The 144,179-nt window shown below is 38.1% G+C and overlaps 1 pseudogene; it reads right to left on the reverse strand.

Moving 5' to 3' along the window:
- Positions 1-54,158: 54,158 nt before the first annotated feature.
- Positions 54,159-93,417, reverse strand: LOC149250932 (uncharacterized; annotated as a pseudogene).
- Between the last annotated feature and the right edge of the window lie 50,762 nt (positions 93,418-144,179).

Raw genomic sequence — 144,179 nt, forward strand, 5'->3', positions numbered from 1 at the left:
AGATGTAATTGTAAATACTACATCGATCTATGTTACTATAGGAAGTATGTTTTATTTTTAGCAGTTTGTTGGTTATAGGTGTCATAAAACACCAAGGAAAATGTTCCCCTAAGGGGTATGGGTTTGTAACAACCCCAGGTTAAAGTTTCATGTAATAAAGGATAATAAAGGAAAAATAAGACCAAGGTCATGGGACATGTATTCAACTAAGTCTCAAGGGTTCACATAGCTGATGGAGATTGAGCCATGTCTTAAAATACTCTATAATTTTGAGTAGCCCTGGCATGAGGGTTGAAAGTCGATTTATGAATAACACCCTTTAGAGGCTTAATAGCTAACTTCATAGGAATCATGGGTGGAGTGGGATCCGATGAAGGTGATGTCGAACTGGTAGGTTGATCAGTAGCCTAACGTTTGGAGATTCACATTACCATAGTCCTTATTCTGAGTAGCCACCATAACATCAAATTTAGGCTTCATGAAGGAAAGCATTAAAACCGTGTTAGAGGAAGAAGGGTCCCAAGCAACCATATGGGTCTCCTGATTTGGAAACGGGTTGGTAAACACAACAAGAGAAGTGGAGGATTTCATAAACTGGTTCACTTTTGGGAATTGAAGAGAGTCACGAGTAAAGTTCTCCTCGTTGCAAATCAAGCATGGGTAATGGGGCTTTCATTTCTTATCAGAGAACTGATTTGTTTGTTTATCTTGTGGTGAATAATATTTCTAATTTTTTCCTTTTCCTTTCTTCTTACTTCCTAGTTGTTGTTGATATTTTCCTTTATTAGATGAAATGACATTTATCTCAGAAGAAAAAGCCGCATGACGATTGGATGGAGGGTTTTGGGAAGATGCCGTGAGAGAAGCACCAGATGGTTTACTCACCATCTACAAACTAGAAGAACCAATGATGCCATCAACAACATGTCATTCTTTACCATGAGTTGGAGGAATAGTGTTCGAAGGTCTCAGAGCATCTAGTATATTCTCATAGAGTGTGCCATATTGTATAGATGAGGTACAAATAATGTGTACGAGTAATCACTTGCTCTTCAATCACGACCTCACCTTTAGATACATCCTCTGTGATCATGGTAATAGGGATTTAATGAAAAATTCTGCTAATAATTGATCCGGAACATAGGTCTTAACCAACCGGCGATGACACCACCAATCATGAATGTGATCTAAGATGCAAGTAGCCTTAGTTTGTATAAAGTTGGTCAGATTTTCCATTCCAGTTTCATACTGGATGGGCTAAGAAACTTAAATTGTGAAATGAAGCTCTAGGTAATTAAATGTACCATTTAGCTATGGTACCTGTAAGAGTACATTGGAAAAGACGTAATCGAATGGAATCATAATTAAGGGAGTTTGAACAACATCACATATGATATGTCATGACAAGCGTCGATGGGTATTCTCTAGGATTCCCATTGAATTTTGGGATATCAGAAGGTAATTTGGTAGGAATTATCGGCCACAAGGCGAATGAGAGATAGTATCATTGGTGACCCAATACAAGTCTGGAAATTCGAGAGTCGCTACAAAATGTAATTTCTGGTTAAAATCTAGTGGATGATAGCTTGGATAGGAAGAAATAGCATGAGAAACAAGTACTTTCATTCCCGATAAAGAAGCTTCTAAAAAAGAGGAACCTAGGCACCACAATAAGGAGGATTCTGGTAACCCACATACATGTAACCTTGTTGACCATCTCTAGGATAACCTTACAAAGGTTGGAATGATTGGGTTTGGATGTGTTGGCATTGAAAAGGCACTTGAGGAATCTTGATAAGGTCTACATTGTTGCCCAACAGGATTTTGCATCATCCCGACATAAGGTGGTGTTGATAGTGCTGGACCTACCAACATGTCAGGGGATCTCCTCGATAAGAAGTCCCAACTAAACCTCAGACCATTTGGAGTAGGAGTCCCAACAGTGGGTTGTAAATAAATGCTTTGATTGTGATAGCATGAAAATGTAAGTGTGATATCTTTGTCGAAATAAACTGTGTGACCTTGTAGTGAGTCAAGTGAGATGCATGGGGGTTCTATCATGCAAAGGGAAAAAGGAAGTATGTCCCTTAGAAGCCTGTAATAGTAAACAACCTCAAAGGAACACATGAAATGTATGACATCACAAGATGGAAAGAAAAATATTCCACAATCCAAAGCAATGGGTTAAACCAAAAACACATCTGCAAAAAGATTCATACAATTTCATACAAAATAGTTCATACACAAATGTGTAAGTTAAATAACATTGATTGCTAAAGTAACTAGAATAGTTGAACTATAATAAGAACTTATGCATGAAAACATGTTGGCTTTGTTATATATATTAATTGAAACTTCCATCCATACATACACCATTAATAGCCACTACTTCTAAAGAGATGTACTCACTTTGCACTGTGGAGAAGCCAAGGCTCATCACAATACTCTCCAAGCCTTCTCTAAGAAATTCTTAGCCAAAGTCTTGGCTCCCAAAAGTCTGTACTAAGAGTTATGAGGTTCTATATATAACAAAGGGTGGGTTGACCCTTGACATTCCCCTTTGACTGTTTGACTATCCTCATGACTCTTCACATTACATAGTGATTGTTCACATTCCACTAATCGCACTTGGAATTTCACTTACAATATATTTACAATAATACAATTTCCACATATACCGATGTGGGAAAAAATAGGCTTAAGTCACCCTGAAAAGAAAAACAACATCATTCAGGGTCTTGGGGCAAGACCAACTTGGTAAACTCCTCATGATGGTTTTCTGTGACAAACTGATACCAAGCTTGGTACTGCACTATTGTCTCCCCATACTGTTTGGTAAGATCTTTGTTAAAGCCAACTCTTGCCTCCATTGCTTCCAGTTATATGGTTTTGAAACCTCTTTCCAACTCATCCTGAAGCATGCGCAAAATTGTCCTGAGTGTGGCTAGACCAATGATATACTTTTGAATGTTCTCTGCGCTAAGTCATCACTGGTGGCTTCACGCATCAACTGCTCTATGTACTTGGCAAAATCCATCATGACTTGGTTCTTCCTCATGACTTGGGTGAGGGATCCGATGGAAGGGATCTTCTACGTTCGAACTATGACATCCAAAATCCTGAACAATCGTGCATAGGAAGCCTCAATGGTAGTGATGAGAAGAGGGAGCTGCTCATAGTCCTAGATCAACATCTAAATCTGTGATTTTTCTAGCTCATCCTGTGGCTTAATCCTCTTATGCAAGTAAAGTGGGGCTCTCTTGTACTTGATTTTCCATTTCTACATGTGAAAAATAGCAACGTGAATGTCTTTGAGAGTTTTTGTTTTCTGTGTGCACTACTGCTGAAAGCCGTATAGATGGACAACCAATTTGTGCACGGTGACAAATCTGCTATACATTGTTCGCATGGTGGTTTCCAAAGTTGATAGCTCTGCTAGTATTTCTTTCTTCATTTCCACCATAGCGGATCCTGTAGACTTCTTTATTCTCTACCTGGCCTCTTGTGATTCCTTCGCCATCCAATCATTCGGTGCTATCAAGAACTTGACTATTGAACTAGTGGCCTATGGATAAACCTTAGAGGCCTCCTCCATGGAAATTGGATGTCTTTTAAAATCTGGTACAATCACCCCTTCTTCTATGTGTGCAGGTGATGTATGATCATCCGAGAGCTTCTTTCTTCATGCCTGTACAATCCTTTACTGTGACTCATCAAATGCTAGATTGTACACATCCGTCTTTGGATCATCATCAAGGTGAATAGCTTCTCCTTTCTTGCTTGGGACTGGTTGTGGTTCTGAAGGTGGCGAAGACTGTTGTGTGATCTCGGATGCCCTTGGCATGAGATCGATGTCTTGGTCCTATAGATCTTGTCCCGTCTCCATGTCTGTTGCCTCAACTAATTGCTCAACCTGCTGAGCGGGTTCCCAAACCTGCACCTGCTCACTCTCTTATTCATCTACTGGATGCTTTGCTTCTTCAACTTGTATCTGCATAGTTTCCTCTGTCATCGCACCTTGTCCTTCTTCCTGTTCCTGTTTCTTCCTTTCCTTTCTCTCCTCTTGAGCTTTTTCTCTGCTTTCAACTTCTTTTCTGTTTCCTGCAACTTCCTCTCTGTATCTTCTAACCTTTGCTTCTCTCTCTTCTTCTACTCTATTCTTCTTTCATGCTGTCGCTTGTTCGCATCTATCTCTAAAGCTACTCTCTCAACAAGTGGATCTTCTTTGAATTTTTCGCTTTTCTCAGCCTCTCCACTCTTGAGAATCTTCATCTTACTTTTGCCTTGCGTTGGTTTGTTGTTCACTATTACTGTTGTTGTTGCTTCCTATGGTGCTGCTACCTACAATGCTGATTTCGATTCTACCGCTATGCTGACCACTTCATTGAGCCTAGAGGAGTTGTAGCAATACCTCCAAGGATCTTCCTCTAGCCAATGTCATGCCCCGTGGATCCATGGGTAGTACACCTTTACATAGTGGTTCTTGCATATGGAGTGGGGATCATATGTATTGAAGCTCTAGGTGCCGAACCCAAAATTCTTCAAGTCCTCGTCCTCAGAATCAACATCTTTCAAGGTACGGATCTTGTACAACCCAATCTACAAAGGAAGAGTAGGCCATGGTGCCTTCTTCCTCCTGTGCAGTCCTATTGATAACCCTGTGGAGGTGTGGTATGCAACCTATTGCATGACCAAATTGTCTATGGAAAACCTCGGTAGCTCATGCAAAGGGCTCTCTGCACAAAACATCCTAATGAATGTGCCACTAGGTGAGCCATGCGAATCTACAATGTTGAGCAATGCTTGCATCACTTCTTGGGACATGCAAGGTATATCATGTTGGAATTTCATCTTGTACAATCAGGTGATGAAGTGGTCAAACATCATTTACATGACTCCCTGGTAGCTGCACTCAGAGAGAAAATTGCAATATACGTTCACAACATCATCTGATGGTGTCCATGTCCAACCCATGTCAGGGAACTGTTGTTGGGAACATATTGCATCAAGCAGGTATGTGGATATAAATAATCTTACATGTCCATCCTTAGGTTGATTCTAGGAATTAGACACATGCACTTTCAGCTGGAAAGCCGACATGTTTGATGAGTTGAAAGGCCTTCCTTCATTTTCAATTGATCTAACATAATAACCCAACCCTGCGGGAAGTTCTCCGAGCTCTCTTGACCATATAAGAGACATGTGAATATGAGTAGGAGTTGGTAAGCCTTACTGAGTGACTTCATCGTGTAGACCTAGTTGGGTGTCATGCTGAACTTTGATGGCTCTTTCACCCAATGCTTCATGATATTTATAGTGTTTACATTGCTATTGGGAGTGAAGAACAATGCATTCATGTGGTTCAATGTCTACGACAAGTGATACATCTAATGATGGTTTTCCATCCTGAAGGTGACGAGTTGTCTCCCACAAGTATTGCTCAATGTCTTCATCTCGAGACCAGTATCTGAGACAACCCAGTGAATGATATCTTCCCACAGGAAAATGGGGTACCTGAATGCAACCTTGTACAAGCCTAACTTGTGAATGTTGACATAGACTTGTCAATCTTCCAAATATTCATTGAAACTACCTACAAATATGTCCTTTATTTATTGCCATGTGATCTTCATGTCTTTATCTACAAACAACTACGTGTCTACATAGATGGGAAAGTTCATTGGCACCTTTTCAACCACATCTGCTTCTCTCCACAGTGTCATTTGATCCAACACTTTTGGAAATGATGATGTCTGTGCGGTTGAGATACTACTCAACAACTGATGTAACTAGAGACAGAGTGAACACTCATGATAAGCAAATGTTAGCTCAAAACACAAAGCACTTTAGGGATTGATCATGAAACAAACTTGGTGGATGCTGGGAAATATTACATAGTAGTGACTCTCAGAGGTAGGGGATTGTCACCTATATCTGTCCAATTCATAGTCCCAGCTGCCAGTGAGATGTGCTGTTGACTGGAACTGCACAGAGCATAGTTAAGTGAGATTGGATGTGGACTGGAACTACGCAATGTGCAGTTCATTCTAGATTGATTTCTGGTTTGGATTGCGCATTGCACAATCCCAATGGGTAAGACAAAGTACTGTCTCCCATAAATACGTAGAGCACAACTGGAGGCTAGTGACAGTTAGTTTCTGCGCAATTCCTAGAGCCAAGGTAGAGTCTTGAGATTCAGGGCATCCCAAGGGCAAGTTGAAAATGAGTTGATCTGAACACATGAGCGAATGATGGTGTAGATAGGAGTGAATGATCATGAACATAATCAAAATCAATGCAAGGCTCATTAAAATAGATGAACAACGAAGCTAGTGGAGAGAGTTTCCGCAATAGGGACCATTATTGCAAAAATAATGTTATGCATGCAATGCTTAAGAAAGACAATGAAAAACTTGAAACAACAGTTTTACAAGTTAAAACACACTAAAACGCCAATGGTCATTCAGTAAAACATGAAAAACAACACTCACATAAACCGAGGAATCAAAAGTGACAAGAAAAGCAACAAAAGACTTGAGAGGAAAATATTACCCGAAAACATTGCGCCCGCCTATGCCGAAGGTTCCTAGATGTCTCGAGAATTCTAGAGCTCCAAGATTTAATGTGTAGAATGAGCTCTCTGGCATCCAATAAATAGATTTTGTAGATTTAGGGTTTATGACACGCATGCCAAGAATATAGGAAAAAGAAACAAGTGGCGGGAAGTTTCTAAAATTTACTTGAGTGTAAATCCCAGTGCTAAAAATAGATCCCTATTTTTAGGGATGCTTTTTTCTTTTTCATGAAAGGCTTCCATGCAATGGAGAAATTGTGCAGTTCTAAAGGGAACCGAGCAACTTGCCGTTACATGCATCGGACAACAATTGATGGAATTCTTCTACACAATTCCTGGGTTGAGTGGCTCTAGTTGCCTCTCATGGTCTGCGTATTTCCCTAGCTGAAGCCAAGCTATCAGCTGGGTCTGTGTAGTTCTAGAGCCTAAGCTCACTATTGGGATGTTTTGTGCAATTCTAGAGAGAAACATTGACTGCCAGGCTACTCTACGCAATTCTTGAGAGCAAGGCAGGATGTTGGGCTTCTTTGCGTAATTCCTGAGAGCAAGGAAGGTTTTTGGGCTTCTCTGCGTAATTCATAAGAGCAGCATCGGTTTCCCTATAGGACTATGCAGTTTTCTAAGACAACATAAGAACTAGATGCAAACTAAGTCACAGGAGGTCATCTTGTGGTTTGTTAGCAAAGAAAGTAAGTGAACACAAGCTGCAAAGTGAAACGTAAACTTGAATGAAACACAAGTACCTATGAAGTGCAAGACAAGCTCCTAAGATTTTGAGGAGGGAGTCTCCAAAAAAAGGTGAAAGAAACATTTTGGAGGATGGTTGTAGCTGCTAAAACATTGGCGACACACTAGTAGAACTCCATCTCTCTGTATGGACCTTGCTCCGTTTAAAGTGTGCCTAACTCCTTCATAAGTATTGTTCGATTCTTTAATCGTCATGGTTTCTTCACTAGGTTGGGTTAAAGATATAATCCCTACCATTCTCTTGATCGATCAACACACATGCCTATCCAAGTCAGATAAGTTGTTTCGATTGGGGAAGAGGGGTGTATTGATGCACAAGTTATATGACTTTCAGGATTTAAGTTTCATCTCTGGCATTGCTCCACTACCAGCAGGCCTGGACAGTACCCCGACAGAGTCACTTCAGGAACACAAACATCACTCCCCTACCATCGAAACTGGACAGTACCCTGGTGGAGTTTCTTACTTCACCTCTCTACTCAGGAGGCCTTTCTCTTCTTTCACCTTTATTTTATTTTTTTCATTTTCATTTTTTCCTTTTTAGAGAACTCTGCATAGGCACTTATTTATTTCATGAGGAAGAAGAGGGATCTTCAATTATTGAGAGCAGAAGAGGTTGTCCCTTCAGATAATTATTTTATATATACCTCTAACATACTTTTTAAGGTCCCCCCCTCACCTTACTCTACTTGAATGAGTTGACAACGATTAACCGAATATAGAAACACTGATTAAAGTAGGTAGTACTAGTTAAAAGTGCAAGTGTTGTGTTTTCACCAAGAGTCACTCTGAACATAACATATTTTCCATCAGGGTATCATTGACTGAAGATAACAAGCTCTTCATAAATAGAGAGGACAAAATATAACCAATTGTTGATATTTGTACAAGTCCTCTTGTACTTCACCTTACTTATCTCAAGAGCCAAACACAGTTTCATGTGAAGATAAATCTATGGGTGCAAAACAAACAAACAAATCAAAGCAAAGTACATAAGTAACATGAAAGAAAAACTTGAAAGTAAAGGAAAACAAGAAAGGAAAGCAAACAATAAATTAAACACTACTCCTACTCCTAAACTAAACAATGCATGGGCCTACTCACGTGAATTGATATTTCCAATGCAGCCATTGGCGAATTGGTTGACCCATGTTGGTGAAGGCATAGCAGACTATAAGGATATTCAAGTAAACCAACATGCAAGAAAGATAAGACAATGAAGACCAACACGCTTGGATTTTAAATGCATCCATATAAAAGAAAAGAGTAAATGTGCAAGGCAAGCATTCTACGGATGTACCATGGTGTTGCAACAAACTGTGCACAGACGATGAGCATGTACACTCTTTTGATAATGACAAATGAGAAAACATGTAAAAGGAAGACAAATTTTGCTTAGCAAGAGTGCTCATTGTGTATGATTCCTCCAACGAATGAGTGATGAGATCATGTGATTATGGTGGAGGATGTAAAAGATGTAGATCAGACTAATCTTCAATGTAAATAGGAGAGTGTTGAGGAGCCTGGGGCATTTCAACAGATTTCTGATCGGAAGTGGAACCAACCTCAAGACAGCAAGGACATGACATAACTGTCAGCTCGAGCTGAAGTGCCTTGACAACTTGAGGGGTTTCCAGTTCATCATCAGGTAGATCATCAAACACTGGTGGCATAGAAAGATCATCAACAAGTGAATCAAAATCGTGATCGAATGAAGGAGTAAAGAGATCATGACAACCATGATTGAAAAATTCAAGATGTTCATCAACATCCTCATGATCTAAAAAACGATATTGTTATCCATGATAACACTTAAAAAAATAGTTTATCCATTAGTCAAAATTAGCTAGGGTTTTCAAAATTTCTCAAAATAAGGTTTATGATCATTGTGTTTTTGGTCATCATGTCATGATGTGGGGACCATATAAGTTAAAAAGGGGTTTGTCACAAAGCTTCAATTTGAAATTTTTATGTGCCTCACGCTTATCTAGCCATAATTGGATTTTTAATACTTCTACATAATTCCATAACAAATCTAGTTATAAAAACATGGGATTTGCTATGGAAGTTCCTAACAGTTTTGTAGCAACTCCCCCTAGTAAAACTATTTTTTGCTACAAAATTGTCGTAGGTTTTCATAAAGGTTAAGGCAGGTTTAAAACTTAGCATAGGAGGTTCTAAAGGCATGTATTTATCTTACAAACATCAAGGAAGACCTCAGAACTTGCAGAACTCACAGAGAGGTAGCAGAGAGGTGTTTTTTGAATTTGCTACAATTGTTTTGCTACGAAATTTCTAGAAATGAGTATTTTCGTAGTCAACTTCAAGTTCACTTTCTAACCAAATGGTAGGAAATTTTGGAAATATGAAGGAGGGTTTTGTGTAAAATAGGATCATATACAAAAACCTCTCTCTGTTTTTACATAGATGTCCAAGTTTGGAGAATACACACTTATCTTTGAGGCCTATGTTACCAAATATTTCCTAGCGAGATTTGTTGCAGAAGTTTTAAAATTTGACTTGGTGGACGTCCAACTTAGCAAAGTCAACTAGCTCAGCACATCCACGTGGCATGAGACACATATGAAACAAATTTAGCATTTGGTTGGATTCGATAAGGTCCACAACAAAATTTTGTTGAGCTCATTAAGATAGAAGAGTCTTTTTTGTATTGAAATTTGTGTAAAACATAAAATCCCTAAAGTTTCTCAATAGTTGTCAAATTGGAATCTAGAATGGTCAATTCTAGCCCCAAGTGGTAGATTTTCTAATTAGTGATAAGATGGATAGGTTGGTCTATATATTTGTAGTTTTATTTTTACTAAACATGATCGACAATGTGAAGGAGGCCACTCTTTGTAAGAAAAAAAGTAGTTAATACATATGTTGCAACAACTTTGTTTTACTACTGGAGACTCATGTGTTTGGATTTATGTTTTATGTTTTCTCATCATGTTCTTTATGTTTCTATGTTTCTATCAGTGTTCACGGCAATCTGATTACTTGGAATTCACGACAAGTGCTCCAACTTCCTTCATTTGTTGTGTATGGATATAAATGTTTATTTGATATCAGTTTTAAAGCCAGATATGCCTTAGTTTCCATTAGGCATTTTTTTTTGTCAATGGTTTTCCTTTATTTGAATCCATGCCCAATGGTGGCAGCCATCACATTCTCCTTCAACCTGTAAAACCACACAAAAAAAAAACCAGAGTTAGTCATCTTAATTTTTGGTCTTATCATAGTCAAATTTTAAGTATATTGAGAGAGCCCTCTCAGATTGGCAGGGATAACTTCCAGTCAAAATTTGGTTTGAAATAGTTATGCTAGGTTGAAGGTTGACACAACACAACCCTTTCTAGCCCAGTGATAACATTTTGATGCATCTGCCGGTAGCTGAAAAGCTCCTTTTCCCCAATTTTCTTTGAGTCTCTTCATTTTGATTCTTGAGGGTAACATGAAATCATAGTTTCCCGAAGGTTGTGATATTACCCTGGCCACTCAAATTTCAAAAGATATAGAAGATAAAAGCTTCATGGTGACTCTACTACTTGAAGATCGGTAGTTTGAAGAAGTTCAAAGATGAGTTCTACTGCAAGAAGAAATTCCAAGTATGTTCCTATGGATAGGTCTCACATCTATTGTTTTCCAAATCCTATGCCTTATGTTGATTGGTCAACCCATCTTCCCATGTTCAAAGATGAAAAGAGAGATGATGCTGGTCTACATTTGGTTAAATTCCATATACATGTATGTAGACTGAGGGTTGATTTTCTTGAGGATTGTCTCATGAAGATGTTTATGGCTACCCTAGAACAAAAAGCTAGAGTATGTTATGAAGGGTTTCCATTAGGAATCTTTTTTTCTCTTAAAGATTTCCATCGAATATTTTTTGGACATTATGGGAAGTCTCATCCTTCATCATCACTGTTTCAAGACGTTTGTAATTTTTGGAAAGGTTTCATTCAATACCTTTAAAGTATTCATGATGTGTAGAACGTATGGATGGTGAGGAGATGTTAGAGGCACTTTATGAATTTTCTTCTCAAGCTTGTTGTCATGAAGATCAAGAATTTTTTCAACAAGTAGATGTCTCTTCTTTAGTTGAAGATGCAATGGATTAGCAATTTGATAGTCAAGTCATATTACATGAAATCCATGAGGATTTGTAGCCTTATCAATCTATATGTAGTCAAAGGTATGAGCCAAATCATTCAAATTGTTTTTTAGCCCATTCCTTTTCTAATATTTTATGTCAAGAAGAAACTCCTCAAGATTAGGTTGTTGAAAATACATGCATGAGAATTCTGAACAATGAGGTAACATGTGATGAAAGTTGTCTACCTAGACAATACATTTTTGCGTTGAAAATCATAATGGTGTTGTCCCAGTTAAAGTGCATGAATTTTCACTGTTAGGTAAACCCGATTTCCTTGAAGAGCTTAAGATACAGGTTTTACCTATTCTATTTGAAGATAATCAAAATGACATAGATGATATGCACAAAGTTGTTTGTATAGGATATGTTAGTGTTCATAATCAAGATGACATTCCTCAAGAAAAACTACCAAAGGTTATATCTGATTTGTTTGATAAGCAAAATATTAGTTTTGATACACACAATATGGATGTCATGTTTGAATATGTTCAAGGATGCATGGATGGTTTTGTTGATTTACATGAAAAGGAAGACAAACCTATTGTTGTCTTTTTATTTGATGATGTTCTCGGAATTGAAGACATAGGAAAAAAGAAGCCATCAGTTATGAATGAATTCAACCCTCATGATTTTACTCATCAAGAAGAGGTGATTTTTCATGATTATGAAGATCCTTTGGTAAGTCTATTCCCGTCATCAGTGAAGGTGAAGTTTCTTTCATTTACATGTTCAGGTTGTGGATTCAATTTTCATTGCAAGTTGCCAATAGATGATCCAATATTGATTTTGTTCAAGCACAATCAAAGAGCGCAGGTGTTGTATCAGCTCTTTGACTGGTTATACTGGATCTTTCATATTGCTTGAATTAAGCAGTTGGATTTTTAGCTGTTAGAATAGGATTGGTATCTACAAAAATAATCTTACTGGGGAAGCATCTCTTTCAACATTTAGTTTGAAGATTGTAGTTGCAAGTTTCAGTTTATGCAGTGTTTTTTTTCTTCAAGAGCATGTCAAGGGTCGAATGTAGGCTAAAGAATATGACAAGAGGTTGGGAACAACATAATGAATAGGCAAGTAGTCTATGGAACTGAAGTTGTGTTTCCAAGCTCCCTTGGAGTTTGAGTAATGAAATTGTTACAAGGATTGGAAGAAGTGTAGAAATTTTGAATAATTTAACACATATTCAATGGAGATTATCCTGATCATGTACTATTGCGGAATACATACACAATACATAAGCTCCTCTACGTTGATCATCAATATAGCAGCATCAATAACAATAAAACATCAAGAGCATTCACACATTAACACAGTATGTAACCCGGGGAAAGCATCTCGCTAAAAACCCCACACTATCTGTATGTTAATGATTGAGAACATGTAACATTACAAAGTACAATGTTTATCACAAGCAATTAAGTACCAGCTACACCTGTTACACACAATATAGCTCAGATCTGATCTCCAAATCTATTCCACTGCTTGTCTGCCTCTCTAGCTCAATACCTGCTCAAGAACTGATGAGAATGGTTTACCAAACTTGTATTTAACCTACAAAGAATCACTCACACTGTGTTGGACGTGAGGACAGGCTACAAATCTTGATATTGGCCAATTCATTGGCATACTCAATCCCTCTGATTGTGCAAATCATCATGCACAACTATAGTCACAACTGATAGCAATCTGATCCTCTAACACCTGTCCCTGCTGAACTGAACATGCACTGACATGCAACTGAGTTAACTGATGTATTCTATAGTTGCATTATGAGTTAATAACTTGTGAATTAATTAATAACTAATTCACCCAACTCATCTCTAGTCTATTTTCCAGTTAGACTAAATACAACCAGTTTAACAAAGCTAAACTGAACACAACTCCATCAACTGCACCTCCAGTCCACTAAACTCAACTCACTTGAGTTCTAACTGAAGTCCTGCATGCAAATATTAGTCATCCCATAGGTAACCACGTATTTCCCTCTGAGATCTGCATGTACCACATCCGTAGCTCATCCTGAAGTGCTCCAAGAATAAGATCAAGTTTATAGTCCAAATATTATTATGAGACAATAATATTTGACTTTTCTATTTTTGACAGCCAGTCTAAAAATAGACTTTGATCACTCATACTGTGATCACTCATACTGTGATCATCCCTGCTGGGATCAAAAATAGAACTTGCGCCATAATTTACTTGCGGGCCCACTTAGTGAAGGCGGCTCTTTTCACTAAGCTCCATCATCTTCTGGCAATCTCAACACTCCCTCTCGACAAGATATGGATTATTAGCAACCCCTATCCTGCCTCGGTGGTACTTGAATTTGTTCCTGGTGAGAGCCTTCATCAGAATATCAGCATCCTGATCCTCTGTTGGAATGTATGAAAGCAACATGATCCTCCGCTGCACATAATCTCTGATATGATGGTACCTGATGTCAATATGCTTAGATCTATCATGAAATACAGGATTAGCCGAGAGTTTAATGCAACTCTGGTTATCACAGTAAATCACAGTAGGATCCAAATGAGAACCGAACAAACCAACTAGGATCTTCCTCATCCATATAGCCTCGCATGCAGCCAAACTTGCTGCCATATACTTGGCCTCCGCTGAACTGAGTGCCACGGATCTCTGCTTCCTGCTGTACCAAGAAACTGTTGTCGATCCAATATTGAAGACCCCTCTTGATGTGCTCTTTCTGTCCGTTGGGCTCCCTGCCCAATCTGCATCTGTGAAGCCACATAGCTTCACCTCATCCTCCTGTCTGTACCATAAACCATATCCTGATGTGCCTCTCAAGTAGCGCAATACATGCTTGCCCGCCTTCCAGAAGAGCTTGGTAGGCTTAACCATAGCTTGTGAAAGCTAGTTAACTGCATAGCATATATCAGGTCGTGTATTGACCAAATACATCAGCGACCCCACCAACTGTCAATAAACATTGGCATCCACTTCTTCTCCCGAAGTGGCATCCTCCTTCCTCCAACCTCCAGGAAGAGGAGTATCAACAGGCTTGCAGCCATGCATGTTGAACTTCTCCAGTATCTCCCGAGCATACTTGCCCTGAGAAACAAACAGTCCACCACTGCGCTGCCATATTTCCAATCCTAGGAAATAGTGAAGGAGGCCCAAATCCTTCATCTCAAACTCTGTAGCAAGATCCTTCTTGCATGATAGTATCAACAGCTCATCACCCGTTAGAGTCAAATCATCAACATACAGTACAATGATAAGCAACTTACCCTCCACCACAATCTGGTATAGGTTAGGATCCGCCTCGCTCTTGGAGAATCCAAGTCCTGTGAAATAGCTATCTATCCGTGTGTACTGAGCACGTGGTGCTTGCTTCAACCCATACAACGCTCTCTTGAGCCTACACACATGTGACTCGCTGCTGAAGACATCAAAGCCTTCGGGTTGCTCAATGTACACCTCCTCCTCAATGACTCCGTTGAGGAACACAGTCTTCACATCCATCTGATGAATGTGCCATCCCATCTGCACTGAGAGAGCAAGAATCGTCTGTATGGAAGAATACCTTGCGGCAGGTGCAAAGGTCTCCTCATAATCGATCCCCTCTATCTGTGAAAAGCCTCGAGCAACAAATCTTACCTTGTACTTCTCCACACTCCCGTCAGCTTTCGGCTTAACTTTGTAGATCCATCTCGAACCCACCACTGATTTCCCTTCCGGTCTAGGAACAATCTCCCATGCACTGTTTCTGAAAATAGAATCATACTCTTCCACCATGGTGTCTACCCATGCGGGATCCTCCACAGCTTCCTCGAAAGAGGATGGCTCAGTCACAACACACTTGCTCATAAGAGCCATGTATCCAGTGTACCGATCAGGTGACTGTCTCTGCCTGTGTTGGGCTGTAGGTGGTCCTACAACTTTCTCTGCATCTTGAGCCAGTCGCTCAGCTTCTGTCAAGAACTTTCGCCCTCTGATGGTTGGTGTTGCATGAGTGGTCTCTTCCACTCCATGAACCTCGTCCTGTGGCTGATCCACGTCCTGAAGCTCATCCTTAGGAACTAATAGCTCCTCATCTGCATGCAAGTGTAGCTCCCTCCCAAGTGAACACTTCATGGCTTTCTCCTCCTGAAATTTTATATCCCGTCACACGACAGTTTTACCACTGTCTGGAAAATACACACGATAGTTGTGGGGCGTATCAGTGTACCCAACAAATATCCCAACCTCTGCGGTCGGCTCCAACTTCTTCCTGGCATCCTTCATCACATGCATGTAAACGTTAGCACCAAAAATCCTCAAATGAGAAAGATCAGGCTTCTTACCAGAATAAGCCTCCTCGGGTGTACTCATGCCAAGTATCCTATGAGGACAACGGTTCTGCACATAAACTGCTGTATTGCATGCTTCCGCCCACAAGTGAAGGGGTAGGCCCTGATCATGCAACATTACCCGTGCAGCATCCACAATTGTTTTGTTCTTCCGCTCAGCTACCTCGTTCTGTTGTGGGTTATGGGGAGCTATGAGCTCTCTTCGAATCCCTTCTGCCTTGTAGAAATCCTTGAACTCGTCCGAGATGTATTCACCACCATTATCACTCCTAAGAGCCTTCACCTTCTTCCCCGACTCCTTCTCGACCAGTGCTTTGAATTCACAGAACTTTGAATATGTCTCGCTCTTCTTCTGCATGAAGAAGCTCCAGCACTTACGAGAGAAATCATCAACAAAAATCACATAATACCTGTGTTTTGCTGTCGAAGCAACTGAGAAAGGTCCACACACGTCTGTGTGAATTCTCTCAAGGATCGTTGTGGCGCGACTATCCTTCTCGTGAAAAGTGGCTTTCACAAACTTCCCCAAAGTACACCCCTTGCACTAATCTGACTGTGCAAGTGTGCCTTTAGGAAGCCCTGTAGTGATTTGTTGCAGTATCTTCAAGGCTCCATGGTGAAGGTGACCCAATCTCCTGTGCCAAAACTCGCCATCATCCCGGCTCACCAATCCTTCTGCCTTGCCCGTCATTGCTGCGCATCCATCTACATGCAATTGATAAAGGTTCCTCACTCGAACCCCTATCTTCCGGGTCTCACCAGTTGTCTTGCTGCGCAGGAAAGCCTTTCCCTCGCTGAAAACAACATCATACCCCTTGTCTTCTAACATCGCCACTGAGATAAGATTCTTCTTCAATCCTGGAACATGCATGACTTCCTTCAATACGAAGGGTTTACCAGACTCCCTCTCAAAGGAAATGGTACCGATATCGGTCGCACTGTATCTACCATCATTGCCCATCTCGATGTGCACTCCAAGATCTTTGTCCTCCAGATCAGAGAACAAATTTCTATCTCCCGTCATGTGAAAATACGCACCACTGTCCAAGAACCACGTTGATCCCATCACACTTGAAACCAAGCATGCGATCAATGAAAAATCAAGCTCAAACTGTGAGGCTAGAGCCTCTCCTGCTGAAGATCCAGTAGCCTGCTTGTTCTTCTTCTTCTGCGGACAATTAGTGGCATAGTGTCCGTGCTGGTGACAGTGAAAACACTTCACCTTGGACATATCCTACTTATTGCCTTTCGCACCAGACTGAGAAGCTTTCTTGCTCTTCCCTTTCTTTGCTTTGGTAGCCAAAGAACAATTCTCTTCATCAGCTCCCTTTGATGAAGATCCGTCCCTGGTACTCCGCCTGATCTCCTCCTGCACAAGATCCGATCATAGTCTTTCCCATCCTGGCAATTTCTCCCGACCATTGACAGAGTCCTGATAGGAATTCCAACTCTTCGGAAGACCAAGGAGAGCCAAGCTCACCAAGTCCTCATCATCGACAGTAACCCCCACACTTCCCAGCTCATCTCGACACTAAGTGAGCTTCGTGAGATACTTGGGAATACCGTCACCCTTCTCGCATTTGATGTTTCTAAGTTTATCTTTGAGTGCCAGCTTCCTCTGATCGCTCTTGCTTTGGAATAATTCTATTAATGATTTTCACATCAAATATGGAGTAGCCTTTCCATGGAGGCTGGACACAATGTGATCCTTCACGCCCTCCAACAGAATCCTTCGACATTTTGCGGTCTTCTTTTGCCAAACTTCCGCCTCAGCAGCATCAGTAGGCTTTGGGATATCCGTATCTATGAACTCCTTCAGCCCGTTATCATCCAATACTGCCTCCATCCTGTCCTTCCATGCAATATAGTTTGAGCTGCCCTCAAGAGCATACTCCAATCGCAATCCGTTGAAAGACATTGTTGCGTTGTCACCAAGAAAACACTGCTACAAATTCGAATTCCACCAGCAACCAACTCAACTGCCTCGGGTCTAAGATTCGTGAGAACACAATATTTCTCGTACAGAGATTGACTGTATGGTCATTCACCAGATATCTCACCTTCCAAAGGAAGGATGAATCTAGAGGCTACCTGGCCTGATTACAGACTCTGCCTGAAGAAATAGAATGTAAACACTTCCTAAATAGTAGATCTGATGATCAACAGCTCTGATACCATGTAGAAATTTTGAATAATTTAACACATATTCAATGGATATTATCCTAATCATGTACTATTGCAGAATACATACACAATACATAAGCTCCTCTACGTTGATCATCAATATAGCAGCATCAATAACAATAAAACATCAAGAGCATTCACACATTAACACAGTATGTAACCTAGGGAAAGCATCTCGCTAAAAACCCCACACTATCTTTATATTAATGATTGAGAACATGTAACATTAAAAAGTACAATGCTTATCACAAGCAATCCAGTACCAGCTCCACCTGTTACACACAATACAGCTCAGATCTGATCTCCAAATCTATTCCACTGCTTGCCTGCCTCTCCAGCTCAATACCTGCTCAAGAATTGATGAGAATGGTTTACCAAACTCGTATTTCACCTGCAAAGAATCACTCACACTGTGTTGGACGTGAGGATAGGCTACAAATATTAATATTGTCCAATTCATTGGCATACTCAATCCCTCTGATTGTGCAAATCATCATGCACAACTATAGTCACAACTGATAGCAATCTGATCCTCTAACCCCTGTCCCTACTGAACTGAACATGCACTGACATGCAACTGAGTTAACTGATGTATTCTATAGTTGCATTATGAGTTAATAACTTGTGAATTAATTAATAACTAATTCACCCAACTCATCTCTAGTCTATTTTCCAGTTAGACTAAATACAACCAGTTTAACAAAGCTAAACTGAACACAACTCCATCAACTGCACCTCCAGTCCACTAAACTCAACTCACTTGAGTTCTAACTGAAGTCCTGCATGAAAATATTAGTCATCCCATAGGTAACCACGTATTTCCCTCTGGGATCTACATGTACCACATCCGTAGCTCATCCTGAAGTGCTCCAAGAGAATAAGATCAGGTTTATAGTCCAAATATTATTATGAGACAATAATATTTGACTTTTCTATTTTTGACAGCCAGTCTAAAAATAGACTTTGATCACTGATACTGTGATCACTCACACTATGGTCACCCATACTATGGTCACCCACACTGTGATCACTCATACTGTGATCACTCATACTGTGATCACTCATACTGTGATCATCCCTGCTGGGATCAAAAATAGAACTTGCGCCATAATTTGCCTGCGGGCCCACTTAGTGAAGGTGACTCTTTTCACTAAGCTCCATCATCTTGTTGCAATCTCAACAAGAAGAACCAAATAAAGTTCAACGAAGGATCAATCAGTTGATTACCTTGAATGGAAAAAGAAAACAAGTCTACAACAATTATCATCAATCCCAAAATAGGTTTGAGCCCAAATTGAAGGTGTTAATTTTAGGTATGTTCTATGCTCAAAGAAATTTACTTCAATTTTTCATATTGGCCCAATGACAATATTCAGATTATAAATCACATTAGCATGATAGTAAAGTGTAGATACAACATAAACATAAATCACCGAAAACAAGCCAAGGCAAGAGGACAAAAGATGTGGTGCCAACCAGGGAAAAACCCCAATGTGGGGAGACCCTTGATCAATTCTTCTTATATTATTCAATAGTTCAGCAGAGAGAGATAATACATATACATCAGAATTCAACACTTTGACATGTCAAAATAAGAGCAAATATCTTCACCATGAAGATGACATAAAGAGATTGCAGATTTGAGGACATGGACTGCAGTTCTAAACTCGCGTGAAGGCAAACATTCTTTTAAGGTGATTTCATCACCATGCTACATCCATCTCCATGCTACATCTCATCATGATGAATCCATCATGCTGCATATCATCACCATGCTGCACCTAGCTAGCTGTCTAATCCTCAATGAACCCATGATTATAGTTATGTCCATCTCATATTGGAACATCTCCATACAACCCTCTAATAGTCATCAAGATGGCCTGAGATCACAACAAAATGTCTCATAAGACAACTCCTAGGATAGCTGAAGATGTGGGCATATATAAGCCCTCATACCCATACAAAATATTGATTGTGGTGTTATGGCCTGCGGCCTAACACATAGTCTTCAGTTAGCATCATAAACCTCTGCTGCTCACAAGTGAGTCTGCCCCTTCAATTTCTCTTGCATGATCAACTCATCAATGACGAAGCTCCACCAAGGTCACTGAACAAAGGGCCTATATTAACTGTCCTCTGACGGTCCCTTTTTGATTCTTTGAAGGTCACTGTACCAATGTATTTAACATAGTGATACGATAATAATGCTCTTGCATTTATTGTCAACAAAGTCCTAACATATGTTGTCCAAACACACCTTGCAAGACAAACTTCAAAGCATACCCTTCAGCACTCTTCACCATGTCATTCAAGTCACTTCTATATCTTCCTTATCTTCCTTAAGCTTGACACTGTCCCTGTCCAAACATATTAGGCATCAGCCAACTTCCTCCATGACTACAACTAGGGCATGCTTGAAGCCTTCTTCAGTTGTGGATGTAGGGCAACTGTGTAATCTAGACTGTAACTAGGGCTCTCCTTAGGACTGCGTAATGCCTCGTTTTGTTATAGATAAACCCATTATTGACTAAGGCCTAGGAAATCGTATTACGGATCTCCTTTAGGGTTGAGATAAGGTATCATATAGGTTTCTTATAGATAACATTAAGGTCTCTTCACCATGACTTTGTTTAGGGCAACGTTAGGGAATTTAAGGACAAAATCCTAGGGTCTATTATAGGCCTATGTTTTAGCTACTCCTTGTTGTGTTTCCATCACTACATTTAGGGCAGTCTAGGTCTCTTTATAAAACCCTTTCACCTCCATGTCTAGGTCTTCTTCTTGATTGTGATTAGGGCTCTCCATGGCAACGTATAAGAAGATGTGTCTCCTCCATGATAACATTAGTGTCTAGGGCATCCTCTAGGGTAGCGTAATATCTTAAGATCTATCCTCCCAACAAAACCGAAAGAAAAGTGGAGAGGAAGATATCACAAGAGGTGTGTCACAAATGATTTGCAAGGCACCTCTTTTTATAGTAAAACGTTGAGGACAGATGGGGGAAATTTGGTTGTTGGCCGACCTTGACGAATTGTCGCATAACACAAATAAATTAATATCTCCATGAATACATGTCGGAATCGGATGATATTTAGATCAATCCTACACCTCTCAACGAGAGGAATCCAAGAAAAATATCAGCTGTCGTGAATAAGAAGACCCACATGGAGTTTGGCCCTAGTTGCCAATTTTAATAGAAGGCCATAAGAACTTGGAGAGGATATCATCAGTTTTCAATAAGGAAACTGGTTTGTTGTTTCTTCGCTGCACTACACAGGTGCAACATCCCCATTGGATCCAATCACTGGGCTAGAAAGGGTTGGGCTGTGTCAACCTTCAACCCAGTAAAAATCGTACAAAGGGGTTGAGGAGAAACATAAATGTTCACTCTTTGAGTTTTCAGAAGGAAAATATGACAGATTCAATAGATTCAGAAAGAAATATGTGTCCTCTCCATAATAAAATGACAAACATAAATCTACTATTTTATGTGAATGATCGGAAGTAAAAACATCGGGGGATGGATTTTCACAAGACAAATTAGAATGGCAGAATCACAAAAGATGTTAGGAAAAAACTGACGGGGTGTGGACAGAAGGTGGTCATCCTTCACTGTAGTTTCTTCTTCAAATTCCCACACATACTCATCATAAATGACAGCACAGGTTGGCCACTCAACACCAACTCCATCGACAAATTGATCCTCGTGAACAACGAATGTGGAGTCCAGAATGGGGGAACACAACACAATATGGAGGATCAACAGAACAAGAGGATGAAGGTTGAGAGAACATGTTTACGTGAAAATCAACATGCTTGCAAGCCAAATTTGCATAGATATCTAGAGTAGGTGGGGTGGGAGGATGTGACAGTTCAATAGATGGGTTAAAAAATTCTCCCACCTCGCACTGCGGAGCTAGAGTTGTTTGATGAGAAGTAGAAAGAGGGTCACTTATGACAACAACCTTGTCCATCTTAGGTTTGGAAGCTCTAACACCAGGGTATGATGGGAGGGGTTCAAATGATTCTAACACATGAGGATTTTCAGATATGTGAAGAAGATGCTGAAATATTTGATTGATAAATTTACAATCAATTTCATCTTCTGGGATTTGAAAATAAATATTATAGAAGTGACTTCAAAATTGAAAAAGGGATTCATCAGGTTCTTTCCGTAATTGTAGAACTTTTTTGTTGAGTTCTTTACGATCATAATGATAGAAAGAATGGGACAACTCTCTGATCATCTGATCATAAGAGTGAATGGAGGCTACATGCAATGTGAAACACCATTGCAGTGCGTGCCCTCTGAGTGTGAATGTGAATAACAGGTAGGCAATGTCGTTCTTGAGGACTTCATTCCTTTCATGGAAGCCCATGAAGGAAAATCCGTGACTAAGAAAAGATGCTTCGACTTCACCATCATATGTGAAACGTGACAAGTCATTAAAGAGATCCTACGACATTTCAAAATCACATCCATGAGATAGACATGGTGGATGTTTAATTGTAATGTAACCCATGAAGAATGTGTAGAGATTTAAAATAGACTTTGACAACTCAACTTGTCATCTAGCCCTCCTTCTAGCACTAGAAATGTTGACAGTGCTGAACTTGACAACATGTCAAGAGATCTCCTCGGTAAGAAGTCCCAACTAGACCTCAGACCGTTTGGAGTAGGAGTCCTAGCAGTGGGTCATAAAGTAATGCATTGAATACTATAGCACACAAAGGTAAGTGTGATATCTTTGTTGGAAGCAAGTGTGTGACCTTTCACCAGGTCAAGTGAGATGCATGGGGCTTCTATCACACGGAGGGAAAAGAAGGTGTGTCCCTTAGAAGCCTGTAGTAGTACGCCACCTAGAAGGAACACACGAGCTGAATGACATCAAAAGTTGTAAAGGATAATAGTCCACAATCCAAAGCAACAGGTTAAACCAACAACATGTCTGCAACAAGATTCATACAATTGCATACAAAATAGTTCATACAAAAATGCGTAAGTTAAATAACATACATTTCTAATGTAACCAGAATAGTCAAACTAAAAAAACAACATATGCATGAAAAAGTGTTGGCTCTGTTATATATATTAAGTGAAATTTCCATCCATACATACACCATTGATAACTACTAGCCCTAATAGTGGAACATTACAATCAACATCGCTTGCTTCTCTAAAGATATGTACTCGCTTTGCACTGTGGAGAAGCCAAGGCTCGTCACAATACTCTCCAAGCCTTCTCTAAGCAATTCCTAGCCAAAAGCTTGGCTCCCAAAAGCCTGTACTATGAGTTATGAGTTTCTATATATAACAAAGGTTGGGATGACCCTTCAGATTTCCCCTTTTACTATTGGAGTATCCTCATGACTCTTCACATTACATAGTGACTGTTCACATTTACACTAATGACACTTGAAATTTCACTTATAATATATTTACAATAATACAATTTACACATATACCCATGTGGGACAAAATAAGCTTGAGTCAGCCTAAAAAGACAAACAACATCACTCGAGGTCTTGGGGAAAGACCAACTCCGTAACCTCCTTGCGATGATATTCGGTGACGAACTGATACCAAGCTTGGTACTGCGCTATTGTGTCCTAGTACTATTTGGTGATGTCCTTGTCGAAGTGGACTCTTGCCTCCATGGATTCCAGGTATATGGTTCTGAAACCTCTGTCCAACTCATCCTGAAGCATGCGCCGCATTGTCTTGAGCATGGCTAGACCACTGATATACTTTTACATGTTATCTGCACTGAGCTACAAGTCATCGCTGGTGGCTTCACGCATCAACTGCTCTATGTACTTGTCAACATCCAGCATGAATTGGTTCTTCCTCATGGCTTGGGTGAGGGTTCCGATGGAAGGGATCTTATGCATTCACACTATGACATCGAAACTCCTAAAACATCATGCATAGGAAGCGTCAATGCTAGTGGTGAGAGGAGGGAACTACTCATAGTTCCAAATCAACATCTGAATGTGTGCTTTGTCTAGCTCAGCTTGTGGCTTCATCTTCTTGTGTAAGTAAAGCAGGGCTCCCTTGTGCAATGTCCACTCCTGCATATGTGCAATAAAAACGTGAATATCTTTGAGAGTTTGTGTTGTCTATGAGAAATGATGCTGAAATCTGTATAGATGGACAAACTCTTTATGCATGATGAGAAATTTGCTATACATTGTCTGCATGGTGGTTTCCAAAGTTGATATCTCTGCTAGTATTTCTTTCTTCATTTCTGCCATAGCAGATCCTGCAGAATGTTCTATTCTCTGCCTTTCCTCTTGCAAGTCCTTCGCCATCCGATCATTCTCTTATATCAAGAACTTGATTTTTAAACTCGTGGCTTCTGCATAAACCTTAGGAGCCTCGGGCATGGCAACTAGATGTCTTCTAACATTTGGTATAATCACCCTTTCTTCTGTGTGCGCAGGTCATGTATCATCATCCGAGAGTTGCTTTGTTCATGCCTATACAATCCTCTACTATGACTTGTCAAATGCTAGATCATACACATCCATCTCCAAATCATCATCAAGGAGAACAACTTGTCCTTGCTTGCTTGGGACTGTTTGTGATTCTGGAGGTGGCAGAGACTGTGGTGTGACCTTGGATGCCCTCGGCATGAGATCGATGTCTTGGTCCTATAGCTCCTATTCCATATCCATGTCTATTTCCTCAATCAACTTCTCAACTTGTTAAGAAATTTATCGAACTTGCACCTGATCATGCTCTTCTATTCTGTTGGTTGCTCTGCTTCTTCAACTTGTATTTGCACAGTTTTCTCTATCAATGTGCCTGGTATTTTTTTCTATTCCTGTTTCTACGTTTCCTTTCTCTCCTCCTAATCTCTTTCTCTACTTTCAGAATTTTTTCTGTTTCCTACAACTTCCTCTCTGTATCTTCCACTCTACTCTCCTTTTGTGTTGTCAACTCTTTGCATATATCTCCAAAGATACTTTGTCAAAAAGTGGATCATCTTTGAACTTGTATCTTTTCTCATCCTCTACTCTCTCGGAAATATTCCTCTTACCTTATTCTTGCTCTGGTTTGCTTCTCACTATTTCTATGGTTGTTGCTTCGTGTGTTGCTACTACCTGCTGTGATTCTTTCCATTCTACCTCTATGCTAACTAGTTCATTGAGCCTAGTGTAGTTGTAGCAATACCTCCAATCATCTTCCTCTGGCCAATGACATGCCCCGTGGATCCATGGGTAGTACACATTTTCACAGTGGTTCTTGCATATGTAGTGGGGATCATACAGATTGAAGCTCTTGGTGCCTAACCCAAACTTCTTTAGGTCCTTGGCCTCGACATCCGCATATTTCAAGGTATGGATGTCGTACAACCTAATCCACAAAGGAAGAGTAGGCCATGGTTCCTTCTTCCTCCTGTGTAGTCCTGCTGATAACCCTATGGAGATGTGGCATGAAACCTCTTGCATGACCAGCTTGTCCGTGGCAAACCTTGGTAGCTCATGCAGAGGCTTCTCCACACAAAACATTCTGATGAAGGTGCCATCGGGTGAGGCAAACCAATCTGCAATGTTAATAAATACTTGCATCGCTTCTTGGGACATGCAAGGTGAATCCTATTCTAATATAATCTTGTACAACGGGGTGTTGAAGTGATCATCCAACCTTCCCATGACTCCTCAATAGCTACACTCAGAGAGCAACTTGCAATAGATGTTCGCAACATCATCTGATGCTTCCCATGTCCAACCCATGCCAGGAAACTGTTGTTGGGAACATATTGCATTAAGAAGGTACGTAGACATAAATAATCTTTCTTGTCCCTCTTAGGCACATTTTGGGCATTAGACACATGCACTTTCAGTTGAAGAGCCAACATGTCTGACCAGTTCAAAGACCTTCCTTCATTTTCCAACTGATCTAACATAACAACCCAACTCTGCAGGAAGGTCTCTGTGCTCTCTTGAACATACAAGTAACATGCAAACATGACTAGGATTTGGTAAGCCTTCTTGACTCAGTTCATCTTGTAGACCTGGTTGGGTGTCTTCCTGAACTTCGATGGCTCTTTTACCCAATGCTTCACGATATCTCCAGTGTTTACATTATTGTTGGGTGTGAAGAACAATACATCCATGTGATTCATCGGCTGTGACAAGTGATACATCTGATGGTATTTTTCCGTAATGAAGGTGGCAAGTTGTATCCCACTGGTATTGCTCAATGTCATCATCTCAATATTGGTATGCGAGACAACCCAGTGAATGATATCCACGCATGGAAGAATGGGGTACCTACATGAGACCGTGTACAAACCTGACTTGTTAATGTTAACATAGACTTGTTGATCTTCCAAATCTTCCTTGAAACTACCTACAAATATGTCCTTTATTTCTTGCCATGTGATCTTCATGTCCTTCTCTATGAATAGTTGTGTGTCTTCATAGATGGGCAAGTTCATTGGTACTTGTTCAACCACATTTCCAATGCTGCTCTCTACAATGTCCTTTGATCCAGCCCTCTTGGGAACCATGATGCCTGTACTACTGAGAGAATTCTCAATAACTGATGGACCTGGACACAGATCATGCACTCATGGCCAAAAAATGTCATCTCAAAACACAAAGAATTTCAAGGATCAATCATGCAATAAACTGGGTGACTGTTGGGCAATATTGTGTGGTAGTGACTCTTAGAGCTGGGGGGATGTCAGCTGGATCATGCATTCCAAATTCCTAGCTACCATTGATATGTGTTTCTGACTGGAACTGCACAGAGCGTAATCTAGTGAGGATGGTTGTCGACTGGAACTGCGCAATGCATAGTTCAGTCTAGCTTGATTATTGGCTGGGACTACCCATTGTGCAATCCCAGTGGGAAATACTAGGCACTATCTCCCAAAACTATAGAGAGCACAGATAGAGGCCAGTGATAGGTAGCTTCTGCACAATTCCTGGAGCCAAGTCAGAGCCTTGAGATTCAGGAATTACAGTGCATGTTGGGCAAAGCTAGATCTAAGCCAAGGTAGCCCAGATCTGCCTAAGGGAAACTTGAAAACGAGTAGATCTAAATACATGAGTGAAGAATGGTGAATATATGAGTGAATGATCATACATGCAATCAAAACCAATGCACAAATTAGTCAAATGTATGAATAATGAAGATAGTGGACAGAGTCACCGCAATGTCAAGCATTAGTGCAAAAACACTATTATGCATGTGACACTTAAGAAAGACAATGAAAAACTTGAAAAAACTTTTACAAGTTAAAACAAATTAAAACACTAGTGGTTGTTCAGTGAAGCATGAAAAAAGACACTCACACAAGCCGAGGAAAGAAAAGCGACAAAAAAGGTAGCAAAATACTTGAAAAGTAAAACTTACCCAATAAAGTTGCACCGACTATGCCGAAGGTTCCTAGATGCCTCTAGAATGCTAGAGGTCCAAGATCAAATGTTTAGAATGATACTTGGGGCATACATTAAAAAGATTTAGTAGATTTAGGGTTTATGACGTGCATGCGAAGAATCTATGAAAAAGCGACAAGTGGTGGGAAATTTATAAAATTGACTTGAGTGTAAATGCCAGTGCTAAAAATAGATCCCTATTTTTAGGGAACCTTTTTTATTTTTTTATTGTTTCTATTTCGAGAAAGGTTTCCATGCATGCACAGAGAAATTGCACAGTTCTGAAGGGAACTAGAAAACTTGTCGGCACATGCATTGGACAGTAGTTGATGGAATGCTTTTGCGCAATATCTGAGTTGAGTAGCTCTGGTTGCCTCTCATTCCCTGCGCATTTTCCCAGCTAAAGCCAAGCTGTCAGCTGGGTTTGTGCAATTATAAAGCCTAATCTCACTGCTAGGATGTTCTGTGCAATTCTAGAGAGCAAGAATGACTATCGAGCTACTCTACGCAATTCCTGAGAGCAAGGCAAGTTGTTGGGCTGCTCTCCGCAATTCCTGAGATCAAGGAAGGCTTCCCTTGAGGATTGTGCAGTTTTCCAGGATAGTGCAAAAACCAGATGTAAACCAAGTCACGGATGGTTAGCTTGTGTTTAGTCAGCAAAGCAAGCAAGTGAACAAAAGCTGCAAAGTGAAAGATAAACTTGAATGAAACATAAGTACCTGAGTAGTGCAAGACAAGCTCCTAAGATTTTTAAGAGGGAGGCTCCAAAAAAAGTGAAGGAAAAAATTTGGAGGCTGGTTGTAGCTACTACAACAGGTGGATTTAATTAAGGTTGTTTCATACCATACAAAATCTGTCCTATTGGAATTTGAGGAATACCTTGCCCAAGCAGTCGAGATTGTAAGGTAACTTGTAAAGGCTAGGTAAGTGGAACCTAAGGGGTGTCATATACTAATGGAATAGGTTGAGATGCAATAACAACTTGTAAAGGTTGACTTACATGTATTTGAGATTGTTGAGGTACAAATTGAAGGGCGGGAATTTGAGATGAAGACGACACGGGTTGAGAACTCAACAATGGGTCCAAAATTGAACTAGGTTGGATAGGAAAATTATGTTGACAAACATTGGCAACCATCCTAGGATAAGGAGGATTATATTAAGGATGATTATGAATTTTAGGTATGCCAACAACAGGTTTCTCCCCTACCATAGGAGGAAGAGATGATGGAGGCAACTACACCCCGGGTGGAGGGCACCCAACATAAAGAGAGTTGGGTTGTTGAAGATATCCTTTCCCACTAACATAAGGTCTAGCATGTTGTTAACATATAGGTGTAGATGGAGGATAATGAGCAGGCTAAGTAGTGTTCATAAGGGAAGTGCCAAATGGAATTACTGAAATAGATGACATGGGAGAGGTTCAACAACTGAAAGCTGCACCAGAGAAGGTACCAAATAAAGACTGATAGCCATGTGGGACAGACGGGCCACCATACAGATGTGTCTCTGGTGATGTTGTAAACATGGACGAGGAAGAAACATTTGATGTCTCAACCATAGTGGTGGAAACAAGTTGGGAATTAATATCGGATCTAGTCATGGTTAACAATCCTAATGATGATTTCTGCGAGAAATCTGTGGGTGAGTCAAAAGAATTAAGTAAAGGAGTTTATGCTGGAATTTGAGGAGGAGGAAAAAGATAATTTTGATAAAAATGGAGTCCACTCACCTGAACATGAGTATAAGGATAAGACTCTTCTTGTGGGATCTCTTTAATACTCACAAGACCGTATGGAAGAGGTTCACCATCGGGTCCAAGATATATGGATGGCAGTTCTGTCAGAGACAAAGGAAGAGAAGGGGAATGTCCATAAGTAAAAGGTGAAGATGGCTGAGGCACCTCAGGTTCAATAACCTCAAGTAATAAAGTTTCTGGTTGAGGAAAGTCAGGCTCAATAAACTCAGGCAATAAGGTTTCAAGTACTTCTGTTTTGATTATGTTAGATTCACCGAGAAGAATAGAGGTAATATTAGGATCAATACTCAAAGGTAAAGATGATTTTGGTTGATCAGATTTAAGAGGAGGATCAAAAGTAGTTCCAAAATTTCCTGATTCAGTAGTTTGTGTCTTCTTATGTTTCTGACAATGGCTAGGAATAGCCTCTGGTGGAAGAGGAGATGTATTTTGCATTCTATGCGAACAACAGAGTGGGGGATTTTTTTCTTCCATGTTGGATAGTAAATTTTAGAAACCAACACAAAAATAAATCAAAAAGAGGGTAATCTAGGCATAAAGGATTTCCAAGAAATTGTAAACTACTATATACACCTTGGAGAACCAAGGACTTAACGTACGTGCAGGAAATATTCCTAAATGATGTGTTTGGTTTATCATGGTATACAAGGAAGTCGACTCAGTTACCTATGGTGAGGATAGCAACCTACAGGGTACTTCCAAAATATGCTCAATAGTATGTGGAAGTGCAGTCCGTAGTAGTGTTGTCTAATGCGTAGCCATTCGATGAGAGCATTCCCATATGCTTTACGTGCGTGGATCGTCATCCAATATACCTGAAGGTACGTGGAGAATGATCTTATACACTCACGTACATGGAACAATATTTTACCCTTTGTATACAACAGTTGAAAGCAATGACAACTTCTATGTTTAACGATGCCGGAACACATCTCTAGCCTAGACCTCTAAGTTTTTGCGTTAATGTAACAAATTCTCCTTAGGTTGATTCAATAAATTTTAATGTTTATCTTCAATTAATTTTTAGTTTTTGGGCTCATTGCGAATTTCACCTGAATATCCTTAAATGCAAATTGACATGAGGAAACGAAATTTTTTTCATTGAATGAAAATATATCTAAGAAAGGGAAGAGACAAAGAATATGCAACAAATAATATTTATCACACAATGTGCAAAGTACAACTCCCTTTTAATGAAACCGTTCCAATGTTGATGCACACAAAAAAACCTAAATGCCAATGCAAAGATTTTTCACTTAAAATCACTTAATTTTCGAAAATGATGAAAAGTAAGATGAAAATTTTAATCACTGATTCAAAAAAAAAAAAATCCAGAACGATGACTAAAACATCAATTCATCTAAGCACTCAATGGTCAAACAAAATCAATTTGCAAATGACCTAATGATAAGAACAAAGGAAAAGATAAATAATTCCTTACCAAAGGCACTCAAAAAACAAAATAAAACCAAATGGAGGCTTTAGAGAGACCACAAGACACTTAAAGACTCAAGGAAGAGAAACTGGAAGAAGGCTGATCAGAGAGAAAATCGAGACAAAATAAAAATTATGCATGAACAAGGGCCAACATAAGTGCAAAGGAGGCACTACTGCTTTTCAAAGCCGTCACAAAGAAGGCTCAATTGGGGTGCAATTCTCTATCTTAAGACCAAAGGGTGTGTTGGTCAAGGGATGCAAAGTTCTGACACAAAGATTGCAATTGAAACTCAGTGAAGGGTCTTCCTAGGTTTTTTCCTAACTGAATAAGGAAGTAAAGGTATGAAGAAGAGGTAAGACAAGCACAATGGAAAAAGAAACCTCCAAGGGAATAAATTGTTCCCCAGTATGGTCGTCAATTTTTTATACAAAATCTATGACAACGGACAAAATTATGTTCCCTAGGCTTGATGGATTGACCTATAACAATAGAAAGACAAATACGATGATTTTTTTGTTAAAGAAAATAGATAACAGGATGAAGCCTACTTGGAATCCATTGTATGCTCCACTCCTTCCTTGGCTTGTATGCTCCAATCTTAGCTTCGATCGCTATAATTAAAACCTGCACAATCAGACAATAAGAGCCAATAATATACAAGACCTATGTAGCATCATTTAATCACTTTATTCAATAGATCAACATCATATTGAAATACATGAAATCATAACATCATATATAGGAAAAAAAGAACTCTTTGCATTAATAGAAATTGAGTGAGTTACAACTAAAAATAGTTGTTAATATTTTAGAAGAGACCCTCCAAGTTGAATTGTCCTTTCCTTACCAGAAATTGCACCTCTATTCACCCTAATGCATGGAATGATATCTCTCACATTAGCAGCATAAAGGTAGAATCAATCTCCAAGATCTAACCCCTTGTCTATGGATGGTAGTAAATATATAGATGAGGGAGTTATATTATGAATTGTTATCCTTTTACCAAGGTAGGATAGGATAGGATTCAAGACTTTTATCCAAGTTAAATAGTTACAAGAGATCTTGTTAGCTTCTAGAAGAGGAAACTTTGGTATTCTTTTCTGTTTTCCCGAATTTTTAGAATCAATGCACCCGCAAGAATGAGAAACTTACTGGTGATCAATGCAGGTGCAGAGTAGGAAAACCTGGTAGCCAATGATGGAAAAGGTAGGCTAGGGTGCATTCGTCCTAAAAATGACTGAAATAAATTAGCTTCATGTAGAAACTCAGGGATATGAGAGAGGCATACGTAAGGCTTTGTGTAGGGAGGATGACAAAGTGTTCAAAGTATGTGAATGATCCTGTTTGAAGGCCTATTGATGAGATGTGACAAAATGGCCTATAATAAAAATGAAAATGACTTGTTGGCAGTGAAAAATGCATATTGATCCCTATCTCAACTCAAAATCGAATGATAAAGTACTCACATCATCGATAAGTATCTCAAACTAGGAAGAGAACACCTTCATACTCCCTTATTCAACAGATTTTTTTAGGAAATCCTTGAAAAAGAGGCGTATCTTTGTTAAACAATTTATGAATGAGAAATTTCTCTTCACCACCTCCAAATCCAACCACCTCATCTTATCCTATTAATTTTATCTAAATAGACAAATAATATAAGGATTCAAGTAGGGCGAAGACTATGAAATGTTAAGCACGTACACTTCTACACTTTTATCTATGCATGTTAGGTCTGTATAATATTAGTGTATTCCCATTTTTGTTATTGTTAGTGTATCCCCTATTGTTATTTTTGTGCCCATGTATCCCCCATGTTGTTATTGTTGTGCCATATAGAATCCCACTATTGTTATTGTTGTTCCCTTACATTACTATTATTATGTAGGCTCTTATTATATTGTAACCCCTTAGACTCCTATATATACCAAGGAGGTCTTATCATTTTTATCATCTAAGTATTGTTCATTTATGTAATATAAAGGATGTTACCCCCTCGAATAGGCTAATTTTTAAGTCGTTTACATATCTTTTCTTCAATTTTGTGAGTTGGTTGCATAACATTTGGTGTCAAAGCTTTGGTTTATATGGTTTAGCTTCTACAAATAGGTCATCTTGGAATTTTCGCTATATTTTTTTTATAAGAGGATCCAGAACCTAAAATTAAAATTGCATGGAGCCGATATATTAATGAACTTCATGTATGAATTTCATATCTTGGTTAGCTATATTTTTTGAGATATGATCTGAGGAAGTCAGGGTTTTTTGCAGGCTCCATAATTCAATCTCAAACAGGTGACCTCGGGAAATACTCATAAATTTCTCTCCAAGCATTGGATTAGAATTTTGTAAAAAGTGCTTGAAATTGAATGGGTTGTAGGTCTTTTATATCATTTTTTGGGCCGAAGGTTGAAACAATGACACATGGAACTTTGTACAAGTTCGTTCTATTGAAACCGTCGATAATCAGGTCATTGTGGGAGATTGGGAATAATTCTTTCTTCAAGACTCGAATATTGATATGAATTATGTGGTTTGAAATAAGACACAGAGGGATACAATAGGATGAAATTTCAGACCCTGGAGATCCGAAATTACAGTGATACAATAGTTTCAATATTGAGCTCCTAGAAAACAAGAAAAAGATATGTAATTGTTTTAAAATTTTCATAACTTTTGTTTGAAAAAAAAGTTTGAAGTGATTCAAAAGGCATAGAGAAGCATAGATATCATTCTTTTATTCCAAAATTCCTTGAAACAAAAATAAAAATAAAAATGGATACACCTAGTAAGCAACCAAAAATATCTTATATGAACCATGAAGAAGAGGGAGAAAAACAACATGGTATATCAAAATTACGAGACCAAGTGCAACGAATTTCACTCTCACAAAGAGCAACCAAAAATGAATTGGAAGTGACGATGAATGTTAAGATGGATGGTTTAAAATGGAACATTGATTCTTTTGAATAAAAAATGGAAGCAGGGAAAATTTTAAGAATCCCCCTAAATTGATATGTATAATAAATGGGCGAATCCCCATGATACATAGGAAAAATGCAAGGCAATTTTATTAATAATATAATATGTATACATAATTTTTTTGTTTAATCTCTCACATGATTATATTATCTTGTAAAATCATGGCGAATCACTAGTAAAAAATGGCGAATCATTGAGAAATCCAAGGGTTATTGCAGTCGCTTGGCACTAGGAGGTTATTCAAGAAGAAACTATAAAAGAACTTGACTATATTGCTAGTAAATCGGAAGATCTTAACTAGCTAGAATCAAGCATGCCACTCTAGTGACTAAATAATACAGATATATAACCAACAATTGCTACCTAATAATTTCTTTCAAAAGTGATAATGCAATGATAATTTAGATACTCTCTAAATTGATAAATAGTGGAGATTGGAGAATCATCTTTAATGGATCATTTGAGATGGTTTGCATGTCTCAAAAGCATAACAAGTAAATTAATAGAAGACTGCATTAAGGAACTATCACTCTTTCCTAATGCTAGGACCATATTAACTAGAAGTTACCCCAAAATTTGCAAGGATATGCCTATAGGTTTTTTAAATTGAAGAAGTTGTACTTTAGTTTCCATAATCAAGAAAATAACAATTGATATATTAAATTTAAGTTTTTTTGGTGTATTTTTTTAATGTTTATAATTTTTTTGTTTTGTTTCAAAATTTATGTAACAACTTTAATTTATTTATATTAGCATTTATCCTCTCGATATTAGGATATAGCATTTTAATCACAACATGTGACAGAACAGTTAAGATTTTATCTTTTTTCAATGCTTACTTACAACATCAAGTTTTCAAAACATCTTATAAAGTTACTAGTGGCCTGTACATATAAAAAAATTCAATAACTGCATATCTCCATCTCAGCTTTGTTCACCACCATATTGAAATTTGGATAAATCCTATTGCAAAGATAAGACTCATGGTTTTTCCAGTAGGTATTTTGAAGTTGAATTATCATGGAGATCATAGTCGCACTTTCAATGGAGATATGGAAAAATAGAAGAAGTCAGATCCTGATCTCATAGTTTTGGCATTGGGCAACCTCAGGTTTCCGTACTTTGAAAAAATATATATCTGTCTTTGGGCTCTAAACATTGCATGGTTTGGCTCCAGAAACATAGTCGTAAACAAAGTTAACTCTCACAAATTGGTGTTGACATTGGGTAACTCTATCATGGTGAACGTGGGCTCCTCTTCCCATGATTTTGAATCCATTGAAATCAATGTAATTTTGGATAGGGTCCTCAAGGCTATGGAAGGCATGCAACTCTCTTTCAAGCAGAGATAAGAAGCTGAAGAAAAGGCTCACAATTCTCTTTAGTTGCTAACCAATTCCAAGCTCAAGTTAATGCAAATAAAAAATTATTTCCTTCATAATGAAATGAGGTATAAGAAGGCATCCATTCACTACAAATGGAGGAGATGGAGGATTTGTTTGTTGTGTTAAATTTCCATGAAATTTTGCAACTACTTAGATGAATAACTGAAAACTAAAAACTAGTTTACTTTCACCAAGATACAAAGTTTCTTAACAATTCATAAGTAGCGAAATAAAAATACTAGAGATATAAAAATACATCACACAAACTGACAAACTTATTTGATCAAGAAACGCAACAAGGAAAACCTTCTTCCTTGATGTGTTATTTTATTGATTGTTCTCAAGCAATTGGATCTACTATAAAACGATCTGTCTCTAAGAAATAATTATGCTTCTTCTCATAAATATCAACTAATACAATTGATCTCAGCTTGCCTTGATCACTGCTTGATCAAGGCCCTCTAACTTGAAATTTTTCCTTTGTTGCCTCCTTGACTTGCTCTACAAAACCTTCTCTTCTTCTCCTAATCTTTGAACACTAGAGGCTCATTAATCATTGCACACTAGGTCCCTATTTCCTAGCACACATGAGCCCTTATTCTCTAGCATAGATCAACTCCTATTTTATAGGGAAAATCTAGATTTCCTTGCATACTTCCTTCCTCTTATTTCTTAGGGACCCAACTCCTCAGCCCTACGCACAATCAATCTCCTATTTTCTAGTGCACTTGATCTCCTATTTTTTAGGACATAAGTTCTACACTCCCCACAATCAAAGACTCTCTCACAAACTCATGAGTTGTCTTGTCTCACAAACCTTGTGCACAAAACTATGAATTTTCTTGTGCCTTCATCCTCCTCTCTATAGATAAAATTTGAACATGCAAGGAGATCCAATTCAAATTTAGAAATTGAGTTCTGATTGACAAGTTAATTGAGAATTATGCTCTTTCTCTCTCCAATCAACACTGGAGTTCTTAACTTGTCATTCCTTCAATCAAGGTTGAATAGTAACTCACTTTAACTGAACTTGTAATTACCACCTCGTTCTATAGTCAAACTAATGAAGATTCCACTTAACTGAAGCTCCAACTCTATGAATGTTAACGTGATGATTATTCTAGTAAACTGGAAATAACTCATCCTAACTAAAGTCTAACTCATGAGCTTGCACCCAAACTGATAGAAGGCCACTTTGAGATCTTCAATGGCTAAGGCACAAGGCATAAGACCTTGCTCGCTACATTTTCAACATGTTGCAGGGCTTCAGCTAGTTCCAATGGAGGATGATTCTAGTGAAAATGCAGTTCCAAAAAGAGGAAAGTTGGTCCAGGCTCCAGAACAACAAAATAAATTCTAAATATGCGGCTTTGGCAACACATTTTTGGTAGTTTTCACTTAAATTTCAGTTTCTAATATTGTGCAAATTATGTTTGTATCTAGGCATCTACTACAAGGTATACAGTAGGAATCTATGTAGAATTATAATAAAAAATGCCACAAGCATAGGTTGCAAATGTACTGGACCTCAGAAATTAGGATTATGGTGGAACTGGATGAACTATTTAAGGGTTTTGGCCCAAAAACTAGATTTTGTTTTTAATAAAAATCCTCTAACCATTCCTTTGAAAAAAATGAAATCATATAATAATCCAAATATCAAAATTTTAAACTCAATCCCAACAACAACTTTTAAAATGAGATGAAGACGATATTGATGCACCAAATAATTTCTTCCTTCACATGCATAGTTTGTTGTATGGATATTTAATCAAAGTTCATCTTGCATTCTTCATACAAGGATAAACATATATAATAAAACATGTTACATATGTCCAAGTTTTGTTTGTTATAGGAGATTGTCACATGAATTGATTTCAGACTGTTCTATTTTCATGTGCTTCTTATCTTGTCATATGTCCCCATCATTAAAGATGAATGACTCCCACTGTCTTGAAATTCACTTTTTTATTTAATCAATAAAAGGATTTACATAGGCTAGGAATGGATTCATTTAATGATAAGCGGATCATATTTTGACATATGAGCCTTCTCAGATCATACTTTGTTATTAGAACTCATTTCAATCATGTGAGCATCATGCCAAAAAGTATTCAAGCCTTTGGGAAACAACCAAGGTTATATTTTGGTGTGAGAGTTAATCAAGGATCACATTTTGTTGTCTTCTTAAACCATGGACAATGAAGTAAAATAAGCCATGAGAAAGAAGGAAGAGAGACAAGCTGTGACACTAAGGAATACCAAACAACAAACAATTGTCAGGAAACTACAGGAATCCATCTCATACTTGCACTGCAAATCTTTCCTAACCTCCCACAAAAGAGCTTATCGTTGTTTGCAAATACTCAAATTACATAACAAATATTGATGTTCATTTGAAAGTTGAAACACCTATTTTCACTCATTTGGTCACATGCAAGACAATTTGTACAAGAAGTTGTTAATTGAAAGAACTTTCCTTGCATTACATTTATAAGTCAAAACTAATCTCCCATGCACCAAATTCGAGCATTTGGACTGCACATGTAAATCCTACCTTATCAAATGTCTTAGTTCCCTGAAATATGTCATTAACTTGTGCAAAACTCAATCTCCATATTGCTTTTTGGAGTATCCATTGGAGGATCAAATAGTGTTTCTCAAAGGCCCTTACCATAGATGGCACAACCATTCATGCCCTATAGGTTATTAGCTTGGGCTCCAATTTTTTTATCAAACTTCTGAACAAGTAGATGATATGTTTCCATATCACAAAAGTGAGCTTTTCAATGAGAATTATAGAAAAATAGATAAATATTCAGGGAATGCAACTCAATCCTCAAATTTGGTTACTAATTTTTTCATAATTTTAAGGTGCATACAAAAGTGAGAACTACGTGAAAACTTACATATCCTCAAAAAATAGTATCAAGATCCATTCATGAGAATGGATTTTATTCTCGAGTCGTCATCCCCTGTACAAAGACCTCAAAAGATATTTTCATGGTTAACCTTTTTTGTCATGTCCTCCAAAGTTGAAAGTAGGTCTAGGTCACTGATAATAGAGTGCTGACATGCTTTGATAATATCTATGTTAGTCATTATCCTACCAATTTTGAATTATGCACACCAAAATATTATTACAATCTCCTACGGAATCTTCTTAAGCTAATCATCCATTTCTCATCACTTTCCATTACTGAAATAAATTTAAGCCAAATTCTTTGAATAACGCACTCTAAAATTCACCATGCCAAGGTAATAATAATGGAGTTGAACTAAACATAATTCAAGAAAACCTGTGCTACCAATCTCATCTCAGTATAAACAACGTTTTGTTAAACTAAATGGAACAATTAATGTTCACCCAGTCATCATTCATAATCATTATCCAATTGTGTGCACAAAAATTCTTAGGCATGTGTTTAATGAAGCCAGTAAATATGCTCCTTGTACATTGAAGCCAATAGATATGCTCCTTTTACCTTCCAGGATAGCTACATAGTTCATAAAGTCACTTGAATCTTGATTATCTATTCTCTGCATTGTTTGTGTTTCATATCAAACAAATATTTCCATACAAAACTTCAAACTTCAAAACGTCACCAAAAGGACTTCACCTTAGTTGCATTATGTTCTCCTTTATTTTGCTGGAAAGTGGAATATGATCTGTTGTACAATTAAAATAGTACCTTCATTCTTAAACTTGATAAAACTGAAAATCAGTACCAATCTTTACATTATTGATAACAATACAAAAGAAATATTTTCTCTCTTTTCTTTCATATTTGAACATATATTGTTGTATGCATATTCATCCCTGTAGGAAGACTCGGGAATCCTAATTGTGAAAGAGTGATATTCAACCTTGAGTCAATCTCGAATTGTATATAAAAAAATTCTATAATTCCCAAGAATGAAATGAATGATAGCTACAAGTTATATGACAAGTTAAACCCTTGGATGACCAAAATCAAACAAAAAGATGCACAAATATGAATTGCAAATTGGTTGGTCATTTCTTCGAAAACTATTTGCACTATTTTGGTTATTTCCTGCTATTATTTGTAACAATGAAAATAGAGAGTACAACCATATGAGGATTGGAGATTGTTTGAGAAAGGAAGAGGAACCTAACACCTTTTCATGAAATGACAGGTCACAGGAGAATAGAACTTAACCAAAGCACTAATCTAGCATCTGAAAACAAATATTCTAAAGTATCAAGAAACTTGAACTAATTGAGAGAAAATTATCTGTCTCCATAAAGTGCAAACAACATCAACTTTTAAACCATTTATACACTCAACACTTCAACTCACTCATTTATTATGCAAAAAATTGGATGTGATGTACACATTTTGCAGTTGTCAGACTAACAACATGCAAGCCAATCAACTTCCTTGAATGTAGAAGATGTTGGGTAGACATTCCCAACACTTTAACATTGCGACAGATCGAGTGCAAATAAGGTTGTGTACCCAGTTCCTCTACTTTGGTTGCTAGTACAACCTTGTTTTGGAAGAATAAATTCTCTGCTTGTTGCTGGAAATTCCATATCAAAATCATATAGTTCTCACAAGACATTGTTGTTGATTCTCACCTTGGGTAGTATCATTCAACTCCCATAGAGAAATAAAAAAGATCATGTGAAGGCAGAAAAATGTACCCATATATGCAAATTGGTCTGTTAACATCAACAATCTGTTTTACTTTTACTATAACTAAACCCTATCCAAAAGTGGCCAAATTGCTTTATTTCAGTCACTATTGAGACATCCCTTATATATAAATGGATTACATGAATTTTTGCGTGAAAGGTGAATAAATGGAGTCAAAATTGAATGATTTTTTGAATGTTGTATCATGTTACCAACCTGATAGCCATAATCTCCCCTTCCCAAAACTCAAATATGGGGTAGCACAATTTGGTTATGAGTAATACCATTATGATTGAGATGGAGCTTTTAAACTTGCATCTTCACAGGCATTGGTGGCCACTAAGATAAATATTAAGTTTTTGAATTGATTCCCAACAGGCATTGCTTGTCTAACTCCAGACTTGAAACCCCATGAGAAGAATATTTTTTCACAACATAAACAGGGTTTAAAAAAAGAGAAAAATGTTGTCAAATCCACTGATTTGAACCCAAAAGCTCACCAGATCATTCAACTCTTCCTCATGATTCTGCCTCCAGCATTATAGTATGACGAAGCATTTGGGTCTCCATTGAACAACCGGTCAATCTGCTCATCATACCCACACACATGTATTGCAACAAAAGCCACTGGGGCCTTTCCAATATTCCACAGGAGACATGGTTCACTTCCTGAAATCAATAAACTCTCAGATTCCTCCAGAAATATTTCAGAAGGAAGCATTTGCAAAGAATTTCCATAAATCATAACCAAAATTACATCACAGTTATTTTCATTGGAGGGATCGCATACCTGCCCTCTTTGCAGAATAATCATTTGAAACCTCAAAATTCCCCCAATTGTCGAGTTTTTTTTTTCTAGTCACCATCTTCCTGCTCCTCCAACAGACATAAATGAATGTGTTTGTGTATGGAGAAGTAGGAACAAGTGCATATCAAGCACCAATAGGAATATACATTGAGCCATGAATATCGAACATACTCATTTCTCTATATCCTGGCATTTCCACAACACCTTAGTATAATAGAGACCCGCTCAAGAAAATCATGGCTTTCTCCTCATTATCACTTACAAGTGCTCCCAAAATAGTTCCCCCAACCTATGAATTAGAGTACTCAAAACTTACTCTAAACAATATAGTTGTGGAAGAAGATATGTAGCTATAGATTCTATAACCATCCTCTACCTTGAAGTTTGTGGATATTTTTTTTGGACTCAAAATTTGTGTGGTTTTAGGTGCAAATATGAAAGCCTCACTGCTTTCCATAATCGAAGAGTTTTAATGAAAATCCAAACATAATTTTACATTACATTATCAAGGATATGTTTTCTGTAAATTTTCCTCTGGAGAAACTGGAAACGTCTTCCGGAATAGAGCTTTGAAGCTGCCCTATTAGGGCTTTGGAACCCAAGCTCAGCTTTCCCCATGAGGTATCCGGTACTCTGTGCACAATTTTTAATGCAGTTAAACGTAATCCATCAATTGAAAATATAGGAAAACACATTGAAACAACCTACAAGAAGTTGTTGAACCTAAAATCAAGGGTTTCTAAGAAAGAATTCACAACATTTCCCTCTTTGTCAACATTTTGATGAGTTCATCAAAAATAACATCATTGGAGCAATCCAAATCCTCTAAGAAAATTAAAAATATATGAATTGATAGTTTTTTCTCAGCAAATAAGTTAGATATAACAGATTTTTAGCTTGGAAAATCTCAGTGGTCATGTGTAATTCTGTTCTTATTAGGCACACATATTTTCAGAGGAAGAAGCTTGTGAGATCTGAAGTGACATTATTTTGTCCCAACTAGTTCGAGGATGATTTTTTTTTTTTTTGTACAGAATCCCATCCAAAGTAACATAAAACATTCATAATTTTAGCAAAATAAATGGAATATACCTAAATCTAATATAACTTTGATATTCGTTTCCGGATGCTTCAATTAAATGCAGCTAAAGAATGAGTTATTTCAGAGTTAAATTCATACATAGTAAAAGAAAAGCTACTGTACATATAAATAATTGTTATATTTAACATCAATATTGAAATTTCAGAGGAACAGATGTCAAAAACTATTTCTCAATATAATATACTCGCTAAATGATTTACTTCTGAACTCATGTTGCATGGGGGACTCTAAAAGAACCTGCAAGGTTAGAAATAATGAAAAAAAAACAATGGTGATGAGAAATAGTTTGACCAACAGTTCCTTGGTCCAAAAATAATTTTTTCTTCTTTAAGCATGATCCCGATGCAATGGCAAGTGGTTGGAATATGTGATGCTATTCGACCTTGTTATAGACATTTTTGGGCACTGCAACCCCAAGCATAAAATGTCCATAAATCAAGGGCTCCTAAGTCCCTAAAAGTGTTTTTCTAACCCCTAAAGGAATAAGGTCAACTGATTACAGCTTCTCCCAGAAGTTCTCCATGAAAAATTTCTCAGAACCAGTCAAAACAGGATCATTTCACCTGCTCCATAGGAAAAGTGCGTTGCATCTCACCTAAGTACACTCTGTGGGTGCATTGAATTTCAAAAATCCCTTCTATGGGGTGCGATGGGCGAGAAGTGACAAATGGCAGTCTCAATCCGCAAGGTGGAGAGGCATGGAATCTTTCAGAAACTTCTCCTGTGACACTTGCCTCTCTGAATTCGACCAAGGATGAGTAAGAGATCATCAATCTCCAAGTGGAAGCAAGAACTATCAGAGGGACAACACTAATCAAATCACAAGCTGACTCATCTCCCTTACAAATATCTATATATGGATCCCTCATCCCAGAGATCCAGAGGCTGGAATTTTGCATCTTGTAAAGAATTGTTGTTGGTTTCTTGAGACAACATCGTAGTGTTGGGTGATCTAAGCTTTGTATGAGGTGAAGAAGGGCTTACTTGCTGAGAGGATGATGCTGGGTCAGAACATTGGTTGTAACTCCCTTGGCTCTTTCTTGATTATCAATAAAAGCTATTCAAGTTTTCTTCCGTACTCTTGTGTGTTTTATTCATTTGTATGGTCAATTTACATCTGATCCTAGATTGTTTATGATTATAGATCCATGTTCTTGTATAGTGTTATGATACTCTGATTCTACAGGTACTCTGTGAAGCTGGGAATACAAGGAAGCAAGTAGCAAAGGACTATCAGAAGAGAGAGGAATCGACCTAGGAGCCAAGCGCAAGACAGAGGTTGGTCTCCTTTGTTCTTCTCTCATCTATATTTCATAAAGGAAAAATGAAAGTAGCTTTACTTTTTTTGTTTCTAAGGTAGCTACCACACCTTAGTGGGATAAGCAGTTCTGTATAGACACTTTTCCCTGTAACAGACCTGCTCAGTTTTTTCATATGGAGTGCATCACTAATCAGGTCATGTTTTGGTGACAAGCATCCATCAAAAGATGACATAGAGCTGAACGATTTCTCTTGTTGGAGAGAAGAATCAAAAGATGGCATAGAATTGAATGACTTCTCTTGTTGGAGAGGAGAATGATGGGGTGAATTCTTAGTTGGACATGACAAATTTTCAGGAACCCTGAAATGAACAAGAAAAATAAGGGTTTTGTCTTAAAGAAAATGGGAAAAAAGCAAAGAAACATGGATTAAGGGGTGTATCAAGAAGACTGGTAAAATAAACTAATTAAACTTGATATTCATATTAAAGAGCTTATTGAATACTGTAGTGACCAATCCAGGGGTCTAGATTAGACTAAATTTAATGTCAACCAAGGTAGGTAAACTTAGAGGCACGTGTCTACAATCTATAGACCTAAAAGGATCTCATATACCTAGATAAGTGTCTACTGTGACAGGCTAAAACACTCTTTTACAAGAGATTGGAATATGTTTCCTTTCACACTTTAAACACTCGGATCATCTAATTTAATTAACTGTTCTAAAAACACAGCGTGTTACTAGTCTGAGTTTTCAATCCTCTTACAAGGATATCATTCACAAAAACTCTTTCTCAGTAACACACTAAGCATCCTAACAATCAAATTCATGAAAACTAAAGACTCTTTTAAGCATATTAAAACTCAAATGCATGAAAACAAAGTCCACAGAGATACTTCGAAATTCAGTGCTCAATTAAATCTTTTACAAGATCTTGTTCAATAATTTAGCAATTGAAGTTTCAAGCTATCACCATGAATCATACAATAACACTCACAAGAACTTCTAATCGAATTAATTAATTCACAATCAAAGAAATGGCATCAAATACTATTCAGATCTGAAGTCTAAATGCTATGAAAATGAAATGAAATTATACTAGTCCCTACGTAGGGCCCGTCCACACGTTGATGGTACACTTAGAAAACTTCAGATGATGAAACCGTTAACACATAAAACACTGGAATGATGAAACGCTGCCTGTGATTAAAGTCTGGAAATCAATTACATGCAAGAACAGAGTTCTGGTAACAATACAATACGCAGTCTTAAGTCTGCTCAATGTCTATTATCCTTCGTTCACTAACATTCCTTAAGGTTTACAATCGAATGTACATACATTATCACACAGATGTTTCTGCTTTTACAGTCAAAAAGGCGATTTTTGTTTTTTTTCTAATCTTAACTGATTTCTAAAACAAAACGAAATCAGTTTAGGTAACTTTGGCTTTTTGCTGCTTTTATGACCAAAAAGGCTGGGTTTGACCAACATGGACCATGTATCCAGGAGCTCCAAATGCGATGTTGAATAGATCTTTCGCCATGTATGGACATCCATGATCACGTCCCTATCCTCTATTTTGATTTTCCTGCCATGCCATGTGTCACAACATAAACCAATTATAGGAAATCATGACATCCCGTAATTTTGTTGAAAATTTCTAATTTTTAACATAAAAATCCACAAATTAAATTTAATGTAAAATAACAATTATAATGCTTAATTGATCAATTTCAATGGACTATGAGGGGTTTATGGGAGAAAATGATAGATGAATGATGGATTTTTAGAAGAAAAGGATGGCAATAAAATAGTACCAACATTTCCCCCAAGCTCAATGATTTAGCATGTCCTCATGCTAATCCTGATGTGCTCCCTTTATATTCTATTCCTGCTTGTGCCTCTGCCACTTGTAACAAGACATCTATATTCTTCTGGACTTGGGCATTCTTTTGAACTTGGAACTCATGTTTCAGATTCTTATATTTTTCTTTGAGAGCTTTTTTCTGAGTATACCATTTTGTCGCCCATTTGCACATTTCGGTTTGTTCAGTCTTAAGTTCTTTGATTTACTCCTTCAGTTTCTCATTTTTCTGTTGAGTCTTCTTGCTCTGAGCTCTCAACATTTGATTTTCCTTCTTTATGACCTTCTCTAACATGTTTTCTTCCATCAATTCCTCTTTTAGCTCTTCAATTTGTTTCTCTAACCTTCTTTGTTTCTTGTTTGTAGGTACTGGCTCTTTCCTTTCTTCCTTGTTACTCTCGATTTCCATTTCTGCTTCCTGTTCTGGCTATGAATTAGTATTGCTTTCAATGTCCATTGGTGCATCTACATTCAGCTCTGGTTGATCATCTTATGTTTGATTCCTTTTTATTCTCCTTGATCTTCTCTTATAAGTAGTGAAGATTTTATCTTTTTCAATCTTCTTGGCAGTTTCTTGCCTCATCCTTCTTGTCCTTACACCATTGCTGGGTTGAGGAACATTGCTTGACTTACGCTCAGGGATTTCTTCATCGATATCAAGCATAAACTCTGTGCATTCTTGCTGCTGTTCCTGTTCATCTTCTTTAATTTTATTGGCAATTAAAAATTCTTTCCGTGTTTTTCCTCTCCTCTGCAACTCAAATTCAATTAAAATTTTGATCAAACCAAAATGACACAAACTCTTATCTTCATTACCTTTTCGTTTCTGAATGGTCTTCGACATTTTAGTCAAACTCTGTAAGAGGAAGTATGGCAAACTGATAGTGCATTGACCTTTTAAGTGCAACAGAAGTTTTATGTGATATAGGTATACTATATTGTAACGTCCTTCACATGTAACAAATTTCTAAATAATGTATACCATTTCGTCCCAAGGGTGAATTAGCCAACTTTTGGGAACACCCTTTTTCCAATTGATAGAGGAAACCCTTGACCTAGACATAAACTGAGTCCATGATTTTTCCTTAAATTGTTTGGTTTTGAAATACTTTTCCCCTTCTGGATTGATTCCCAATGTTTGTGCTATGGTATCCTCTAAAATTCTAAAAGAGAAGTTTCCTATTAAAGCTTTCTCTCCATTGAAGGAAAATGCAAATTGCTTTGTAACTTCTTCATTGTTTCCATTGAATTTCTCTAGAAAAGACAACCATTGTTTTTCCCTTAAAATCGTGACACAGTCATCATGATATTGTGAACTATCAAATGTTTCAGGCTCTGCTCTATTGGTCATTTAAAAAAAAAAAAATCTCTGTTCTAACCCTTTTGTTTATGCTTAACAATTCAATCAGGGTTTTTTCAATGTGTTACCTCTTTTCCTGCGTTCCACTTAGCTGACCTAGTAGCGCCCTCAATTCTCAGGGTTTCCTTCTTTAATTGCTTGGGCGGTGGTAGAAACTCGTGGTAAGCCTGTTTGCTATGCTCTCCCTTTATAGCGCCTGCTGTCTCGGCCCTCTTTGAAAACTCAGAGTTTGAACATTCACATGGTAACGCACTTTATGAGCTGAGAGTTTTATAAAGTGAAAACTTAATAGTCGACCTTCACCCAATTGTTGTAATGATAATGCAGAGTTGAAGGCGCATTCACATCATGAAGACAGAGGAGCAGTACTAATTTGCAGAGGTATAATCATGAGAACACCATATACAAATCGTATGATGGTAACGGATATATGTTTCATGAGCCGACTTGGGTCAAAAGACTGTTTTATAACTCCCACATTCAAAATGAACGAAATCATTTAACACTTGTCTTTCCAATGATTTACCACTTGTCTTTCCAATGGAACGACTTATCCACTATGTGTTGGTACTTGGCCGATTGAAAAATGATGGATCGATGACAAGGTTTGATGGCCGATTTAAAAATGAGGAGTTGATGACAAGGTTTGAAGAGTGGTGTAGGAAAAGGTTTGAAAATCGTAGTAGGAATATGGAAATAGGCTAAAGTGTGATGGGAAATGATAGCAGAGTGATAACAGAGTTGAGTAGCTAGGAATGCTACAAGGGTGATGGGTATAGGGGTTTTTGAAATTGATAACAAGCAATCATAATCATCATTTTTAACACTAAAATAATTCAAGAATTTTAAATGTTAAAAATAAAAATTTCACCGATACATTACACTTGTTGGTTGACAATGGCTGATTTGGCGTGCACAGGTATGACTAATCTTCACTGTCCAAATATGACTAGTCTTCACTGTCCAAAACAGGTCCCTTTGAAATGAAATTGAATATAACAGGTCCCTTTAAAATCTGAAGAACTCTGAAGAACTATGTTTGTGCAGCTTCTTTTATCCTTCTTGTTGATGTAGCCTTGATGATAAGAAACCTTTGAAAACTTTGTTGAAGTAGCCTGATGTATCTTGAATGCAGTTTTTAACAGGTCCCTCTGATATTTGTTGAACATGTCCCTCTAATATTGGTACTGGTAACATAGTCTTCTGAACAGGTCCCACTGCATATTGCTTGAACAGGTCCCTCTGATTAGAACAAAAAACAAAAACAACTCTTTTATTGAAATACTGAAGTACTGAAGCAAATTCTTTGAAGATTTACAAATGAGGAGATGAGATAGGGAAAAAAAAATGCTGATTCTTCTGATTCTTCTCCCCCACTAAAGCTGTGACTTGTCCTCAAGTCATTATTGAAGTCATGAACAAAACAGTAAACAAATAGAACAAGGAATTCTTACCAGCCAAAGGATTGGTTTTCGAGTAAGAATTCTGGGTTAGAGTGTGCCAGAGTCTGGTTTTCACATCTAAACCATTATTATTATTATTATTATTATTATTATTATTATTATTATTATTATTATTTAAAATATTTGTGTTTATATATATATATATATATATATATATATTTTAATTTTTATATTTTTTTTTTATTTAAAAACAAAAATGAAATTGAATGAACTAAGGTAGAGATATCACAGCTGAAGGCTGCAATATCTCAACCTCCCTTTTTTGAGAGACAGTTTGAATAAAATCCTCCTTGCTGATGGGCTTATGATAGAGTTTCAACCGATGTCCATTGACAAGAAAGGTGTTGCCTTCTCCATCAATGGTAGTAAGCTTGATTGATCCATTTTCATATACTTGAACTATTTCATATGGGCCCATCCAATGTGTGGTAAATTTGGCTTTATGATCTCTGAATTTAGAGTCAAAGAGTAAAGCCCAGTCTCCTTCTTTGAACTATTTCTTTTTAATGTGTGCATCATGCCACTGCTTCCTTTGTTTCTGCATTAGGATTGCTGTCTCTTCTACTTGCTGCCTCATTTCATCTAACTGGTTCAATTGCCGAATTCTCTCTTTTTGTGCTTCATTCAGATCAATTCCTAAATCTGCAGCCATCTTATAAGTATGTATTTGAAATTCAATAGGAAGCAGTACCTCTTTTCCATACACCAACTGATATGGTGTAAATCCTGTAGTGTTTTTCCACGTGATTCTGTAAGCCCAGAGTGCATCTTTGAGCTTCTCTTCCCAATTCTTTTTGTTCATTGCTACTGTCTTAGTGATAATTCCTTCCAATGTTTTATTGGTAGATTCCACCTGGCCATTGGCCTATGGATGGTAAGGTGTACTTTTCCTGTGCTTGATTTTATATTTTTCTGTGATGTCTTTGACCAGCTTTGAGGTAAACTAAGTACCTTGATCCGTCACTATCTCCCTTGGTACTCCATACCTTACAAAAATTTCTTCAAAAATAAAGTTTACCACTATTTGTTCAGTTTCTCGGACTACTGCTTTTGCTTCAGCCCATTTTGTCACGTAATCAGTACATACTAGGATGTACTTTTTACCTTTTGAAGTTGGATTGGTGGGTCCTATAAAATCTAGAGCCCATTTTTCAAATGGCTCTAAATGTACTTGAGGCTGAAGTGGCATTTCATCTGTAGCTGTTGGTCTTCCCATTCTTTGACAGCTATCACAACTTTTCACATACTTCTTGGAATCCTTAAAGATAGATGGCCAATAGTATCCAAGACTGAGAATCTTGAACGTTGTTCTTTTGGCTGCAAAATGCCCACCACATGGTTCATCATGGCAAGATTTTAAAATATCAATTATTTCATCATTTCTTACACATTGTCTAATAATCATATCATAACCGGTGTAAAATAAATCTCCATTAACCCATGAATATCTAGCACTTTGTTTGATCAACCTCTTCTTTTCCTTTGGAGTAAAATATGGAGGTGCTTTTCCTGTTGACAAATAGTTGGCTAAGTCAGCATACCAAGGATTCACTATTGAAATTGCAAATAAATTTTCATCTGGAAAAGAATCTTCAACCGGAACAATCTCACCTGAATTTTGCAGTCTAGAAAGAAAATCTGCCACTTGATTCTCCTTACCTGTTCTATCTAACACTGTAATATTAAGTTCCTGTAATAATAACAACCATCTGGTAACTCTGCCATTAGTGATTGGTTTATTCATTAAATACTTAATGGCAGAGTGGTCAGTATGTACAAAAACCTCATAACGAGTTATATAATGTCGGAATTTATTCACAACATGTATGATTGCAAGCATTTCTTTTTCAGTGACTGTGTAGTTTAATTCTGCAGGTGTTAGATTTTTACTGATGAAATAGATGGCATAATTGAAGGACTCTTCCTTTTGGCATAATGAGGCACCTACTGCAATATCAGATGCATCTGTAAAGATGTGAAATGGTAGGGTCCAGTTAGGTCCTTTTAAGACTGGTGTGGTTGATAACTTTTCTTTGAGTGTTTCAAAAGCTTTCTGACAATTCTCATTCCAGTTGAAAGGTGTATCTTTTGCTAGAAGCTTAAACAGAGGTAAAGCTATTTTACTAAAATGTTCAATAAACCTTCTGTAATAGCTTGCATACCCAAGAAAGCTTCTTACCTCTTTTTGAGTCTTCGGAATTGGCAAATTGACAATGATCTGGATTTTTGATGGATCAACTTTAATGCCTTGAGGAGAAATATAGTGACCTAATACTATCCCTTCATTTAACATCATAAAACACTTTTCATTGCTCAGGGACAGATTAGCTTCAATACATCTCTTCAAAACTTTTTCAAGATTTTCTAATGAATGCTCAAATGAATTACCATACACTGAAAAATCATCCATGTAAACTTCAACACAGTCATGAACTAAATCAGCAAAAATAGCTAATACAGCTCTCTGAAATGTATCTGGAGCATTGCAAAGTCCAAATGGTAAAACATTATAGGCATAAGTGCCCCAGGGACAAGTAAAAGTGGTTTTTTCCTGGTCCTCTAAGGCTATCCTGATCTAGTTATAGCCACTGAAACCATCAAGAAAAGAGAATGATGATTTCCCAGTTAATGTGTCTAGCACTTGGTCGATAAATGGTAGTGGGAAATAATCTTTGAGGGTTGCTTTGTTCAATTGTTTGTAATCAACACAAATTCTCCACTTGCCATTTTTCTTGGGCACTACTACCAATGGGGATACCCACTGACTGTCAGAGATAGGATAAATAAAATTGACTTTCAGTAGTTTTTGTAATTCATCTCTAACAATATCCTGAAGCATGGGATTCATTCTTCTCTGCGGTTGCCTCACTGGTTTGATATTACTATCCGTGTAAATATGGTGAGTACATGTTTCAGGGTGAATTCCATGCATATCGGTGTAATCCCAAGCAAATGCTTTCTGATATTTTCTCAATAATTGAATCAATTTTTCCTCCTGAGATGAGTCTAGGTGAGTGCTAATATTCAAAGTTTTTCCTGGACTAATCTCTATGGTCTTGCTCTGTGTGTTTGTGATAGATTGAATGGGAAAAATGTTCTGAAATGTTGTTTGCAAAGAATGAATGGTACATGTTTCCTGAAAATTCTGTGCCAAAAGTTCATCTGCAGCATGGTATTGGTCATTTCTTAATTCTTCAGAAATATCAGGTTGAGAAAGGAACAATTCGACCAAATCATCATTATTATGTTCTTGAAAATCATAGATTTGATTGATGCTGAAAACAAATTGAACTTCTTTCTGATCATTGTATTTATCATCAAGACATAAATTGTGTGCTACTGCTGGTGATTGTGTTGATGGGTAAAGAGTGAGTTCTTTTCTTTCAGTTCCTATGAATGCATCAGCAATTGCTAACCATGGTCTACCAAGGATGATGGGGTGTCCTCCTAAATTAGATTTTGGCTGAAGAACTAAAAAGTCCACTGGATACTCCCAAGAGTCCAGTGAAACAATTATGTCCTCCAAAATCCCTTCAGGAATCACTTTAGACCTATCACCTAGTTCTAGAACAATTGTTGTGTGCTGCAAGTTTGTGAGTTGCAATGTTTTCATTGTTTCAAGAGTCATTACATTTATTGCGGCCCCAAGGTCAATTAAGGTGTTTGGAATATGTATGTTGTTAATGATTGTAGTGACTCTGGGAATACCAGGATCAACATACTTTTCCATTGAAATGGTGTTTGTCATAAGGCCAGCTAAATGTCCAATAACATGAATAGTTTGTGGATCAATTCTTTTCCTAGTAGGCTTCTTAAGGCATAGTTCTTTGATTGCTTTAGTATATATGGGAATGTCTTTTATGGCTTGCAATAGTGGAATTTTTATATAGACATTCTTTAGCTCATCTAAAACATCAAATTGTGGTATAGACATGGGAAGTTTTGTTTGGACCAATCTGTCTGGAAAAGGTGGTGGATGCAACGGTTGCATTTGTTTATTTTTAATGTCATCATTTTGTTTCCTTTGAGTTGGAGTTTCATTTTAATTTTCTTCATTTTCCTCTTGTTTTTCAACTATTGGAGGTTCTTTTTGAAGTACCTTACTAGACCTAAAATTGATATTTTGTAAAGGTAATGTGGGATATGATGGTCCCTCATGTACATCGTAAGCTGGTCTCTCTGCTCTGTTATTTGGATTTGGTACAGGCTGAGAAGGAATTTGAGTGGGTCTAGGAGGTTGTTGGTTAGATGGGAGTTGTAAGTGAGGTGGAGTTATTGGTGGAGGATCAGGCAATGCTTGTTGAGTGTTTTGGGGTTGATAAACAACTTGTTGCTGAGGATATTGCTGATATGTTTGAGGATATTGTGAATGTGGCTGATGATACTGTTGATATGGCTGAGAATACTGTTGGTATGGTTGAGGATATGGTTGATATTGTTGAGAGTACTGCTGAAATGGTCTCCATTGTTGCTGTGGGTAATTTTGGTGTTGCCATGGCATGGGCACATTCCAAGAATTCTGAGCATACATCTGATATTGTGCAGGAAATTGAAAATTTTGGTTTGGAAACATACCTGGAGGTGGAGGTCTAGGTTGCCACGGTCTCTTAGCGCCCATGAAATACACATTCTCCATATCTGTGTTAGTTGCTTCCACATTACAATTCTGCAAAATCTTGACTTTAGAGCAATGAAATATATCATGATTTTTAGTACAAAAGGCACAAACTTGAATGTTTTCTAATGGGCAGTCTTTGAAGGCATGTTTCTTCCGGCATTTTGGACAAAAGACAGCCATTATTTGATCTTCCTCTTCTTGTCTTTGCTTGGCTTTCAGAGTGTCAATTTGAGTTCCTGAGGTACTTAATAGATCTGTTTTGAATTCTTCTAACAGGTTTCCTATTTTAGCCCTTGTGACACTTGCTGAAGCAAATTTTGTGGCTTTAGATGATAGAGATGTTTTTCCATATCTGCCTTTGCTCCTTGAATACTTTTCACATAAATCAGCAATTTCTTCGAAAGGTAAAGTGGAAATATCACCTTTTCCCATCAAATTAAGATCATCTAAGTATTCCTCTCGAATGCCCTTCAAAAATATTGTTCGAATCAGATCAAGAGACATGGTCCTATGTTTTGATTTTTGCAAATTGTAAACAAATCATTCCAAATACTCCTCTAAATTTTCATCCTCTTGTTGATTCATCCTAAAGATATCATCTTTAGAATCTTTCGATCTGCAATAAGGTTGGTATTTCTTTAGGAATATTCTTCTCAAGCCATCCCAATCAGTTATTGCAAGTTCACCAAGTCCCATGAACCATCTTAATGCTGATGCTTTTAATGTTGCTGGGAAGAGTCTAAGCCTATGGGCATCATCTGTGTAACCATATGTTTGACATACTATGTCAAATTCAAACAAGAATGAATCTGGATCTTCTGAAGCCATGCCATAAAAGTTTGGTAGCACAAATGGAGGTATGTTTTTCATTTTTATTTCCTCATCATAATTTTCTCCTGGTTCTTGAATAGGAAATTTAAAGGTTAACTCTTCCTCCTCTCTTCGATCTTGATTTTGTGGTCCTCTTTCTGATCCATCTTCTTCCTCAGCCATTTTGATAGGTTCCTCTGTTGATTTAATTTGTTATTTAGTGTCACTTGTTTCAAAGAGAAGTTGTTCTAGTGATTTTTCTCCTTCTTGAGATTTTTCAAAGTCAGTACGTTCAAGGAGATATTGTTGAGTTATTGTGCTACTTTCTCTTGTTATAGAGGATTCAGGGAGATGTTTCTTCTGTGATTCATGTGCCAATAGAATTTGTCTCTCAATGAGTGTGAGTCTTTGCCCTGATTTCAGTTTATCCTCTAATTTTTGTATGGTGACTTTCCCAGTTGGTGTTGTGTGTTCAACTTTTCCTAAAGGGTCTACTCCTAGTGGTGAATTATTTTTTGGATGGGGGGTTTGAATCTACCTTTATCATCTCTAGATCTAGACATAAGTAAACATGACTTCTAAAATGATAAATCAAAATTAAATCAATGTTTTTGTTTATGTTTTTTTTTTTTTTTTGTAGAAATCCTCTAGTTGCGCCTCCCCGGCAGCGGCGCCAAAATGTAGTGACCAATCCAGGGGTCTAGATTAGATTAAATTTAATGTCAACCAAGGTAGGTAAACTTAGAGGCACGTGTCTACAATCTATAGACCTAAAAGGATCTCATCTACCTAGATAAGTGTCTACTGTGAGAGGCTACAACACTCTTTAACATAAAAATCCACAAATTAAATTTAATGTAAAATAACAATTATAATGCTTAATTGATCATTTTGAATGGAATATGAGGGGTTTATGGGAGAAAATGATAGATGAATGATGAATTTTTAGAAGAAAAGGATGGCAATAAAATAGTACCAACAAATACCTTCCATTACAGTTTTCTAGAAATCTTGCCAAGGATGCTTTATGTGCTAGTGGTAGTGCTGGGATAAAACAAATATCAAATAATATAGCAATAAATGAATGCAATTCTATTAACCTCTATATACAAATGTTCTCATCCAATGTCCACTTAACACCTATTGCCAAAATGTAGTCCAACCTATTATTATATCTGCATTAGTCCACCTTTACTATAACCCCCCATCAAGGTTATAACAAATTATGATACCCTGAGCTAAGTCTGATATCCTAGGAATATAGAGCTAAGTAATTAGCCTTATGTATTATCGTTACCTGTTGCTCCGGAAGCATTGGGTGTTGATGTTGGGACAATTTTTTTTTCACATTCTTGTTGGTTGCTACCAGCCCCATTTTTTTTATTTGATTTTAATTCCCCATTACTTGAGGATACTCCAATAGAATGGTCGGGCTTCGAACATAATTGGGTGTGGTGAAGTAAAATTATAAGTGCGGACACAAACAATTTCTCTAGCCTGATAGTGGGTCTAGCCACTAAAAAGACATTCTATGGAATATTTCCTTAGGTTAGAAACAATTAATAGGGCTTACCTCTTAGTACGCTTATCCTTTTTGGTGGTGACCTTGCTTTCTCACTTTAGCTATATTCGTTTCCTTATTCGAACGCCTGAAACAAGTAAACAACAGAAAAAAAAACAACCGTGATAATAGAAAAATTGTAATTCAATCTACTTAACAAGTCAAGAGGCATTAAGCCATAAACATGTGAGATGACACATTATGTAAGAAATCAATCGATAGTTGCATATATATTAAATCAAGAAGAGATTACAACCATTTCCTTGACGTTGATGTTCTCCTTCAACAAAAAGAGGTTCCCACACACTTCCGTTAGAATTCCATGATGGCTTCAACAATGATAGTTTTAAGGATCTTCCCTTTAGGATTCACACTAAACCAAATTAACACTTCTCCCTCACACACAACTAGAGATCTAAAACTATGAATAGCATGTTTTTTACTCCAAACTTAATTAGCACTAGCACACCAAAATTAACATTAGCTTGTGCTTGGGAAAAGGGAGGTTTATATAACATGAGTGGATGGGATATGGTTCCTCTTCTCATGGGAGAAGGTCTTATCACTTGAGGTAGTTCCATCCTTATAGGGGAAAGGAGCCCAAGCTAACATCCTCGACTCTATCCAACTCAACCATTTACCAGACTTCTATTACGAAGCTTCTAGAGCTGGAAGCTTCAACTCATTTAAAAAACTTTCTAAAAGAGGATCGACACAACTAAAACAAATCTCAATCACTCCGGTTGGAACTAGGGACAATGTTAATCCCCGCATTTTAGTGGGAGGAGGACAAGGGTAATTAGAGATGGTCTTGTATACTAGGAAAAACAGAAGATTTTTGGGAAATGGTGCGAAAGGGAATTGTTTTGCTCATGAAGAGGGACACAATGGGAGTTTCTTCATGAAGGGAAAGCATGTAGAATTCAGTTTAGACGTCCTCCAGGATCAAGGAATGGGGAGTATAGGGACAATGGAAAAATTTTGTGTAACAGATGCCCCCTAAAGTGTGAAGGTTGAACTAGAGTGAGGGATGAAATGCTTTATGAATCAGTGTGGGGAACTGGAATTTGTCATCAGAAAACCTGCAAGAAAGTACAAATACACATATATAACTGAAAAATATGTCAAATGATACATGAATCATGGTATGGATGCAACCATCCAGAGAATGATCATGTAAATGGATCCATGTGTGGGCGCAACATCCAATAAAGAGGATCATATCAACCAAGGTATGGTCGCATCCATCAAATAATGAGAAGGATCACATATGACAACTCATGGTATGGTTGTAGCCATCCATCTGAGAGAGACATGTATATCAACATGATCATGTCAAATTGCCTTGAAACCTAGACTTTTGTGATCTGAGCCCAGGGTCTTGCACTCCAACACGATCCGATCAAAGTACAAATTCTAACATGTGAATAGATGTGTTGACATCGAACATGCTAGAAAATCGCTTGATTACCAGTCGACGATGTAAACTGTTAACAAGTGCAAGAGAAACCACCAATAACGACAATGATTCTCAAGGTACTATCAGCCCAATTCATGGAATGTGAATAGAGGAACTGAAGTTGAACATCCGTGAAATCACCCGATCGAAAGCCAATGATGTGAACTTGTCATCGAGTGCGAAGAACTCACCATTAGGGCATGAAAGCTCTAAGGTACAATCAACTTCCCAAATAATGAGCTGAAGTCGACAGGAAGTGATCATGTCAAAGGAGGGCCATAACGTATCCCACATCATCGACACGAGACAGAGAGATTCAAAATTATTGTGGATGATACAGAGAATCGGGGGTAAGTGTAACTGCCAAAGGTCAACTCTTAAACATATCGGCGACAGGACTGGAAGTTTTGCAGCTTTTGGATGCATGGGACCGTTAGTCATAATGATGTGGCATAGATCAAATGGAAGACAAAAATGAATGGCCCAACCCAGGAAGGTAAACGATAAAAAGAAGGTTATCCAAACCCGACATGAAGCAGAAAGTGTCATGTTCAAGAGTGAGCTGTCAACACAACTCATTAGATTTCCAAATTTTCCCCCACCATTCCTGGTAGGTACCCCAATTATTTTTTAATCACAAGCTTGAAGGGGATAGGGTATTCTTGCACTGTAAGTTCATCCTTCAAATGAATCTAGCCTAGTAAGTTTAACGAGCCCTAGGAAGGAGAAGCTCATATTCGTCATGGTGACGAATCTGATGTTGTTTAATATTTTAATGAGTCCAACAAAGGTGTAACTCAGTATCTTTTTCATGTTTAGAAAGTTTGAGAAAGACATGGAATAGAAAACTCCGCATGGTCCTTTTTCGTACATTTGTGTCTCTTGAGCTTGAACAGGTAGAAAATGATACTTGAGAGAACCACTTGACCATTTCAGTCAAGGAGTACCTTTTTCATAAGTAGTGCATCCTAGCCCAAAAAAGGTGTAAACATATACTAGGAAAACAACATTTTGCATCCATTAATGAGTTTGAAACAACAAGGGCTCGGCTATCATTTTGTGTTTAAAGGGTAAAAAAGGAGCTTGAAAGCAGACCCCCCATTTTATTCTCTTTTACGAGTCAAAAGGGAAAACTACTCAGCAATCTTTTCATTTGAGTTTTACGAGTCGAGAAAAGAGTTGAAACGTGACTCGACATCATCGTTGAACAACCATCACCTATTGTAGCACAAAGGGTAAAGTGCATTATCCAATTCTTGGGGAAAAATAGGTCAAAATACTTAAAAACCCTAATATTTCATGAAAAATTGAATAAAAGGAGGGAAAAGTAAATATTTTTTACCATTTACCATTTTACCTTGCTCTAAAAAACTTTTCACCCAATTTTGCCCTAACTTTTTTGGAGCAAATTGCAGGAGATCCGGCAGGTCATTCACCGAGCTGCTAGTTGTAGGTAAGAGCCAAAGCCCTAAGCTCCATTTCCATACTGTTTATTCCTTCTTTCATCCATTTTTTGGATTTTTGAGGGAGGTTTTGGCAAAATAAATTCACCCTCGGTCAGCAAGAGTTCTGGGCATGGAATCACGCTGACCGAGGGTAATTAAAATGCCCAACTGCGCCGACATTTTCAATAAGGAAAAAGCCATTTTCCTCTCAAAACCACCATTTGAATCCAAATTTTACTATCCAAAAATGATTATTGACTTGAATACATGGTTTTTACAAGAAAGAATCATCGAAAATGATAGACTAGAAAGAACGTGAGCACGAAGATGTGGACACTCAAGCATTGAATGATCCAAATTGCCTGAACACTTTGAGGAATTGTGGGCTTGTCAAGTTCTTTCTCACACCAAGGATGTAGGCTCAACCTGAGGTTCTTCGATACCTGATTAGTCTCTGGGACATAAATCAGGAAATATTCATCATTGGTGACCAGGAGTTGGAGTTAGAAACTTCAGACATATATTTCATCACAGTACTATCCCGAAGGGGGGAACCAATCAACCTATATGGGTCACGACCGATTGGGGAAAGCATATCCATGCTACTTTCCGAACATTTCCCTGAAGCCCTCAAATCCAAGAGTGGCAAGATTGAGATTGACATTATGCAAGATCTGACACTGAGAGTGCTACTGTTGACTATCAACAAAGTGGCAGGGTCCCAAGCAGTGCACGAGACTAACAAGTCAAAATTTCTATATGCTATCGACTGTACAACACCCATGATCTTCAATTGGGTGGAATCCATGAAGATCATCATAAAATTCCAGCTGAAAAATGCTAAGGCAGGGAATCTGAAGCAATTTTGCTTCAGATTTGTACTAGTGACCTTTTTCTTGGAACAGGTGCCACTATCCCAGTACCAGTTGACTGAGGTAGATCCGTCAATGCCACAAGACCCACGGATGGCCTGTTGGAGTCGTTTGATGCCTAAGATCACTGTGGTCCAGCATATGTCTTACAGTCCCGCCTTCTTTTCATGGCTAAGACAATAGTTGATCGTCGTGGAGGATTAGCCATATAGCAATACCAACTTCCATGAAGATCCGGACATGCCGCTACCAGATGGGGAAGATTTCGATGACGAAGGTAAGAAATCAATTTTTAATTTTGTGATTTTTTAATTGTTTTTGATATATATGTGTTTATAACATTTTGTTTTATCAATGTAGATGTTGGACCAGAGTGTCCTACCGGGATTTCCCTAATAGCCAGGTGCGTCACCTACCAGTTTGATGTCGCTCCTTACTAAGAGAGGAGTGACAATGAGGAGGCGAACACGAGGAATCTTGAGGGGTTGACTCATGGTATCCCAGAGTACACCTGAGTGGGAGACATCCCGTGCCAGTACCAGAGGCATACAGCGGGAGTATCGGACCAGATTCGTTGATTGTTGACTCATGTTGCACGAGCAGTTTCATGCTACCACGATCACCATGTTGATTAGTTCCTAGGTCCAGCATTTTACATTTTTGAGGCCTGCGTGCCACGGATATATGAGGCCTGCAAGTTGCTGATGTTATTTGAACACACTTATTATTTTTTTGGGTTTTTATGTATCAAAAATTATCACCCTATATATATATATATATATATATATATATATATATATATATATATATATATATATATATTTCTTGCTTACTATGGTACACATGATTTGTTTTGGATTTTTCACATGTTTCGTAAATGTCTATCCAACACATAATTAGCTAATGCATCTGTCAATGTGTTTGTCAGGCCAGGCAGTAACTCCTCAAAACAATTCATATATTATTCCTTCAGGTTGGTCTTTATTATATACATGAGGGAGAGACTGTTCACTTCATCTCCCAATGACTGTTCGTATTTCTTATTATTTATTTACATTAATTACATTCACCCAATCTTGATGATTAGGTGTCAACATTCCCCCCATTAATCTAAAGGGATGTTGGTGAGTCCAAGCATCATTCTGAATCGTTCAAGCTTTTCTCTTCCAAGCGCTTTGGTGAAGATGTCTACAATTTGTTCATTAGTGGAACAATGACAGAGATGGATTGTTTTGGCCTCAACATGATGTCGAATCAGATGATATTCAGTATTGATGTGCTTCGTTTGATCATGGAACTTTGGGTTCTTAGCCAAATTTATTGCAGAGGTATTGTCAATCATGAGTGGAGTTGATTGTACTTGTTTTACTTGCAAATCTTGAAGAATTTTCCTGAGCCACACAATTTCTTTTGTTGCTTCAGCTACTGCCACGTATTCTGCTTCTGTTGTGGAATCTACTGGAACTAATTTTTTGCATGATCTCCAGGAGACAGCTCCTGATCCAAGACTCATAACATATCCTGAAGTAGATACCCCAGTTTTTTTGTCTCCATCGAAATCTGAATCAGAGTATCCAATCAAGTTGAAGTCGTCCACCTATGTATACTTGATTCCAAAGTCTTGAGTTCCCTTCAAATACCTTAGAACTCTTTTTACAGCAGACCAATGCCCCTCACAAGGCTTTTGCATAAACCTAGAGAGGATTCCAAGAACAAACGAAATGTCTAGTCTGGTAGTAGTTAGGTAGTTGAGACCTCCTACACGCTATCTATACTTTGTTGCATCCTCAAATTCTTTTCCTTCAATAGATGTGAGCTTTAAGTTTTGTTCCATTAGAGTAGTAAGAGGATTGCATTCTGTCATGCCAAACCTGTTCAACAGATCTCCAATTTACTTCTTTTGAGAAAGAAATATGGACTTCGGATGTCGAGTTACTTCAATACCAAGATAGTAATGAACATAGCCCAAATCAGTTATTTCAAAACTTTTCCCCAATTCCTTCTTTATGGATGTAATGTAGCTTTCATTGTTCCCTATCATCAAAAGATCATCTACATATACCACAAGATATACAACTGTTTTTCCAACTTTCTTGACAAATAAAGTTGCATCATCAAGATCATAATGTTTGAAATTGAGTTTTAGAAGGTGCTCCATTAGTTTTTCATACCAGGCTCATGGTGCTCGTTTGAGGCTATACAAGGACTTCACAAGTTTGCATACTTTATGTTCATGTCCTTTCATAGCGAATCCTTCATGCTGGGACATAAAAACATTCTCTTTTAGATCTCCATTCAAGAAAGCAGTTTTTACATCCATTTGATGGACTTTCCAACTGTTCTGAGCTGCCAGGGAAAAGAGTGTTCGGATGGTAGCCCATTTTGCTGTGGAGGAAAAAGTCTCCTCATAATCAACCCCTTCCTTTTGTGCAAAACCTTTTTCCACAAGCCTAGCTTTGTGCTTGTCAAGTGAGCCATCAGCTTTATACTTGTTATTGTAGACCCACTTGCAGCCAATTGGTTTGGTTCCTAATGGAGGATCAAGTAGCTTCCAAGTTCCGTTCTTTATGAGGGAATCATACTCCTTTTACATTGCTTCTTTCCATTCATCATTAGAAGCAGCTTCTTTGAAGGAAGTTGGTTTAAAATCTGTAGACAAGTTCAATTCACAATCATAAGAAACATTCATATCAACAGGTGAATTAGAGTCATCTACATCACCTCCATTTTTCCGGTTTGAATTTCTAGTTCCTGTTTTTCCAACCTCATCAGGATGAACACTTTCAAGTGTCTTTGTCAGCCACTTTGGGGGACCTTTCTCATATGGTCCAAGCTGCTCCATTTATTGAGTTGGGATTGAATCAAGATTGAGTCTCCCAATTCTATCAATCACATCACTTAAAGCATCATCCGTTGTTGGAGTTTCATGCGGGGGAGAGTGTTCTTCATAAGGAGATTCCATATGTTGATATAGTATAGGAACCCCCCCTTCAAGATGTGGAATCTAATTATCAAATTCTTGAAATGATTTTTCATTTGTGAATCTATTCAAGCGATCAAGTTGCCGCTCAACAACATTGTTAGTTTTGGATGATTCAAGAAAAATGACATCTCTAGATACAACAAACTTTTTATTGACTTCATCATAGAGACGGTATGCTTTGGAGGTGTTTGAATACCCCAGAAAGATACACTTATGACTTCTTGCACCAAGTTTGTTTCTATGTACCTTTGGTATCAAGGCATAATAGGTGGAACCAAAGACCCTGAGATGCTTTACCAAAGGAACATGTCCATACCACATTTCATATGGAGTCTTGTTTCTAATAGCATTAGATGGACATCTATTCTTTATATATGCAGCACATAGAACAGCATCAGCCCAAAACATTATCTTTACATTTTTGAAGAATAGCATGGATCATACCATATTTAAGATTGTCCTATTCATTCTTTCAGCGACACCATTCTGTTGGGGATTATAAGGCACAATTGTTTAATGTTTGATCCCATGTTGGCGAAGATAGTTTTCAGATTCCTTTGATGTGTATTATTTTCCATTATCAGTGCGACTAGACCCAATATGAGATTGTGCATAATTTTCAATCCATTTATTAAAATTATTAAATGTTTGAAAAGCATCAGATTTGTTCTTCAATAAATAAACCCAACACATTCTAGTGTAGTCATCAATAAATGTCATCATATATTTGTTTCCATTTGCAGAAGGAATAGGAATTGGACCACATAAATATAAATGAATGAGTTCAAGTTTTCTATGTGCTCTTGAATGTGAATCATGAAAAGACTGTTTGCTATGCTTGCCTAGAATACAAGCATCACATTGCTTAAATTTCCTAGGAATTGTAGGAAAACTAGCAACACCATTTTTCTTCAAAAAGCGGAGGCTGTCATAGTTCAAATGTCCAAATCTAGCATGCCATAATAAACTTGATGGAAGTGTACCTTCTTCATAATGAGAATTGTATGAGAAATGTTGTGCATGAGCAGAGGTACCTTGCAGCTTGATAAGCCTTTCTTCTTCTATTCCCCTCATGACAAGTGAGTGGTTAGATGCTTTTCTCACCTCAAGCTTGCCATCAAACATATGAATGGAGTGACCTTGCTGGCGGATGTGAACCAAGGACAACAAGTTTCTCTTCAGCTGTGGGAGATATAGAACATGATGCAGAAGAAAGTTTGGAAGACCAAACAATTTAAGCCTGGTTATGCCAAGCCCTGATGGCTTGATTTTTTATTGGTCTGCAAAGTATATTGCTCCATCAACATTGTTAGTAAATTCTTCAAAAAAATATCTTCTATGAGTCATGTGGCAAGTTGCTCCTGAATCAAGCAACCAATCATTTTTCCAAGAAGCAAGTGAAGCATTAAATAAATATTCATTTAATCCAATATTACATTATGCCACAACATAGTGAGTAGATTTAGGTGCTTTACCTTTGTATGTGTCATTAGTTTTACCTTTCTGTTGGTTTCTTTGACACTCAATTTTGTCCCATGGTAACTTGCATGTAGAGGCATCATGTGATCCATTTCTTTTGCAGTGTATGCAGTGCAAATATGCCTTTTCTCCTTGAGAGTGTCTGCCCCCCCTGCCTCTAAAATCTCTTCCACCTCTTCCTCTCGAAGAATCTTGAGCAATATTATTCTATCTATGTGCAAGAAGACTTGTTTTCTTTTCCAAACCCTTCTCTTTTTCAACAAACTTCTCCATCATAAAATTTGAACTGAGCCCAAAAAATAATTACAATATTTGTAGCAAAACACTAATAGTAATTTGCTATGTCTTTACAAAATGGAATCAACTGCAAGCTCTCAATATTCATATATCATGCAATATATATTCCACATATTATACCATGGCATGTCATATATATGCACATCATAAGGATAACTCCACACATCATAAGGATAACTCCACACATCATAAGAAGAATTCAATGCAGAAATTATGAATCCAACATTAAAAAGGCAACAAGCACCAAGCACGGTCACCAAGCTCAGGGTAAATATACAAAATTTTACAACGTAAATACCAACATCATTCTCAGTATCCTAGTTGCACCATGTAGACGACAAAAAATAAAATTTTTACCAAACTTCCACATTTAGCCTTGATCTTCTGCGTTCAGCTTCCCTCTCAGCTATTCTCACATAAAATTCGCCAGCAAGCATATATTTTATGTCAATATTCCAGTCAATACTCAGAATATTAAAAACACACATAATAAATCAGGGCCACATAGTATTATAAACCGGGAGTGGGACTGCATATATAAACCGAGAGGTGGAGCATTATATTAGAGGTGGAGCGGGATCAGTAGCAGAGTATAGTGGGAGATAGAAGCGTTTATGGCCAGAGTGAATATGAATAAAAACTGGAGTGTGGTTCTGCTGCGTAGTGGGAGATCTATGTGAGGCACCAGCAATGGAACCAGCAGCTTAACCTTCACGAGGTAGACCCTTAAAAGGCTTGGCCATGGTTAGGGAGGACCCGAGCTTCACCTTCACGAGGGTAGAGATGGGCTTAAAGCCTTAAAAGCTTGGGACTTAACGTCGAGTGTTACGTGTAGAACCCGATTCATTCATGCCAGAGCATACAAACTGAGTTACAGAAGATAAATAGGACGCTGAAGCTGGCTGGATGGTCCATAAAGGTAGCTTTTCGTGTGTGGATTTATTAAGATGCATCCTTTGAACAATACCAATGGAACCAGTAGTGAATACCACAGCGTAAATTTATGTGGTGTATGGGCAATGTTAATAGATACCAGCAGCGTAAACAAATATATTGGCAGCGTTAAACAATAAGAACTGTCGGAGCAGCCCCGTGGAAACCTGTGAGGTAGCATCCCCCATATCGAAGCTATTCATTATCCAACAATTTAATTCATCATCATATTTTCCTCTTGTAACTTCTCAATCCCACAAACAACAACTACTATTGTGTCTTTCTCTTTAAAGAAAAGCCGACTGGTTGGAGAAAACTACAGAGCATAACAATAAGATTCATAGATACAGCAGAGGGAAATCTTAACCTCACCTCATCTCCATGAAACCACCAGAATCAATGCTCACTCACTTCTCTCTGCCTGCCTCCAATGCCTACGACTGACAAATCCTCCAATGCCTCTGACAACGTCCAGAAGGTATTACCAGATGTTGGGATATTTCAGAAGGTGAGCAGCGCAGCCTATGGTGAATATGAATAAAAATGGTCAGAGAAGAGGGTGCAGAAAAATGGTTATGGTAGAGAGCCCAGAGAAAATATGGCAGAAAAACTGATAGAAGGAGTTACAACTAATTTTAGGAACCTATGAGCTCTGATACCATGTCAGGCCAGACAGTAACTCCTCACAACAATTCGTATATTATTCCTTCTGGTTGGTCTTTATTATATACATGAGGGAGAGACTGTTCACTTCAACTCCCGATGACTGTTCATATTTCTTATCATTTATTTATATTAATTACATTCACCCAATCCTGATGATTAGGTGTCAACAATATTCATGCACCTAGGAATATGATGATATGTAATGTAATCAAAATTTATTTCCAGTAGATGAATATGTAGATACATTCTAAATATTTGAGGGTTTCTGATGGAATATTTCCCATTGAGTTGAAGGAAAAGTTGTGAATCCAAGTTGACAACCAACTCCTGAATGTCAAGAGCGATGGCTTCTGACAACAGTTCAATGACTGCGTTGTATTCAACAATGTTATTAGTCGTGCGACCTAAACAAATGCCTTGAAGATCAATCAACTCACCGTGAGGGTCATAAATGGCCCATGTCGCCAAGGATAGATTCTGGCTACTACAACAAGCACCATCAGTGAAACTGATGTGAGGAGTCACAGACATCTACAAAGCAGGGAAAACATAGTAAACAATAAAGCTATTTGAAAACTAACACACAAAACCACACTGCAAACAAATGAATGACACACTCATGTACACAAGTAACCATGCAAGATGACCTAAGCATAGTACCTTTTGAGATAAAGCTCATTTCAGGGCTTGTCCAAAGGATTTCCTTTATAATCAATTAGCTCATAGGCCCCTTTTTGCAAAACATGTTTTACAATGTAGGGCCCATGCCACATGGGTTCGAACTTGCCTGCCCCCAGCTTATCATTAGCTTGATCATATAGTAAAACCAAATCACCCTCAGAGAACATGCGGGGGGAGACCGATCGCCCGAAATGGGACTTGACTCGCTTCTTTTGCTCTTCGATGACCAAAGCAGTGAGACAATGAGTCTCATCCATCCATTCTAAATATGAAAGGCACTCTTCTTGAGGTGATGTTTCAGGGAGAAGTTCGACCACTGGCTTGAGCGAAGGAATTTTGCATTCAATTGGTAACATTGCTTCTAGATCATAGAAAGGATGGAATGGTGTGAAACCAGTTGCATCCTTGGTCGAGGTTTGGTAAGACCATAGAGCTAAAAAGAGCATGAGATGCTAATTTGACTTGTGCATCCCAATAGTATGCTGAAGCATTGTAACCAAAACTTTGTTCATAGCTTCAACCTGACCGTTGGCCTGAGGGTAATATGGGGTTGAGCCATCGTGGCACAAACCCAACATAGAGCTTAGCTCAGCCATCATGTAATCTTGGAAATGGGAGCCATGGTCTGTGACAATGGCTCGAGGTACATTGAGCTTGGAAATAATGTGATTGAAAAGAGATTGAGCCATCATTTTACCGTCTGCAAAGTATGTAGGCATTACTTCAAGCCATTTGGTGAAATAATCCACAACAATGATAATATAACCATGCTTCCCGGCCGAGCAACGGTTACATGTGATATCGTAAATTCCCCATTTGGAAAAAGGACCAATGGTAATGACTGGGTGTAGGTGAGCGGGTGGGGCGCACATCTTGCATTAGTAAATTTGACTTGCGAACAACAAGGATGTTGTCCTTAAAAATGGATGGCCAGAAATAACCAACGCAAAGGCTTTTCTATCCGGTAAAATAGCCAGACATATGACCACCACATGCCCTAGAATGGATTCATTGAGAACTCTCTCAGCCTCCTCGAGAGTAAGACATCGACGAAGAACTAAATCGACACCGACACAATATAAAGTATCTCCAATAATACGATAGGGTTGGGAGTGATGTCAAATCCGTCGACAGTCATCCTTAGTCAACGCAGATTGTAACGTGGACATTTGGAGATACACAATGACATCACCGTACCATGGGTCAAGGGTGTTGATCAGCAAAAGAGTCTCGTTCAGAAGTTGTTCATCTCCGCCAGTGGGGAGAGACATAGAAGGAAGGGAGCAAATCAACTCAGCAAAAACTAGTGACTTTTTAGATTTGGCAGTAGTAAATACCAAATTGAATTCTTGTAGGATGAAAATCCATTTAGAATACTTTCCCCCTAGCAACTGACGAGTCAGGATGTAGGTCATGGGGTTGTATTCAGAAATCACAGTAGTAGTGCTTAAGAGAATGTAGCGTCGAAAGCGCTGAACAACCTGTACAACATCCAAAGCCAACTTCTCAACATGGGCATAACGTGTTTTAGTGTCGAGGAGATTATGGCTAAGGTAGTAGATAACATGTTCATTGCCTTCGTCATCATTTTGTACCAATACCATAGCAATGGTGCTAGGGTCTGCAGCCAGGTAAAGGAAGTAGCTGTGATGATAATCCGAGGGATGCAGCAAAGGAGAATTTATGAGGACAGCCTTGAGGTCATCGAAAGCCTTTTGGGCAACCTCATCCCAGACAAAGGGCATTCCTTGTTTGAGCAACCAGGTAAATCCTGTAGCTAGCCCAACATAATTGGGTATGAAACAATGGAGGAAATTTGCCTTTCCCTGCAGGCTCTGGAGTTGGTGCAATGAAGATGGAGGGGGTAAATTTACAATGGCCTCGACTTTAAGCAGATCAAGGCGAATACCGTCCTTGGAAATGATAAAGCCAAGGAGTCATCTAGATTCAACGTAGAAAACACATTTATGTGGGTTTAGTCGAATGTTGTTGTGTCTAAAATGAAGAAAAATATGCCAAAGATGGTTAGGATGATCTTGGCGCTTACAAGAATGAGCGGGAAGGTCATCCAAGTAAGGCTGAATGATGTTGTGAAGATCGTGAAACGCATAGGACATTACCTGCTAAAATGTAGCCCCAGCATTTTTGAGGCCAAAATGGAGATTTTTGTACACGAAAGTACTCCATGGATAGATAAAAGCTATCTTTTCTTGATCAGACGACACAATGTTAATTTGGTTGTAACTAGAAAAATCGTACAGAAAAGAAAAAATTTTGCTCCCATCACATTCATCAATAATCTGATCAATGAAGGGAGTAGGATACTTATCCTTAGGACAGGCACAATTAAGATCATGGTAATCAACGAAAATGTGAATCGTGCCTTCTTTCTTTATCACCGATACAATATTTGACACCCAATATGTAAGAGGGATTGGATAAATGAATCCAACTTTGAGAAGTTTTTCAACTTCACCCTTAATAGCGGTTGATTTCCTAGGGTGCATCGGGCGGAGTCATTGGCAAATGGGCTTCACATGAGGATAAGTTGATATTTCATGCACAACGATGCTAGGATCAATGCCAGGCATTTCTTCATACTACCACTCAAACACATCACAAAATTCTTGAAATAGACAAGTATAGGTCTTAATCTCATCCGGAGAACAAGTTACCCCGATATGGACATGTTTAAAGATACCAGGTTTGAAAAAAATATCAATTGACATCATGTGGGTAATATTACCCAAATTTCCTTCCAAACATACTTCATGAGTTAGGATCGATGCCAGAAGCGGGAGAGAAGGAAATTGAGAAGAGAAGTCCTCGAGACTAGTAGACATGACCGCTGGGCAAGGTAGGAATGAGGAACGATGATGAGTATCGTTCCAAGGTGGTTCCTCAAGAGACATTACTTCCATGATACTTTTGTCAACAAGAAAAGTCTCGGCTAAGGGATCAGGATATTCTGAAGCACCAAGCCAAGGAGATTGAGAATACGTATTGAGAGAAGTCCTCGAAACAAGAGAATCACAAGATACGGAACTTGAGGCCGAAACAATTTCCACGTAATTGATTTTGACAGGACTAAGTGGCATAACCTCGTCCCAGGTATCAACAAGATCCAGTGAAGGTATGACCCAAGGATCATATTTGACCGAGATCATGCTGACAGAGGCAACATGAGGAGGTGGGAGCTGAAAAATTCCCATCAAGGCAGAATATGTAAAAAGACCTGCCACCACACTCTCATAAGGAGCATGAGTGTGCTTGACATATAGAAAATTACCATCTAAGGAGGAAGAGGCAAAGAAGGACAGTTGGTAGATAGTGACAATCATCCCTTGATGGGGAAAATCAATCACGCGGAATAGGGAGGAGGCTACAACATGCATGGCATGGGTCCAGCTCCGTCCGAGTAGGAGATTATAATTGAGATTAGCGTCAACAATCTCTACCTCGATGTGTACTGTCTTACCCTCCAAACTAATGGCAAGGTTGGGTAAGACACTGAAGGGTTGTGAATCACACCCATCGAAAGCTTCTAAAGTGCTAGGGGATTGGTTCAAAGTAGGAGAACCAATTTCCTTCTAGTAGGTAAGTGACATGATGTAGGTAGAAGCACCTTCATCGATGACAGTCCTATGAATGGTTTTATCATTGATGATTACCTAAATGAGAAAGGAAATCTGATGAGGCAGGTGTGGAACGTGGTTCTGTAGATCGAAACATATCAAATTGGAATTGGTAGGATTAATACCCCCAATAGCTAACAGCAAGGATTTATGCTAAGACGGACAGCTTTGGAGTACCTCGAGAGTAGACATAGCTGATGGTGCCTGAGCCAAATCCTCAACAATATTATAGTGCTGAGCATCTTTATCGTTGGGATTGTATGAGGATTTCCTTAGCACACCTTGAGAGGGTGGACGAATAGTGGAATCAGGGTTAGGACACCCAATATGAAGAGGGCCAAAAATCAGGGTAGAAGAAGAAGGGGTGGCCTCATTCTCTTTCCTAGTTGTCGGAGCAGGAGTTTGGTAATCTTTCGATCTAGTAGCCACATTAATAGGCGTACTCATCATGAACACTTGAGATCCTAAGGAAGCAGATGATTGAGGTTGGTCTACCATTTGAGTCTGATGAGACGGAAACTACTCTTTCAGAACAACTAGGGTCCCTTTGAGCAAACGAATAACTTCAGACCGTCAGGGACAATCCTTAGTATAGTGTTCCTCCTTGCAAATGAGGCATTGATACTTAGGCTTCCCTTGTGAAGAGTCAATGACAGACGACTTAGGAGGACCTTTTTCTGGGGGCATCGACTTTGCCCTTGCCTTTGCCTTTCTTCTTACATTTTGAGGATTTGTCTGCTGTGGTAGACTAGACAACGTGGACCTCTGAGGTTTTACCAGGGCCAGGTGGATTCTGGAAGGAACTATTGGAAGAAGTGTTTGAGACTAAATTCTATTTGGAAGAAGATTTGGCAGGGGTCTGGGACACTGAACCAATTACTCCATCAACAGGAGGTGTAGCCTGTGACTTTGATGCCGTGGGATTGGATGATGGCCACGGAGCATCGGGTAATAACTAATACAAAATTCCAAACTGAGAATAAGCAAGATCTAAGTACTGGGCATGAGAAATGTCTTGTTCATCGATATCCCATCCACCCATAGCTATATCGCAAACAATTGGAGTGACGAATGACTTGGTAAACCATTCAGTGAGAAACTGATCAGCAATCTCGAATTTGATCAGGCAACATCTACATCTCTGTTCATGGATGTGATTGGAGATGTGTGTCAGAGTATCTTGCTTATGTTATGTGAGAAAATACGTTCCAGTTTTGTAGCGAACTGACAATTGGAAATGCGTGAGGAAAACCATGGCTAAAGAGTCGAAGTCATGGTAAGTACTTCGAGGAAGCTCGATGTACCACTTGGCTACAACACCTGTGAGGGTTCATTGGAAAAGACAGAGATGAATAGAATCATCAACGTAAGAATTCGAAGAGCACCAGAGGTGATATGTCATCACATGGGCTTGAGGATCTTCTTTTGATTTCCCATCAAACTTAGGAAAAGCGCTTGGGATCTTGGACAGAACCATAGGCTAGTCTGGCGAATGAAGAATTGGATCATTTGTAAGGCGAGACACATATGGCAACTCTAGTGTGGCCAAGAATAGAAATTAAGTATTAAAAGGCATTGGAGTTCGATAAGTGGGTGCAACCGGAGGAGCCCATCCTTGCTGGTAAGGAGTTTGGCCCCATAGTGGAGGGTTTTGGGCATATGTCATTTGATTCTACCCCCACTGTAGGTTACCTTAGCTGTAGGGTAGATTTTGACCTTGAACACCTTGAAAATGTCCGGTCAGAGGTTGTTGATAAGAAACATACATTTGAAGAGGCTGTTGACCTTGTTGACCTTGGACATATGGATATTGCACTTGTTGTCCCTGAACATACAGGTTTTGAACCTATTGTCCCTGAACAAGAGGATTTTGGACTTGCTATCCTTGGACATAAGGATTGTACACTTGCTTCACTTGGACTTAGGGATTCTAGACTTGATGCCCTTGGCAAAAAGGAGTTTGGGCCTATTGCCCTAGGACATTAGGATTTTGGGCCTGCTGCTGCAGGACTTGACCCTGGCCTTGTCCTTGCAAGGGTTGACCCTGTTGATATGTATATAAGCATTTCTTCTACCCAGGTTAGCTCTTGGCTCTGCTTCTATAATGGTTGACGTTGCTGCTACAAAGGTTATCCCTGTGGCTGCAGAGATTGGCCTTGTGAGGACATAGGCTAGGAGGTGTGTGGAGCATACTGCATCTGTTGCTGCATGGTTTGCTATAACTATTGCAAGGGTTGGCCCAACATTTGTTGCAGTTGTCCTTACTGCAGTATCATCTTCCCTTGCTATTGCATGGACAGCCCTTGCTGTAACAAAGGTTTCCCTTGTTGCTACAAAGGCTTTCCTTACTGTTGCAAGGGTACTTGAATAGTTGCCAGAAAATTTCCAAACACTCTCTGGCCGTAGCCGCCCTGAAAAGTGGATGGTACAGGCTGAACATACTGCCCAAACTGAAGGACATAAGGAGTATTGACCATTCCTTGAGAACCATATGGAACGTAAGGGTTTTGGTATTGAACCTGAGCCTCATAAGGCTGTTGATACTGGAAATTTCTTGACCCAGATGGACCAACGAGATTTTGAACCTATCGGTACTATACATTGCTTGATCTAGCAGGACCAACAGGGTTTTCGATAACGTCAGAAGAAGGCTGGTTCATGCCAACCATGTGAGCCTGTGAGCTACTCACATTGGTGGTGTCTGACACCATAGAAACACTCAGATTCCGCCCCCAAGAGGTGGCACAACTTGTCCAGTTACTAGAGGGATCGAAGAACTGACTGTAACATTCTTCGAGACCGTCAGCTGAACCAGATGGGTGACTAGGACGGATGAGACAAGAGGGTTTGAAATGGTGGGTTGCGCTGGGACTGAGGTAACTGTTAGAGTCAGTCTGGTCAGCCCTCCGTCAAAGATCAAAACTCTTTGTGCATTTCAATTTTAGGTGTCCCGCTCCATTCACTCAGCTGCATTTTGCAAGGGGCATGCCATGATCTGATGGAGAAAGTCATGCTAATCATTTTCCCTCGTGTCTGGCTCCTGTTGGCTTAGGTCTTAGTCCATAATCTCTAAAGTTCAGGACAGTCAAGGTCTGGTCCTATTACAGGACAAAGTCATTTTCATGTTTGGGTCTAGGAATTCATCAATGTGGTCTTTGAAAAACATGTCCAGAACAAGCCATGCAGGCCAGAGGGAGACCTTATACAACTATGGTTCAAAAAGCTTCATCATCATGAAGAGACATCAACTCTTCTTCAAAACTCTGTTTTGAAGAAAAGTCAAACAAGGTCATTTATGACAAAATTTTCCAAAAATGCACAAGTTGATTTTTCAGATGCAGTCATGGTTTCTATGGCCAAATTCCCAGTCACATAGTCCCCGCAAAGAAATGCCGAAAATCCCATCATGAGAGCCAAAATTTCAAAGAAAAAATGAAAATCAGGGTGTTTTAATGTCATTGAAAAAAGTGCAAAACACAAACATTAGAAAGTGGGTTTTCAAGGAAGAAAAAATCAAACCCATCACTCCCAAGCCTATATATACTTGTTGTAGCCCAAAACAAAGCCATTGTGCTATTGCAAGCTTGGGAGAGACATTGCTAAGGTAAGAGAGCGAAGTTTGAGGAATTTGAGTAAGTGAGAGCCGGTTTCAAGGAGCGCGGCGCATACACCAGGGAGTGCGGCGCACACAGAGGGTGCGACACACTGACAACCAGCCCGCAGTGGAAAAATTGTAAAGGCGCGATGCACAACCGGCGCGCGGCACACTGGGCTTGGTGCACGACGCACACAGCCAGGGGCATAAAAATTTGCCAAAACTACTTCAAATCTCGGTGGAGGCTAGCAAACAAGAGGTAGGCTGTGTTGAAACCTCTTCTCCGTCAATTTTGTCTATGCTTTGGGGTTTGTAAGATGTTTAATGGTACCCAAAAGCATAATGGCCATCCATGGAAAAAATCACCAAAGAAAGTGATAAATGGGGTTGCAAGTTTGCGATGATGCCACCAAGGTTCTGCTCCCCACACCTTGTCCCCTCACACCTCATCATTCCTACCTCCATTCCATCATGTTTCCTAAGGAAACCACCCTAAAACTGCCACTAAAACCCTCCCCCTTGTTTTTCAAGCAAATTTGGGTGAATTTACAGTGCGCGGCGCACACACGAGGTGGCGCGACGCACTGGGAGCCTGGCCATAGTGTAAATATATCATTGGCATGGCGCATACCCGGAACGCGGCGCACTGGGTAGAACGCGCGGCGCACAGACATATAAGCTCAAAAATTTACTAAATTGCCCAAAATTTTTGTGAATAACCCTCAAAATTGGAGAGGTAGCCCAACTACCTTCACCATTGGCATTTAACTTGAAGAGGAAAGTGATTTCGAATGACCATGAATCAAATGCAAAAAATTTTCAAAAGTAAAACAAAAATGACACAAAGAAGGTCAAGAATCTAGGGTTTTGCTACAATGACATTATTGCTAAAGTATGCTCCTACCCTACCTCTATCAACTAATTCCCCTGTAGCAGCTTCCCTTAATAATCACCCTAGCTCCACTGTAATCATATCCATTTGTTCCCTTTATTCCTATGGCTCAAAATATCCAAACCCTACCCCATCAACACCATACCCAAAATGCTCCCAAATCCCTGATAAATTTCTCCTTTTAAACCCCTATTCCCCTTTTCATCATTCCCCTCCTAACACTCCCTGTTTTATTGTCCCCTTGGTGACAGATTTTCAGGGTAACCACCAGTTCCATTGGATTCAGGGGGCAGCAAAAAACTCAGGGTACACACAGCAGTAATGGCATCAAAAGTTTCATCAGAGTATGAGGAGGGGACCCACAGTGACACATCTTCAGGAGAGAGGGCCCATAGGAGACATCACCGAAGTGGCAAACATCTTAGAGATGAGCCAAATACCCTCATTGAGCTGCAGACATGCCCTCTTGCCATGTCTTGTTTCCAGCACTTGGCATGTTATGAATTTTGTCAAAGGGTGGAAAATGTCAGAGTCCATCATGAGTTGGCCCGTCTTTTTGCACTTCATCTACAGGGAGGTCAATCTGTCCTAGCTGGGGTCACTTTAACATTGACATCGGAAACCATATCAGTGGCAACAGGAATACCAAACATTGGGGAATAGTGGCATAAGAAAAAGAAAGTGGAGAGGCATCATTATGAGCCTTACATCAAGAACAGCTGTTTGAGCCAGCTCACCAGAGTTTTTCCGTTCAGATTTCTGAAAGATGAGTATGCCCCACTCATGAGGTTGATCATGAAGTATTTCAGTTGTGAGGGAAGGTTTTCCTGCCTCTATGCCTATCACATCAGGTTGCTCATGCACTTCACCAGGGTGCGGATGATGAGCCTCCCATTTTTCATCTGCGAAAACATAGAGAGGATGAAGAATTTCATGTAGCACAAGACCCCTTGACAGTAGCTCAACAGCGTTTATCACTTTGACCTTATCCGGATTTTTGTGTCAGTTGGGATTGAAGGGTATTGCTTGGGAGGACTTCATCTCCCGTGATTTCTTCAGCGCTCCACCGGTGGTAACAGAGGTAGAGCATGAGGTGGGGGGTCCTTCACATCAGTTTGAGCACCATGAGACTGCCACCATGCTAGTATACATCACATACCAAAAGGGCAGTAGACCGTTGTTTGCAGCAGCAAAGAGAGTGTTATCTCCACCCGGGGTGGAAGGGGCCTCGCTTCTGACATCAACATCACAGGAGCAGGGCAAGGGTAAGGAGCTAGTGTAGGAGGAAGGGCCATTAGGTGAGCGAGAGACCGAGTTTGTTCTCCTCCATGATGATGAGGCAAATGCAGAACCAACAAATGCAGAGCTTATAGAGATCATCCCAGAGCAGCAATCAGAGATTGAAGACTTGTCCATTGATTTAGAGAGGTCCAAGTGGAACATGAACTACCTGGAGTGGAGAAACAAATATCTTGAGGACCAACAGATGATCATGGAGCTGCATAACATCTATGAGCATCGCCAAGCTGCTCAAAGAAGAAGGGTTGCACTCACATCTTTGGAGCAAGCAGTCAATGAGGATCGGGAGGCCAACCTTGAGAGGGTCAACATGAATTTGGAGAGGCTGCTGGACAAAGCTGATCAGAACCTTGCTATATTGAGACACATGACTTTCCGTTACATGGTGCGAAACATGAGTGCACAAGCCCGAATAAGGAATTTAAAAGCAAAATTGAGGAAAGCAACAAGAAGGGTAAAACGGGAAAAAGAGCAAGATAGGCTTAGAATTTTGGTTGAGGCTTCCTTGGATCAGCATGGCACCCCATAGAGATCCTCTAGCTCAAATTTCAAAAAATTTGGGCAAATTTTGGTCACTTGACAAATTTTTGTACAAGAAACGGGAAATTCCTCCCTGTGCGCCGCGCCACTGGCGCGACGCTAAAATTCTAGGGCTCTAATTGAGGAACGGATTGCATATTTGGATTCAGCATCGAAATTTATGAATACTGGTGTCCGAGAAAGAAATTTTAACAAGATTTGGGTCTCCTAAAGGTCAAAAAACACCCAAAAATGGCCTCTCTGCCACTTTTTTGACACACAGAAAGCAATCTTGGGAGAATGAAGATTTGGAGGGGCAAATGAGCACCAATTTTGGAAATTATGGTGGGGTTAGAAAGTAGACAGGACAGGATTTCCAAAAAGCCCACTTGGGCACATTTTGGATAAATACAAGTGCCACAAAACAAGCTCCAAAGTGGTGCGACGAACAGAGAATTTGGCGCGGCGCACAGAGGAAAAAACTGCCAATTTGCTCCCGTTTCACGAAATTTCAGGTCACGACTTCTCCAAGTGGGCCCCGTCATCTACACTTTGGTTTTTTTGGCACCAAAGGTGGCATTTAAAGATTTTTCTCTCCATATGGGCATCTATCCAAGTGGCAAAGGAATGCAAAGGGTCACCCCAGCCAAATGTCATGCTTGTGAGCGCTGCACCTGCAGCTGATGGTTGGCTCTCCATCTCCATTTCGTAATGGTTTGAGTAACTTCCCAACCCCTGGGTGTTCTATCTCTTCCTCACACATTCTATATATTGTATGCAAGTTATTTGCAAAGGTTTGGTTGGCTTGTAACTTCTGGGAGACTGTGGGAAAGAAACTTTGTTTCTTCACTGTGTATTTTTGACAGAGAATTAATGAAAGGCAGCAGCTCTGTTTCATGAGATTCTTGTGGTTGTGAGTGTAGCATATGTATTTCTTATGTGTTCATATGTATTTAGTTATGTTCCATAATTCATTTCATGCTCATTTCCAGTGAAATTTTTTGAGTGAGATTAGGTAGAATCCAATTTTTATTGCTCTGCCTGTGGGAAAATTTCATGTTTCAGTGTTATTTCTTCTGTTGAAAAGGATTCATGTCACTATGCCCTTTTAACCTTCTTCAACAATCTATTCATGCCATGGTACCTCAAACTTAATTGTTACATTTTCCGCGTACCTCGCCTCACGGAATAATCTGTGCCTTCATATTCAATTCTCTATTCTTTGCTAAGCGCCAGTCCCATAACATCCCAGAAGCTCGGTAATTTCATAAAATTGTTTCAGAATCCCTATTCACTTACTAGCCTAAGGTAAACATCACATTGTAAGTCATCTCAGACCATTTTCGAGCATTTATTCATTGAGTGTGACTTGGAGAGAGCACTCTCTTGCTCTGGTAGGGCTAGTTACCAGACTGAGCGTGGTTTGTGGTTACCCTAATTTTTTCCTTCCTTCAGCCTAAGGAAGATTTAGTTGCTAACATAGTGGTGACTCCACTGGGGAACAAGTTAAAATCAAATCCCGTTGTTTCATAATAATTCTAGGCTTCCGGTGATGAGCTTAGGATTGGAAAGGCTGAGTAAGTTGGTTGTGTCCCATAATTTCTATCAATAGCACGCTGGCTTCGAGACGATATACCAGAGCAAATCCAGACCCAGACCCTCCTCATATTTATGAAAACCCCAATTTGATCCTAAGACTCCTTCGTCAAGAAAGCACCATAACTCCCGTGTTCAAATCCCATTCATGTCTCGATATTTTTGAGTATCTTGAAGAGCTTGAGTTTGACAAACGATTTGAAATATCTTTGTTTTAGTCTAAATCTGAAAGGGTTGTTGACTATACTGTCCCCAATCCGCATTTTCTTGTGGACCTTGAAACAGAAAGAGCCAATAGATTAATTGATAATTACATTGCAACATAGCCCCAAACTCCAATCGCAAGCCCCTTGCAAACTTGGCACACTCCTCCAACACCTCCAAGGCCAAATCCACTGAGAATGATGGTTGCCTGTTTCACACCCCTTGTTCTGCCCCAATTCCTAGATGACATGCAAAATGATTATCAAAGTAAAATCCTGTTTTTTGATGGCACTCCTAACAGCATTACTGCTCAGCAACATGTAGAAAAAATGGCAGACTTCTATGAACTTCATGAGATCGATGCAGAGAACGTGGCAATGAGGCTCTTTGTACAAACATTTGCAGGTGATGTGAGGAAATGGTTCATAGGTTTGACGGCTACAAGTGTCACTACCTTGGCTGAGCTACAAAGACAATTTCTGAACCGGTGGGAAGTGAAAAAGAATCCCCTTCAAATTCTGGCCGAATATGAACAAATCAAATGGAATGCCGGTGAGTCGGTCCAAGATTACTGTGTTAGATTTAATGCAGTCCACAACAAAATTCCAGACCATCTAAAGCCACCTATTGGACTAGCGATGATGAAGTTTCCAGATGTTTTTGATGCTGACATGGTGTACCAATTAAGAGAGAGAGAACTGGCTACAATGGAAGACATGTAGAAAATTGCGGTCAGCGTTGAGGCAAATCTGTTGTCCAAAAGAGCTAGAGCAAAAGCAAAGAAGAAAACCACGGTGAAATAAGAATCTTCTTCAATGGATCAGCTTCTCAAAAAGGTAGAGCAGATGCTTGAAAGGGTAAAACTTGATAAGCCAGAGCCACAAGTTAGGAATCCTAACTTTCGTGGCCAACAACAGCCACAATATAGAATAAGACAAAGAGATCAACGAACTCAAAAGCAGACAGTACAACAGCCGGTATAAACACCTTTGCAGTAGAATTTGGTGCATGGACCAGAGTCAGATGAGGACGGGAACGTAATAAGCGAGGAAAACCATCTCTTTACTCTAGATGAGCTGCCTACTTACATCACCGAAGAGGAAGAATGTGCAGTAAATTCAGCTACACACCAAGACACTAATTTTATTCTAGCTAGCGACACCGTGTTGGAGGAAGAATCAGAAGAATATCAAAGGGGGTATATGAATGCTTTGTCCGCACAACAACAACGATATTCTCTTAGAAACAGAGATGTGCCAGCCAAACCAATTCAGAAAAAGAAGGAGAGTGAAACAACAAAAAATGATTCATCAGCTACACAAAGAAAAGGAAAGGAGGCGGTTGGTCTGGAGAGCAGCAAATCAAATTCAGCAGAACAATCACAGCAACTAGCCACATCAAAAGAGAAGGAAAGGAAAGAGATCCCAATCAAAGAGGTAGAAAGAACTCCCACTTTTAGCCTAGAGAATGAGATTTCTAAGTTAAATGTATCCATCCCCTTGACTGAAATAATGAAGAACAACTGTTATAGAGGACATATTTCTAAAATGTTGAATTTGGACCCAATGTCTGACACGGTAAATGTAGAAGATGATCAACTCGAACTGATTTTTGGACCAGAACAAATGGCGAGTCTCCTGAGAGCGATGTGCCACCCTTCTATATCAGTTTACGATTGCATGATTTTGTGTTACACAACGCCATGTTTGATTCTGGAGCTTCTCACAATCTCATGCCCAAGGCTATCATGGATAAGCTTGGTCTGGACATCACTCGGCAATATCATGATCTCTATTCATTCGATTCCAGCAGAGTAAGATGTATAGGACTCATCAAAGACTTGGTTGTGAGTTTGGATCAGCCTTCTATGAAAAATGTTCTGATGGATGTGGTGGTAGCAGATATTCCTCCAAGGTTTGGCATGCTTCTTTCCAGGTCTTGGGTAGCAAAATTGAAAGGGACACTACAGCTGGATTTCTCCTATGCAACAATCCCGGTTTTTGGACAAATGAGGAAGTTATATTGGGAACAAAAAATGAAATATATGATCACAAGCAAGGAGAAACCTATCAATCATCCCATTAATTATGTACATACAGATTTAGAGTCTTTTGTTTTGTTTTCAGATAGTTTAAATGAGATAGATAGTCAGATAGTAGAAGCATATGACATTATGGAAATAACAAAAAAATTCAGAGAGATTTTGAAGAAAGAAGGACAAGAAAAGCAGCAAAAGATTGGGCAATCAGCTGACAATGATGGACAACAAGCGGACAAGGCATGGAAAACAGATTTCCAGCACTTACAAGAGGAGGAAGAAGGCTTGTGGACCATGGATTTTGATGGAGAAGTAGGGAATGATGGCGCTGGTATTGGTATTTGGGTACGCAGTCCTTTCTCCGCCCCAAAAAAAGTGCTTGGCAGCGTGAGAGTTTGCTCTTACAAGCTGGCCTTTGAATGTTCAAATAATGAAGCTGAGTATGAAGCTCTGATTGCTGGCCTGAAGATTCTTAGAAAGCTGAATGAAAAGAGGATTTCGGTATATGGCGACTCTGAGTTGGTAATAAAACAGGTCAGAGGTGAGTTTCAAGCAAACATCCTAGGATGCGGGCCTATCGTAATGCAGTTTCAGACATCTTGAAGCTATTTTCAGGATACACCTTGACATGTGTGCCTCGAATACAAAATAGTATTGTTGATGCTCTTGCCAAGGCAGCGAGTAGCTTGAAGATCCCCATGAACTCCAACAATAAATTTGAAATCCATGTCAAGCATCGTCCAACCATTCCAGACAATCAACGACATTGGCAAGTGTTCCAAGATGATGAGGAGATTAAGGATTTTCTGCTCAACAAAGGCAAGCTCAAAGAAACCTTAATTGATGTAGAAAATGATGAGGGCAAAGGGAATGGTACAAATGAAGTGCAGATCAATCAAATGGACGTATTACAGCTGAAGAATAACATCATTCCTAAAGACTTGATACCCCTAGAGGAACTTTTTGATCAGGATGATGTAGCCCGCAAGCCAACATTGCAGCTGACAGAGAAGGGTGTAGAAGAGGTCAACATCGGTACAGTTGCCAATCCAAAGTTGGTAAAATTGTCCAAAGCATTACCGCTAAAGATCAAGGACAAATATATCAGTTTCATGGCTTCATTCACAGATGTATTTGCTTGGGATTATTATGATTTAAATACCTATGATACAAATATCATTCAGCACACAATACCCATCAAGCCCAACCAAAAACCATTTAGACAAAAGCTAAGAAGGATAAATCCAAAGTTGCTGCCATCTATCGAAAAAGAGGTAAATAGGTTGTACAAGTCAGGTATCATTGTGCCCATCATATTTTCAGATTGGATATCTAACTTAGTGCCTGTACGCAAGAAGACCGGTGAGATCCGCATATGCATCGATTTCAGAAATCTAAACAAGGTCTCATTGAAGGACAACTATCCACTGCCCAAGATGGACCATATACTTCGGCGAGTAGTGGGGGCATCTCGTATGTCGCTGCTTGATGGTTATTCCGGATATAACCAAATTTCCATCCATGAAGATGATAGAGACAAGACAGCATTCACCACTCCATGGGGAACCTTTCACTATGCCAAAATGCCATTCGGTTTAAAGAATGCAGGTGCCACATTCCAGCGGGCAATGGACTTGGAGTTTGCGAATGAGAAGAATGTGTTTTTGGTGGTGTACTTGGATGACTTGACGGTGTTTTCAAAGTCTGATGAAGAACTCATGCATCACCTAAAAATTGTCTTTTAAAAATGCAGGAAATATGGTCTATCGCTGAATCCTAAGAAGAGCTTGTTCGCCATGGAGGAAGAAAAATTACTTGGGCACATCATCTCAAAAGATGGCATTCGTATAGACCCGACGCGTATGTAAGCAATTCAGCAAATCGATCTGCCGAGGAACAAAAAGGAAATACAATCATTCAATGGTAAGATGAATTTTCTGCGTCGTTTTGTGCCTAATCTTGCAGAACACTTGAAAGAAATGACCAACATGTTTAAGAAGGACAGCCAGGTGAAATGGACAGAGGAGGCTATAAAATCTTTCAACTTGGTCAAATTGGCCCTTTCTTAATCTCCAGTTCTAGTTAGCCCGGACTACACTCAAGATTTCATATTGTTTTCAAGCACACTATGGCAGCGGTATTATTGCAGAAGAGGGATGATCATGAAAGACCCATTGCATTGTTCAACAGGGCTATAAAGGATGTATATTTGAAGTACAACATCATTGAGAAGCAAGCCCTGGCATTGGTGAAGGCATTGAAGGATTTCCGGGTGTATATCCTACATTCTCACATTCTGGCCTATGTTCCTAATACTGTTGTAAAAGATGTTTTAGTGCAGACCGATCCAGAAGGGAGAAGAGGCAAATGGATCACAGCCTTGCTAGAATACGATGTGGAGATAAAGCCTACAAAGCTGGACAAAGGGCAGGGGTTGGCGAAGCTAATGGTTGAATCAAATTTGCATGCCTTGGACATAAATCTGATCGCTGCCATGTCCGATGAGAATGAGGAAGGAACGTCAATTCAGGTATCCGAAATGTTTTCTTTGTCCCCATGGTATTCAGATATAATATATGTGCTGAAAAATCTATCACCACCGCCTGGCATGACTAGAAACAAAGCGAGAACACTCAAATTGAAGGCTGCCAAGTTTTGTATTTTGAATTCCACACTGTACTGGAAAGATCCTGGTGGCATTTTGTTAAATTATTTGGTGGAAGAGGAGGCAAAGAAAGTCATGGACAATTTCCATGAAGGAGAGTGTGGAGGTCATCTTTTTTGGAAGTCAACAGCGAACAAAATTTTGAGAGCAGGGTACTACTGGCCTACTTTGTTTGCTGATGTGCATAAGATGGTCAAGCGCTGTCATAAGTGTCAAATTTTCGAAGGAAAACAGAAATTACAGCCCTTGCCACTTAAGCCTATTGAAGTGAGCGCTCCCTTCCAGTAGTGGGGGTTGGATTTCATTGGGGAAATTCATCCCGCCTCTTCCGAATAGCATAGGTGGATCCTTACAGCGACGGACTATTTCACAAAATGGATTGAGGCAGCCCCTACCAGACAAGCGATGGACACGGTAATCATTTCATTTCTCAAAAATAACATCTTGTCTCGCTTTGGTTTTCCAAACAAATTAATCGCTGATAATGCAACAACTTTCAAATCAAAAAGGATGGTAGATTTTTGTCATAAATATCACATAATTTTGGGTCATTCAACTGCCTATCATCCGCAAGGAAATGGATTGGCAGAATCTTCGAATAAATCTTTGGTTAACATCATCAAGAAACTACTGGAAATAAATAAGAAGAGCTGGAACAAGAGATTGGTCCATGCGCTTTGGGCAGATTGGATCAGTCAGAAAAAGTCTATTGGTATGTCACCGTTTGAGATTGTTTATGGAGTGGACACAGTATTTCCCACTTCTCTTGCTGCCCCGGTGGTCAAACTTCTTCAGGAGGCTGGCAGTGAGGAAGATCCCATGCAGAGAAGACTGAATCAAATGATCCACTTGCAGCAAACAAGAGAAGAAGTTTTCAAAAACACATCCAAGTTGCAGGAGAAGATAAAGAAAATCTGACAGAAAAGCAAAAGCGGATAAATTTCAGTTGGATGATGTGGTGCTGAAGTGGGATGCCAGGAATGAAGAGAAAGGCAAGCACGGAAAGTTCAAAAATCTGTGGAAAGGTCCTTTCAAGATTGCAGCATATAGGGGTCAGAATGCCTTTCTTCTGAAGGAAATGAACGGGGAAGATTGTCCTAGAGGGCCGATCAATGGTCAGCTACTCAAGCGGTATCACTGTTGATCTATTAATGCTACTTCCACTGTCATTGTAAATACCATTTTTATTTCAGTTTGGTTTGAGTCTGTAAAGTCAGTTTTTGAGTTATTTCAATGTCAAGTTTGAGTCAATTTCTTGGTTATTCCAGTTTTATAAATAAGTCAGAGTCATGTACTATTTATCAAAATGATGACTCCATAGCCCAATGGACAAAAGGCACTGTCTAGCTCCTCCAGAGATCTGTTGTTCTTGACACCTCCAAGGAGCTGCCATCCCCCATTGGAGTCAATGTTAGAGTCAGTCTGGTCAACCCTCCGTTAGAGATCAAAACTCTTTGTGCATTTCAATTTTAGGTGTCCCGCTCCATTCACTCAGCTGCATTTCGCTAGGGGAATTCCATGATCTGACGGAGAAAGTCATGCTAATCATTTTCCCTCGTGTATGGCTCCTGCTGGCTCAGGTCTTTGTCCATAATCTCTAAGGTTCAGGACAGTCAAGGTCTGGTCCTATTACAGGACAAAGTCATTTTCATGTTTGGGTCTAGGAATTCATCAATTTGGTCTTTGAAAAACATGTCCAGAACAAGCCATGTAGGCCAGAGGGAGACCTTATACAGCTATGGTTCAGAAAGCTTCATCATCACGAAGAGACATCGACTCTTCTTCAAAACTCTGTTTTGAAGAAAAGTCAAACAAGGTCATTTATGACAAAAAGGCACACCCAGCGCACGGCACACTGGGCTTGGCGCGCGATGCACACAACCAGGGGCATAAAAATTTGCCAAAACTACTTCAAATCTCGGTGGAGGCTAGCAAACAAGAGGTAGGCCCTATTGAAACCTCTTCTCCGTCAATTTTGTCTATGCTTTGGGGTTTGTAAGATGTTTAATGGTACCCAAAAGCACAATGGCCATCCATGGAAAAAATCACCAAAGAAAGCGATAAATGGGGTTGCAAGTTTGCGATGATGCCACCAAGGTTCTGCTCCCCTCCCCTTGTCCCCTCACTCCACATCGTTCCTACCTCCATTCCATCATGTTTCCTAAGGAAACCACCCTAAAACCACCACTAAAACCCTCCCCCTTGTTTTCAAGCAAATTTGGGTGAATTTACAGTGCGTGGCGCACACACAAGGTGGCGCGGCACACTGGGAGCCTGGCCACAGTGTGAATATAACACTAGAGCGGCGCATACCCGGCGCGCAGCGCACTGGGCAGAGCGCGCGGCGCATGGACATATAAGCCCAAAAATTTACTAAATTGCCCAAAATTTTTGTGAATAACCCTCAAAATTGGAGAGGTAGCCCAACTACCTTCACCATTGGCATTTAACTTGAAGAGGAAAGTGATTTCGAATGACCATGAATCAAATGCAAATTTTTTTCAAAAGTAAAACAAAAATGACACAAAGAAGGTCAAGAAGCTAGGTTTTTGCTACAATGACATTATTGCTAAAGTATGCTCCTACCCTACCTCTATCAACTAATTCCCCTATAGAAGCTTCCCCTAATAATCACCCTAGCTCCACTGTAATCATATCCATTTGTTCCCTTTATTCCTATGGCTCAAAATATCCAAACCCTACCCCATCAACACCATACCCAAAATGCTCCCAAATCCATGATAAATTTCTCCTTTTAAACCCCTATTCCCCTTTTCATCATTCCCCTCCTAACACTCTCTGTTTTATTGTCCCCTTGGTGACAGATTTTCAGGGCAACCACCAGTTCCATTGGATTCAGGGGGCAGCAAAAAACTCAGGGTACACACAGTAGTAATGGCATCAGAAGTTTCATCAGAGTATGAGGAGGGGACCCACAGTGACACATCTTCAGGAGAGAGGGCCCATAGGAGACATCACCGGAGTGGCAGACATCTTAGAGATGAGCCAAATACCCTCACTGAGCTTGCAGACATGCCCTCTTGCCATGTCTTGTTTCCAGCACTTGGCATGTTATGAATTTTGTCAAAGGGTGGCAAATGTCAGAGTCCATCATGAGTTGGCCTGTCTTTTTGCACTTCATCTACAGGGAGGTCAATCTGTCCTGGCTGGGGTCACTTTCACATTGACACTGGAAACCATATCAGTGGCAACAGGAATACCAAACATTGGGGAACAGTGGCATAAGAAAAAGAAAGTGGAGAGGCATCATTATGAGCCTTACATCAAGAACAGCTGTTTGAGCCAGCTCACCAGAGTTTTTCCATTCAAATTTCTGAAAGATGAGTATGCCCCACTCATGAGGTTGATCATGAAGTATTTCAATTGTGAGGGAAGGTTTTCCCACCTCTATGCCTATCACATCAGGTTGCTCATGCACTTCACCAGGGTGTGGATGATGAGCCTCGCATTTTTCATTTGCGGGAACATAGAGAGGATGAAGAATTTCATGCAGCACAAGACCCCTCGACAGTAGCTCAACAACGTTTATCACTTTGCTCTTATCTGGATTTTGGTGGACCATCAGTTGGGATTGCAGGGTATTGCTTGGGATGACTCATCTCCCGTGATTTCTTCAGTGCTCCACCGGTGGTATCAGAGGCAGAGCATGAGGTGGGGGGTCCTTAACATTAGTTTGAGCACCATAAGACTGCCACCATGGCAGTATACATCACATACCAGAAGGGCAGTAGACCGTTGTTTGCAGCAACAAAGCGAGTGTTATCTCCGCCTGGGGTGGAAGGGGCCTCGCTTCTAACATCAGCATCACAGGAGCAGGGCAAGGGTAAGGAGCCAGTGCAAGAGGAAGGGCCATCAGGTGAGCGAGAGACCGAGTTTGTTCTCCTGCAGGGTGATGAGATGGATGTAGAACCAACAAATGCAGAGCTTATAGAGATCATCCGGGAGCAACAATCAGAGATTAAAGACTTGTCCATTGATTTAGAAAGGGCCAAGTGGAACATGAACTACCTGGAGTGGAGAAACAAATAGCTTGAGGACCAACAGATGATCATGGAGCTGCAGAACATCCGTGAGCATCGCCAAGCTGCTCAAAGAAGAAGGGTTGCACTCACATCTTTGGAGCAAGCAATCAATGAGGATCGGGAGGCCAACCTTGAGAGGGTCAAAATGCATTTGGAGAGGCTGATGGAAAAAGCTGATCAGAACCTTGCTATATTGAGACAAATGACTTTCCGTTACAGGGTGCGAAACATGAGTGCACAAGCCCGGATAAGGAATTTAAAACCAAATTGAGGAAAGCAACAAGAAGGGTAAAATGGGTAAAAGAGCAAGATAGGCTTAGAATCTTGGCTGAGGCTTCCTTGACTCAGCATGGCACCCCATAGAGATCCTCCAGCTCAAATTTCAAAAAATTTGGGCAAATTTTGGTCACTTGACAATTTTTTGGACAAGAAATGGGAAATTCCTCCCTGTGCGCCGCGCCACTGGCGCGATGCTAAAATTCTAGGTCTCTAATCAAGTAACGGCTTGCACATTTGGATTCATCATCAAAATTTACGACTACTGGTGTTCGGGCAAGAAATTTTGACAAGATCTGGGTCTCCTAAAGGTAAAAAAACACCCAAAAATGGCCTCTTTGCCACTTTTTTGACACACAAACAGCAGACTTGGGAGAATGAAGATTTGGAGGGGCAAATGAGCACCAAATTTGGAAATTTCGGTGGGGTTAGAAAGTAGACAGGACAGGATTTCTAACAAGTCCACTTGGGTACATTTTGGATACCTACAAGTGCCCCAAAATAGGCTCCAAAGTGGTGCGACGCACAGAGAATTTGGCGCGGCACACAGAGGAAAAAACAGCCAATTTGCTCCCATTTCGCGAAATTTCGGGTCGCGACTTCTCCAAATGGGCCCGGTCATCTACAATTTCGTTTTTTTGGCACCAAAGGCGACATTTAAAGAGTTTCTCTCCAGATGGTTATCTATCCAAGTGGCAAAGGAATGCAAAGGGTTACCCCGGCCAAATGTCATGCTTGTGAGCGCTGCACCTGTAGCTGATGGTTGGCTCTCCATCTCCATTTTGTAATGATTTGAGTAACTTCACAACCCCTGGGCGTTCTATCTCTTCCTCACACATTCTATATATTGTATGCAAGTTATTTGCAAAGGGTTGGTTGTCTTTTAACTTCTGGGAGATTGTAGGAAAGAAACTTTGTTTCTTCACTGTGTATTTTTTACAGAGAATTAATGAAAGGCAACACCTCTGTTTCATGAGATTCTTGTGGTTGTGAGTGTAGCATATGTATTTCTTATGTGTTCATATGTATTTAGTTATGTTTCATAATTCATTTCATGCTCATTTCCAGTGAAATTTTCTGAGTGAGATTAGGTAGAATCCAATTTTTATTGCTCTACCTGTGGGAAAATTTCATGTTTCAGTGTTATTTCTTCTATTGAAAAGGATTCATGTCACTATGCCCTTTTCACCTTCTTCAGCAATCTATTCATGCCGTGGTACCTCAAACTTAATTGTTACATTTTCCGCCTACCTCGCCTCACGGAATAATCTGTGCCTTCATATTCAATTCTCTGTTCTTTGCTGAGCGCCAGTCCCATAACATCCCAGAAGCTCGGTCATTTTATAAAATTGTTTCCAGAATCCCTATTCACTTACTAGCCTAAGGTAAACATCACATTGTAAGTCATCTCAGACCATTTTTGAGCATTTATTCATTGAGCGTGACTCGGAGAGAGCACTCTCCTGCTCTGGTAGGGCTAGCTACCAGACTGAGCGTGGTTTGTGGTTACCCTAATTTTTTCCTTCCTTCAGCCTAAGGCAGATTTAGGTGCTAACAGTAACGACCTATTGGGAGGTCGGGTTCACAATGAAATAACCTATAGTACGCATGGCGCCAGATGCCCAAATAGGGTTATGATAAAGTGATGAGGCACTAGGTGTACCAGAGACCAATTGTGACAAAGTCACATAATTAGGCGGTAAATCCCGATACACACGGATGGGAATTCTCCCTGTATAGGGGGAAACTTTCAAGAGGAAATTGATGTTCCTCCTCTTCGATAGCGTGTGGAGTAGAAACTTCTAATTCATCTGGAGAGGTAATTGGAGCATCGCCTTTAGGTTCCATAACTAGGAACAAACAACAATGAACGACAAAAGATGTATGAGGGGATAATTCCAAAGGAATGCCTGGCTGATCGTACAAACTGTACGAACACTGCGGTGATATCACAACAGGTTTGAAAAAAGGATTCAAAGGATATATAACCAGTCCAAGCTGACCGTCAGTAGTCGGTGAACACTCTGGAGTTTGGACGGATTGTCCAGAGATTCCGGGCCAATATGAGCAGGTGACCCAATATCTGAAGTAGGCAGAGGATGAGATGAGAAAGGTTGAATGCTCAGAACGATTCCGAGTTCAACACCTTGGTCCTCGAGTGACTCTAGTAATCCAAGAAAAGGATCCTCAAAAAATATTCCAGACGGAGGAGAGGAAGAGGAACTAGGTGAACTAGATGGTTCAGCCACGATGACCTTGTCTTAGTTAACAAGAAAAGAGAGATAAACTTCAAGGCTTTAAAATGTTCTTTAGGAAAAAATCACAATTTGGTCTAGAAAAGACTAATAGGATGTTATAAGATTGTGGGAAATCAATTTTTTAAGACGCATAAATAAACTGGTGCTCTTTCATGTTTTAAGAGTCGAGAAAGAAACAAAGATGACTCTATCACTTTCGATTGGAAACGAGCTCGAAAGGACAAGCACTCGAATGATCTTTTAAGTTTAATGAGTCAAAAAGATCAAATTACTACTCTGGATGATCTAGGTAAAAAGGATTACCAGGAAACCATGAATTGTAGAATACATTTCGACGAACTGAGAAGTAAGGGCAGGAAATCTCCCCGAATTCTATGTTCAGTGTATCACGTTTGCAAGGCAGCAGAATCAGATTCCTATGGATAAAGGATTGCAGCCTAGAGGGGTATCCCATTATATACTCGATGGTATGGGGAGCACAAATTCGTACTAGCATTGTTAGTGCCGAAGCTAACGACAACTGTTAGGTTTAAAGAGGTCGGAAGATGTCTCTAGCCTATACCTTCTAGATGTGATCATTAGGTTTCAAATGCACCTTAGGTTAATTGAGTTCATTTTAAAGTTTATATTGAGTTATGTCTCAGGTTTTAGGCCTTAGCGATGTGACTCAAAAAACCCTAAATGCAGCTAAATGAGACAATACCCTTTCAATTCGATGAATTGTCTACACTATAGAGGGTAGAAAACACAATCAAATGCAAACAACCAAGAAATCGAAAGAAAAATGATTTTTCACTACTTCACTTTTCAAGAAAATAAACTAATGAAAAATACATTCCAATTCCTAATTTTGTGACAAGTACACTCTAACAGTCCTTTCAAAAGCAAAGAGAATTATTTTCCTTTTCATATGCCAATGCAATCCTAACCTTCAATGACGCTAACTACCGTAACATATTGATGTAGCAAACTAGAATTCTGTACTTTTCATGAAATGACAAAATGAATTTCTCATAAAACACTTCAATGGAAAAAGTTTCGAGGCAATTGATTCTCAAGAAAATGAAAAACATGAAAAGAGAATCTCTTTCAAACTAATGACAAAATAGCTTTACCAAAAATAAGACAAGCAATGTAATCTATGCCAGAAAAGAGACGTTTAGATAAGCAAACGAAAACTTTTGAAACTTGTGCAATGGAGGTCAAAGCCATAGAAGGACCATAAACGAAATGCAAGGAGTAAATGCACCAAAAACTTGACTCACTGAGTTCACAATCAGCTAAATGGATGACAATCTAGATTCCCTAGTGCCACTAACCATCCCAAGACCCAAGAAATCAAGTGAAAATATGGCAAATCAATAAGCAAACAAACCAAATGAAAAGCATGTTTATAGTAAGGGAGAAGACAGTCTAAGCAATTTACAGAGTGAAAATCATGAGAGAAAAACACACTGGCCAAGATCTGGGGTGAACCCTAATCTTCACTTACAGGCATCGACACAACTCCCTAACACACAACAAGCACTAGAAGCGGGTCGATGTGACTATTTCTTAGCTTATCGCACTAATCAATGCAACTGTCAATGAATTAAGCGCACTGAGCGAGGATGCAAAGAAAAAAAAAAAAATTCAAAATTTGGGACCAGACTTGCTACTATGAATTTCAAACCCACAGCATTAAGCAAAGCAAAAAAAATAGAACTAAAGCAAAATGGAAAAACTAGAAATGTTCACACAAAACCATGAAATTCCAAGCAAACAAATAGAAGGATTGGATCCCTAGCAGAGTCGCCAATTTGTGGTGAAGTAAAATTATAAGTGCGGACACAAAAAATTCCTCTATCCCGATAGTAGGTCTAGCCACTAAAAAGACATTCTATTGAAGCTTTCCTTAGGTTAGAACCAATTAAGAGGGCCTACCTCTTAGTACGCTTATCCCGTTTGGTGATGACCTTGCTTGCTCGCTTCAGTTATCTCCTGTTTCCTTCCTCGAACGCCTGAAACAAGTAAACAAAAACAAACAACAACCGTGATAATAGACAAATTGTAATTCAACCTTCTTAACAAGTCAAGAAGCATTAAGCCATAAACATGTGATATTTCACATTATGTAAGAAATCAATTGATAGTTGTATATATATTAAATCAAGAAGAGATTACAACCATTGTCTTGACGTTGTTGTTCTCCTCTGACAAAAACAGGTTCCCACACACTTCTGTTATCATTCTATGATGGCCTCAACAATGATAGTTTTAAGGCTCTTACCTTTAGGATTCACACTAAACCAAATTCACACTTCTCCCTCACACACAACTATAGAGCTACGACTATGAATATCTTGTTGTTTACTCCAAACTTAATTAGCACTAGCACACCAACATTAACACTAGCTTGTGCTTGGGAAAAAGGGAGGTTTATATAGCATGAATAGATGGGAAATGGTTCCTCTTCTCATGGGACAAGGTCTTATCTCTTGAGGTAGTTCCATCCTTATAGGGGAAAGGAGCACAAACTAACATCGTCGACTCCATTTGGCTCAACCGTTTACTAGACTTCTGTTACTAAGCTTCTAGAGCTGGAAGCTTCGGCTCCTTATTTAAAAAACTTTGCAAAAGAGGATCGATGCGACTGAAACAAAGCTTAGTCGCTCCGTTCAGCACTAGGGATAGTATTAATCGTTTCATATCGGCGCGAGGAGGACAAGGGTCATTAGCGCCGGTCTTGTAAACTAGAAAAAACATAAGATTTTTGGGAAATGGTGCAAAAGGGAATTGTTTTGCTCATGAAGAGGGACACAATGGGAGTTTCTTCATGAAGGGAAAGTATGTAGGGTTCACTGTAGAGGTCCTCCAGGATCAAGGAACGGGGAGTATAGGTACAGTGACAAAATGTTGTGTAACATTGGGTCTTTTGGAGATGAAATTATGGAATAGGCATAAGGGGCATCTGAGGTGGACCATGTGGATCCATCGAAGCAATGCATTTGGTCATCTAGAAAAAATATTAGGTGTGGATGGTCTACTATGACTCTTTTTTGGCACTGGTATTGACATTACAATATTTTGAGGTGATAAATCTATCATCTTTGTAGACAATGAACTTCTATTTTCAGTTGCTAGCATGATTGCATGTGCCTGCAATGAAAACCAATAATTTAATATTAAATTTAGTAGAGGATTTTATAGAGAGTCCAAGTGAAGAGATGGTAGAAAATACCTAAATAGTAAATACCCAGAAATATGAACAAACATCTAAGATATCCACAAATAGAGTTCCAGGTCCCTACTCTTTAATATTAGCATATAATACAACTAAAAAGTAGACAGTCCAAGTGACTAGAAGGAAGAAACTATCTAAATATAAAATACTCATAAATATGAACAAACGTCTCAAAGACACATAGATAGAGTTCCAGGTCCCTACTTTATTATTAGCATATAACAAAGCCAAAGATTTGGGTATGCCAACAGGACATGATTTCTGGCAATAGAAATGTTTTAAAACACCAAGTGTTTTAATTAATGCTAACTATATTTTAGTTCAATTAAGCCATACTGTGATGGATACCCCTTGTTCACTGCATGGTCAACTAGTGGGAATTCAACAAAGGCTTCTGCACCTCCTCCAAGATCAAATATTTTATAGGACTTTTATATAATGTTATGCTTTTCCATCATTCTCCCAAATGGTACACTACAATAAACAATGGAAATGAAACTTGCTGAAAATGATTCACTTATCTTTATATTCATGGTAAGCTCCAACAATCACCACCTTTTGATCATATTCTGTGAAATATATTAATCGAATAATAAACATTCCTCGACACTGAACAAGCTTGATATTTGCCCTGGTTATTTTTTGATTCAAAATTTATATCCATATTAATGAAAATAGCTATATTTTGTGTAAGAGATTATGTGTAAATGAATTTTAGGAACCTAAGAATGTTATCACTAATTGCCAATAGTCCGACACAAAGCACTAGACCAAATCTACTTTAATATTAAAATTTGAATGAGTTTAATTTATTAACTTTCCTAATCATGTTATAGATTCTAGACCCTAAATAATGCATACTTTTCTGGGGGAATGTTATCATACACATTTACTATGTCAGCATAGAATATTGTTAGCTGAGCATTAGCTAGTTTTACTGGTAAATTAGAATCGGCCCTACAAGTACAAGTTAAGAAGAATGTGTCATATTTTAGAATAAAGGAAAACCCAGAAAAGATAAATAAGAAACAAATCCAAACCAACCTGAAGTTTGTTTCATTATGATAATGCTTTTGAAAAAGCACTCAAGCATAACATTACATTGAACCTGCCTTTGCATGGATAAGTTGTATTGCCTCATCGGTGTGGTACCAACTAAAGAGGGAACATCACCACACATGACAGAAGGTTGTCTCGTAAAGGGAATGCTTGAAGTAAGTTTTCTTGCCAAAGCAGTTGTTGGATCTTGTCCTTTAAAAGAACCAGGAGAACTAAAATGCTCCTTGAAAGCAGTTGGGGAGAGGGAGGCCTTTTCTCTGGAAAATAACCGGTGTGTTCAATAGAAGGATTAGAAAAGGTTGGATCATTAAAGAATTTTACGTAAAAGGATGAAGGAGGCACTTCAAAATCTAAGTGTCTTCGAAGTTAGAATATTGAAGTTTATTTTGCTAGGGATTTTCATGTAAATTTGAAATGCATACTGACCAACTTGAGTTTTAGTTAAAAGAACTAATTCACAAAATGATAATAATTTTAGGGGAATACAAATATAAGTCTCAAGATGCATTGACTCTGACATCCAATTCCAATAGAAAACTATAGTGATCCGCATCTTCTAAAAATAGCACTACGAAATATTTGTGTCTCTCTAACAATAATATTAACGTTGTTGGAATAACTTCTTAGTAACAAGAGAATTGGGAAATAATTTTCTGAATACAATAGATCGAATGGTGGAAATGTCATCTAGAAAAATTGTAAATTGTCAATGTTAAACATACTAACAAACTATAATTCAAACTTCTCATGATCTAGAGATGTTGAAGTAGACAGACCTACCGAAAACAGGTTGATCCCCCACATTTTCTCTTTGGAGACAAGCATGGCATTAAAGTCCCAAAATGGAGGCACACTGCCCATCTTTACTTGTCATAAGGATGACCTTGGATTGTAAAACATGTAGGAAACACTCAAACACAATGCCAAAAGGAGCACCATGATTATAGGGAAATGGTAGATCTAAAGCTGGAAATGAAAAATCAGAGTAAATGTATAGGTTAGTTCCAAGAAAACATGTTCCATATGCCATGGAAATATTGTGCATATCTTTTAAAGTAGGAAATGCAAATTCAGAGTATATTCATAGGTTAGCTCCAAGAAAACATGTTCCATACGACATGGTATTATTTTGCATATCTTTAAAATATGCATGTTACTATAAAACTAACACAAAATTAATAATGAATAGCAAGGATCAACATATTTTCAATTAACTTGAGTCGAAACTAATTACCTTAGTTGCAGATGTACTTCTATGATTTCATTTGAAAGTATTTATAGTGCTACTGGCTGAAGACCCGAGGTAACAAGTTGGTTGAACTTACTTTTCTCAGGTTTCTCATCCTGATAATTTTTAAAATACATGAACTGCTACAACGCAACAACGTTGGTCCAATAAGTCCATTGCATATTTGTGTTTGGCATATATACTACAAGAGGAATATCACATTTATCATTTATGCCATTTTTTAGAGTATAAAAATCAATTCAAATTAACTTGGTTTGATTCAATAAGGGCACTACAAGCTATCTTAATAATGCATATTATTTCTTGTATCATCTACATCATTTCGAAGTGTATCTATTTCAAGTCAAAGTTGTCTACTCAACAATCTTAACATGGAATCCCAAGCACTATGCAATGCCATAAGGTGAGATCAATCAGTTCTTTTGCACATCAATCAAGATTTTGTGGTATTCACAACATATCATAAATATTTTTGATCAAAATACTTTTCAATGTAATCATAGGAAAAAGCTTGTTATACCAACATTTTAAAGAAGATCCAAGCACTAATTTATGTGGCCAATGATGTTTTGGTCAAGAAGTTGTCCTATAGTGAAATGATGGGAAAGAATTTATGGCCATTGAGGATTTCAATTGATAGATAAATTGAAAAATATGTGACCTATGAAAGGTAAGAAAATAGAGTGTCCATTAAACCTATTACTAGGAACTCAAGATGTCATTTGAATTATATTTCAAAAAATGATGGGCTGCAATAAAAGTAGCCATTCACCCAAATGAATGGCTCTACCTATCAAATTCTAACCACCTTCCTGCCTAAAAAGCTAAAACCGATAGAAAATTCCAAAAACAAAGTTCTACCTTTTCCATAAAGAAATCCTTTTCCGAATAAGAAATCACTATTTTTAACTCCATAGTCTTCGATAGTCCTGATTAGCAATGGTTGAATCTGATGGACATACTAATGCAAGCAAAAACCACAAAGACGACAAGCCAAAATATTATAAAGGTAAATGGGGCCTTAGTGCACGAGTGTAGTCTTGGGGTGTTAATCCATCCACTATGGTTCTATTCTTGGTTTGGTATGATGATCCTTAGTATTGCAGCAATAATGATGCAACTCCTAGGGCTACCAGCTTTACTTTATCAACCAAGGGTTTCATACAAACTTGGAGGTGAAAGTGCTATATACACAGCAGATGCATCATTATACTCATGTCACTTCTCAACTGGGGCACTTGACAATTAGGGTTCTAGACCATTCCTCTATTGGACTAAAGGGAGTCTGACTACTGAAAGTGGAATGTAAAACTAGTTCTAGTGTAGGAAAATTAAATGTTTGTCAATTCAGGAAATCAAAGCTACTAACTTGTAAATGCTATGAAATCACACAAATCAATTGTAGAAAGGAAACTATGATATCCTTGCACTTGATCATCTAGCTATAAGAACTGCTTGAAAATAGGAATTTATTCTATCCTTTCAAAACCCAAACATGCATGCATTAATTATCTCATTCACTCTTGCAGGATAGATTAAAAAGTCCTAATTTATAAATTCAAAAATACAAAAGTTAATGCTATCTAATATTACAGGAGGGAAAGGAATGAAAATACTAGTCTAGGTGACACTTTTGGTCATGGAGTCCAAGCTGAGGGGTTAACCTACTCCTACACTAGGTTAACCTACCATTTCAGGTCAAAACAAGGTCAAAAATAGGAAGCTACAGGTTTGCTATAGGATGTCCTGTACTGTTATAAGAAGTTGGTTGAGAGGTTTCAAAGGACAATAATGGTGATATGAAGTGTTGGAAAGGTACATGAAAGTTTTGTAAGGTGTAGGGGAGGTGAACATCACCCATGGCCAAGTCCAACACTCCAAGAAGACTGGAATTTCCTAAGACATCTTTCTCATGGTGGTAGGAAAACAAAGGTTCGGAACATGGTTGGTATGCATCAACAGAAGGTGGAGGAGACCTAGGTGGAGTTTGTAACACCCTCCTCCCACATCTACCCAAGAAACTAGACAGTCAAGGTAACCATGTGACAAGAGGCCACTATGACATGATTTGACCTCCCAAGTCACGTTAAGGAAGTGGAATCGATGGAAACACACCATACAGACATTAATTATCAGCTACATGACCCTCAAGAACCAATCCAATAGTTTATACAACTTGCCTTGGGGTCCCACTGAGATTTTGGACAATTTAGGGCTCAGTCGCTCCCATGCTATAGGAATGAGTGCAACCAACAAATCAAAGTTGCTCTCACAAGTCGGCGTGCTAGTGAGTAGAGACCAAAACAGTCAGTGCTATGCCAGCAACTCCAGGATTTGAGCCACTTTTTCAAGCAGCTCTAGAGCCGAGGTCACTACCCAAAATTCAACCATATCTTTAGATTAGTTGATTAACATGGAAATGGCAGTACTAAAGAAAATACTTGTTTAATACCTTAACTGGACCCCTACTAGCCATGGTAGGTGTTATCACTGAAAATTCTGTTGCCAAAATTTTTTAGCCTAGCTTAAGGACAGGGTGTTTTTGCAGCGCATGAGTCCTCCTTTAACAGTTTTGCAGCGCAACATGCTTCAAGTGATTCCGTAGCGCGCTACGAAATTGGGGATTTGCTCGGGTTTTCAGTAGAAGGTTCATATACTAAATTTAGATGATGAGCAGAGTGATGCAAAGGGAATGCAGTGGTAATGCATAAGCTATTAGAATGGGCTCTGGACACAGCATGGCATGTGGCAAGTAGTATATTCTCCTCGACTACTCCTGTACCTTACACCCAAATGACAAGCCAGCGTGAAGCTTTTGTAATTGTTAGTGGCCAATCTTCTGGGTAAATCAAATAAGAGTTTGTGCAGTCTTCAATAGATTATTCCCTTCTGTTGGGTGATAATGATATAAGAGAGGAGTCTCATATTAAAGAAGTGACTGGTGAAGAAGCAGATGCTTTCAGAGGAAGACTCATTCGTAGGCTTACATCTGTCATTGTGCACCATGTACCAACATTTTGGAGATTAGCTCTTTCGATATTCAATGGGAAGTTTGCTAAGGTAGGTTCAACAAATGGCGCTCCTGGTTCAGTGAAACATGAAGAGACTGCTAGACAAAACTCCTTTGAAGACGGCCTTGGTAACGTAAAGGATTCAAATCATTCCTTAGAGGAAGTTGCTGGAATGGTACAGGACATTATATCTGTTTGTGAAACTAAGGGAAGGACTGCGCACCCTTGAATGCAGTACAAACATTGTTTGCATTACGAACCAAAGTTATGGAGGTGTTCATATTGAGGCTCTGCTCTTGGATGAAAATGATTACATCAGATATTGTCAATAATGAATATTGGGTGCCAGTATCTATTCTTGAACGCAGTGGGTCAGCGTTTGCTATTTCTTCTTTGCCTCTATCCTTTGGTGAAATGTTGGTCTCTGCAATGGATGAAATTAGTAAATACCTTGCCTGTTGCATCTGATGTATCTTGTCCACTTAGTTTGAGAATACCATCAGGTTTTTGCTGGAGTTGGAGCCCGAGTCAGATCCAGTTTGGCATTATCTTAATATTCAGAACCGCAGAGTTCGTGGCCTCTTGGAAGGCTGCACATTTGATCATGAGGCACGAATGGATGCTCTACATTGCCATGTCCGTGAACGTGCGTTATCCTCAGGCTCAGCAACTCTTTCTCTGGCACAGGAAATTGCAAGTGTGGATCCATGCTCACGTAATGTTGAACTTGGTCAAAACATTAAAATTACTCTTGATTTTTATGTGCAGTAGCATGAAGAAGGCGCGTAAACTGTTTGACAATATCAGCTTTAGAATTTTCTCTTATGGAATGCAGTGATTAAATGCCAAGTGTCAAGTGGTTTTTATAAGGATTTGATTGCCACAAGGCCGCCATTATTAGTGACACCGGGATAGAGATGTGGCATAAGAGCTGGAATTATGTTAACTGGTGTCGTTAAAAGATGAGTGCGCATTGAATAAAAACAAAAGAAGGATGGCGCAATTCCTACGAAAGATACTATCAATTCAGGGTTTCTTGATCTGAACACTCCAAATAATCTTTGTTTGGCATTAATTTTTCAAATGATCTTCATAATCAAATGTCGATGACAGAGAGGAAAAATCGTTGTCGTAGAGACAAGGAAGCAAATGGCAGAGCTCGAAATAGACAAGTTTCCTCAGTCAAGGTGGACTGTATTAATTTGATGTTGTCTTCTACAAACGTTGTAACCGTGCCGGTTACATGCTCCAGCTGTTGGCTTAGAGAAGGAGGATTGTCATATAATTTCTGGCGCTCACTTAAAAGCCACGGTTCAAGAAAATAGCATTAGCAGAAGATGTGACATTGGGAAGCTCGAGATCCATCAGGTGTTTTGTCACCTTACCAATTTAACAGAAGAGTCTCAGGCCTCGATGATATCTCATTAAAGATAACTCATTGTTGAGAGCTACCAGATGGCTTTGTCGATCAAACCTGGTTTTTCACAGTCTCTTAATAATCTTGGTGTGGTCTACACTGTCTAGGGTAAAATGGATGCTGTTGCAAGCATGATTGAAAAGGCTATAATGGAAAATCCTGCATATACAGAAGCTTATAATAATCTAGGGATTTTGCACCGGGAGTAGCAGAGATAGTTGTGGATATGTCGGGGTTTCTCATACCCGGTTTTCTGCATTTGGGAGCTTCCAGATTCAGCGAGATTGTAGGTGGGTATATGTACCTTGGCACAGCATTCACAAGTAAGCCATTGTTTTAACGTTCTAGGATGGGTTCCTACGTTTGTAGCATTGTTTGAAAATGGGGTTTATAGCATTGATAGAAAGGGTTTCCTTGATGCGGTTTAAATTCAGTGGGATTTCAATTGATCTCTTATATGCAAGGCCTTATTTTGTATTTTTCAAATGGTGAACCGTGAAGCCTAGAAAACAACAGATATTCAATTTTGTGAGGGGTTTAGAGGAAGACTGTGCTTTTTAAATCACACAGCAGTTTCGTAGCGCACTACGAAACTGCTGTAGGTGATGATTTTAAACGCAGAGCAGCTATGTTGGTGAGATGATTGAGAAACTTGAAAGAGAGACACATGTCTATTAGTATAGCCTACAGCACATCCAAGATGTGGCAGTCCGCTCTATTTTGGTCGATTAAAGATAAAAGGTAAGCTCTTTTGGATTCGAATATGGTGAGGCAAATCAAAGACTGACAAACAGGAACAGTTTCCTATATTTCAGGGTGATGGAAAACATGCTATATTAAGGGCCAACAAGCAACTGCAGACACCTGTTCAGTTCACAAAGCATCCAGATCATAAAGCATATGGTGTTATGCGTGGTTATTAAAGGTATTAAAGAACTTGGAGTGTGCTCTTTAAATGGTAAAGAAAAGTGGAAGACAGGGACCATGAAAATAGGGTGTTCAGGTTTGCCAATTTATGAGTTATCTATACAGCTAGCACCCGAGGGTCAGCTCGTTCAGTGAATGTTCCTCAACATGTCTCAGCCACAACAGAAATTGTACAGCTGTCAAGGATCCAAGGAGAATCATGCATACGAGGAGATGGAGTTGGATTTGAAATATTTCTATGTATTTACAGCCCAACACTTCATGTATTTAATGAGTTGGTTTAGAAATAGATAAGGGTAATTAATGGTAGATCATCGAGTTCTCCCTTCATGCTTGTTGAGGAGACTCAAGATAGTGATAGTTTTGGGGGGTTTTCCTATATATGGTGAAAACTAGGATGTAATAGGGGTTGGAGGTTTTATAAAAAAACAGAGTTTTTATCAGCTTGTGTAAGAAGACTTTGACAGTAATACAAGAGTTACTTTTTCTTCCCAAGATTCATTATATGTTTATGGCTCAGAACATGTGCGGTTTTGTCATTATCTTTTATGTATTTTACAGCTCACTAAATATGCAATCACTCTGAATTCACCTAGTGCTCAGACTTCCTGTGCTTATTTATGAGTTGAGTTTTTTGGAGAAATGTTTTGAGTGTTAAATGTTATATGCCTTGGCTTCTATGATTAAGTGATCAATAGTTTACTGCAGAAGTGAATGACTCCATGAGCCCAATGGAAGAAGTGTTGTTTTGTGTTTCCAACCAGCTTTATTTTCATAAAAGTGTGAAGAGTTAGCCATCTGTTGTTGTGATTGATTCTTATCAAAAGTCTGTGAGAGAGCCCTCTCTGACTAAGGAGGCTAATCCTTAGTCTAAAGTTTGGTTGAAAGAGTTACATGAAATCTTGCTTGGCTGCAGCCCTGAGTACTGATTTTGTGATAACATTTTGGTGCGTCTGCCGGGAGTCTGAAGATTATTTTTTTCCCGAAATTTTAAGATTGAATTTCTGAAGGTAGCAGGAGTTCAAAGTGGTTTTCGAGGCTGCAAACCTACCTTGACGACTCCATTGTTGAAGAATTCAAGGTTTATACATTCATGGTGATTCCACTGGAGTTATGAAGGACCCAGAAGCTGCCATTCTTTGTTCAAGGTATGCATGCATAGATTTCTCAGGAATTTATGGTTTACCAAATCATTTTCCCAAGGATGCATATTTTTTAAGGAATGGTCCAAAATTCAACGGAGAAGATTTGAGTTTAACTGTGAAGCATATATCAGATTTTTGTGAATTTTTAGAGCTTCTTAGAGTTAAACATGAGGATGTTTGTATAAAGTTATTCTATGATTCACTTCAAGGGAAGTGCAAACAGTGGGTTGAATGCTTTCCTGCCAAGTCCATTAAGTCCTTTCAAGACCTTTGGCTCATGTTTTTGGAGGAATGGATAGATAGGTCAGAATTGGTGGCAGACTTTCCCTCAGTTGAAGGTTTCAAACAATGGAATGATGATCATAGTAAAGAAGAAACAAATGAATCTTTTTCTTTGTCATTATCCTCATATTTAAAATCTTTTGACTGCAAGGCAGAGGATAGGATGAGATTTTTGGATGAATTTGCTGAGGACCTTGAAAAAGAAATTGAAGGTTTAGAAGGACAAATTCAGGCATACAGTTTTCATGATCATGATCATTATTCTCAGAAGTTTTCTATGGCAGAACGCAAGGAGACTATGCTGGTTCCTTTCTCTTTCACGATTGAGGAACTGAACACTGTGGTTGAAGATCAGTTTGCACAGCTGGAAAGTTACAAGGAAAACCAAGCTGATCATGTATTCTGGGATCCTGTAGCTGATTACATGGAAGAGTTTTACTCTCCAGTATTTCAGTTTTTCAAAGAAGATCAGAGACAATTTCAGTGGCAGCGGCCATCACACTATCACATTGGCTCTGAACTCCGGTGCAGTCAAAGAAGTCAAATGTCAGATAAAACAGAGGATTGGTTACATTGGAAATTTCATATTGATTGAACAGAAAGAAGAGTGAAATGGTTAGGGTAGGTAGGTAGAGGTAAATGCAAATAAGCTCAAGGTTAACTGAGCATTTCTTTTTTCAGTAGATGTAGCTTTCTTTCTCCTACGGTCAGGCTGTCAAGCAAATTTCTGTTTGTCAAATAAGTTTTATAAGGCACTGGAACTGCAGGTTCTTAGTGCACCACAAGGGCACACTATCCCAAGTGGAGCCACTGTTATCACTGAAAATTCTGTTGCCAAAATTTTTTTAGCCTAGCTTAAGGACAGGGTGTTTTTGCAGCGCATGAGTCCTCCTTTAACAGTTTTGCAGCGCAACATGCTTCAAGTGATTCCGTAGCGCGCTACGAAATTGGGGATTTGCTCGGGTTTTCAGTAGAAGGTTCATATACTAAATTTAGATGATGAGCAGAGTGATGCAAAGGGAATGCAGTGGTAATGCATAAGCTATTAGAATGGGCTCTGGACACAGCATGGCATGTGGCAAGTAGTATATTCTCCTCGACTACTCCTGTACCTTACACCCAAATGACAAGCCAGCATGAAGCTTTTGTAATTGTTAGTGGCCAATCTTCTGGGTAAATCAAATAAGAGTTTGTGCAGTCTTCAATAGATTATTCCCTTCTGTTGGGTGATAATGATATAAGAGAGGAGTCTCATATTAAAGAAGTGACTGGTGAAGAAGCAGATGCTTTCAGAGGAAGACTCATTCGTAGGCTTACATCTGTCATTGTGCACCATGTACCAACATTTTGGAGATTAGCTCTTTCGATATTCAATGGGAAGTTTGCTAAGGTAGGTTCAACAAATGGCGCTCCTGGTTCAGTGAAACATGAAGAGACTGCTAGACAAAACTCCTTTGAAGACGGCCTTGGTAACGTAAAGGATTCAAATCATTCCTTGGAGGAAGTTGCTGGAATGGTACAGGACATTATATCTGTTTGTGAAACTAAGGGAAGGACTGCGCACCCTTGAATGCAGTACAAACATTGTTTGCATTACGAACCGAAGTTATGGAGGTGTTCATATTGAGGCTCTGCTCTTGGATGAAAATGATTACATCAGATATTGTCAATAATGAATATTGGGTGCCAGTATCTATTCTTGAACGCAGTGGGTCAGCGTTTGCTATTTCTTCTTTGCCTCTATCCTTTGGTGAAATGTTGGTCTCTGCAATGGATGAAATTAGTAAATACCTTGCCTGTTGCATCTGATGTATCTTGTCCACTTAGTTTGAGAATACCATCAGGTTTTTGCTGGAGTTGGAGACCGAGTCAGATCCAGTTTGGCATTATCTTAATATTCAGAACCGCAGAGTTCGTGGCCTCTTGGAAGGCTGCACATTTGATCATGAGGCACGAATGGATGCTCTACATTGCCATGTCCGTGAACGTGCGTTATCCTCAGGCTCAGCAAATCTTTCTCTGGCACAGGAAATTGCAAGTGTGGATCCATGCTCACGTAATGTTGAACTTGGTCAAAACATTAAAATTACTCTTGATTTTTATGTGCAGTAGCATGGAGAAGGCGCGTAAACTGTTTGACAATATCAGCTTTAGAATTTTCTCTTATGGAATGCAGTGATTAAATGCCAAGTGTCAAGTGGTTTTTATAAGGATTTGATTGCCACAAGGCCGCCATTATTAGTGACACCGGGATAGAGATGTGGCATAAGAGCTGGAATTATGTTAACTGGTGTCGTTAAAAGATGAGTGCGCATTGAATAAAAACAAAAGAAGGATGGCGCAATTCCTACGAAAGATACTATCAATTCAGGGTTTCTTGATCTGAACACTCCAAATAATCTTTGTTTGGCATTAATTTTTCAAATGATCTTCATAATCAAATGTCGATGACAGAGAGGAAAAATCGCTGCCGTAGAGACAAGGAAGCAAATGGCAGAGCTCGAAATAGACAAGTTTCCTCAGTCAAGGTGGACTGTATTAATTTGATGTTGTCTTCTACAAACGTTGTAACCGTGCCGGTTACATGCTCCAGCTGTTGGCTTAGAGAAGGAGGATTGTCATATAATTTCTGGCGCTCACTTAAAAGCCACGGTTCAAGAAAATAGCATTAGCAGAAGATGTGACATTGGGAAGCTCGAGATCCATCAGGTGTTTTGTCACCTTACCAATTTAACAGAAGAGTCCCAGGCCTCGATGATATCTCATTAAAGATAACTCATTGTTGAGAGCTACTAGATGGCTTTGTCGATCAAACCTGGTTTTTCACAGTCTCTTAATAATCTTGGTGTGGTCTACACTGTCTAGGGTAAAATGGATGTTGTTGCAAGCATGATTGAAAAGGCTATAATGGAAAATCCTGCATATACAGAAGCTTATAATAATCTAGGGATTTTGCACCGGGAGTAGCAGAGATAGTTGTGGATATGTCGGGGTTTCTCATACCCGGTTTTCTGCATTTGGGAGCTTCCAGATTCAGCGAGATTGTAGGTGGGTATATGTACCTTGGCACAGCGTTCACAAGTAAGCCATTGTTTTAACGTTCTAGGATGGGTTCCTACGTTTGTAGCATTGTTTGAAAATGGGGTTTATAGCATTGATAGAAAGGGTTTCCTTGATGCGGTTTAAATTCAGTGGGATTTCAATTGATCTCTTATATGCAAGGCCTTATTTTGTATTTTTCAAATGGTGAACCGTGAAGCCTAGAAAACAACAGATATTCAATTTTGTGAGGGGTTTAGAGGAAGACTGTGTTTTTTAAATCACACAGCAGTTTCGTAGCGCGGTACGAAACTGCTGTAGGTGATGATTTTAAACGCAGAGCAGCTATGTTGGTGAGATGATTGAGAAACTTGAAAGAGAGACACATGTCTATCAGTATAGCCTACAGCACATCCAAGATGTGGCAGTCCGCTCTATTTTGGTCGATTAAAGATAAAAGGTAAGCTCTTTTGGATTCGAATATGGTGAGGCAAATCAAAGACCGACAAACAGGAACAGTTTCCTATATTTCAGGGTGATGGAAAACATGTTATATTAAGGGCCAACAAGCAACTGCAGACACCTGTTCAGTTCACAAAGCATCCAGATCATAAAGCATATGGTGTTATGCGTGGTTATTAAAGGTATTAAAGAACTTGGAGTGTGCTCTTTCAATGGTAAAGAAAAGTGGAAGACAGGGACCATGAAAATAGGGTGTTCAGGTTTGCCAATTTATGAGTTATCTATACAGCTAGCACCCGAGGGTCAGCTCGTTCAGTGAATGTTCCTCAACATGTCTCAGCCACAACAGAAATTGTACAGCTGTCAAGGATCCAAGGAGAATCATGCATACGAGGAGATGGAGTTGGATTTGAAATATTTCTATGTATTTACAGCCCAACACTTCATGTATTTAATGAGTTGGTTTAGAAATAGATAAGTGTAATTAATGGTAGATCATCGAGTTCTCCCTTCATGCTTGTTGAGGAGACTCAAGATAGTGATAGTTTTGGGGGGTTTTCCTATATATGGTGAAAACTAGGATGTAATAGGGGTTGGAGGTTTTATAAAAAAACAGAGTTTTTATCAGCTTGTGTAAGAAGACTTTGACAGTAATACAAGAGTTACTTTTTCTTCCCAAGATTCATTATATGTTTATGGCTCAGAACATGTGTGGTTTTGTCATTATCTTTTATGTATTTTACAGCTCACTAAATATGCAATCACTCTGAATTCACCTAGTGCTCAGACTTCCTGTGCTTATTTATGAGTTGAGTTTTTTGGAGAAATGTTTTGAGTGTTAAACGTTATATGCCTTGGCTTCTATGATTAAGTGATCAATAGTTTACTGCAGAAGTGAATGACTCCATGAGCCCAATGGAAGAAGTGTTGTTTTGTGTTTCCAACCAGCTTTATTTTCATAAAAGTGTGAAGAGTTAGCCATCTGTTGTTGTGATTGATTCTTATCAAAAGTCTGTGAGAGAGCCCTCTCTGACTAAGGAGGCTAATCCTTAGTCTAAAGTCTGGTTGAAAGAGTTACATGAAATCTTGCTTGGCTGCAGCCCTGAGTACTGATTTTGTGATAACATTTTGGTGCGTCTGCCGGGAGTCTGAAGATTATTTTTTTCCCGAAATTTTAAGATTGAATTTCTGAAGGTAGCAGGAGTTCAAAGTGGTTTTCGAGGCTGCAAACCTACCTTGGCGACTCCATTGTTGAAGAATTCAAGGTTTATACATTCATGGTGATTCCACTGGAGTTATGAAGGACCCAGAAGCTGCCATTCTTTGTTCAAGGTATGCATGCATAGATTTCTCAGGAATTTATGGTTTCCCAAATCATTTTCCCAAGGATGCATATTTTTTAAGGAATGGTCCAAAATTCAACGGAGAAGATTTGAGTTTAACTGTGAAGCATATATCAGATTTTTGTGAATTTTTAGAGCTTCTTAGAGTTAAACATGAGGATGTTTGTATAAAGTTATTCTATGATTCACTTCAAGGGAAGTGCAAACAGTGGGTTGAATGCTTTCCTGCCAAGTCCATTAAGTCCTTTCAAGACCTTTGGCTCATGTTTTTGGAGGAATGGATAGATAGGTCAGAATTGGTGGTAGACTTTCCATCAGTTGAAGGTTTCAAACAATGGAATGATGATCATAGTAAAGAAGAAACAAATGAATCTTTTTCTTTGTCATTATCCTCATATTTAAAATCTTTTGACTGCAAGGCAGAGGATAGGATGAGATTTTTGGATGAATTTGCTGAGGACCTTGAAAAAGAAATTGAAGGTTTAGAAGGACAAATTCAGGCATACAGTTTTCATGATCATGATCATTATTCTCAGAAGTTTTCTATGGCAGAACGCAAGGAGACTATGCTGGTTCTTTTCTCTTTCACGATTGAGGAACTGAACACTGTGGTTGAAGATCAGTTTGCACAGCTGGAAAGTTACAAGGAAAACCAAGCTGATCATGTATTCTGGGATCCTGTAGCTGATTACATGGAAGAGTTTTACTCTCCAGTATTTCAGTTTTTCAAAGAAGATCAGAGACAATTTCAGTGGCAGCGGTCATCACACTATCACATTGGCTCTGAACTCCGGTGCAGTCAAAGAAGTCAAATGTCAGATAAAACAGAGGATTGGTTACATTGGAAATTTCATATTGATTGAACAGAAAGAAGATTGAAATGGTTAGGGTAGGTAGGTAGAGGTAAATGCAAATAAGCTCAAGGTTAACTGAGCATTTCTTTTTTCAGTAGATGTAGCTTTCTTTCTCCTACGGTCATGCTGGTCAAGCAAATTTCTGTTTGTCAAATAAGTTTTATAAGGCACTGGAACTGCAGGTTCTTAGTGCACCACAAGGGCACACTATCCCAAGTGGAGCCACTGTTATCACTGAAAATTCTGTTGCCAAAATTTTTTAGCCTAGCTTAAGGACAGGGTGTTTTTGCAGCGCATGAGTCCTCCTTTAACAGTTTTGCAGCGCAACATGCTTCAAGTGATTCCGTAGCGCGCTACGAAATTGGGGATTTGCTCGGGTTTTCAGTAGAAGGTTCATATACTAAATTTAGATGATGAGCAGAGTGATGCAAAGGGAATGCAGTGGTAATGCATAAGCTATTAGAATGGGCTCTGGACACAGCATGGCATGTGGCAAGTAGTATATTCTCCTCGACTACTCCTGTACCTTACACCCAAATGACAAGCCAGCGTGAAGCTTTTGTAATTGTTAGTGGCCAATCTTCTGGGTAAATCAAATAAGAGTTTGTGCAGTCTTCAATAGATTATTCCCTTCTGTTGGGTGATAATGATATAAGAGAGGAGTCTCATATTAAAGAAGTGACTGGTGAAGAAGCAGATGCTTTCAGAGGAAGACTCATTCGTAGGCTTACATCTGTCATTGTGCACCATGTACCAACATTTTGGAGATTAGCTCTTTCGATATTCAATGGGAAGTTTGCTAAGGTAGGTTCAACAAATGGCGCTCCTGGTTCAGTGAAACATGAAGAGACTGCTAGACAAAACTCCTTTGAAGACGGCCTTGGTAACGTAAAGGATTCAAATCATTCCTTGGAGGAAGTTGCTGGAATGGTACAGGACATTATATCTGTTTGTGAAACTAAGGGAAGGACTGCGCACCCTTGAATGCAGTACAAACATTGTTTGCATTACGAACCGAAGTTATGGAGGTGTTCATATTGAGGCTCTGCTCTTGGATGAAAATGATTACATCAGATATTGTCAATAATGAATATTGGGTGCCAGTATCTATTCTTGAACGCAGTGGGTCAGCGTTTGCTATTTCTTCTTTGCCTCTATCCTTTGGTGAAATGCTGGTCTCTGCAATGGATGAAATTAGTAAATACCTTGCCTGTTGCATCTGATGTATCTTGTCCACTTAGTTTGAGAATACCATCAGGTTTTTGCTGGAGTTGGAGCCCGAGTCAGATCCAGTTTGGCATTATCTTAATATTCAGAACCGCAGAGTTCGTGGCCTCTTGGAAGGCTGCACATTTGATCATGAGGCACGAATGGATGCTCTACATTGCCATGTCCGTGAACGTGCGTTATCCTCAGGCTCAACAAATCTTTCTCTGGCACAGGAAATTGCAAGTGTGGATCCATGCTCACGTAATGTTGAACTTGGTCAAAACATTAAAATTACTCTTGATTTTTATGTGCAGTAGCATGGAGAAGGCGCGTAAACTGTTTGACAATATCAGCTTTAGAATTTTCTCTTATGGAATGCAGTGATTAAATGCCAAGTGTCAAGTGGTTTTTATAAGGATTTGATTGCCACAAGGCCGCCATTATTAGTGACACCGGATAGAGATGTGGCATAAGAGCTGGAATTATGTTAACTGGTGTCGTTAAAAGATGAGTGCGCATTGAATAAAAACAAAAGAAGGATGGCGAAATTCCTACGAAGGATATTATCAATTCAGGGTTTCTTGATCTAAACACTCCAAATAATCTTTGTTGGGCATTAATCTTTCAAATCATCTTCATAATCAAATGTCGATGACAGAGAGGAAAAATCGCTGTCATAGAGACAAGGAAGCAAATGGCAGAGCTCGAAATAGACAAGTTTCCTCAGTCAAGGTGGACTGTATTATTTTGATGTTGTCTTCTACAAACATGGTAACCGTGCCGGTTACATGCTCCAGCTGTTGGCTTAGAGAAGGAGGATTGTCATATAATTTCTGGCGCTCACTTAAAAGCCACGGTTCAAGAAAATAGCATTAGCAGAAGATGTGACATTGGGAAGCTCGTGATCCATCAGGTGTTTTGTCACCTTACCAATTTAACAAAAGAGTCCCAGGCCTCGATGATACCTCATTAAAGATAACTCATTGTTGAGAGCTACCAGATGGCTTTGTCGATCAAACCTGGTTTTTCACAGTCTCTTAATAATCTTGGTGTGGTCTACACTGTCTAGGGTAAAATGGATGCTGTTGCAAGCATGATTGAAAAGGCTATAATGGAAAATCCTGCATATACAGAAGCTTATAATAATCTAGGGATTTTGCACCGGGAGTAGCAGAGATAGTTGTGGATATGTCGGGGTTTCTCATACCCGGTTTTCTGCATTTGGGAGCTTCCAGATTCAGCGAGATTGTAGGTGGGTATATGTACCTTGGCACAACGTTCACAAGTAAGCCATTGTTTTAACGTTCTAGGATGGGTTCCTACGTTTGTAGCATTGTTTGAAAATGGGGTTTATAGCATTGATAGAAAGGGTTTCCTTGATGCGGTTTAAATTCAGTGGGATTTCAATTGATCTCTTATATGCAAGGCCTTATTTTGTATTTTTCAAATGGTGAACCGTGAAGCCTAGAAAACAACAGATATTCAATTTTGTGAGGGGTTTAGAGGAAGACTGTGTTTTTTAAATCACACAGCAGTTTCGTAGCGCGCTACGAAACTGCTGTAGGTGATGATTTTAAACGCAGAGCAGCTATGTTGGTGAGATGATTGAGAAACTTGAAAGAGAGACACATGTCTATCAGTATAGCCTACAGCACATCCAAGATGTGGCAGTCCGCTCTATTTTGGTCGATTAAAGATAAAAGGTAAGCTCTTTTGGATTCGAATATGGTGAGGCAAATCAAAGACCGACAAACAGGAACAGTTTCCTATATTTCAGGGTGATGGAAAACATGTTATATTAAGGGCCAACAAGCAACTGCAGACACCTGTTCAGTTCACAAAGCATCCAGATCATAAAGCATATGGTGTTATGCATGGTTATTAAAGGTATTAAAGAACTTGGAGTGTGCTCTTTCAATGGTAAAGAAAAGTGGAAGACAGGGACCATGAAAATAGGGTGTTCAGGTTTGCCAATTTATGAGTTATCTATACAGCTAGCACCCGAGGGTCAGCTCGTTCAGTGAATGTTCCTCAACATGTCTCAGCCACAACAGAAATTGTACAGCTGTCAAGGATCCAAGGAGAATCATGCATACGAGGAGATGGAGTTGGATTTGAAATATTTCTATATATTACAGCCCAACACTTCATGTATTTAATGAGTTGGTTTAGAAATAGATAAGTGTAATTAATGGTAGATCATCGAGTTCTCCCTTCATGCTTGTTGAGGAGACTCAAGATAGTGATAGTTTTGGGGGGTTTTCCTATATATGGTGAAAACTAGGATGTAATAGGGGTTGGAGGTTTTATAAAAAAGCAGAGTTTTTATCAGCTTGTGTAAGAAGACTTTGACAGTAATACAAGAGTTACTTTTTCTTCCCAAGATTCATTATATGTTTATGGCTCAGAACATGTGTGGTTTTGTCATTATCTTTTATGTATTTTACAGCTCACTAAATATGCAATCACTCTGAATTCACCTAGTGCTCAGACTTCCTGTGCTTATTTATGAGTTGAGTTTTTTGGAGAAATGTTTTGAGTGTTAAACGTTATATGCCTTGGCTTCTATGATTAAGTGATCAATAGTTTACTGCAGAAGTGAATGACTCCATGAGCCCAATGGAAGAAGTGTTGTTTTGTGTTTCCAACCAGCTTTATTTTCATAAAAGTGTGAAGAGTTAGCCATCTGTTGTTGTGATTGATTCTTATCAAAAGTCTGTGAGAGAGCCCTCTCTGACTAAGGAGGCTAATCCTTAGTCTAAAGTCTGGTTGAAAGAGTTACATGAAATCTTGCTTGGCTGCAGCCCTGAGTACTGATTTTGTGATAACATTTTGGTGCGTCTGCCGGGAGTCTGAAGATTATTTTTTTCCCGAAATTTTAAGATTGAATTTCTGAAGGTAGCAGGAGTTCAAAGTGGTTTTCGAGGCTGCAAACCTACCTTGGCGACTCCATTGTTGAAGAATTCAAGGTTTATACATTCATGGTGATTCCACTGGAGTTATGAAGGACCCAGAAGCTGCCATTCTTTGTTCAAGGTATGCATGCATAGATTTCTCAGGAATTTATGGTTTCCCAAATCATTTTCCCAAGGATGCATATTTTTTAAGGAATGGTCCAAAATTCAACGGAGAAGATTTGAGTTTAACTGTGAAGCATATATCAGATTTTTTTGAATTTTTAGAGCTTCTTAGAGTTAAACATGAGGATGTTTGTATAAAGTTATTCTATGATTCACTTCAAGGGAAGTGCAAACAGTGGGTTGAATGCTTTCCTGCCAAGTCCATTAAGTCCTTTCAAGACCTTTGGCTCATGTTTTTGGAGGAATGGATAGATAGGTCAGAATTGGTGGCAGACTTTCCCTCAGTTGAAGGTTTCAAACAATGGAATGATGATCATAGTAAAGAAGAAACAAATGAATCTTTTTCTTTGTCATTATCCTCATATTTAAAATCTTTTGACTGCAAGGCAGAGGATAGGATGAGATTTTTGGATGAATTTGCTGAGGACCTTGAAAAAGAAATTGAAGGTTTAGAAGGACAAATTCAGGCATACAGTTTTCATGATCATGATCATTATTCTCAGAAGTTTTCTATGGCAGAACGCAAGGAGACTATGCTGGTTCCTTTCTCTTTCACGATTGAGGAACTGAACACTGTGGTTGAAGATCAGTTTGCACAGCTGGAAAGTTACAAGGAAAACCAAGCTGATCATGTATTCTGGGATCCTGTAGCTGATTACATGGAAGAGTTTTACTCTCCAGTATTTCAGTTTTTCAAAGAAGATCAGAGACAATTTCAGTGGCAGCGGTCATCACACTATCACATTGGCTCTGAACTCCGGTGCAGTCAAAGAAGTCAAATGTCAGATAAAACAGAGGATTGGTTACATTGGAAATTTCATATTGATTGAACAGAAAGAAGATTGAAATGGTTAGGGTAGGTAGGTAGAGGTAAATGCAAATAAGCTCAAGGTTAACTGAGCATTTCTTTTTTTAGTAGATGTAGCTTTCTTTCTCCTACGGTCAGGCTGGTCAAGCAAATTTCTGTTTGTCAAATAAGTTTTATAAGGCACTGGAACTGCAGGTTCTTAGTGCACCACAAGGGCACACTATCCCAAGTGGAGCCACTGTTATCACTGAAAATTCTGTTGCCAAAATTTTTTAGCCTAGCTTAAGGACAGGGTGTTTTTGCAGCGCATGAGTCCTCCTTTAACAGTTTTGCAGCGCAACATGCTTCAAGTGATTCCGTAGCGCGCTACGAAATTGGGGATTTGCTCGGGTTTTCAGTAGAAGGTTCATATACTAAATTTAGATGATGAGCAGAGTGATGCAAAGGGGAATGCAGTGGTAATGCATAAGCTATTAGAATGGGCTCTGGACACAGCATGGCATGTGGCAAGTAGTATATTCTCCTCGACTACTCTTGTACCTTACACCCAAATGACAAGCCAGCGTGAAGCTTTTGTAATTGTTAGTGGCCAATCTTCTGGGTAAATCAAATAAGAGTTTGTGCAGTCTTCAATAGATTATTCCCTTCTGTTGGGTGATAATGATATAAGAGAGGAGTCTCATATTAAAGAAGTGACTGGTGAAGAAGCAGATGCTTTCAGAGGAAGACTCATTCGTAGGCTTACATCTGTCATTGTGCACCATGTACCAACATTTTGGAGATTAGCTCTTTCGATATTCAATGGGAAGTTTGCTAAGGTAGGTTCAACAAATGGCGCTCCTGGTTCAGTGAAACATGAAGAGACTGCTAGACAAAACTCCTTTGAAGACGGCCTTGGTAACGTAAAGGATTCAAATCATTCCTTGGAGGAAGTTGCTGGAATGGTACAGGACATTATATCTGTTTGTGAAACTAAGGGAAGGACTGCGCACCCTTGAATGCAGTACAAACATTGTTTGCATTACGAACCGAAGTTATGGAGGTGTTCATATTGAGGCTCTGCTCTTGGATGAAAATGATTACATCAGATATTGTCAATAATGAATATTGGGTGCCAGTATCTATTCTTGAACGCAGTGGGTCAGCGTTTGCTATTTCTTCTTTGCCTCTATCCTTTGGTGAAATGCTGGTCTCTGCAATGGATGAAATTAGTAAATACCTTGCCTGTTGCATCTGATGTATCTTGTCCACTTAGTTTGAGAATACCATCAGGTTTTTGCTGGAGTTGGAGCCCGAGTCAGATCCAGTTTGGCATTATCTTAATATTCAGAACCGCAGAGTTCGTGGCCTCTTGGAAGGCTGCACATTTGATCATGAGGCACGAATGGATGCTCTACATTGCCATGTCCGTGAACGTGCGTTATCCTCAGGCTCAGCAAATCTTTCTCTGGCACAGGAAATTGCAAGTGTGGATCCATGCCCACGTAATGTTGAACTTGGTCAAAACATTAAAATTACTCTTGATTTTTATGTGCAGTAGCATGGAGAAGGCACGTAAACTATTTGAAAATATCAGCTTTAGAATTTTCTCTTATGGAATGCAGTGATTAAATGCCAAGTGTCAAGTGGTTTTTATAAGGATTTGATTGCCACAAGGCCGCCATTATTAGTGACACCGGGATAGAGATGTGGCATAAGAGCTGGAATTATGTTAACTGGTGTCGTTAAAAGATGAGTGCGCATTGAATAAAAACAAAAGAAGGATGGCGCAATTCCTACGAAAGATACTATCAATTCAGGGTTTCTTGATCTGAACACTCCAAATAATCTTTGTTTGGCATTAATTTTTCAAATGATCTTCATAATCAAATGTCGATGACAGAGAGGAAAAATCGCTGCCGTAGAGACAAGGAAGCAAATGGCAGAGCTCGAAATAGACAAGTTTCCTCAGTCAAGGTGGACTGTATTAATTTGATGTTGTCTTCTACAAACGTTGTAACCGTGCCGGTTACATGCTCCAGCTGTTGGCTTAGAGAAGGAGGATTGTCATATAATTTCTGGCGCTCACTTAAAAGCCACGGTTCAAGAAAATAGCATTAGCAGAAGATGTGACATTGGGAAGCTCGAGATCCATCAGGTGTTTTGTCACCTTACCAATTTAACAGAAGAGTCCCAGGCCTCGATGATACCTCATTAAAGATAACTCATTGTTGAGAGCTACCAGATGGCTTTGTCGATCAAACCTGGTTTTTCACAGTCTCTTAATAATCTTGGTGTGGTCTACACTGTCTAGGGTAAAATGGATGCTGTTGCAAGCATGATTGAAAAGGCTATAATGGAAAATCCTGCATATACAGAAGCTTATAATAATCTAGGGATTTTGCACCGGGAGTAGTAGAGATAGTTGTGGATATGTCGGGGTTTCTCATACCCGGTTTTCTGCATTTGGGAGCTTCCAGATTCAGCGAGATTGTAGGTGGGTATATGTACCTTGGCACAGCGTTCACAAGTAAGCCATTGTTTTAACGTTCTAGGATGGGTTCCTACGTTTGTAGCATTGTTTGAAAATGGGGTTTATAGCATTGATAGAAAGGGTTTCCTTGATGCGGTTTAAATTCAGTGGGATTTCAATTGATCTCTTATATGCAAGGCCTTATTTTGTATTTTTCAAATGGTGAACCGTGAAGCCTAGAAAACAACAGATATTCAATTTTGTGAGGGGTTTAGAGGAAGACTGTGTTTTTTAAATCACACAGCAGTTTCGTAGCGCGCTACGAAACTGCTGTAGGTGATGATTTTAAACGCAGAGCAGCTATGTTGGTGATATGATTGAGAAACTTGAAAGAGAGACACATGTCTATTAGTATAGCCTACAGCACATCCAAGATGTGGCAGTCCGCTCTATTTTGGTCGATTAAAGATAAAAGTAAGCTCTTTTGGATTCGAATATGGTGAGGCAAATCAAAGACTGACAAACAGGAACAGTTTCCTATATTTCAGGGTGATGGAAAACATGTTATATTAAGGGCCAACAAGCAACTGCAGACACCTGTTCAGTTCACAAAGCATCCAGATCATAAAGCATATGGTGTTATGCATGGTTATTAAAGGTATTAAAGAACTTGGAGTGTGCTCTTTAAATGGTAAAGAAAAGTGGAAGACAGGGACCATGAAAATAGGGTGTTCAGGTTTGCCAATTTATGAGTTATCTATACAGCTAGCACCTGAGGGTCAGCTCGTTCAGTGAATGTTCCTCAACATGTCTCAGCCACAACAGAAATTGTACAGCTGTCAAGGATCCAAGGAGAATCATGCATACGAGGAGATGGAGTTGGATTTGAAATATTTCTATGTATTTACAGCCCAACACTTCATGTATTTAATGAGTTGGTTTAGAAATAGATAAGGGTAATTAATGGTAGATCATCGAGTTCTCCCTTCATGCTTGTTGAGGAGACTCAAGATAGTGATAGTTTTGGGGGTTTTCCTATATATGGTGAAAACTAGGATGTAATAGGGGTTGGAGATTTTATAAAAAACAGAGTTTTTATCAGCTTGTGTAAGAAGACTTTGACAGTAATACAAGAGTTACTTTTTCTTCCCAAGATTCATTATATGTTTATGGCTCAGAACATGTGTGGTTTTGTCATTATCTTTTATGTATTTTACAGCTCACTAAATATGCAATCACTCTGAATTCACCTAGTGCTCAGACTTCCTGTGCTTATTTATGAGTTGAGTTTTTTGGAGAAATGTTTTGAGTGTTAAACGTTATATGCCTTGGCTTCTATGATTAAGTGATCAATAGTTTACTGCAGAAGTGAATGACTCCATGAGCCCAATGGAAGAAGTGTTGTTTTGTGTTTCCAACCAGCTTTATTTTCATAAAAGTGTGAAGAGTTAGCCATCTGTTGTTGTGATTGATTCGTATCAAAAGTCTGTGAGAGAGCCCTCTCTGACTAAGGAGGCTAATCCTTAGTCTAAAGTCTGGTTGAAAGAGTTACATGAAATCTTGCTTAGCTGCAGCCCTGAGTACTGATTTTGTGATAACAGTAGGCATTTCTTCAAACATGTTGAAAATGTGTAGTCTACATGTGTAATTAAAAGTTTTGAGCATAGGGGTCTCATACTTAGCTGAGAATCACTAAGAGCCATTGATGCCTCAACACATCAACTTCCATTCCATCCAGTAGGTCATAGATACATTAATCATTCAATTACAAGTAAAAACATGAGGGAAGCCATACATGGTTGCATAATAGGGACAAAAATACTCATGAAAGTACAACCATATCGACCACGTACAATCCATATAAATACTCATAGAACTACAAGGAGAAATAACTTTCATTAATGATGCCAAAATCTAAACTGAGATGGGACTTCCACGTTCCACCTGATGTAGAATGGCTGAGCCAAATCTCTCTTCAACCATTCAACCTCGTGCCATATTCCAAGCATGAATGTGGGATCGCATAGAACACATCAATAAAAAACCATCCAGGGCTTCCAGAGGCCATCCATCTCAACCCATAAAACAATGGTTCCACCTCGCAGTTGGACATCACAAAACCATCATCAAATCTATCTCTATCCTGACCATCTATGGCTCCAGAGCATTTGTAAAACCTGGTTACAGGACTAGTAACTCAACCCACAAATTTTACCAGGCTCTAGAGCGTTTGTCAAACCAAGGCTACATGACTAGTAACTCAACCCAACAAAGGGCTCTAGAGCATTTTTCCAACGTACGCTACGAGACTAGTAACTCAACCCAAGTTGTTCCAGGGCTTTAGAGCATTTCTCCAACCAGGGCTATAGGAATAATACCTCAACACAAGCTAAGGAAACATGAGAACCAACCAAAAACACAACAAGTAAATAAACCCACAATCACCATGGCTATCTAGGAAATGGAAAGGTAGTTGAATCCTCCTCCAAGAAAAATTTTAGATCCTTCAAGAGAAATCAGAAATCTAATTCTTGACCTCCAAAAACAATATGCAATGTTGAATCTTATTTGGATGAAGCTGATGAAGAAATTGCATTATCTGATGATGAAACTGAAGATGAATAATTGGTTGAAGTACATGGAATGTGGGATTTTATCTTACCTACTTCCAACGATGAATTTGAGCAAGAAGATTTACCTATTAGCACTAGGAGTAAAGGCCCTGCTCATTCAACAAAATCAACCCAAAAGAAAAATCCCTCAACCTCTACTACTAAGTATAAAATGGCCAGTAAAAAGTATTCTCCTAAATCTCCTCAACCAACTTTATTATCCCAAGCTTCCAGAGGAATGGGTAAGCATCCCAATGATTCATCAAATAAGGTTGATCCTATTGATGCTATTTTAATTAGTGATAGATCTAACTCACATACTCCCCATTTCCTCTTGACTTATCAAATATTCAATAAAATATGCACAACTTCTTAATAGAATCAAGGGCCTCTTCAAACATTATGCCAAGAATATTCTGCACCAAGTTAAATGTTTCACCCCAAAAGTCTGTTGTTCACATTGTGCAACTTGATAGAAAAAAAATATGAAGTCTTAGGGGAAATGAATCCAATCACCATTAGAGTTTCTTCTAATCCAAAAGTTTTTCAGGTAATTTACATACTAGTTGTTAATATTCCCGAATTTTATGGCTTAATTCTTAGTAGAAACTGGTGTGAGAAAATTGACTACTATTTTGCAATAGTTTGGTCTCACATATGGCTCCCTTACAATGAAAAGCCAAATTAAATTAGAATAAACAGAGAAAAACATTTGAATCACATAGTAACTGATTTTGAAGATGAAAATGAGCCAGTAACGTTTAACACTAATATCATTGGAAACTACTCTGTTGAGTCATTTTTAGGAAATTTCAATGCCCAAATGTCATCTTTTTTGGATAACTTTGTTACTTCCCAGATTGAGAACTTTTCTTAAATAGACTCTTCCAGATGTATAAATCTTGTAGATAAATCATTAGTTAAAACTTTATTTTGGACATTATATTTTGATGGACCTAAATCCAATGATGGTGTAGGATCCGGTTGTATATTAATCAATCCAGAAGGAGAAAAGACCATGCTAGCATGTAGGTTATAATTTGAATGCACAAATAATACCACTGAATATGAGGCACTGATCCAAGAGTTGTATAAAGAAATAGGCCTTGATATCAAATATTTTCATGTTTTTGGAGATTTTGAAATAGTTATCAAACAAGAAACATTATTCATTATCTCTCTAGATATTTAAAACATTACCAATCATTAGTCAAGGATCTTACTTCACATTTTTTAGCATTCAACATCTCTCCTATCCCTAGACTTCAAAATGCAAGTGTTGACCTTCTGGCTAACATAGCATCCAAGCTTATACCATCAGAGGATTACAGTCCATATAGGTTTTCCATAGAATTAATTTTTGACCATCCATTCCTGATAATGTTACCAATTGGCATTGTTTAATGACAACGAAGATATCCTAAGATTTTTAACATCTGAAGGATCATATGATGATCAGATAATTGATGAAAATGAGAAGGATAATTAGTTGAAACATAAGTACAATGAGAATCCCATACCTAAATTTGTGGTAAAACTTGAAGATCTTTATGATCTAAAAGATAGATTTAAGAAGGTTACTAATTCTAAACTCCAAATTTCAACCTTAAGGTTTGAACTAGTAAACCTTGGAACTGATATCAAACCTCAAAACATCAATCTGGGACTTGGTCTCTCACCTAATGAGAGATCAACCTTTATTCATTTGTTGAAAAATTATAAAGGTATATTTTCTTGGAGCTATGACGATCTTAAAACATATGATACCTCCACCATACAAGACACCATTCCCATGATTTCCAATGAAAAACCAGTACAACAAAAATTATGGAAAATTGATCGAATTCTAGAAAGTCAAATCAAGTATGAGCTGAAGAAATTCCTTAAAGCGAATATTATATTTCCTATTAGGAATTCAAAATTGGTTTCAAATTTAGTACCTATCAAGAAAAAGAATTGTGACATTCGCATATATATAGATTTTATAAATCTCAACAAATCTTATTAGAAGGACAATTTCCCATTATCAACTATGGAGAAAATACTGTAATCAGTAGCTGGTTCAAAACTAATGTCTTTTCTTGATGGATTTTTTGGATATAAACAAATCCTGGTCCATCCAGATGATAGACTAAAGACTATGTTTAGGACTAAATGGGGAACCTATGACTACCAGAAAATGCCTTATGGTTTAATTAACGCAAGGGCAACCTTCCAAAGAGCTATGCATATAGCTTGCAAGGGTCTAATAAAAAGCATTCTTGTCATTTACTTGGATGAAATAATTGTTTACTCCAAAAAAAGAAACAACCATTTACATGACTTAAAGCAGATCTTTGAACGATGCAAGAAGTATGGAATTTAATTAAATCCAAAGAAATCTTATTTTTCTCAAGATGAAAGTAAGCTTTTAGGATTTATTGTGTCCAAAAATGGAATTTGTATTGATCTAGAAAGAGTAAAATAAAATGCTGAAATTCATTTCCCCACAACAAAAAATCTATGCAATGCTTTCTAGGTCAGATAAATTTTGTTAAAAGATTTGTCCCTGACTATTCCCAAATTGTTTTACCATTACAAACCATGATTAAGAAAAATTCAATCTTTAAGTGGGGACATAATGAAAGAGAAGCTTTTGATTTAATCAATAAGCCATTATGAATTCTCCCTCTTTAACAACTCCAAATTTTTCTAATCATTTCATCTTGTATACATTCACTTCTCAAAAATCTTATGTTGTTCTTCTAACACAACTTAGTGATAAATAAATTCAAGAACCCATCCCTTTCTTTAGTTCTAATTTTCAAGGTGAGGAACTAAATTATTCAGAGGTGGATAAGAAAACTTTTGCTGTTTTCAAATCTGTAAAGAACTTCAGGCCTTTTCTCCTAAAAAAACACACTAAAATAATAGTCGCATTCTTAGCATTGAGACAATTTCTTATGCAAAGGGTGGGAGAAAAAAGGGAAAATTGGGTAACAACACTACATGAATATGATATTGACACTAAACCAGCCAAAATTGTCAAAGGACAAGGTTTTTGTAGGCTGCTTATAGGAGCTTCCAACCTACCAGCAGATGAGGACTCAGGTAGTACTATACAGATATCTCAGGTAAGCCTAATGATTTAGAGTCACAATATGATGATCTTATTTTCTATTTGAAAAATGGATATGCTCCCCCTGAAGTCAATCACAAAAGGAAAAGAGCTTTACGATTAAAAGAAAATCAATATGAAATCATTGATGATGAGTTAATCAGGAGAAATTATGACTCCATATTACTAATATTCCTTGAAAAGTCTGAAGCACAAAAGGTTTTGTAGGAACTCCATGATGGACCAGCTGATGGACATTTTGGAGGATATACCACTACACATAAGATCCTGTATGTTGGGTACTATAGGCCAAATTTGTTCAATGATACCCATGAATACGTGAGGAAATGCAAAATATGTCAAACTGCAACTAGAAGACAATAGAAACCTACCTTACCTCTGCAACCAGTAAACATTGAACAACCTTTTGAACAATTGGGATTGGATATCATAGGTGAGATTGTTCCTCATTATTCAAAACAATATAAGTATATCCTTATAACTACAAACTATTTTACTAAGTGGGTGGAAGAAATACCACTAAAGGTAGCCAATTTTTATGTTATCATTGAATTCATTAATTAGTTCATTATTACTAGATTTGGCTTACCAACTGCACTTATGTTTGATAATGCATCTTACTTTCAAGAAGTAATATGACTGAATCTTCTCTTAAGAGGGGTTTTAAACTTAAATACTTTGCTAACTACTACCCCCAAGGAAATGGTTTAGCAGAATCAACCAACAAGCATATCATAATAATTATTAAAAGAACTATTAATCAAAGCCAAAAGAATTGGCATAAATCTTTGACATTTGCTCTATGGGCAAATCGAATAACTCAGAAGACCTTAATAGGCACTTCTCCATTCAATCTAGTATATGGGAAAGAGGCTATCATCCCTTCAAATATAGCTCTTCCCTCATTAACCCTAGTCCAATTTATTGAAGAAATACCTTCTTCTTATTTACAACTAAGATAGTCTCAAATTCTTAAACTAGAAGAAGAAAGAGAGAAAGCTAAGCTTACACATGCTCACCATCAACAGCTAGTCAAATCTTATTTTGATGCAAGTTCTGTTTTCACAAAATCCTTTCAAATTGGAGATCTCATCCTTCAATGGGACAAGGCACATGAGGAAAAAGGAAATCATACTAAATTCAAGAAAATGTGGCTTGGACCATTTCAAATTGTTGAACAAATAAGCCCATTAACATTCATAGTGCAAGATTTATTGGGAAAGAGAGATTATCTTCTTGTCAATGTGCTTACTTTGAAAAAATTATTTTCTTAAAAGATCATATCTTCTACTGTAACATTGTTTCATTTACTTTCTATTTGTCTTAGAAAATAATGTTAAATAATATTACTTTTGGCTTTGTAATAAAAATCTCTTAAGAACATTTTATGATCTTTCTCTTTGAAAGTAGAAATTCTTAAGGAAATGATGACAACATTTGAAAATTAGTTAAGTATCATAAAACTGTGAAATTTTATTTTCCATTGAAGTTGTAAATTCTTTGAAAACCTCAACTTTACAAAATCATTTTACTCTATTATCAGTCAAGAAAGGTTATCTTTAACAAAGTAAAGACTATTTACAGCTAAGCATCTCCAACTCTAAAATTGTCATCCAAAACTCTTAAGGAAACAATGATTCTCCCATCCATTAACTTTACTATTTTTAGAGTGTAATTAAAAAATATGTTAACCTTAAAAGGTAAGGGGTCTCATCACGAGCCTGCTTACCATGTTCATAGGGATATAATAGACTGACATTACCAACACTGAATACCAAACCAAGGTAATGGATTATGATTATTTTAATCTTAAGACAAGGGGTCTCATCATGAGCCAGCTTGTTCAATTCAATTACAACCAGTGAATGACATTGTCACTTTCTGGTTACCAAACCAGGACAATGGCTTTTAGGTAATAAAAAATTAAAAGAAAAGTTTATAAATAAATAAATAAAGAAAAATAAAAATGAAATATATATATATATATATATATATATATATATATATATATATATATATATATATATATATATATATATATATATATATATACTTTTGAAATTATCTCTAAAGACTGCACTCTTAAATGGATGGAATTTTGAATCATTCATGGTTAAAAGGTAACCATGTTGAGGCTGTGAACACTTGCTGGCAACAATGGCTCTACCTATGACAAATGAGTATATTAAAACTCTAAGTTGTAAAAAATCCCCTAGTTTATCTTTACAACTAATTAATGACTGATATGGACAAAAGGTATTTTCATCTATAAGAGGATATAAAAAGAATTATGATTAAGTGAGTTTTTTATATTTAGAGTAATGTTACTTATCTAAATATTAAGAAAATACTTTTCCTTTCCTAAATTATTTTTACTTAGAAATTTTTTAGAAATTTCATTGTTATAAATCATAGATAACTAGTTCTTTTAGTAAATCACCAATTGTTGTGCTATGAAATAAACCCCCCTTTTATTTATATATAAATGTCTTGGGAAATTATTGTATAAATAAATGGGGACCCTTAAAAAATTTAAAAACATAGGAAAATAAGATAGTTTAGGGTTTTTGAAAGAACGAAATTGATTTTTGAATAAACAAACTCATTTAGGACTAAATGATTTGAATAAAGCCTACCTGAAAGAAAATCCCAACGATATCGCATATCACAAAATCGCAAAGAAGCAACACTTTGTTTTTAACCCTTTAGAAACTTTTGATGCGATAAAGGATAACCCCCAAGAACCTAGCGTGTATATTCCTTGAAAGGCTTAAGTATTGACAAAAATACTTCATGGCGGAACTTTCTCGCATCGAAATATTATAACGAAAACGATATATGAAAGGGCTAAGAAACACTCCCATTGTGAAATACGATAAGCTAATGAGACGCGATAAAACAATGAACACAATATATAAACATATCACATCCGATTAAATCATAGAATATCAAAAAGCTCCCTGCTTGTTTCACTTTCGATTCTCCTTGATTGCAATAAAGTTATTTCTTAAAAAGAGCACCTAAAGACAATCATAAAACTAACTAACTAAAACCAAAATCTAAGCTTGTTAATAATCCATTGGGCCCGCTATAATGCCACGTCATTTCATGTGATTTCACAATATCACAAAGCCTTTAGCCATATCCATTCTCTACTACTCCCGAAACTTTTGATTTCAATATTGTGATTATCGCATCGCACATCTCTCATACACAATGAACCGATATAGTGATACCACTATTGCATATCATCAGAGTACATGGAAATAAGTTTTATTTACCTTTTGAAAATGTTTCTATGATGCAATATATTAATGGATAATAAATAACCATGCGAATCCATGATTTTAGTTATTTAAGAATTCTAATGGTATTTATGATTTTAAAGCCCAAGGTGATTTGATGGCCGATATAGATTGATTCTCATTTAAACTTTCCTTCTCGTTGTTTCAAAGGCTTGTATGTTTGTATGTTTCTGCATTCCTCTGTGTTCTCAATTGCATGTTTAGCTCAAGATAGAACTGTGTAACAAGATGGCTAAGTTGAAGAAAGGAAAGAAAACCATGGAGTCTTTACAATCTTCTACTTCTGATGTAATAGAAGTGCGCCCACCTTTCTTAGATACGACATGCATAATTGATAGTGGAACTTCCTCATGAGAAACCATGTACCAATTACTAGAGAGTGAGGGTCCTAAGATAATTCAAAGAGTAGCAACAGAATATGCTACTTCCTCTTCTGAAGCCTCCCACTTTGAAGCTGCCAACTCTTTTCTTCATAGAATTGTTGCTAAACCCAAGATCCTGCCTTACACCGATATGGTAAAATGTATAATTGAAAATATTAACATTACCTATCATCCATTCCAGACTTCAAGGAAAAAAATTATAGGATTCTTCACAAAAGAATACTTGAAGAGAATGTATAATATATTGAACCCACATAAGGTATATAAAAAATACTTTCTCGAGCAATTTGCAAGAGAAAATGACGTGCCATTAGACCCAATTAAACAATGAAGTTCCAACTCAAACAAACATAAGCATGAGAAATCAAATATGTATTCTATATCGTCTCTCATTGTTCCCTATTCTTATATCACAGATATGATGTGTAGACTATTTGGGCATGTCGATACAATTAAGTTTTCCATTGAGTGGGTTCCCATAATTGATGCAATAGTAAATTATTTTATAACGGATTGGAGCACTATCCTATCTAATAATATTTCTTCCCAAGTCCTGTAGTTTAGAAAACACTGGTATGTCTCTACTAGAGTATTTCCACCATTTCTCATGAGTGCCTACATTATGGATGTAGTTTTTTTCACTACCAATTTCCCAACTATGGGGTGGAAATGGACCATTCAAGATCCCACCCCCATCCATATATACCATAAAATCCTATGGGAATCCAATTTCCACACCCATTTCTATAATAGTTTCCATGGAATTATGCTACCCATCCACCAAGCCGTTTTTGACAAAAGGGCCTCAAGACTGTCTAATGAGGCCAAAATTGATTTTATACCAATAGGTATGTGGTTTGGAGAAGAAATTTTTACTTATATCCGAGTCTATGGAAGCCTAACACCTCCCCATGTTCTCCCATTGTATGTCCAGGATAAATTTCTTTCTAGGGATATTTCCTGCCAAACTTTAAGGGATGGGATAACCAGGACCCTAAAATAATCTAAGTCTCTTTGGCCTTCCTTTCCCCTCCAATTTGGTGTTTATGCATTACATTATTTCAAGCATACTGCACTTGAAATCAACCATATTACATGTTTGAAACTTGCCACCATTCCTAGTGGACAGTTTGACCCTAATAAAGTTGCACAGAACATCATTGCTCAAGTGAAAATTAGACAATTCAACCATGAGGATGATGATTATAATGACCTGCTTGAGTCTGCTAGGTTGTTTTCACAAGTGCAACATTTGGATACTTTGAAACGGGATCCACAAGGGTTAGATCAATTCTACCAGTACAAGAGGAAAGGACTACAAATGTCCCTTTGGATTTGTTAAATATCCCTCAACCAATTTTTCGAGAGGAGTAGGACTTAGACAAAGATTAAAAAAAGGGTTCAAAACAAGGTTCCGATCACAATTCATGATATAAATTGGCACAAGGCTCAAAACATAGTTCAGATCATAACTCAGAAGAGGGCTCAGAGCACAACTCAGAGAAGAGGTCAAAAACGATACTGAAAAGAAATTAGAAAAAGCTTCCAAGGAGATAGATGTGGAATATGTATTCAAAAAATTATACACAGATGAATCTCCTTTCAAGAATCAACTGGATGAAGCATGGAAATAGTTTTACCAGTAGCTTAGAGGAAAGTAAGGGGAAAAAGTTGTTGAGATGGAAAAAACATTCAACACACCCCAAAACACTGGACAAAGCTCGCTTATTGAAAGGGATACTAACAAAGTTGTCATTACAGAGGAAGTTGAAATCATCCCAGCCTTCCCTTCATCTGAAATCATTCTCAGGGTGGAAGAAATCCCTCCTCTTGACGTCTTGTACAGTCCCAAACATTGATTTGTGGTAAAAAGATAGAGGAAAAGGAGAAGAACATAACTGTCATCAACAGTAATTCCTGACAATGAACCTATGGATATAGTATGGAAGGATACCCCCATAGATCCTTCAGGAAATTTCACAAAATTGTCATAGTTTACAGGTGCTTATGCATTTTCTATTAGTGTCAAGGCAACTGAATTTAGAAAATTGGTAAGAGAGAAATAAGAGAGAATCCAATAGCTAGAGAAGAAGTTGTCAGAAGAGAGACGGAATGTTGATAATCGAATGAAAAGGCAAATGTCCCAATTACAACATAGCTTTCAACAATTGAATCTCCAGTATCAGGCAGAAACAAGTACTAAGGATATCCAAATTAAACAACTACAATTTTCACTAGATGAGTTGAAGGATAATCCGAAGGTTGAGGATTTTATAAAGGAAGCATTAGAGCTCAACTCTTTTTTATCAAGGCATAAAGCAACATTCTATCAAAAGCTATCTATCATCAATCCAATGTGCAAGACAAGTGATTCACTGATGAATCAAGCATCTGATATGAGGGTGACTTTTAATTAGATTGATGATAATATATCGGGATACATCACATGATAGGATACTCGAGAGGGAAGAGCAGCAGATCTTCCCAGGATAGAGGAATCACATAAGGAAATCGTCTTTACTGATTGGGACATTCGACTGAAGTGGGCAGAAAGATTAGTTTCTAGAGCAACCGATGCTGCAAATAATATCATTGAAATCATTAATGATAATTTTCCCAATGCTAACTTGATACAGGAATGCAGGCCTGGGAGTCTCCCTGATATCAGAGTCCTTTAAACACAATGGCAAGAAACTTCAAAAGGAAGGGAAGAGGCAATTAAACAATTGACCAAACTAGACTGGGAAGTATATTGGAGATATTTGGTGAAGCCACACAGTTAGTGGGTAATGCTATGCTGCCTCGCTGACTCATCCACACATATGCTTCCTACTCTTTCAGATGTAGTGTATACAGGACAGTTTCACACGAGGACAAGTCAACCTCATGAAGTCAAGCCAATGATGGATATTTTCGAGCTCAAATAACGAATGAAAGAGTAGACACCATTACATTCTTGAGCTCGTCATTGCAACCGTTTCTATTTTTGTATTTCTATCACTTATTTTAAGGATAGTTGTTTAAACCTCCTTAGAACTTTCATGTAATATCTATTTTTGTACTTTATTTTTATTATATAAACCCTTTCATGTCTATGAAGAAAGGGTTTGAAATTTTATAAAGAAAAGCTTTGAAATCTTGCAATTCTGTACTTTTGAAGTTTGTCTTAGTAGAATGACTGGATCAAAGTCCTGAAGTTTTGTGAAGAAGGATTTGGAAGCTTTCACTTTTTCACTTTTGAAACCATCTTAATGAAAAAGACTGGACTGGAGCTATTTATTTCATGGGAAGAGTTATATGCATTAGGTACTTCTATCATTGTATATTTATTTGTTTATTAATTGATAGCCATTCTTTTTTGTATTGTTTGTTATATGTATCTCCTTTAATACAGCTTTGTATCCATTCGCTTCTGAAAATGTTAGGACTGTTATCCTTAATACATAGATGAGCAATGTTTGAATGTTATTTAAATGTGATATATATCTCATCATTTAGATTGATTAACTATTTAATCAAAATAATTATTTTAAAAGATTTTCATTTCTGTTAGTGTTTGATCAATCTTCATTATCACACACTAAAGATAATCATTATATATCACATAAATGTAGGAAAATCTCGGGTAATAAATAGATAGGTTAAATATACAAGTATTCTAGTTCAAAAGCACCCCATCTATCACTCAGTTTTTTGGTCATCAACACCCTATCCATCCTATCACAATTTTATTGGGAAACTGGTCTCATTATATCCAGTCGGAGCCACTAATCCAAATGGATAAGGGGTCGTATTCAAGTACTTGACTAGGTGGTTTTCCCCCATGTTGTTGTAGAAATTTTTGAGGCTTAAATTTTTTTGCACTAGAAGGAGGGCAATAGGCTATGAATGGAAAAGAGAACTAGATCTAAATTAACAAGTCATTCCAAGAGTCACTCCCCCTTAAGATCATCTCCAACTTCTAGATGCTGATCCAAAACTCCTATTTCCATATCAAAAGTTGAGCAATCACCACCGAAATCTCCTAGTACATTTCTTGAAGCACCCTCTTCAGATTATAATCATGAATACCCTGAGTGTTGGCGTTACGATGCATGTGTTGTACTTGATGGAAACCCACTTGTAGCAGACAAGTATATGATAACTAGATAAATCTATAGGATAGATCAGAGGTGAAAAAATGATGGAATAGAATAATGGTCAAAGGTTTGACACAGGGATCTTATTAGTGTGTGTTGTCCTTGATAACATTTTTTCTTTGATCAATGAACTAATTGATAAAATTATAAAACAGGATGTGACATAATGCATGGAAGTTGTCTTTACAGATGTGACAAAATGCAGGGCGGTTCAAAGGAATCAGTTCAGAAGTAATATACAATGTCAAATCATATTATAAGAGGTCTATTCAGAGGTAACAAAATAATGGTACAAAAGATCAGGATGATGGAACAAAGGACTGCATATCAGAATCAAGCAATTTAGGAAAAATAATGTTTTCAGGTATGTTAAGTTGTATATGCAGGTTCACTGTACAAAAAGAGCGTATACAAGCGGGTTCACTATACAAAAAGAGCGTATACGTATGAACACAATTTCACAAGAGGAAAAGCATATATGGGATGGAAAATTAAGGAAATTAAGGAGAAAGAATACCAAGGGTCCATACAATGGTATTAGCCCACAATATTGAGCGAAATAAAGGTTACTTGATCCCATCCAAAAATACCACATGTTCTAAGTGTTGTTTTGGTTTAAGGTATTGAGAAAGGCTAAAACTATATAAGGAGGAGATCAAAGGGCTAAATTCACAAGTAATGAATATATTATGAAGTTTTAGATCAAAAGCAAATATGCATGTTATGGGTTTCTGATGCTTTTCTTAATCTGGAATAAGTGTGCACCTGAGTGTTTGATGACGGATGATATCTAATGACAGATCAGGATCATAATGACTTATCATTATGTGATTTGATAATGGATAGGATAGATCTGAGTGCTAACAAATGTTTTGTCATTTAAATGCTATGATATGGGTATATCTGAAGTCTGGAATAGCTATGAAGTTATAAGATTTTATTTATAGATCTATATGTTGGTTTGCCTTGGTGAAGGCATGTATACACGTTGGTTTGGCACTTCCAAGTAGCGTATGAAAATGGAAAGCCTGTTATTCATAAATCACTAATCTATCTGATCAAAGTTGTTGTTTTATTGCTATCTGTCAATGATGTCTTCTTAGATCTGAAAGTAGAATTGATGCATAAGGAGATTGAGTCTGATTGATTGATTGATTAGGTGAGAAGGGTGATCTTTGCTGTTATCTATATAGATCTTTGTAATTTGATAGTAGATATTCAGAGTGTTACTAGTTGATATAGTTTTTATTCAAAGGTTTTTATGATTTAGTAATTTTGGAGGTATACGCAGGTTTGTTCAAAGGAAGTAGCATACACACATAGGTTGGATTCACTAAAGTATCATATACATTATATTGTTGAGGTTTTAGTTGGTTTTGGATGATGATGCAGGTTTTTGGGTTCTCCAGAGTGTTCTGGTGACAATGATCTGACTGTTCAAATTGACTGATTGTTGGTTGATGCAATTATTATTGAGTTTGAGCTTCAATGTTACTGATGGGTCCAGTGTGAAAATTTAATGAAATGTGGCCTTCATATTGTGTTGTTGTGTACTAGGAGTATCCAGTCTGAAAATTTATGAAACATGGTCCTTGGAGGAAGAGAGAAGGTTGTAGCCTTTGTAGGCTGATGCCTACGTACTAGTAAACATATCGGCTAGTACAAGAGCTAGGGGGTTGTAGCTCCATTCCAATAGAAGATAGAGAACGAGAGACGGTTGTAGCCTTCGGCAGGTGGGTGCTTGCGTACTGGTGTGAGTCTGCACCAGTACAAGATTGTAAAAAGATTATTATTTATATTAAAAGAAGACAAAGACAACAACAATAGGTGGTTTTTCTCCCGCATTTGGTTTCCACCTTAAATCTTGGTGTTCATGTGTGTTTCTTATGTGTGATGGTTTATTCTGTTATCAATGCACATGGTTACTGTTTAATGTTTAATAAAGTACTGATGCAATGATTAAAGATCAACATATGATGAATTAATTGAATCATAAGTTCACTAGATATACGTTGGTTTCCTTAAGAACAATTACGTGCACATGTGAGTTCCCTTCATTGAAGTAGCGTATAAAAATTTGATTATGAAATGAAAAATTTATTGAGTTGTAAATACTGATTCACTCCTCCTCCAAGTATTATTCCCAACAATTGGTATCAGAGCCGGTCCTTTGGTAGAATCTTGATTGCTTGAAGGAGGTCCATAGAAACAATGGGAAAGAAGCTAAAGAAGAAAGCGTCTTAGAAGAAGAAGACATCTCAAAGGAACAATAACAATGGGAGAGATGATTGTCTATTATGTGGAGGCAACTCTTCAAATTCAGAATCACCTCAGAATGAAGATGAACAAGAAAATTAATTATCAGGTACGAATTTGTTGTCCTCTCATGATACATTTCTTTATTAATTTGAAGATAATGAATGTGACAACAAAATAACTGAAATAGCTCTTATGGATGAAAGAGAAAGAAATCAAATAGAGGCAGAATTTAAAAATCTCACTAACACAATTAGAGATAAAAAATATCTAATTGATAAAAGGGAATGTGCTTACAAAGAAGAACTTACCAGGTTAAAAGCTTAGTTGGAGGAAGGAAACAAAATAAAGAAGTAGTACAAAGAAAAGGAAGATCAAAGTCAAAGGCTACAGGATGAAGTGACATCATTAAGAAATGGAGTGAATGAAAAGGACACAACAACCAAGGAACTTATAGAAATAACCAGTTACTGTGAAGGTATTGAAGCCGTGATCGTTTCTCTAAAAGAAGATCTTAAAAATTCAAATAAGAAGAATGAAGAACTACTTAAAGAATTTGAAGAACAAGAAAATGAAGTTCTCGAATTAAGGCAACAAGTGGAAGAAGGAAGAAAAGTTGAAGAAATGATGAAGAAGCAATATCTTGAAAAGGAAGAGCAATATCAAGTTGAGGTAAATATCGTTAAAGGTAAATTAGAAGAAAAGGATAAACTTTTACGAATTCAATATACTACTAAGATTTTGGATGATATTCTTAGTAGTCAAAGGTCTCCTACCATCAAATCTGCTCTTGGTTTTCATGAAACTGTTAAAGCTAAATCTAGCTCACAAATTGAAGCAAGGAACTCTAGTGAAAAATATGAAATGCTCAACAAGGAGATAAGAAGTCAACCCCATCAACAACCAAGGAAAGAAAGTCTTCAAAGAAAATCATTTGAAAGTGTTAATCGATTCTTTCCTCTGATGAATAATGATGAATGTTTTATATGTCATAACTTTGGACATGTTGCAACAAGATGCAGAAGTAGAATGGTTGAAGCTAATGATTGTCACATGGAAAGATCATCAGCTTCCAGGTACTTTAAGGGATATTGTTTTTCTTGCAATATGTTTGGTCATAAAGCCATTGATTTCTTTAGAAGTAATATGAAACATAATATTTTATTCTTGTAACAATTTTGTGCATATAGAAAAAGAATGCAGGAGCAAATTTCGGCCAACATACCAAAAGGAGAAAATATCATCACACTCCAAGGTATGGAAGAAGAAGTAATTACAGTCAGAAAAATGTGGCATAACTCGGTATAAAGATAGAATAGACTGAGTAGGAACTGAAAGTATAAAATTTCAGTGTTCTAATTCTCATACGCAGTTATCATGAATACAATTCACATATATACGCGAGTTAGAAGCTGCACAGTCGCGTATATGTTGGTTTGATGAAGATGTAGTGGGATAGACTCAGAGAAAAGGGGTCTGATATGATTCAAACAATTATCAATTATCTTTTTTGTCTAGGTAATTAATGACTACAGTCTCTGGATGTTACTTAGAAATGATTTTGACCCTCATAAGTTGTTTATGACTTGATGTATTACTAGTTGATGATGATGCCTTGATGGCTCTTACTGATATATGAAATGATAAGATCTTACAGTGAACAGTTGGCACAGGTTCAGGGGGAGAATATGTGATGCTTCTAATAATGCATTGTTGGAATTATGTTTAGAATTCTTTGGTACATAACGATTCTTATCAATGGTGAGGACTCTTATGTTGTCAAAGTGTTTAAATGATACATCATGGTATGTTGCAGTCATGAGTTGCCTATGATGAAATCTCAAATATTGCTTGAGCCACATAGTTGTTATTCAGATTAGATTTATGGATGATTGTGGACGACTCTTTTGATGATGCATATAGTTATGTTTCTTACATGGTGACCTTCATAAGTTCAAGGATAAGAACAAATATAGAGTACACAACTTCATTACCTGATGATGAGTCACTCATTCCTTTTATGTTTCTGTCATCATGCCTTCAAAGATGCATAAAGTTCATATGGTGCAGTTATGGTGCATGATTCCCATAGTTATTGACTCTCACATGTTATATTCGTTGAGTATTGTTGCTCTTGATGGTATCAAGATGTTTGACAAAACGACTGTGAACTCCTTGTTTTCTTTTCACATTGATAAGAAGCTAGATACACATAATGTTGGATACATGGGAGATTACTTAAGTTGCATAATGGTAAATATTGTTGGTTGTCCAAGAGAATGGTGTTATTATAGGTTTCATTAAGACATGGACATTCAGAGACATGGCTTACTTAGCCGCATAATGATGATGACATCATACTTTATGATGATAGGTTTCGTTCTCACATATGTTTATCATGATTGATGATAATCAGATGTGGGATGCTGAAAAATCCCTAGTGAAGGTACATGGTTGATATATTGAGGGTTGTTACGGAAAGATCATGCAGTTATTGGTACAATGATGATGGTATAGTCATGGATGATGACTATGGTGTTTTCACATACATATTATATGTTGTGAATGGTTACTTAGCTGATTCATGGAAGGCTATGTTAAGGCTCTTTCTAATAAGGAAACAAAGGAATTTGATCGTGATGAGATCAAGAGGATGAGTTGATTTCTATATGAAACATACTTTGTCACAGGTTGATGATGTTAAAGGTACATTGGATTATCTTGCAAACTGATATTGAACATATACAGGTTGTTGGTCTGGATGCTGCTGACATATGCTTATGGTGCATATCATATATGGTGTATGATAGTTGCTGATGACTATCATTGTCATGTTTAGATATTAGGTCATTGTTATAATTGTCATTTATATCATTTGACGTAAAGGTCATGTTAATACCTATGGTGTAATAATTTTCATATTCAGTCATGTATGGAATTTTAGATCATGTCAAATATGTAATCCCACTTGAATGAGTGGTTGAGTCATTTGATGTATCCCCACTTCACTGAGTGATTGATGTATGTATGAGTCATTAGTGATAGGAAGGTCATACTAACATAGTTGATTTATAGAGTCATGTTATTATTTCAAAAATATTTCTACAGACTCTGCATATGCTCATGGGGAGCATGGAAGATATAGTGCATCTCAGCATGTACTAAGGGGGAGTTTGATTAGAGAATTCAGCATGTGCCTAGCAGAGCATGATCATTGTTCATATTCAGCAGTTCAGATATAGAAGTCTTCATTTAACATTGGTCAGTCAACCCTTTTCCCTTGATGTCAAAGGGGGAGAGTAGCTTGGTGTTTGGAGAGTGGTGTTTGGAGAGTAGCTTGATGTCTTGATGTTATTTACATGTTGTGGTGACCAAACAACAAAGTGGTTTCCATCAAGTCCAAAGGGGGAGATTGTTGGCATTATGATGCATGTGTTGTACTTGATGGAAACCCACTTGTATAAGAACAAGTATATGATAACTAGATGAATCTATAGGATAGATCAGAGGTGAAAAAATGATGGAACAAAATAATGGTCAAAGGTTTGACACAAGGAAATTGTTAGTGTGTGTTTTCCTTAATAACATTTGTTCTTTGATGAATGAGCTAATTGATAATAATATAAAATAGGATGCGACAGAATGCATGACATTTGTGTTTACAAATGTGACAAAATGGAGGGAAGTTCAAAGGAATTAGTTTAGAAGTAATATACAATGGAAAATCACATTATAACGGGTTTATTCAAAGGTAACAAAGTAATGGTACAGAAGAAAAAGATAATGGAACAAAGGACTATAGATCAAAATCAATCAGTTGAGGAAAAAGAATGTTTTTAGGTATGTTAAGTTCTACACGCGGGTTCACTGTACAAAAAGAGTGTATACTAGCAAGTTCACTGTACAAAAAGATCATATATGTATGCACACACTTTCACAAGAGGAAAAGCACACATGGGATGGAAAATTAAGGAAATTAAGGTGAAACAATACCAAGGGTCCATACCATGATATTAGCCCATAATATTGATCGGAATAACAGTTACTTGATCCTGTCCAAAAATACCACAAGTTCTAAGTGTTGTTTTTGTCCAGGGTATTGAGAAAGGCTAGCACTATATAAGGAGGAGAATATCAAAGGGATAAATACACAAGTAATGAATATCTTATGAAGTGTTAGATCAAAAGAAAATATGCATGTTATGGGTTTCTGATACTTTGCTTGATCTGGACTAAGTGTGCACCTGAGGATTTGATGATGGATGAGATCTAATGATGGATCATGATCATAATGACTTATCGTTATGTGATCTGATAATGGATAGGATAGATTTGAGTGCTAACAAATGTTTTGTCCTTTAAATGCTATGATATGGGTATATCTGAAGTCTAGAATAGTTGCGAAGTTATAAATTTTTATTTGTAGATCTATACATTGGTTTGCCTTGGTGAAGGCGCATATACATGCTCGTTCTACACTTCTAAGTAGTGTATGAAAATAAAAATCCTGTTATTCAGAAATGACTGATCTATCTGATCAATGTTGTTGTTTTTCTGTTGTCTGTCAATGATGTCTTCTTAGATCTGAAAGTAGAATTGGATGCATAAGGAGATTGTGTCTGATTGATTGATTGATTAAGTGAGAAGGGCAATCTTTGCTACTGTCTATATAAAGCTCTGTAATTTGACAGTAGATCTTCATAATGTTATTGGTTGATACAGTTTTGATTCAGATGTTTTTATGATTCAATAATTTTGGAGGTATACAAAGGTTTGGTCAAAGGAAGTAGCATATACATGTAGGTTGGATTCACTAAAGTAGCATATACATTCTATTTTTGAGGTTGTAGTTGGTTCTAGAAGATGATGAAGGTTTTTGGGTTCTGCACAGTGTTCTCATGACAGTGATCTGACTATTCAGTTTGACTGATTATTGGTTGATGAAATTAATATTGAGCTTGAGCTTCAATGTTACTGATTGGTCCAGTGTGAAAATTTGATGAAACGTGGCCTTCATATGGTGTTGTTGTGTACCAAGAGTATCTAGTCTAAAAATTTATGAAATGTGGTCCCTCGAGGAATAGATAAGGTTGTAGCCTTATATAGGCATGTTCCTATGTACTAGAAAACATATCGGCTAGTATAAGAGATAGGGGGTTGTAGCTCCCTTCCAGTAGAAGCTGGAGAAAAAGAGAAGGTTGTAGCCTTCTGCAGGTGGGTGCCTGCGTACTAGTATGAGTCTACACTAGTACAAGATTGTAAACAGCTTATTCTTTATATTAAAAGAAGACAGAGACAACAACAACAGGTGGTTTTTCTCCCACATTGGGTTTCCACCTTAAATCTTGGTGTTCATGTTTGTTACTTATGTGTGATGGTTTATTCTATTATTACTACACATGGTTACTATTTAATGTCTAATAAAGTACTAATGCACTGATTAAAGATCAACATATGATGAATTAATTGAATCATAAGTTCACTAGATATACGCTGGTTGCCTTAATAACAGTTGCGTGCACACGCAAGTTCCCTTCACTGAAATAGCATATATAAATCTGATTATGAAATTATTTTTTTTTATTTGTAAATACTAATTCACACCCCCCTCTCGGTATTATTCCCAACAATTGGTATCAGAGTTGATCCTTTGGCAGAAGCTTGATCGTTTGAAGGAGATCCATAGAAATAATGGGAAAGAAGCTAAAGAAGAAAGCACCTCAGAGGAATAAGACATCTCAAAGGAATAGTAAGAGTGGGAGAGACGATTCGCTATTATGTGGAAGCAACTCTTCAGATTTAGAATCACCTTAGAATGAATATGAACAAGCAAAATAATTATCAGGTACAAATTTGTTGTCCTTTGGTGATACATTTCTCTGTTCATTTGAATATAATGAATGTGACAGCGAAACAACTAAATTTTCTCTTATGGGTGAAAGAGAAAGAAATCAAATAGAGGCAGAATTTAAAAAGCTCACAGACACAATTAGAAATCAAAAATATCTAATTGATAAAAGGGAATGCACCTACAAAGAAGAAGTTACCAGATTAAAAACTCAGATGGAGGAAGGAAACAAAATAAAGAAGTAGTACAAAGAAAAGGAAGATCAAAGTCAAATTTTGCAGGATGAAGTGACATCATTGAGAAATGAAGTGAATGAAAATGACACAAAAACAAGGAACTTATAGAAAGAACGAGTTACTATGAAGGTCTTGAAGTTGTCATTGTTTCTCTAAAAGAAGATCTTAAAAATTCAAATAAGTAGAATGAAGAACTACTTCAAGCATTTTAAGAACAAGAAAATGAAGTTCTCGAATTAAGGAAACAAGTGGAAGAAGGAAGAAAAGTTTAAGAAATCATGAAGAAGAAATATCTTGAAAAGGAAGAGAAATATCAGGTGGAGGTAAATATCCTTAAAGGTAAATTAGAAGAAAAGGATAAGCTTTTACAATTTAAAGATAGTACAAAGATTTTGGATGATATTCTTAGTAGTCAAAGGTATCCTACCATCAAATTTGGTCTTGGTTTTCATGAAACTGTTAAAGCTAAATCTAGCTTACAAACTGAAGCAAGGAACTCTAGTGCAAAATCTGAAATTCTCAACAAGGAGATAAGAGGTCAACCCCATCAACAACCAAGGAAAGAAAGTCTTCAAAGAAAATCATTTACTCCTAACTATGGAAGTTTTAATGGTTTCCTTCCTCTGATGAATAATGTTGAATGTTTTATATGTCATAGTTTTTGAAATGTTGCAACAAGATGGAGAAGTAGAATGGTTCATGCTAATAATCGTCACACATAAAGATCATCAACTTCCAACTACTTTAAGGGATATTGTTTTTCTTGCAATATGTTTGGTCACAAAGTCATTGATTGCTTTAGAAGGAATATGAAACATATAAGATTTTATGCTTGTAACAAGTTTTGGCATATAGTAAAAGAATGCAAGAGCAAATTTCGGCCAACATACCAAAAGGAGAAAACATCATCACACTCCAAGGTATGGAAGAAGCGGGAATTACAGTCAGAAAAATATGTCATAACTCATTATACAGACAAAAAATACTGAGGATGAACTGAATGTATGAAATTTTAGTGTTCTAATTCTCATACGCGGTTATCATGAATACAAGTCACGTATATACACGAGTTAGAAGTTGCACAATAGTGTATATGTTGGTTTGATGAAGATGCAATGGGGAAGACTCAGAGAAAAAGGGTCTTATATGGTTCAAACAATTATCAATTATCTTTTCTGTCTAGATGATTGATGACTATAGTCTGTCGATGTTACTTAGAAATTATTTTGACCCTCATAAGTTGTTGATGACTTGATGTATAACTAGTTAATGATGATGCCTTGATGACTCTTATTGATATATGCAATGATCAGATCTAACAGTGAACAGTTGGCACAGGTTCAGGGGGAGAATATGTGATGCTTATAATAATGCATTGTTGGCATTATGTTTAGAAGTCTTTGGCACATAATGATTCTTCTAAATGGTGAGGACGCTTATGTTGTTGAAGTGTTTAAATGATACGTCATGATATGTTGCAGTGATGAGTTGCCTATGATGAAATCTTAGATATTGCTTGAGCCACATAGTTGTTATTTAGATCAGATTTATGGATGATTGTGTATGACTCTTTTGATGATGCATATAGTTATGTTTCTTACATGGTGATCTTCATAAGTTCAAGGAGAAGAGCAAATTTAGAGTACACAACTTCATTATTTGATGATGAGTCACTTATTCCTTTTATGTTGTTGATATCATGCCTTCAAAGATGCATAAAATTCATAAGGTGTAATTAAGGTGCATGATTCCCATAGTTCTTGACTCTTGCATGGTATATTGGTTGAGGATTGTTGCTCTTGATGGTATCAAGAATGTTTGACAAAATGACCGTGAACTCTTGGTTTTCTTTTCACATTGATGAGAAGCTAGATACACATAATGTTGGATACATGGGTGATTACTTAAGTTGCATATTGTTAAATATTGTTGGTTGGCCAAGATAATGTTGTTATTGCAGGTTTCATGAAGACATAACTATTTTAAGACATGGATATTTGGATACCTGGCTTACTTAGCCGCATAATGATGATGACATATTACTTTATGATGATAGATTTGGTTCTCTTATATGTTTATCATGATTAATGATTATCAGATGTGGGATGTTGAAAAATCCCTAGTGAAGGTACATGGTTGATATATTGAGGATTGTTATGGAAATATCATGCAGTTCTTGGTACAATGATGATGGTATAGCCATGGATGATGACTATGGTGTTTTCACATACATATTATATGATGTGAATGGTTAATTATTTGATTCATGGAAGGCTATGTTAAGGCTCTTTTTACTAAAGAAACAGAGCAAGTTGATCTTGATGAGATCAAGAGGATGAGTTGATATCTATATGTAGCATACTTTGTCAGAGGTTGATGATATTAAAGGTACATTTTCTTATCTTGCAAACTGATATTGGGTATATATAGGTTTCTGGTATGGATGTTGCTGACAGATGCATATGGTGCAGATCATATATGGTGTATGATATTTATTGATGACCATCATGGTCTTGTTTAGATCTTTGGTCTTTGTTATAAATGTCATGTATATCATTTGATGTAAAGGTCATGTAAATACCTATGGTGTAATAATTGTCATATTCATTCATGTATGGACTTTTGAGATCATGTCAAATATGTAATCCCAAGTGATTGAGTGGTTGATTCATTTGATGTATCCCCACTTGACTGTGTGATTGATGCATGTATGATTCATTAGTGATAGGAAGGTCATACCCACATAGTTGAGTTATAGAGTCATGTTATTCTTTCAAAAATATTTCTACAGACTCTGCATATGCTGAGGGGGAGTATGGATGATATAGTGCATCTCAACATGTACTAAGGGGGAGTTTGATTAGAGAATTGAGCATGTGCTTAGGGGAATCATGATCATTGTTCATATTCATCAGTTCATATATAGAAGTCTTAATTTAACATTCGTAAGTCAGCCATTTTCCCTTGATGTCAAAGGGGGAGAGTAGCTTAGTGTTTGGAGAGTAGCTTGATGTCTTGATGTTATTTACAGATTGTGGTGACTAAACACCAAAGTGGTTTCCATCAAGTCCAAAGGGGGATATTGTTGCCATTATGATGCATGTGTTGTACTTGATGGAAACCCACTTGTAGCAGAACAAGTATATGATAACTAGATGAATCTATAGGATAGATCAGAGGTGACAAAATGATGGAACATAATAGTGGTCAAAGGTTTGACACAAGGAGATTGTTAGTGTGTGCTGTCCTTGATAGCAGTTGTTCTTTGATGAATGAACTAATTGATAAAAGTATAAAATAGGACTTGACAAAATGCATGGCAGTTTTATTTATAGATGTGACAAAATGCAGGACAGTTCAAAAGAATCGGTTCAGAAGTAATATACAATGGAAAATCACATTATAACAGGTCTATTCAGAGGTAACAAAGTAATGGTACGAAAGAACGAGATGATGGAACAAAGGACTACATATCAGAATAAAGAAATTGAGGAAAAATAACATTTTCAGGTATGTTAAGTTGTATACGTGGGTTCACTGTACAAAAAGAGTGTATACGTATGCACACACTTTCATAAGAGGAAAAGTGCGTATGGGATGGAAAATTAAGGAAATTAAGGTGAAAGAATACCAAGGGTCGATACCATGGTATTAGCCCATAATATTGAGTGGAATAACCATTACTTGATCCCATCCAAAAATACCACAGGTTCTAAGTGTTGTTTTACTTCGAGGTTTTGAGAAAGGCTAAAACTATATAAGGAGGAGAAGATCAAAGGGCTAAATGCACAAGTAATGAATATCTTATGAAGTGTTAGATCAAAAGAAAATATGCATGTTATGGGTTTCTGATGCTTTTCTTGATCTGTACTAAGTGTGCACCCGGGTGTTTGATTATGGATGAGATCTAATGATGGATTAGGATCATAATGACTTATCATTATGTGATATGATAATGGATAGGACAGATCTGAGTGCTAACAAATGTTTTTTCCTTTAAATTCTATGATATGGGTATATCTGAATTCTGGAATAGCTACAAAGTTATAAGTTTTTGTTTGCAGATCTATATGCTGGTTCGCCTTGGTGAAGGCACATATACAGGTTGGTTAAACACTTCCAAGTAGCTTATCCAAATGAAAATCATGCTATTCAAAAATGACTGGTCTATCTGATTAGTGGTACTGTTTTACTCCTGTTTGTCAATAATGTCTTCTTATATTTGAAAGTAGAATTGAATGCATAAGGAGATTGAGTCTGATTGATTGATTGATTAAGTGAGAAGTGTCATGTTTGTTGTTGTCTATATAGATCTCTATAATTTGATAGTAGATCTTCAGAATGTTGCTGGTTGATACAGTTTTGATTAAGAGGTTTTTATCATTTAGTAATTTTGGAGGTATACACAGGTTTGGTCAAAGCAAGTAGCTTATACACGCAGGTTGGATTCACTAAATTAGCATATACATTCTATTTTTGAGGTTATAGTCGGTTCTGGATGATGATGCAGGTTTCTGGATTCTACAGAGTGTTCTGGTGACAGTGATCTAACTGTCCAGATTGACTGATTATTGGTTGATGCAGTTATTATTGAGTTCAAGCTTCAATGTTACTGATGGGTCCAGTGTGAAAATTTGATGAAACGTGGCCTTCATATTGTGTTTTTGTGTACCAAGAGTATCCATCCTAAAAATTTATGAAATGTGGTCCCTGGAGGAAGAGAGAAGGTCATAGCCTTCTGTAGGCTAGCACCTATGTACTAGTAAACATATCGGCTAGTACAAGAGCTAGGGGGTTGTAGCTCCCTTACAGTAGAAGCTGGAGAATGAGAGAAGGTTGTATCCTTCTACAGGTGGGTGGCTGCATACTGGTATGAGTCTGAACCAATACAATATTGTAAACATATTATTCTTTATATTAAAATAAGACAAAGACAACAATAGCAGGTGGTTTTTCTCCCGCATTGGATTTCCACCTTAAATCTTGGTGTTCATGTGTGTTGCTTATGTGTGATGGTTTATTATGTTATTAATGCACATGGTTACTGTTTAATGTTTAATAAAGTACTGATGCACTGATTAAATATCAACATATGATGAATTAACTGAATCATAAGTTCTCTGGATATACGTTGGTTTCCTTAAGAACAGTTTCGTGCACACGCAAGTTACTTTAACTGAAGTAGCGTATATAAATATGTTTATGAAATGAAAAATTTATTGATTTGTAAATACTGATTCACCCCCCTCTCAGTATTATTCCCAACACTCAGGAGGAATCTCTATTTCAGCAAAAAAAATTGTGCCATCTGAAGCTTCTGAAGGAAGTATAACTTATATTTTGCAGCCTACTCAGATTCTAACTCTTTCTCAAAGAGAAAATATTGGAGTTCCTCCATTTGAATTTCCTCTTCCTTAGTTCTGAAAGAAGACTAAGAAATCTGAGTCACAAACATCAACTAGTGAGGTTTTGTCAAATTCCCCACCAAAAACGCCTTCATTCCTCCATTCATTCCTGTTAATACTCCTTTTTATCAAGGTACTAGTGCTAGTAGATCCAAGACTAATGCACACCTACCTCTTCTTCCACACAATCACCCTGAATATCCACCTCTTCCCAAAATCTAATAATGGCGGGAAGACAACAACAACAACCACCACCACCAGTCAGACATGGACCAATCCTAGAGCTATGCAGATGGTAGCACCTATCCATGATATACCTAGGAATCCTGAAAGATGGCTACCAACATTTAATCCTGACGATGGATTACCTACTAATGAGAATCTCCATAATTATATGTTAGCCATTAATCTTAATGGAGTAGTTGAAGAAGAATGTGTAATTCCCTACAACCTCTAAGGATCAGCAGGTTCATGGTATTTTTCATTACCACCAGGTTCTATTACTAATTGGGACATGTTTGAAGATAAATTATTAGCTAAATTTCGTGATGATTGTACAATTTCATCCCTTATTAATGATCTTTATAATTTAAAAGCTAAGTCAGGTGAAAATATCAAATATTTCAATTCCAAATTCAATAAATTGCTAAACAAAATCCCAACCACATCAAGCCTTGGTGTTGATGTCCATATCGAGTGGTATATTTATTCTCTTCCTTCCAATATAGTGAATTTTGTAGATAGAGCCAATAAGGCTACTTTAGTAGAAAACATGAAAGAAGCCCTATATGTAGAAAAGAGAATAGTTGCATTGGAAAAGAAGACAACATAGGAAGATATTAAAACGAAAAAGGTTACATTTAAGGATGAATCAAATAAGAAAGCCCGTAAGGATCCCTTTGATCTTGAAGGCCTGCAAAAAGTCCTTAAAACCATGTAAAATGAGATGGTAGAGATTAAGAAACAAGTAGTTAAATCCTCTTCTAAGAAACCTTTTAGAACCTTCAAGAGAAATATTACATCTAATCCTCAACCTCCAAATAGAATATCCAATGCTGAATCTGATTTGGATGCAGATGATCAAGAAACTACATTATCTGATGATGAGACTGAAGATGAAGAATTGGTTGAAGTAAATGGAATGTGGTATTTTAGCTTACCTGCTTCCGATGATGAAGATGACCAAGAAGATTTACCTATTAGCACTAAGAGTAAAGGCCTTGTTGATTCAACACAATCAACCCAAAAGAAAAAGCCCTCAACCTCTGCTACCAAGGATAAAGTGGCCAGTAAATGTCTTCTCCTAAATCTCCTCAACCAACTTTGTCCTCATCTAATACTTCATCTTCATATAAAAACTTGGTAGTTTCTGATACCATGGAATATAACATAGTGGAGGACATGAATAAAGAAATATAAAATATCTCTCTACATGAGCTCAATAAACTTAAACATCAGCAAAAGTTATTGTTGAAAGAGTTGAATGCAGTTCTTACTTCTCCTTTTCATGCTGCTGTGTTATCCCAAGCTTCTAGAGGAATGGGTAAGCCTCCCAATGATTCATAAAATAAGCTTGATCCCATTGATGCTATTTTAATTGGTGACATATATAACTCACATACTCCCCGAATCCGAAAAAATTTGGGATTGAGGAACGATGGAGAGCGTGAAGGCGGCCAATGGTTTTGAACCCTCGTCTTTCACCGTTTTTCGCAAGGAGATTTGGAGGTTCAAGCTGCAATACCTCACGCATTGGGGCCAGATATCGTCGGCTGGAGGGTCGGATCCAGCGTGGGGAACTTGGGTTTTGTTTACAGGTTTTGAACGCACTGGGGAGGAAAACCATGATCTTGGGGTTTACGGAGACGGCGAGGAAAGGAAAAACACAGATCACGCCCCTTTCTGCATCGATCCTCTGAGAAAGTTACTTGAATCCACCGAGGGTAGGGATCTGTGGGCTCGATCCTCACGGCAAGGCAGACATCGGGCTCAAACAGAGAGGGCTTCATCTGCAGTCCACCGCAGTGCATGGCCATACGCGGAAGCTCCCGGGGTAATGAGCAGAATGGGGCTTTTCTTCGACGATGAACAAAGCCGCCGTCATGCCACACTGCTCTTTGAGAGCAAGAAGCGCCAGAACGCAAAAAGAAATGGCAGGGGGGGCCTGCATGTTGCAGAACTGCTCCCACCTTCCATGCAGTGGCCAAAACTCACCAGATCCGGACCAGATCTACCTGACCCAGCCATTTTTCGAGATCACAAGCTGCAGATCGGTGGCACCAAGCACAAATCAAGCAGAGGGGAGGCAGATCTAGACATGCACAAAGGAGAACAACTCAAAATGAGACCAGATCTGGAAGTTCGAGGGCCAGATCTGGAAGTTTGCCTACAACCAGCGCAGGTAAAAACTTTTAGTTTTCAGATTCTGATTAAACCCCCACAGGGGAAAACTCGCTTAGTTTGGGTCCATGCAGGAAGCACTTCTCTGCAGTTGAAACAACAAATCTGGGCAGAAATGGGATATCCCGTGCAGATCCAACACCTGGTCAGTGGTAGGCGGTCACTCCAGGACTGTAAATCGATGGAAAGCTATGGGATTGGGTCAGGATCCATTATTACTTTAAACTTCAGATTGAGAGGAGGGGCTCCACCTCAAGGACAGCAAAATGGAGACAAGGGGAAAAAAACTGCATCCTACAAAAACATTCTTCAGGGCAGCAGAGACGCAGGGCCATCTTCAGATCCAAGCAGAAACGTTCCCAGGCCATACATTGTAGATCAGGCAGAACAAACCCCAGCTATAAATCTAGATTCTACAGGGCTTGACGATTTCGTCCAATCCTATGAAACACAAGCTCTAATCTGCCGATTTAACAGCTATTGGCCCAAACCCTTGGATCTATTCCATTGGATTTTTACCAGATGGACCATGGAATGTGAGATCCACCTATGTTCTAAGGGGTTTTTTATCGTAAAATTTACATCCCAGGAGGTCAGAGATACAGTCATCAGTACAGGCCCATGGTTCTGGGGAACTTCGGGG

The sequence above is a fragment of the Pinus tabuliformis genome, chromosome 7 (assembly GCF_031772625.1).
Source record: "Pinus tabuliformis cultivar Carrire ecotype Pingquan chromosome 7, CPIR1, whole genome shotgun sequence".
Taxonomy (NCBI): domain Eukaryota; kingdom Viridiplantae; phylum Streptophyta; class Pinopsida; order Pinales; family Pinaceae; genus Pinus; species Pinus tabuliformis.